General features: G+C 53.8%; 1 protein-coding gene and 1 long non-coding RNA gene across 3 annotated transcripts; one reads left to right on the top strand and one right to left on the bottom strand.

The window, feature by feature from the left end:
• Nucleotides 1-25,378: 25,378 nt before the first annotated feature.
• KIRREL1 (kirre like nephrin family adhesion molecule 1) lies at nt 25,379-136,444 on the top strand. 2 transcript variants are annotated; one of them, XM_054711849.1, is made up of 16 exons: nt 25,379-25,497; nt 114,345-114,494; nt 116,250-116,399; nt 123,028-123,185; nt 125,160-125,310; nt 126,277-126,382; nt 126,496-126,644; nt 126,866-126,993; nt 127,635-127,761; nt 127,844-127,944; nt 129,899-130,097; nt 131,499-131,606; nt 131,777-131,916; nt 132,491-132,568; nt 132,822-133,902; nt 133,977-136,444. In XM_054711849.1, the coding sequence occupies exons 1-15, from the start codon at nt 25,446-25,448 to the stop codon at nt 133,293-133,295; spliced, it is 2,271 nt and encodes a 756-aa protein (XP_054567824.1). In that variant the 5' UTR covers nt 25,379-25,445; the 3' UTR covers nt 133,296-133,902; nt 133,977-136,444. The 2 variants fall into 2 exon arrangements, with proteins under 2 accessions (XP_054567824.1, XP_054567823.1); XM_054711848.1 differs by having other exon boundaries at nt 127,587-127,761.
• On the bottom strand, nt 126,501-131,907 carry LOC129147918 (uncharacterized). Its single transcript, XR_008555137.1, has 4 exons — nt 131,844-131,907; nt 131,476-131,586; nt 130,253-130,406; nt 126,501-126,585 (listed from the first exon to the last, which is right to left on the bottom strand). It is a non-coding gene; the product is annotated as an uncharacterized LOC129147918 (long non-coding RNA).
• Nucleotides 136,445-141,389: the final 4,945 nt, after the last annotated feature.

The raw sequence follows: 141,389 nt of genomic DNA, 5'->3' as shown, positions 1-141,389 counted from the left end.
TCATTCTCCCAATGTCCTCTTGTCATCACCACCGGCACCTTCAGCTGGAAGCAGATGGCGGCGACAGCAGTGCAGCAGGCTTGAGCAGCTCTGCCTCCGTCCCCTCCGCACATGCGCTCAGCGTTTGCCCTGCACACTCACCCCCTCCGGGCCTCAGGCGCCTATATCAACGCATAGCCAGAGCGACAATAGCACCTGAAACCTGAGAGCTGAGCAGGATCATCTCTTGACTTCCCCTTCCAAGCCCGGCCTTTGACTTTCCTCGCCAGCTGCCGTCACCCTCCAGCATCGAAGCTCTTGGGCTTCCTTCCAGAGGCCAGAGACACCTCTGCTCCTGTGGTTCTCACATCAGCACAGTGTGCCGAGGGAGCAGAGGAGGAAGAGCGTGCCAACTGGCTTGTTCTCTGTGAGTGTCTCACGCTGATGTGTAGAGGCACGAACCCATTGTTAGGAGGAGAGGCCTGAACTGTTGTTGATCACTGAGGCTCCTCTTTCACCTTTCACGGGAACCATGAGGCTGCATGAGCGGATTGTTGTTCAGATTATCAAGCGTACCGTTCTAGGCCCACAGGTCAGGGCCCTGCCTGCTCGGCCTGGGCAAGCCTGAGGCAGCTGGGAAGCTTTGTGTCCCACCCTGAAAAAGAAGAAATGATTTCCCACCTTTCGTTGGTGAACTAACTCACACTCGTTCACAGCACCGCATGAGCACGAGTAAACTTCATTCAGTTCATTCCACAGCCAGGGACTGAGCCAGAAGCTGTGCAGGGAGAGGCGGGTACTCCGAGATTTCCACCGTGCAGTTCGTGCCTTCTGGAAATGTGCTAACTATTAGGGAAGATAAGACATAGATGTTGTGAAATTATAATGTAAAGCGAAAGGTGTTATATATGTCAACGGTTGATAGTAGAACAACAGTTCTCCGATGATACATATAGCAGATCAAGGAAAGGCCAGGACACCAGAAGTTTCCTTACCCACATTCCAGCCTTGTAGACATGGTTCTAGCCTTGGACATGCCAAGCACTTGGGGTGGGGGCGGCGATCAGGGTCTGAATACTAGGCAGAGGAGAACAGACAGCTACACAGGTGAGGAGAGTGGGACAGGAGAGAGAATGAGAACAAGCCTATGAGGGTCAGAGGTCAGTCTATGTGCCTCTCTCTTGTTTCCAGAAGCTATGGAGATCTAGGCCGGGTGACTCAGAGTACAAAGATGGGAAACTGACAAGCTTTTTGCTCCTCCATGTAATAAGTCTCTTATTAAAATCAAACCAAATATTTGTTGCATATCTACTGTGTCATGCACAGGATTAGACACTTTCAGTCTATAATTTAATTTACTTCTTGAAGCAACCCTTTGAATGTGTTTTTTAAACCCTACTTCCAAGATGAACAAAATGAGGATCAAGGGAGAAATTGACACACACTGATGAGTGTCGAGAGAGAATATACAACCAGGCCTTCACTCTTTTCCCCTTCCAATCAACCGTGCTCCATAGGTGGCCATAATAAACCTTATTTTTAAATTTTGTTTATTTTCCAATTACAGTTGACATACACTATTATATTAGTTCCAGATGTACAATGTAGCGATTAGACATTTATATACCTTATGAAGTTCTCACCACAGTAAGCCTAGTGCCCACCTGATACCATGCACAGTTGTTAGAATATTAATAACTATAATCCCTACACTGTGCGTTAAATCCCTGTGACCATTTTGTAACTGCCAATTTGTACTTCTGAATCCCTTCACTTTTCCCACCCCCTCCTTCAACCCCCCTCCCATTTGACATTTGACAACCCTCAGTTTGTTCTCAGTATCTATGAATTTGTTTCTGTCTTGTTTGTTCATTTATTTCATTTTTTAGATTCCACATATAACTGAAATCATATGGTATTTGTCTTTCTCTGTCTGACTTATTTACTCAGCATAGTACCCTCTAGATCCATCCATGTTGTTGCAAATGGCAAATTTCATTTCTTATAGCAGAGTAATACTCCATTGTATAAATGTACCACACCTTCTTTATCCATTCATCATCTATCGATAGGCACTTGGGTTGCTTCTATTTTAATGTTTGTATTGATTTTTAGAGAGGAAAGGAGAGAGATAGAAACATCGATGAGAGAGAAACAGCATCAATCAGCTGCATCCTGCACGCCTCCTTTGGGGATCGAGCCCGCAACCCAGGCATGTGCCCTGGCCTGGAATCGAACCAGAGACCTCTTGGTTCATGGGTTGATACTCAACCACTGAGCCATACCAACCGGGCCAGGTTGCTTCTGTATCTTAGCTATTGTAAATAATCCTGCAATGAACATAGGAGTGCATAATATTTTCAAATTAGTGTTTTGGATTTCTTTTTATATATACCCAGAAGTGGAATTGCTGGATCATGGTGAAACTCTTTTTAAAAAGAAAGGTATATTTGTATTGATTTCAGAGAGGAAGGGAGAAGGAGAGAGAAACATCAATGATGAGAAAGAGTCATTGATCAGCTGCCTCCTGTATGCCCCACACTGGGGATGGAGCCCGCAACCTGGGTATGTGCCCTGACCGGGAATCAAACCATGACCTCCTGGTTCATAGGTAGATGCTCAACCACTGAGCCATGCCAGCCGTGCTCATAGTGAAACTCTTAATACACATCAGATCATGTTGTTCCTTGGCTTAAAACCCTTCAACGGCTCCCAGTCCCCCAAATGAAGTCAAATCCTTAGTAGGACATACAAGTCCCTCTCTATCTGGCGGTCTTCAACCTTATATCCCATTAATCTCTGCCTCATTGTCTGCACCCAGTAATTAGAAGGACTAGCATTTATTGGGCATCTACTTACAAGCACTTCACAGACATTAATATGTTCACCTTATGATGACCTTAAAAGACAGATTCTATTATATCCCCAAAGTATGGTTAAGAAAAATAATTCACAGTGGTTTCATAATTTGCCCAAGGTCACAAATCTTGCAAAGCTTGGAGCCATGCCCAGGCAGTCCAGTTCTAGAGCAGAAATGCTGAGCTTTTTGTGATTCCTACACACAGAAAAGCTGTTTCAGGCTTCCGTGACTTGACTTATATTCTTCTTTCTATCTGAAACGCCATTCTCGTCTTTCTTCCCCTGAATAGAAATCAAGATGTAATTTAGTGCTTATATTTTCAAAGTACTTTTTCTCCCCTAAATTAAGTTAGAGTTTTTACATTTTTCTAGAGTGTATTGCTATAGGACCCGGTGAACGTCTTTATGTGAACATCTTTATGACCTCTGCTTATGTGTCTGTCCCGTTTCGTAGGTTTAAAGCAACTTGAGGACAGACAATACCATATTTACCAAGAAAAAAGCTTGACCCCCTTCCCCCTCCAGCTGCCACTCATTCCTTTCCTCCGTTTTACAGCATAACTTCTCTAACCACTGTCTATAGTCACTGATCAAGAGAAGTACCCAGCTGAGCCCGGCACGAATAGCCTACAGATCCATGGGCTAAATAAATGTTTGATTTTTTAAAAATGTCTTGCCTTATATTCTTTCTTGAGCGCACTTTAGCCGGGCCTCAACCCCCATCACACTACCATGAAGGTTTATGTCAAGGTCACTCAGGATTGCTTCATGTTAGTTCTCATGTTGACAACTGTCTCATCTCGGCCTTTGACACAGTTGACCACTCATTCCTCCTAGAAACTGCCCCTTCCGTTGGCTTCCAGGACACCACACCCACTGTGTTTCTCTTGACGCTCCTTCGAAGTCTCCTTTGCTGGTACCCTCTCAGCGCCCTGACCTCTAAACCTTGAAGTGTCCCCAACTTCACTCTTTGGATCTTATCTATACTCATGTGTTAGGTGATTTCATCTGGTCTCGTAGCTTTAAGTACCATCCAAATGCTAATGACTCACAGATTTATATCATCTGCTCACATTCTATACTGAATTCTAGATTCCATTATCCAGCGATTTACCAGCTATCTTCACTTGGACGTGTAATACACACCTTAAACTTAACACGTCCAAACCCAAGCTCCTCATCTTGCCTCATGTCCTCTGAGCTCACCTGCACAGACCTGCTCTTTCTGGATTCTTTTCTCTCTCAGTCAATGGCAGTGCCTCATCCTTCCAGCCACTGAGGCCATAATCCCAAGAGTCATCTTTGACTCTGCTTTTTTTCACCTCTTACATCGAATCTTTCAATGAATCATATCCATTCTATCTTCAAAATACATCCAGAATCCATCACCTTCTCAGCATTCTCACAGCTCTCACCTTCGTCCACGCCATGCTTACCTGATTGTTGAGCAGTCTTCCATGATCTCTCTCTTCCGGCTATTACCCGTGGCAGCCGAAATGTTCCTGTTAAAATATGTCAGGCCATGTCATCATCACGACTCTGTTAACACTTTCCATCAGCAGCACGTCTTATTGATATTAAGAGCTCAGTGTCTGCAATGATCGCTAAGGCCCCCATCTGCCTTTCTGGCCTCTGACGTTCTGATCTGTCACTGCTCTCCTCGCCCTCTCTGCTCACCCTCTTTGCTGCTCCTTAGACACAGCAGAAATGTCCCCACCTTTCAGCCTTTATACGTTCTCTACCCTCTCTAAATGCTTCTTCAGGCTGGCCCGAGTGGCTCAGTGGTTGAGTGTCGACCTATGAACCGGGAGGTCACAGTTCAACTCCCAGTCAGGGCACATGCCTGGATTGCAGCCTCTATCCCCAGTAGGGGGTGTGCAGGAGGCAGCCAATCCATGATTCTATCTCATTATTGATATTTCTTTCTCTCTCCCTCTCCCTTCCTCTCTGAAATCAATACAAATATATTGAAAAAAATAAAATGTTTTCTTCAGATTGCTGCATGCCTAACTCCCTCACCTCCTTCAAATTTTTATTAATATCACCTTTTTGGTGAATCTTTTCCTGGCATCCCTCTCCTAGCATTTCCTATTCCTCTTTCTGCTTTAGTACTTACCTTCTTAGTAGTTATCATTATCTTACGTTATATATATATATTATCTTACTTGTTTATAATATGATCTATTTTCCCTTCCTAAAGGCAGAAATTGCTTTTGTCTGCTTTTATCACTGTTGTTTCTCCAATGCCTAGGACAATACTACGCACATAGTAGGCACTCAATAAATATGAGTTGAATGAATGAATGAATACATGTAACCCTAGCACCTAGACACTGAGTAAGCCTTTATGGAACTGCACAAATCCTCTAAAGTCCCCTCTATAGTGGTGTTTCAGCTAGCTGTAGACTTTCAAAGCACCATACGCCACTTCCTTCACATGTAAACACAGAAACATAGCCCCAAGCCAAAATTAGTTTTGTGTTCTCCTGTGTAAGTGGGTTGCTGTCCCATCTATCAGAGAGAGCAGACATTGACTGGAATGTAGTTCACTGACAAATGGAAAAAAAGAACTTGAAAACCAGTTACTTGATGATCAAAGTTCTGGAAAAACGTTCTCTTCAGAAGGAGAGAGGCAGTTCCTTACTCACCTGGGAGGACATTTCTGGTTTATTGTGTTTCTCTCTGAAGTTACGGCTTTCCAATTCTGCCAGGGGCCGCCGAGGGAGCACTGCCTTTTACAGCGGGGCTTCCAATTCTGAAAAATTAATTTTAAATGGAGACACATTACACCTCCCCGCAGAGCATTTTAGCAGGGAAGTGCTGCTTAGACTCGGCTTGGCTGCCGAGCTGCTCAGGCGGGGTCCTGCCGGGGGGGGGGGCAGCTCTGTCCCACTAGCTCATCCCCACAGGCCCAGCCTAGCGTCCAGCTCCACCTCCCTTCCAGAATGTTCACAACCAGTTTTGACTTCTCTTCTGCTTCTTAACAGCCATGTAAATTTCACAAATATTTATTGAATGCCTGTTTGTTATTCTGCACTGTGCTGGGTTCTAGGAAAGGGAATGGAGATAGAGTGAGTATTTCATCATTTCATTCATTAGAACTGATGAAGATACATTACAGGATTCCTCAAGGCCCACAGTGTTAACTAACTCACTTTTATTGAGTGCAGGCACTGTGTACAGGTCAGCAGACAAAAATGTACATTTATATTAAACATTGAATACTAAGAAAAAGCTTTCGGCGCAAAGCAAGCAATGAGGCAGTTTGCTGTAGGGGCAACGACATGTCATTGGGATTCTGATAATCTGGGTTCAAGGTCCCTCACTGCTGCTTCCAGGTTATGGGTAAGTTTCCTTGATTTCCTCATCCATGAAATAGAAATAATATTAACGCTCCTTCATTAAATAATGAATGGGTTATTACTTAAATTGCTATTGCTTCTGGTACATCTGCTGCTGATACAGGCATAAGCATTGTTGCAGGTGGGGAGAGAGTCCTGTAAGCTCTCCAGGAGGGCTTGTTGGAGGAGCCCGATCTCAGAGGTGGGGTGCTGCAATCTACTCCCCTCTTTCTCCGTGCAGCCTGGCCTTGACCACCAACAGCCAGTGAGCGCTCTTCCCACAAGTCTGCTGCTTAATAACCTCATTACAACACAGATCACTCCCCTGGTTCTAGCCATTATTATTATTATTTTTTTTTTAAGGAGAAAGGCAGTTTTTCTCTTCCAAGAACATATATCAACAGAGCTTGGGAGCAGCTGGTGGGACCCCCTGTGGCCCCGGGAGAGGTCCGGCAGGCCCAGGGGGGGACTGTGTTCTGTGAGCACCGGAAACGGCGCAGTTGCAGCTACACTCACAGACAGGACAGAGGTGCTGGTCCCCGGCCTGTGATTCTCAAATTCACACCAAGCCTTGGCCCCCAGCCCTGGAAACAGGAGACCAGCTCATGCCTGCCAAGCCCCTCAGGACAAGGACAAGGTGCGGATCTGAGAGCCCAGGAGCTGCTGGGCCTTCACCGGCATAAAGAGCCCCCCCGCCCCCCCATATTCCAGGCGAAGGGCCTGGGGCAGGCGCTTCGGGGCGATCCCCAGCTCTTGGGGCCTGGCCGCGGGAAGCCCTGGCTGAGCAGGCGGCCGTGCTCTCTGACCGGCCTGGGCAGGTGGACAGCATCAGCTTCCCGTCCTCAGCCGCCCTGTCAGCGAGAGGGACTTGGGACTTTCCTGAGGGGCTCCACCCAGCCCAGCCGCCCTCTGCTTCTCCAGCCGACCTGTTCCCAATGATGTGCTCCCTGCCAGCCTCGGAGCACAGTCCCATTGCCGTCCTCCCGCCGAGGGTCTGGGCAGGGGCTTCGGGGCCAGACTCCTCCGGGGCGGGGAGTCCATAAAGCACTGACCTGGGGACAGGGACATCTCCCCCCGCCACACAAGGGCATCTTACCTCAGAGCAGGGACACCTCCCCCCCCCACACACACAGGGGCATCTCCCCCCACACACAGGGGCATCTTACCTCAGAGCAGGGACACCTCCCCCCCCCACACACACAGGGGCATCTCCCCCCACACACAGGGGCATCTCCCCCCACACACAGGGGCCTCTCCCCCCACACACAGGGGCATCTCCCCCACACACAGGGGCATCTCCCCCCACACACAGGGGCATCTCCCCCCATCAGGGGCATCTCCCCCCACACAGGGGCATCTCCCCCCATCAGGGGCATCTCCCCCCCACACAGGGGCATCTCCCCCCACACAGGGGCATCTCCCCCCACACAGGGGCATCTCCCCCCACACACAGGGACATCTCCCCCCACACAGGGACATCTCCCCCCACACAGGGACATCTCCCCCCCACACAGGGGCATCTCCCCCCACACAGGGACATCTCCCCCCCCACACAGGGACATCTCCCCCCACACAGGGACATCTCCCCCCACACAGGGACATCTCCCCCCACACAGGGACATCTCCCCCCCACACAGGGGCATCTCCCCCCCACACAGGGACATCTCCCCCCCACACAGGGGCATCTCCCCCCACACAGGGACATCTCCCCCCACACAGGGGCATCTCCCCCCACGCAGGGATGCAGTGAGCTCCGCCTCCGGCTCACACTGGGCGATGTGAGGGAAGAGCGCTCAGTGCGTCCTCTGTTCCAGACGTTGAAACCCGGAGAGAAAAGGCAGGGCCTGGCGGGGTGTGCTCTGGGGGTGAGGCCGCAGGAGCCCAGGAAGGACAGGCGGGCAGTGTTCTCTGTGCCGGGGTTCAGGGCGGCAAGCTGCTGCTTCCACTGCGGCAGCACAGAGGGCGGGTGCCCGGCCGAACCCCCACTTCAGTGCCTCCAGCTCAGGTCCAGGTGGTGTGGCCGTGAGGCTGGGCCCAGGAGCGGGTGGCGGGCCAGCACCTGCTGCTGCTGTGATGGCTGTGACCGCGCTGGGCTGGGACGGATCCGCAGGGAGGCCCAGTGACTCGGGTCACACAAAGCACTGGGAGCCACCTGGATCACGTTCAAGGCTTCCGACCCCACAGCCCAAATCAGGAGGAGGCAGCCTCCAGCAGCCACCTGTGGGCAGGCTGGTTTCCGGGAATGAGATCTAAGGACACAGGGGAGCTGCTGTGGCCTCCTCACTGCCGCCCTCTGCCTTCCCGGCAGGAAGGGCCAGGGCCGTTGGCTGCAGACTCCCCTGCCCTTCTGAGGGGTGGGCCCCCTGTGGCCCCCCTCCTTCTCTAGCTCCACCAGCAAGCGCCCCGGGGGCTGCAGGCTCTGGACCCTCTCAGGAAGCCTTGTTATGGCCGGACCTGGTGGCGACTGGTCTGAAACGGGAAGGTGTTAGGGGCTGAATTGTGTTCCCCCGAATTTGGATGTTGGAACCCTCACCTCAGGACCTCAGTCGGTGACTGTATTTGGAAACAGTACCTGAGAGATGTGAGTAAGTTACAGGGAGGTCGTTAGGGCGGGTCCTGACCCAGCTGCCTGGTTTGCTTATAGAAAGAGCCAGCAGCACAGGCACAGACTCAAAGGCAAGACCATGGAAGGCGCAGGAGAGGTCAGCCATGGGCGAGCCAGACGGAGGCCCCAGAGGGGGTCCATCTTGCTGACACACTGATCCTGGACTTCCAGCCTCCGGAGCTGTGCGGAAATCCGCTTCTGGTGTTCAGGCCACACCGACGGTCTGTAGAATTTGCCACGACGGTCCTAGCGAACCAACAGAGAGGGGAACCGGGCAGGGGGCAGGGACAGGGTGAGCCCAGGAAAGAAGCAGAGCCAGGGGCAGTGGAGAAGTGGGGGGGGGAGTCAGGACCGGAAGGAAGGCGCAGCTTCTTTGGGGGATCCTGGGAGGAAAGGAGAAGAGCATTGAAGAGGGGAAGTGGGAACCGTGTAGGGAGGAGGGGTTGCGGGGGGTGGAGGGCAGCAGCCTCCTCTCCCTTAGGGACCAAAAGGGGCCACGTGCTAACCCTGACAAGCTCAGGGGAGGCCTGCGGCCCTACAGACTCAGAGACCTAAAATCACCACCAAATTAAAACTTTTTAACGAAAATCACTTTATGGTGGGCAGTCCATGGCCCAGGCGAGAAATCTCCCCTGACAAAGGTCAGTTTTCACCTTAACCAAGCCTGTCCGCTGTCTTTTTGCATCTACGCTAACATACCTTTGGAATGTCAGAATAAACGCCTTTCTCCAGACCCCTCAGCGCACAGGTGCCACACCAGGTCGGAGACCACAAATCCCCTCCATTGTCACTGAGTCAATGGTTGACTGTTAACTATCCTGTACCCACCCATGTAAAAGAAGTATGTGTCTATCATTTCACTTTTTATCCGGTCCCCGAGGTTGCCCCTCCCCTCTCAGTCCCCTCCCCGTCTTTGCTCCCCCCCTCCCCCCCGCCTCCCCAATCTATCACCAATGAATTTCATGTAGCTCCCTTACGCTTCCTCCACTGTATAAAATAGGGTACAAAACTGCCATTCTCTGGAGCATTTTCTCAATTCATTGAGATTCTGCTTCCTGGCAATTGCAGTCAGTTTGGCTCAAATAAACCCTAAAAATTCTCCACAGGTTTGAATGTTTCTTACGATCACAATTGTATCCAGACTTTGCAGCCTCCCAGCTGAACAACCTTGGCAGGTTACCTGGCATCTGTGAAATGGAGAAAGCAAGTGGTTTCCAAAGGAGAAAACAGGAAGTTATTTAGATGGGTGAGTGAGATTCACAGGAAAGCACTTGGAATAATGTGGGAATACAGTAAACTTAAGGAAAAGTGCTGCCACCACCATTATTATTATTATTATTATTATTATTATTATTCAGCATTATCTTAATAAAATCCAATGCTGTAAACAGATGAATCTAACTTTATGGGGCCTAAAGTGTATACAGTACTATTCGGCGGGGGGGCGGGGGGGTCCCTTAAAAATACAAAATTTAAAATAAAAAATTAGATACAAAAGTGAACATTTATTTTTAAAATGGAAAAAGGAATCATAGCAAGTTACAAATTTTAAAAAGTTAACGAAGCAGCCCTGGCCGGTTTTGCTCAGTGGATAGAGCGTTGGCCTGCGGACTGAAGGGTCCCAGCATCGCTTCCGGTCAAGGGCACGCGCTCAGGCTGAGGGCTGGATCCCCAGTGGTGGGTGTGCAGAAGGCAGCTGATCAATGATTCTCTCTCATCATTGATGTTTCTATCTCTCTCTCTCCCTCTCCCTTCCTCTCTGAAATCAATAATATGTTAACAAAGCAAACATTATTAAAAATTCAGAAAAATAGTCTAAATTACTTTTATTAAGATACTTACCCATACATATTTTTCCAATTTTCTGGCTATATACCCTTTGATTCTTCATAATGATTTTGTATATAGAGAAGAAAGATAATTCAATTTTCCTCTAGTATGATTGATCAAAATTTATTTTTTATAATCTTTAAAAATGTCTGTCAACTTTTTAACATTCCTATTGGTAATGCCATATATAATTTTTGGATTGTTGTCATTTTTTCAAAATACACTTTTGTCATAATTTTTAAAAGATATTTTTCTTGATTTCAGAGAGAAAGGAAGGGAGATAGAAACATCAATGATGAGAATCATCCATCGCTGCTTCCTGCATGCCCCTTACTGCGGCCTGCAACCCGGGCATGTGCCCTGGCCGGAATCGAACCATGACCTCCTGGTTCATAGGTTGATGCTCAACCCCTGAGCCGTACCTCCTGGGCCACCTTTCTCATAATTGAGCAGTAAGATTTCTGAACAGTTAATGTTTTCTCATGTTGTAACTAATCCTAAATACTCGTTATTGTGGATGAATATTAAGGAGTCACATACTACACCTGACAGATGCATCTACACAAGCTAAGAGGATGCCTGCATGGTGTCAATGTAGGAAACATTCAAACTTAGGAAGAATTTTTGTGAGTTTATTTGAGCCAAACTGTTGACAATTGCCAGGAAGCAATTGGATTGAGAAAATTCTCCAGAGAATGGGAGTTTTGCACCTTATTTTATACATTACAATCAAATGAGGAGACGGAAGTGGGAGAAATGAAGTCCATTGGTGGTGATAGATTAGGGAGGTGGGAGAAAGCAAGTCGGGGGAGGGGGAGACCTCTGGGGTTGGATAAAGAGTAAAATGAGAGACACACACTTCTTTTTTTTTTTTTTTTAATATATTTTATTGATTTTTTACAGAGAGGAAGAGAGAGGGATAGAGAGCCAGAAACATCGATGAGAGAGAAACATCGATCAGCTGCTACTGGGGATGTGCCCGCAACCAAGGTACATGCCCTTGACTGGAATCGAACCCGGGACCCTTGAGTCCACAGGCCGACGCTCTATCCACTGAGCCAAACCAGTTTTGGCAAGACACACACTTCTTTTACGTAGGTGGGTGCAGGAGAGTTCACAGTCAACTATGAACTGAATGACAATGAGGGGATTTGTGGTCTCCACAGAGGGGTGCCTATGCTTTGAGGGGTCTGGAGAAAGGAAGCTATTTTGACATTTCATAGATATGTTACCGTAGATGCAAAAGACAATAGAGAGGCTCAATTAAGGTCAAGATTGATCTTTGTCAGGGAAGATACCGGCCTAGGACATGACTACCTTCCATAAACAGCTTTTAGCTAGAAAGTTTTAATGTCAGACCATTCTTTGTGGTTATTTTAGGTCTGAGTTTGTAAGGCCACCACGCAGGCCTCCCCTGAGCTTGTCAGGTTAAGTATGTGTCCCCTTTCCGTCCACAATGGCAGCATTGCAAAGAATTTTGATTTTGACAAAGTATCCATGAGAACCAAACTACTTGCTGAACATCCGGTGTTTCGTGGAATTTTCTATGGACTGGCTCCTGGCTTCCTTGATCTCAAACACTCCCGTCGCCACCACGGCCGCCCGGTTCTACTTTTACACGTTGTGACGCTGCGTGAGTCAGTTTGGTGGCCACAGGAGCATTCTTGGAGCCACTTTACACCAGGAGACCTAGCATGACCACACATGCAAGTGGTTTTGACCCGCGTTACATAACCTTTTAATCCAACCTTTATTTACTCGCAGCTCAATTTCCACTTACCCAGACCCCCCGAAATGCCTGTGGCTTCTCTACTACCGGACCTGGGGGCAGGGGGGATAGAGCGGAGTCATATGGCAGGAACAGCAGTCTTAATAAATGGCACTTACAATAGCTTGCTCTTGCTTCTTTTATGCAGAACCCCTGTGCACACACCGGCAGGGTGCCGCCCAGGGCCTTAGAAAGGCTCTTAGCAAGTGCACTCCCTTAACGTCATGGTGAATCTGTCTCTGGTTGTAGACTCTTGGGCTGGGTATAAGTTCAGAGGCCTTAGAAGGCATCTCTAAGCCTAAAGGTGTCTATAATTATATTGTTACCAGTGTGTTCCTTCGTTAGAGCATTGCCCCAGTGCTAGCTCTCGTTAACATACACCAGACTCCGTGTCCTCCCCATTTTAGTATAAACACATTCATCGGGGGAAGCTCCGAGCAGATGGGTTGTGGAATAAAGATTCAAAAGAGGGAGACCTATCACCAAAGGCAAACTGCCTTGAGCTCACACTTTGCCTGGGGAATAGATGTGCTGGGTTCAGTGGCCAATGTTGGGGTTGCAAGTGGCCTATGTGGGAAGGCAGAGTGGGGGAGGAGCCCTATAGCATGACAGCATCATTTTGAGTCAATTTTCAATTGTGAGAAATAATAGGGAGATAGGAATTATTAATATCAACAGCAATTTTTCAACAAAATCACTTGGGAAATATTTTGGATTTTATTCAATGCGTTATACCACATGCTGGTGACTTAGCTGAGGTTGAATTGGAAAGACAAATAATGTTTCTTTTTTTATTTTTTTATTTTTATTTTATTTTTTTAAATATATTTTATTGATTCTTTACAGAGAGGAAGAGAGAGGGAATAGAGAGTTAGAAACATCAATGAGAGAGAAACATCGATCAGCTGCCTCCTGCACACCCCCCACCGGGGATGTGCCCGCAACCAAGGCACATGCCCTTGACCGGAATCGAACCCGGGACCCTTCACTCAGCAGGCCGACGCTCTATCCACTGAGCCAAACCAGTTTCGGCAATGTTTCTTTTTAAAAAATATTTTTATTGATGTCAGAGAGGAAGGGACAGAGAAAGAGAGATAGAAACATCAATGATGAGAGAGAATCATTGATCAGCTGCATCCTGCATGCCGCCGACTGGGGATCAAGCCCGCAACCCCGACATGTGCCCTGACAGGGAACCGAACCATGACCTCCTGGTTCATAGTTCGACACTCAACCACTGAGCCACGCCGGCTGGGCAAGACAAATACTCTTTCTGATTTATTCTGGCTTGCTTCCCCCACCATCATCTGCGCCCATTTCCCAACCTCTGCTTGCAGGAGACCATGACTCAGGTCCCAGTCTAGCTGAACTACACCCACACTACCCCCTCCCACCGTGGCTCGTTCCTGCTTTCCCTCAAGTAAGCATTGATGCCTTGTTGGTGAGAGGGAGACTCTCCACCCAGCTTGGCTTCCCTTTCCATTTAGACTAAGATAGAGGTGGCAGGAAAGTCCCCCAAGAAGATCCAGAGCAGAGCGGAGAATGGAAAGATGACCTTCCTGCTGGCTCCGAGCTTTCTTTCCATTTAAAGGAGACAGGAGAGGGCAAGGCCCACAGAACACACACAGGGCCGGTGATTCTCGGATAAACCTCCTCAGAAAACTCTACTTCGATAACCGCAGCACCTGAGTGAGACCCACTGGAAGCAGCTGGCTGTGTGCAGTGCCTTTGACAAAAGAAAGCAAATCCCAGAATATTATATAGAAACCAGGCTACAGACACACAGCCCAAGGTCTCCAGGAACAGAAGAAACAGGGTAGAGTTGGACAGACTGGGTGAGCGATCCCACGGTCACATTTACTTGCTGTGTGCCTTTGGGCCAACTACTTAACCTCTCTCTGCTTCCGTTTCCCTACACCCACCTTGTCGTCACGAGGATGGAAAACAGCGCTGGGACAGTGCTTAGCACAGTGCTGGACATGTGTAGATGCTCAAGGGGGACCAGCTCACAGAAGGGACAGCCATGTGATGGAAGACAGCATTCTCTAATCTTCTCCCACGTGGCAGGTCCGGAGCAGGAACCAATGTGTGGGCAAGGTGCCCACAGTTTGAGAGCAGACAAGACACGCCTGGACACGTAAGTAGACAGGGGGCCTGAGGAGGGGAGAGTGGAGAGTTGGGGGCGAAGGTGCATCTTCCCATCGGGCAATTCGGCGAAAATGTCGCATCTGACTTGGGCCTTGAATGAGGAGTTTTGACTGGAGATTTACGGGAGAAACAAAACAAAAGACATCACATGGAGGGGAAAGCTGAGCAAAGGAACAAGGAGTAAAAACCTAGGGTGTATTTGGGAAAACACTAATAGGTTGGAGATCAGGGACCAGGTGGTGTATGTGATAAAGCTGGAAGGCAATAAAGCCGCCCCTGACCCCCAAGGGTAACGTAAGGCCTTTGCATGTTTTCGATGCCTGGCTTAAGCGTTCACAGTGCTCTAGGAGATGGGGGACTATGGCGGGGTTTTTCTGTTCGTTTGTTCTGTTTTTGTTTGTTTTTTTTAAATATATTTTTATTGATTTCAGAGAGGAAGGGAGAGGGAGAGGGAGATAGAAACAACAATGATGAGAATCATTGATCGGCTGCCTCCTATACGCCCCACACTGGGGATGGAGCCCGCAACCCAGGCATGCGCCCTGACCGGGAATCAAACCGTGACCTCCTGGTTCATAGGTTGACACTCAAGCACTGAGCCACGTATGGCAGGTTTTTGATGGACATTTGTAGAGAGACAGCTTCATTCTTCAGAGCATCCCAGGAGGAGGCTGGCCCTGCCATTCTGTTTCATCAGGAGAGCAAGCAACATGGCTGTCATCAAACACGGCAATGAGGGAGGCTGGCGGGCAGGAGTAAGCACTGGTGACTTACACCATAAATACACGCTGGGGCCGCGTGACGTGGCCACTGTGCTCAGGTGATGTCACCTGACACTGTTGTATTTGTAGCTTTGTTCACTGTTCTTTGGGATTTATCTTTTTCCACATTCAAGGTAATATATCTCTCTCTCCCTCACAGTCATGCCATTTCCGCTCTCCTTCCAAGGCCTTGGGAGGATGCTTTTCTGGAACTTACCAAATGCCTAGTTAGTGGGGACGCGCCTCCTGTAGTGTAATTGCTAGCCCTCTGGCTCTGCAGTCTATAAAATGGAACTCAACCCCCTTTCTGCTATAGGAAATTATCAGTAGCATTCAGAATAGGGAACCTCTGTTTTTTCAGTCCTAAGACGCTGCTGTGTGCCATGCACTATGGTGACAGCGTGAACAATATGGACGCAAACTCCACTTGTCCAGGTCTTACCAGCCAGCAGGGGGAACAGACACGGGATGCCTAATTACACGTGTGATTGATGCTGCCGTGGGAGTAAGGAGTGCTTGAGGGCCCTAACAGGGTGATCTAACCTGTTTGGAGGAGTTCCAGCGGCTTCCCTGAAGAAGTGACAATTGGTGTGAGGTCAGAGGGAACAGCAGGACTTAGCCTGGGGGATGAGGTAGGGGTGGGGCTCTGAGGGCAAAAGAACACTGCAGACAAGGGAACAGAGCATGCGGGGGCCCCAATAACGAGAGATAGGTGGCCAGTTCCCAGAACTCAGAGAAGCCCATAGAGCTGGAGTATCAGGGGCACCAGGGATACTGGGGGGCAGTGAAGCTGTGAGGCAAGACACCTCCATACCAGTGAATTTTAGGTCAGGGAGTGAGGTGGTCAAATCTGAGAAAGAACACTGCAAACAACAGAACGGAGGAGGGGGCAGGAGCAAACTCCCAGCGGCCATTGCTGGTGGGCAGGGCAGGGAGGACGTGGGATGGTGACAGGAGATGGAAGGATGTGGACCACTCCCTCGGAAATAACAACCAACAGGAGCTGGAGGCTGATTGGGTGGAAGAGAGAGCCGTCAAGTACAGACGGGCAGGTCTCTGGTTTGACTAACACGATGGAAACTAGTGCCATTAGAAAAAAATATTTTTATATTAGTGCCATTTTTTTTTAAACCACATTATTGAGGTCTGATGACAAACAAAAAGCTGTACATATTGAATGCGTACAAATTGATGAGCTTAGAGATAAGTATGCATCCATGAAATAAGCCATCACCACCATCTATGCCATAAACATATCTATCACCTCAAAGTTTTCTCCTGCTCCCTTTATTATCATTTTATTTTGTGATAAGAACACTTAGCACATACCCTCTTCGCAAATTTTTAAGTATACCGTACAGCACTGTTAACTACAGGTACAGTATGCTGTACAGTAGCTCTCTAGGACTTAGCCTCTATAACTGAAACTTTGAATCCTTTCGATTAATGCCAGCCCTCTCCCCTTCCCCGTCTCCGGAAACCACCATCCTACTCTCTGGGGTGCCCTCCTTGAAGGAGGACCTCTGAAGGAGCAGCCAGATTTCTGACTTTTTTCCCCCCTCGGGGGCAATTTTGTCCTCCACCCTGGGTCTCTTTGCAAAGCCTCAATTTGGGCTCTCCCCGGGGAGGACCTAGTGTGCGGGTGGACGAAGATAGGCTGAGGGCTGGTAGAGGAGGGAGACCGCCATGGCTGACGGAGGAGGATTTGGCGTCAGACCTCATTGCTGGCTGAGTGTCGAGGCTGGAATAGAGGCCCTGGAGGGACGATAAATCAGCATTTTCTGCCTGTGCATTTAGGAAATGCTACCAAAAGTAGCCAGACCCTGCCTGGCAGCCACAGCGAGGCCTGTTTCCTGGCACAGAAGCTGGAGAGCCAGTGGGAGCAGGGAGCAATACCACTGGCCCAGAGTGTGACTGTCACACACAGGAAGTCCTGCCACATCATGTTCAGAGAGTTAGGAAATGGTTCCTGACCCTGGACCTTCAAAGGAATTCTGCCCAGAAACAGGACTCAAGAGTTTCCAGAGCAGTCCTCGTCAGGCAGCATTTATAGGGCACCCCTGTATGCCACGATAGCACACCGCAGCAGGTATCTCAAGGGAATGGCCCCCAACTTCTTTTTAAAAAATATATATATTTTATTGATTTTTTACAGAGAGGAAGGGAGAGGGATAGAGAGTTAGAAACATTGATGAGAGAGAAACATTGATCAGCCGCCTCCTGCACACCCCGCACTGGGGATGTGCCCGCAACCAAGGTACATGCCCTTGACCGGAATCGAACCTGGGACCCTTCAGTCCGCAGGCCGACACTCTATCCACTGAGCCAAACCGGTATCAGCTTCTTCTTTTTACTTTTTTTAAGAAATATTTTATTGATTTCAGAGAGGGAAAGATAGAAACATCAATGATGAGAGAGAATCATTGATCGGCTGCCTCCTACATGCCCCCTACTAGGGATCAAGCCCGCAATCCAGGCACATGCCCTGACTGGCAATGAAACTGGGACCTCCTGGTTCATAGGTCGATGCTCAACCACTGAGCCACACTGGTTGGGCCCAACTCCTTACTAAAGGCAAAAATAACACAGTTTTCAGAAAAGTGAGTCCAGAGAGGGGGTCTATCTTATTTAAGGCCAATCTTGAGACTTTGACTGAAGGTCCTAATCTCAATTCTCAGTTCTAGGTAACTTTCCCTGATGCCTCCAAGCGGAGTTCAGTAGCTCTTGCTATGCATGCTTTAAAAACATGGGCATTTCCCATCTCCGCACCTCCCAGCTCCGCTGTCATGATCTGTGGGTCTTCCCCATTAGACTATGGACTCCTGGAGAACAAGGGGATGTGCTTTATTCATCTCTGAATCCCAAGTGCTTAGCCTAGTGCCTGGCACAGAGTCAGCTTTTAATGCCCGTTTGTAAGATGAATAGAGGGATAAATGGGTGAATGAACGAATTAATTAATCAATCATAACCCAAGTCCTTAGCAAGCCTCTGTTGGGGCTATAAGGGTTAGAGTGACATTGTTAAGGGTTACACTTTAAGTTAATGGCTCCTCTTATAATAGGGGTCAAAGTAAGCCTACTTTGACAGGGGACCTCAGGCCATACCCCCCACCCAGCGGGGCTTGACAGGGGACCTCAAGGTGCACCCCCAAGTGCTGGGTCGGGGGAACTCAGGCCGTGCCCCCCACAATACCCCTTGTATCCCCATTCATATACACCTTATTCAACATCACCCTTCATCCTTTCAAGACATGTGGTGACTTTAATACAACTTCAGGCCACAATCTTAGCTTCCCACTTAATCTCGTCTCTAGCTTGGATGCAAACATAAACCATAACCCTGGAAGCTAGTCCGATACGAATGACGGTGTGTCTAGGTCAGGGATGGCGAACCTATGACACGCGTGTCAGTACTGACACGCGTAGCCATTTCTGATGACACGCGGCCGCATGCCGGGGATGAAACATGTGCTGCTCCTGAGGATGAAACATTTGCAACTAGAGTTTGGAGTTAGTTTTTTCCTCAAAGTGACACACTACCCGAGTTATGCTCAGTGTTTTGGCGAAGTTTGACACACCAAGCTCAAAAGGTTGCCCATCGCTGGTCTAGGTCTTTGGGAAAGCACTGGGGAATGCTAAGGATCAGAAGACTGTGGGCTGGGGAGTAGGATCCGGGGAAACAGGAGAGACTCCGCCTTCTCTTTAGCACCCTCACGTCTGCCCGCCTGATTCTCTGGTTTTCTGATACCGGCAGGAGACCAAAGCTACTCGATGGTCAGAGATGTTTGGACATAAGAGGGCCTTTGCTGATAAAAGCACTTGGAAGAAGCCCGGGGCGCAGGGCCGGGGAAGCTGGAGTTTGTGAGATGAATGAATGAATGAATCCTGAGGCAAGAGGCCTGGGTTCTGCTCCCAGTCCTGCTCTTAGCTATAACTTGCTTTGTGACCTTGGACAGGTCATTTCACCACCGGGAAGGTGCATGGACTTAGGGCTCATGTAGTTCTGTAGTTCTGAAGTCATTAGTTCACATTCCTTTCTCTATTTTTCCTTAATTAAGTCTATTCTCCATTCTCTCCCCCTCCACACACCCACTCCCCACCCCAGGGGCCCTGCCCGGGACCCCTAAACTTTAACCTTCTCTCTTTCGCTGAGCTGGGCTGCTGATGTAAAGCAGGACTCTTCCAATTCCCGTGAGCGTAGGCAATGAAATCCTCATTAAACCTAATAAAAGAGAACTGGTCCATTTAGCACAAATTGTCTACCAAGTTGGAGCTCGGAGGCAGAAATTGCTTCTGTATGGAAGGGCTGCAAAGGGGTGTCAGAAACGGATTGCCGTTGCTCACAGACCAGGCTGGCTCCTGTAACACACCCCGAAAGCTCGCCTTGGGCAAGGTCATCTTTGCTACGCCCGTGCCTCTGAGTAGCTCCCACCTATCCACATCTCTACCTAAGGATGTTGGACACGCTTCCTCAGCAGACAGTCCCACCTAGGGTCTAGCCTTCAGTCGTTCTGCTTTCATTGCAGCACTGCTCCCTCAGATACCCTCTGACACCCACACCCCATCAAGGAGCCTGGCCTCCTTGGTCTGCCTTCCCCTGAGGGACCACGAAGGAGTGGTCGGGGGGCTTCAACTGCTACTACTCTCCCCCCTGACCCCCGCCCCCTCCCCGGCCCCTCACAGAGCACACCTGAGCCTCTCCCCTTGCCATGAAGGCTGTCCTCTGTCTCTAGTCTTATTCTCATACGTAGAAAATCCTAGCCTCTTAAGGGAAAAGAGAACGAGAGAAAACGGATCGGTATACGGCAGGAGCGTGCAAGGCCTAACCTCTGGGAGGACTTTCTGCGGCCACCTGGGCGACAAGACACACACGCGGGAAAGGAGTAGGGAGAGCCCCTTGCTGGGAAGACTCTGGAAAAGGGGTGCACCTCTCCCTGCTCTGGCGGCAGCCTCTGCAGCAGGGGGGAGCCGGTGGCCGCAGGCAGTTCCTCGCCCTTGGGGACGCAGGCCTTCCTTTAGGGTCCGATTCTCCTCGAGGCTGAACGTCAGTATCTTGGCCTTTCCCCGGTGAGCGGCAGAAACATAATGTCCTGCCCTCTCTCAGGGAAAATAGGACCATTTATAGAATTGTTCTGCTGCCGTTAGCCCTCATTGAGGCAAATCATTCAGTGCCATCTCTCAGGCTGGCTTCTCGGGCTGATGGACATAAATTGCCGAGCTGCTTACTCTCTGACCTCTTGACCTTGCTGCTTTCGTGTTCAAAAAATATTATTCATACGTCTCTTAACTCCATAGGCCACCTTTGACTGCTTCTCTCCCTTTTTTCTGAGTAAAGTAGCGTCCTTGGGGATTACCCCTCTGCCTCCCTGCCTGCAAGCTTCTGTCTGGACAGGGCCCTGTGCACGGGGGTGAAGATGAATTCCGCGAGAGGAAGACTTGAAAGGTGCTGGCTCTGGGGCGCTCCCAAACCAGGAATAATCACAGCCATCATCTGCTACTCCCATCATCTGCTACTCCCGTCATCTGCTACTCCCGTCATCTGCTACTCCCATCATCTGCTACTCGCGTCATCTGCTACTCCCATCATCTGCTACTCCCCCCGAGCCCAGCACTGCTCTAGGAGCTGCGTGGACATCGACCCACTCAATTCCCACGGCCACCCCATAAAGTAAGTACTATTATTATCTTTCTTTTCAATGAAATAACCGAAGATTAGAGAGGTTAGGCCAATAAACTGCCAAGGTCACACTGACAGGAGGGGCAGTTGCTGGGTTCGAATCCCCTTGGGCTGGTTTTGGGGCCCAGGGACTTTGTTTGCAACCACGCTGCTGCCTCTCTGATAGGGAGGGAGTACCCAGGTCAGTGATGGCGAACCTATGACACGCGTGTCAGCACGGACACGCATAGCCATTTCTGATGACACACGGCTGCTGAGGCGGCCGCATGCCGAGGATGAAACATTTGCGAAATAATGTTTTTTCCTCAAAGTGACACACTCCCCGAGCTATGCTCAGTTTTTTGGCGAAGTTTGACACCCCAAGCTCACAAGGTTGCCCATCACTGACCCAGGTTCTCCCCGGCCCCCAGGGAGCTTCAGACCGAGGGAGCATAGCCCTTGACCCCAAGGAGCCCCAAGTTTGGTAGGGGAGGCAGATATCCTCTCCTGGGGGAGTGTCTAGTCTGATGGCAGGCTTTGTGTTGGGGAGCATCTGTCTGACCTCAGCCCCAGGATGCTCCCAGCTTGACGAGGATTCTGATTAGACCCCCATGGAGCCAGTGAGTCCAATAGGACTGAACTGTGAACAGTGGGGTGAGAATGAAGTGAATTTTGAAGGAGCTTCATTGGAGTTCTCCCCTGACGGATGGGGAGTGTGATGCAGGACTGACAACAAGCAGAACTGCTGGTGGGAGGCAGAGGGCAAGGCCCCTGTGGGGAGCGGACTTGCTGACGGCAATGCCCAGAGAGCAGGGATTTGCTTAGCTCAGGGATCCTCAACCCTGGCACCCATTAGAATTACCTGGAAGGAGAGGGGGTGTGTGTGTTTAAAAATAGTCATGCTTGGCACTTCACCCCAGAACAATTAATCTCTGAGAGGGAGGCCAGGGCACTGGTGTTGTTAAAAGACGAGCAGGAGGCTCTAATGCACAGCTGGTGGCGAGGACCACAAGCTGGAGTTGGCGTCTTCAGCTCCGGGAACTGGGATTTTGAGTGGTTTATGCGAAGGGGATCCTCCGTTTGGGTGCAGTGAAGAAGGAAACTTTATTTAGTACAAAGCGGCTCAATTGTGGTGCAACACAACAGCAAGGCTGTGGGGCAGCTCCCCTCAGCTGTGTGCTGGCCTGCTCCAGCAAGACATTTTCAGTGTTCCAGGTCAGACACAGTCTTTGGCCTTTGCTGGAAGGGGAGAGTAGCTCCCAAAGCCAGAGGGGAGCTGACTTATACAGACAGAAGTCCCCACCCCTGCTCCCTGATTGGTCCACCCTCAAGCATAGGAAGACTCCAAATGCTCACAGTTTGATTGGTCCAAAAGTCACTGTTCTGATTGGTTAGAACTGCTCTGGTTGGGCGGAGTTGCACAGCTTAGATCGGATGGGGAAAGCCTCAGTCCTATTGGTTGAAATAGGATTCCAGGAACTCCTTTATAAAGGCTGGCTCAGCTGCCGGTGCAGGTAGGCAGTTCAGTGCTGAGGCAGATAGTTCACTGCAGGCTTCTAGCCCTCGAGTACAAATGGCTGGCAGGCTGTTGTTTTTTTTTTAACTTCAGTCCAGTTAGCCACCAGGATCCCTTCTTAGTACGTGTCTTCTTTCTCAGAATTCACACTAGGAACTGAGCTGTTAAGGGTTTGGGATTACAGAGAGAGAGGTGAGATTACTGCTTTGGCTGCTACGGATCTGGAGAAATTTGGTTCCTCTGTTGCTAGGGTTTGGAGGTGAGGTAAGAGGCCTGAGGAGAAGTAAAAGCTTTGACAACCCAGCCCCACCTCACACGGAGAATAACCATCAAACCTGAATACCAGAAGCTGGAAGGTGGGCAAGAAGCACTCTGCTAAGAATATTCTCTGCTTCTGAACTTTTTCTTATCATTTTCCTCAGTCACTCTCACCATGGGCCCCCCTTCCATGAACCTTCATGCAGAGTGACAAGAAGAAAAGGCTGCCTCACTGATACTCCCAGAGCACCGCTACCTCAGGGCCTTTGCACGGCTCTTACCACCTACCTGCTCCATTCTCCCCTCAGAAGCCCGAGTCCACGAACCCCCAATTCCTTCAGGTGTCTGCTCAAATGTTACTTTAGCACAACAACTTTCTGAGACTGCCTATAAGATCAGTCTCTCCCTCCCTCCCACTCCCTATTCATGTCATGTTTTCTTTGTCTCAGCACTTACTACAACATGGTATATTTTTATACTGTCTCTTCATCTTCTACAGAGTGAAACACTATGAGGGGAGCACTTTCTCAATATTTTTTTCTTTTATTTTTGTGTTTTTAAACAATATTTTTTTTTTCAGCGAGGAAGAGCCAGTGAGAGAGAGAGAGAGAGAGACATCAATGATAAGAGAGAATCATTGATCGGCTGCCTCCTGCATGCCCCCTACTGGGATTGAGCCTGCAACCCGGGCATGTTCCCTGACCTGGCATTGAATGGAACCATGACCTCCTGGTTCATAGGCCGATACTCAACCACTGAGCCACACCCGCAGGGCTGTCAATATTTTTTTTCATTGTTATATCTCCAAAGCCTAGAATTGTGACTGAAACATAAGCAGGTACACATTTGTGGAATGCAAATAAATGAAAATCACTTATGTATATGCACATTGGTGTGTGACTGTATATATTTAATTATATTCCTATTTCTTTGGGCTAGATATGACTCTATTTTATTTTATTTTAAATTTTTTCTTTAATTCTTTATTATTTAAAGTATTACATATAGTATTACATATGTGTCCTTTTCCCTCATTGACATCTCCCCAGCCACCCCCACCCCCAGCACAAGCCCTCCCCTTCCCCCCAAGTGTCTGTGTCCATTGGTTATGCTAATTTTTAAAATTCTTTATTGTTTAAAGTATTACATATAATATTACATGACTCTATTTTTAAACTCTGTGTCTGCCTTTGCATATGTGTTTTTGAACATATGAAGGACTCTCTGGGTCTGCGCATCACGTTCTTCTGAATGTGAGCTTGTATGTTTTTCTGCCCGTTTCTGTACCCTCCAGTGTGTGTGGATGTGTCTGGACCATTCATCCTTAGAAGACAGAGTGTGGCCGCCTCATGCCAGCAGAGGGGGCCAGAGAGCCATGCGCGGCCTCACGGGGGCTAAGATGGAGAAATCTTGGCGGGTAGCGTTAGGGACCCAGGAGACCTAGAATCCGCGAGGAGGCCTCTTTCAAACCAGCAAAGTTGTGCAATTCCTGTTATTTCTCCTCAACCCGAACCCTGGGGCGCAGACGTCCTGGCATCACCAGCAACCCTGGGGCAGAAGCATCCGGGCAGGGGTTGGAAGAGGAGCTGGCTGCAGAGTGGGCTCCTGAGGAGGAGACCCCTACGGAATGCCCTCCTTCCCATACCTGGCTCTCTCCGCCCCATTGATCCCACTCCTTCCTGCCTAGCGGTCCTGTGGCTGTCCTCTCCTTGTCCCTTCGAAGCGAGGAGTCGGCTACTTTCTCCTTCTGGAGGGGAAGGGTAAATGCCCTGGGTGGAGGCAGGAGTCCACTGCCCTTTCCCCCCGAGGGCCAGCGGGGGACTCAGCCTGGCTTCGCCGCGCGCTGGGGAGGCGCCCGGCAGGGGCCCCGGGCGGATCCAGGAAGCAGATTCCGCAGCTCCGGGGGGAGGAATGGATCCTCCGCAACCACCCACTAGTACATCGAAAATTCCCCGTTTGGGGAACCTGGGGATTCGATTCTGGGTGTGGGATTAACAAGGAAAACAAAACCCAAGAAAAGGATTTCGTGCTTTTTGATTCCGCGAACCCACCGCCTGCCCACCCCCGCCTCTCGCCCCAACACACGCGCACCCAGACACACTCACACACTCTTCCTCCCACATCTCGGTCCTCCGCGGGGCTGGACGCTCGTCCCCAGCCCGTGCCCCGCCCCCCGCATCCCGCCGAGTTCGGCAGCCCGGGACCGCGGCGGTGCCGACCCTGGGGAGGGGGGCGGGGGGGGGCCGGTGCCCAGCCGTCCCCGTCCCGGCGCCCGCGCTCGTCTCTCCCTTCGCCTCTGCCCTCGATCCCTCTTTCTCTCCGCTCCCCTTCCCTCTCCGTTCCGGCGCGGGGTGCGAGTGTGCGCGCGCGCGTGGGGCGGGGGAGGAGGGGGGCTCGGAGGAAGAGGAGACGTCAGGGGGAGGAGGGAAAGAGGAGAAGGGAGGGAAGGGAGAGCAGAGATGAAAGAGACCCGGAGAGATAAAGCTGGAGACGAGAAATAATCAAAGCGGGAGGGGGAGGAGAGCGGGGCGAGAGAGAGCGAAGAGCCGGACTGGGAGGAGAGAGGGGCCGAGTGGAGGGAAGGGAAGTAGTTGTGCGCACGGGTGTGTGCGTGTGCGCGCGTGTGCAGGGCGGGCGGGCGGGGGCCGGCTCCTCCTCCCCAGCCCGCTCCTCGCTCCTCGCCAACTCCGGGCCCAGCCGCGGGGGCGCACGGCGGGCGGACAGCATGCTGAGCCTCCTCATCTGGATCCTCACTCTCTCCGACACTTTCTCCCAAGGTAAGGCTCCAGCCCGCCCGGGACCGGCTCCCGCCCCGCTCCGGGGGCGCCCCCGCCGAGGGAGTCTGGGGGGCCCCGGGGTCCCGGCGCCATGAGGCGAGCGCTGGGTCCCCGCGCGGAGCCCGGGGCGCGGGCGCGGGCGCGGGCGCGGAGCCCGGGCTGGAGAGGACTTTTCCGCGGATCTGACCAAGTTGCTTCCTCGGCGGCGCGGGGGGGACGGAGGGAAGAAGGGACCCGAACGGGAAAGTCCGTCCCGAGCCGCGGGCAGCCCACCCGCCTCCCCGCCCTCCGAGGCCGGGCCGGCCGCGGGTCCTGCCTGCGGGGAGGGCTGGCGGCGGGTGGGACTTCAGCTTTGGGGGTGGGGGTGGGAGGCGCGCGGAAAGCGGGGGACCCGGGCTCGGGAAGGTGTTGCGAAGGGGATCCCCTGCTCCAGCCGAGCCCCTCGGGGGACCGAGTGGGAGCCGGGGGCTGCCCGTCTGGGGGAAGGGGGCGCCTCGGGCTCCCGCCCGCCGGAGGCTCGCTGGGGAGCGGAGTTCCAAAGGCAGTTGCTGGCCGGCTCCATCTGGAGGGGCATTTTGGAGGGGTCGGTTAGCCCCCCACTTTGGGTCCGGAAAGTGTTGACGTTGTGAGCGTATTTGGAACTGTCAGGGGAGAGGAGGGAGAGGAGGCAGAGGTGGAGAGAAACGAGGTTAGTGGATCCTCTTGGGGGCGGGGGCGGGGGCGAGGGCAGGGGAAACGAAGAGCCCAGACTCCGGGCGGGACCGGGCGGTCTGGGTCGGTGGGTCCTGGCCTTGTGGGTCTGACTCTGAGGAAGATTTAAGACAACCGAGCGAGCCCCTGCCCTCCAAAAACGGCGCTGATGGAATTGACACACACACACACACACACACACACACACACACACACACACACACAAAATAGTCCTAGACACCGAAGCAGACTCCTCACCTACTCACCTACCGAGGTAGACAGACCCACAAGCATCGCCCACACCGAGACAGACACATCTACACAAAGACACTGACACATCCGAGGAGACAGATTCCCTCTCCACAGCGACACGTTTGCACATTCATGCACCCAGACACAGCAAACTCATAGGCACAGTGCACGTATGTAGGCATGTACCAGGACACAACACACACACTCACACCGAAAACCTGCTGTAGAGACCAACCGTCCAGCAAACAAAGAAACTCGAGTAGCCATCCGTATAGTCAGACATCTCTGGAGATGTACAGACTACAAAATGGAAGAGGGGGGTGGTCTCTTTTTATTTGGGGGTGGGGGGGGGCGCGGATCTGAGAAGAGGGAAGTCAGCTTGGATAGAACATTCCCAATCGCCATGCCCTGCGCTGTCCCCTTCCCGGGTTTGTGGGTGTGTTCAGGGGTGGAGTGTTACACTGGACCCCTCCCAAGCTCCAAAGGCTGAGTTCATGGGGGTAGATCTTGATCCATCTTTCCCCATAGGGCATCTGTGCCACCGCCCCCCCCCCACACACACACATGAATATGGGAAGGGCACACACTTATGGGGAGAGCTGAGTAGGAACTGGTGCTGGGGTGGAAGGAGGCCTGGTCCTGGGGGTTGGCTGGCCAAGCTGCACTTGGCAGAAAGTTGGGAAGATGACTGAAGTTCTCATTTTGCTCGGCTAGGCTGCTCGGGAGAAAGAATTGGGGGGTGTGGGGGGGCAGCTGGGTCAGTGTTGGTATGTGTTGGGGGCAAGCTCTGTCTGTCCTTTCTCTGCAGCCCTTACATGTCAGCATCATGGACACGAAGGAGCTTCAAGAAACAAAAGCTGCCGTTAGGACACAGGAGAGGCGTGGGGATTGGCTCGGGGAGGAAAATGGCCAGAAAGAGAGAAGGGTGTTTGTTGTGTGCCCTCTCCCTTTGGGAAGGGGGGCGGGGTCAGAGGTCAGCTGAGCTCCCTGGTCCCTGCCTCCAGCAGGGGTGAAAGCAGGAGCTGATGGAAGTGTGCAGAAGTGTTGGGGGTGGGGGGGATGGAGGATGAGTGGAGGCCGAAGAAAAGAAAGACAGAGAAGAGACCAGAGGGGAGAGGAGACACTGGGAGTGCCCTGGGAAGCGGAGCCAGGCCTGGGGTGGAGGCAGGGGCAGAGACCGGCCATCGGGGGCGACGGTGTGGCAGGGGGGCTGGGACCTCCTCTGGCGGCCTCATCTTCAGAAAGAAGGAATTCCAGGTCAGGGACTGGGGCAGGGAGAGAGGAAAGGGGGGTGCCAGGGGACTGCGGGATGGGGGTGGGAGATGGGAGGAGGTGGCAGGAGAGAACACATAAAACAGGGGAGCAGGGAGGAGAGGGAAGGGGAGACTGAGCTCAGGCAGAGAAATAAGAATCACATTTTAAAGAATGCCAATGGGCTTCATCAATCTTCATTTTTCACTAAATAATTTTCTGTATCTTATCTAAATGAAAACCATTATCCTTACCCCCATTTCCATCATGCGTCAGCTCCTCAGACTGATTGTGCCGAAAATTGAAATATTTAATCATTTTCTGGGCGATTTTCTCGCTCCCAGTCTTGAAGAGGAGAAATTGAAAAAGAAAGATTATAGCTAATCAGAGCAATGTGGGATGACAGGCTGGCTCGGGGTGGGAGCTGCCTCCAGGGGGGAGGGGAAAGGGGGGGGCAAAATTTGTTCCTTCAGCTCCCAGAGGTCCCCTGGGTATCCCTGCCACCACCTGGGAGGGGCGGGGGGCCCGCGGTGAGAAGTAGAGGTAAGAGGCCTGAGGCTCTCCCATTCCCAGGATTCAACTCCCGGAACACAGCTACATGCTGGCAGAGAACATGGGTCTGGAAAGGAGAGTAGTTGGGAACTGAGTCTCCCCGCCCCACACCGCACACAGACGCACACAGACACACACAGACACACACAGTTCTCATGCCCCGCTTCGGCCTGCTTAGCCCAGAGCAGGCCTTGGGGGTGAGGAAGAGGCAGGGAGACAAGGCAGAAATCAGGATACCGGACTCCCCTTCTGTTTTCTTTTTCTTTTAAAAAAATCTTTGTTATTGAAAGTATTACAGATGTTCCTCTTTTCCCCCAATGGCCCCGCCCCCACCCCAGGCCTTCAGCACCCTCTTGTTTGTGTCCATGGGTTATGCATATGTGCATACAAGGTCCTTGGTTGATTACTTTCCACCCACCCACCCTCCCCCGACTTCCCTCTGAGATTCCGCACTCTGTTCCATGCTTCCGTGTCTCTGGATCCACTCCATTCATCAGTTTATTTTGTTCATTAGATTCCACATAGGAGGGAGATTATGTGATACTTGTCTTTCTCTGGCTGGCTTATTTCGCTTAGCATAATGCTCTCCAGGTCCCTCCGTGCTGTCTCAAAGGGTAGGAGATCCTTTTTTAGTGCTGCATAGTATTCCCTGGTGTAAATGTACCACAGCTTTTTAATCCACTCATCTGCTGATGGGCACTTGGGCTGTTTCCAGATCTCAGCTATTGTAAATGGCGCTGCTAAGAACACAGGGGTGCATCCATTCTTTCTGATGGGTGTTTTGGTTTCCTTAGGATATATTCCTAGACGTGGGATCAGTGGGTCAAATGGCAGTTCCATATTTAATTTTGGGGGGCTCCCCTTCTTGACTTTGATTGGACTCCCACCTTCCACTCACTCAGACCTGAGGTGGGGGGCGCACATCCAGCCCTCAGTGCCTGGCGTTGCCTCTGGCCACAGCCCTGGGTCAGCAGGACACGGAGGCCTCCAGCCTTCCCGCCTTCTGCTGGTCACGGGAGCCGCACGGTCGGTTGTCTTGCGCTGCCTTGGCCTCTGGTGCTGTGGGGGCCAGGAGGGCCGTCCTGTGGTCCTAGCGTTCACCCCCTGGACCTGAGAACTGAGTGCTCTGACGGCCCTCTCTGTCCTCGGAGACCAAGTCTTAGTGTCTGTATGTCCTTTCAGTTTCCGGCACAGAGCTATGCACATGGGCAGTGCCCCCCACGTGTGTGTCTGGGTGATCTGATGAGAGCGCCACGGTGTTCGATAGGCAGACGAAACGATGATTGAATCACAGCCCCCTGGTTAACCCCTCCTTGGCCACTTGGTAGTTTCGTCAGCTTAAACAAGGTCTGTGCCTTCTCTCGGCCTCAGCCTGCTCATCGGTAACGTGAAGACAGACGTCATACCGCGTAGGGTCTCGATGGCAGTTGAATATGTTAATCCTTGGAAAGAGCATGGAACCGTGTCTGGCACAGAGAGATGCTCATAACGCCTCTGCTAGGGACCCTGTGGCTGGACATGGGTGGACCGCCGTCGAGCTGTCTGTGCCTCTTTTTTGATGCTTCTCTTTTGTTTTCTTGCGCCAGCTGCCCAGATGGCTGATCCTGGGCCTCTGCGCCTCCTCCGTGTCTCATGGGGCTGTGGCAGGCAGACCCAGAAGGGGAAGCTGACCGGCCTCTCCCTGGTCGGAGAACTCAGTCAAGGAAGGGGACTGGGGAGCGGGCAAAGGGGGAGAGGTTGGCACTCTGGTGAGAATTGGGAGGGACACTAGCCCCAGGTGGCAGCATTTCAGAGTCTGGAAATAACACGGATCATTTATTGAGCCCTGTGCTAACTACTTCATATGCATTATCTAATGTAATCTATACCACGACCCCCTGAGATCAGCGCTGTAATGATCTCCATTTCATGGATGAGAAATTGAGGTTCAGACAGGTTAAGTCTCTTGCTGGCAGCTGTGGGAACCGGCTGACCTCAGAGCCTGCACCCTTCCCCTGTGCTGGGGTCCCACATGCCAGCAGTCATGGATGCTGGGCCAGCACAGGGTTCTTCCTGGTCCAGAATCCTCCAGGGGTGAAGCGCCCAGGGGGGACCTGGGGGCGAGCCCAGGACAATCAGCTTCCAAAGCAGCCAGGCCCTGGCAGACATGGAGGCTGGGTGGGGTGGCCTGTCCCAATCGGCTGTGGGAGGCCCGGCTTTAGTGGTGAAAAGTGATTATACTGGTAGGAGGTGAGCTCCATACCAAAGCATTAAAATGACTTTTTATTGAATTCCTACTGTGCTTTTCATATGCATTGTTCTTTAAAAAAACCTCTTTATTATTGAAAGTATTGCATATCCACTCCCCCCTCCTCAGTTGACCTCTCCCAGCCCGCCCCTGTCCCCCACCCAGGCCTTCACCACCCTGTTGTCTGTGTCCAGGTGATGCGTATAGGCACACAAGTTCATTGGTTGATCTCTTCCCTCCCGCCCACCCTCCCTCTGAGGTTTGACAGGCTCTGGGTTGCTTCTATGTCTCTGGATCTATTTTAGTTCATCAGTTTATGTTGTTCATTAGATCCCACATATGAGTGAGATCATGTGATACTTGTCTTTCTCTGACTGGCTTATTTCGCTTAGCATAATGCTCTTCAGGTCCATCCATGCCGTTGCAAATGGTAAGCGTTCTTTCTTTCTCTTTTTTACAGCTGCATAGTATTCCCTGGTGTAGATGTACCACAGTTTTTTAATCCGCTCATCCGCTGATGGGCACTCGGGCTGTTTCCAAATCGTAGCTGTTGTAAAGTGCACCGCTGTGAGCATCGGTGTGTATAGTCTTTCTGATGGGTGTTTCTGGTTTCTTAGGTTATATTCCTAGAAGTGGGACCACTGGGTCAAATGGGAGCTCCATTTTTAGTTTTTTGAGGAAACTCCATCCTGTTTCCCGCAGCGGCCGCACCCGTCCGCATTCCCTCCAGCAGGGCACATATTCCTTATTCTTTTAAAGGACTTTGTGGAGTTAATGCTATTCCCACCGTGTAGATGAGGAAACCAAAGCTGAGTTTAATTAACCTGCTCAAGGCCATCCCTGGGGTGTTAGACCCCAGATGGAAGCTCTGTGTCTCAGTACAAACCCGGGCTCTGCAGGCCCCCCCACTGCGGCCACAGCACGTCAGGGCCTCTCAGCCCAGGCAGCTCGCAGGGAGCGCCTTCTCCTGCTCCCCCCTCAGCGGCAGGCAGGTCCCGGCGCCCCTCGGCCTTCTCCCCCACGACCCCTCGCCCGCCCCAGCCCCGTGCCCTGTGCCCTGCTCTGGTAACTGTTTACACAGCGGGCAGGAGAAGGCCACACGCCACCCCTCGGCTCTCAGGAGAGGGAGGGAGGGTTATCATAACTCGGCCCCTTTCGGGTCTTTTAACTTTATAAAGTGCTTTCCAATCTTAGCAACCTTTTCACATGTCCCGTCACATGTAACAAGCCAGCCCGTGAGCTAGGCAGGGTGGTTGTTATGTGTCCATTTTCTAGATGAGAAAACAGTGCGAAGAGGCTCCGTGACTTGCTGAGAAGTGGAGGTTGGACTGCAGGGAGGGGCTGGGGCAGTTGCTCCAATATCAATGCCTGGGGGCTCTTTCTAGCTGAGGGGGGGCGGGGGGCGGCATGGAATGCTCTCCAGGGCTCCAGAGCAGAGAAAGCTGCTCCCTCCCGACCTACCAGCTCCTCCCCGGGCCTCTCCCGGGCCTCCAGGCCATTGACTGGGCCGTGTCCTGGGACGCTTGGACCTGAGGGCTGAGTGGGGTGGGCGGGTGGTCCGCAGGGAAGGAGAGCCGGGCAGCCGTGTCCTTGATCCTGAAATGGGAAGCCAAGAGGAGGCCGTCTCAGCAGTCAGGACCGAGCGTGAGCTCATTCCGCGCGATGGAGAGAGCCCGTTACGCTTGTGGAGGGGCTGCTGCGTGTTAATTGAATACCGACAGCGATCCGTTCGAAGTAGGCATTGTCTTCCTTCTATAAGTGAACGGAGAGAAACCCTAAGTCCAAAACGATGCAGCTAGGAAGTGACAGAGCCAGGCCGGGCCCCAAGCAGGAGGTCGGCGTGGAGCGAAGGGGGTGATTCCCAGAAGGGAGCCCCGAAGACTGGCAGGTGCATGCCTCCTCCCTCCCTCCTGCACGCAAGTCTGCACACCTAGTCTGTGTGCAGTGTGTGCCCACATGCAGGGGCACAGATTCACACATGCCCTTACCTACATTTTACACGTAGCCATTTCTCACCCCGTACACCTGTGGACCGATACCTGGGCCTTTAGCCCAGTCCTGCCATTCACTGGAGCACGGTGTGCAGCCTGCCACGTCCCTGCGAATCGTTTTACTTCTGGCGATGGCAGCCACCATTACTTTTTGTTGTTGTTGTTAATCCTCACCTGAGGATATTTTTCCATTGATTTTTAGAGAGTGGAAGGGAGGGGGGGAGAGAGAGAGCGAGAGCGAGAGCAAGAGAGAGAGAGAGAGAGAAAGAGAGAGAGAGACATTGACTGGTTGCCTCCTGCACATGCCCCAACTGGGGCCAGGGTACATGCTCTTGACTGGAATCGAACCCGGGACCCTACAGTCCGAGGGCCGACGCTCTATCCACTGCGCCACTCCGGCTAGGGCCATCAGTGCTTTTGGAAGGCACAGCGTTTTTGTCTTGTCTGGCACGTTCTGTGTCCCCTCTGACAGAGGCACACAGGACAAGGTTAGGGGGAGTCAGACCCCCCGGGCTCCCCGTTCTCCGACTCTGGTCCCTTCCCCTCCTGCAGCCAGTGCTCACACCTTCCTGCCCTGACTCACTGACAGTGAACCTGATTAAGGTCTCTGACCCCCGGGGATAAAAGCTGTCGCTCCCAGACATTGCTGATGATCACAGTGTTTTCTTTTTCCCTCTCCCTCTCCCTCCATCAGTTCTCTCCAAGCTCCCCGTTTCTCCCTCCTCCCCCCCCCCCCCCACCCCGTCCCCAGCAACGTTCACCAACCTCTGCGGTCCGCAGGGGCTGAAGCCTCGTTCCTCTCCGCCCTCCGAGAGCCCATTCAGCGACATTGGGATTGTAATGAAACCAGTGGGCCTTGCAGCCAGCCGCCTCCTCAGGACGAAGGGTCTTAAATCCAGGGCTGGGAGCCTAGCACTTCCAACAAAGGTTGTTCCTTTCCCGGAGATAATGCTGTGGCTTTGCTCCTCGGGCCTGGCTCTGGGAAGGTGAGGGGAGAGTCTCCCGGAAGGCAGGGGGTGGGCTGGAGCAGGGAAGGACAGGGGGAGCCTGAGTCCCTGGTGCTCTGTGACCGCACGGCTGCGCCACCCCAGGCCAGGTGGGGAACCCTGGATCCTTCCGGACTGGGCCATTTGGCGCTTTTCTTCTCGGCCCCTATTTCCTTCTGGAGCAACGTGAAGATGTGAGGGGCAGTGAGGACTTGGTTACTCCCTTCAATAGGAACGGTTGTGTGCTCATTATGTGCCAGGCACTGGGATTGCTAAAGGAATAATACTGTCCCTGCCCGGCCAGTGTGGTTCAGTGGTTGAGCCTCCACCTATGAACCAGGAGGTCATAGTTCGACTCCTGTCAGTGCATATGCACAGGTTTCGGGCTCGATCCCCAGTGGGGAGGCCTGCAGGAGGCAACTGATGAATGATTTTCTCTCATCATTGATGTTTCTCTCTCTCTCTCCCTCTCCCTTCCTCTCTGAAATCAATAAAAATATCCTATCCTATATAATAAAGAGGTAATATACAAATTAACCCTCATGCCCTCACAAACATGGCTGCCTACGACCAGGCCGGCAGGGGGTTAGTAAGGGACGACCAAACAACTGAACAGCAGGCTGCGGGGGGCGATCAGGCTGGCGGGGGGGGCGTGGGGGGTGACCAGGCAGGCGGGGTGGGGGCAGTTGGGGGCGACCAGGCCAGCAAGGGGGGCAGTTGGGGGCGACCAGGCCAGCAGGAGGAGGCAGTAAGGGGTGACTAGGCTGGCAGGGGGGGGGGGCAGTTAGGGGCAATCAGGCTGACATGCAGAGCAGTGAGGGGCAATCAGGCCAGCGGGGGGGGGGGCAGTTAGGGGTGACCAGTCAGGCAGGCAGGTGAGTGATTAGGAACCAGTGGTCCAGGATTGTGAGAGGGATGTCCAACTGCTGCTTTAGGCCCAATTCCTGGGATCAGGCCTAAACCAGAAGTTGGACATCCCCAAGGAGTCCCGGATTGGAGAGGGTGCAGGCTGGGCTGAGGGGACCCCCCGCCCCCCCTCCTGTGCACGAATTTTGTGCACCAGGCCTCTAGTATTTAAAAAAAAAATACTGTCCCTGCCCTTAAGGTTCTCACTTCCTGATTTAGGTTCAGATGACTGAACTTCGGTTAGACCTTAGTTTCCTCTTCCATAAAATGGGGAAAATTATTAGTATTTTTTTTCAAATCAGCAAATGTATATTACCGATGTGTAAAACATATTGGAAGGCTTATGGGGAATTTTTTAAAGAGGCCAAGCTGTGCCTGTGCCAGGGTGGTTGGTGCCTGGATAGCAGGTGCAAGGGCAGAGCCGGAGTCAGGAGAGGGGAGTTGCTGTGGACGAGAGACCAGGGAAGGCTCCAAGGAGGAAGAGGACCTAAGGTCGGACAGGACGTGGGTGTGGCAGGGAGATGGAGTGTTACCAGGCTGGCTGGCCCTCCCCTGCCTGGTGTGGCTGCCTGAAGGCGCAGGGTACCCGGAGGCTGGCGCCGCGGAGGAGGTGGGGTAGAAATAATGAGGTGATCCAGAGCAGTGGACTGGGGCCAGACCTCTGAGGCCTTGAAACACCCGTCCAGAGACTTTCCCGTAAGAAGAGAGCCAGGGATTTATGTTTTTAAAAGCAAAGAATGTGTTAAAAACCCGTAAGACTCCCTAACTCCTTCCGCACCAACCGTCCTTAAACTCATCTGCTGGAGCTGCTGGAGAGATGTTCAGCCCCTTCCATTAAAAAAGCAGAAAAAAGTGAAGTAGACAGACCGTCAGGGTGTGAGCACACAGCCTCAGAGGAGTACCAGCTCCCCCTGGGGAAGCCTCAGATCTGTGGCGGAGCCGGGAGGCCTTGGGACGATGAGACAACCTTCCTTTCCCAGAACCTCGGGTGCAGATACAGATGCCCGGAGGCAGAGTTCGGTGCCCGGAGGCAGAGTTCAGTGGCGAGAACCGGAGGAGAGCCCTGGGCCCCGCGGATACCTGAGGTCTCTCGTTGTTCCCCGGAGCAAGAAGCTGGGGCGCAGAGTCCTGGGGCGCAGAGTCGGAGGCCCAGTCCCGCAGGGTCAGGAGGGCTGTTGCCTCTGCTCCGTGGCCATAGATGTGGATTCATTTGGGGAGCTGAGACTAGAGGCTTTTAAACCTCTGCAAGGAAGGGAGCTCTGGTTTTTCAAATGGAAACCTTTGCAGAGGGCGCCCACCAGGGCGGGAACAGCCCGTGTGTAACTAAGACGGTGTTTGGTGTGGTTTTCATGGCTGGGCCTGGCACTCACCTAGGCACCAGGGTAAAAGGTAAGGGAGACTGAGTCCCTTTCCCGGAGGCCTCTCCGTGGGTGTGGGAGATGGGTGCATAAGCACAGACTGGCCACGCTGAGAGAGAAAGGCTGTGAGAGAGAGAGAGATGTGAAAAACGCCTAAGTCTAAGTGTCCCACACGGAGACCGGAGACCGACGGAGGGAGAGGAGGGGATGGAGGCGGGGCCTGGCAGGAGGAGGGGACCCACAGATGTGAGGCCCAGGGGCTGAGGCTGGAGCCTCTGGACAATCCCTGATTGTGCCCCCTGCTCCGGATGGAAGGAGCGGAGGAATCTGGAGAAGCGGTTCCTCCCAAGGATTGGGATTTCCAGGAACAAAGGCAGTTTCTATGAAGCGCACTTTCCCAACTCTCCCAACCTCTTGTGTCCAACTGTTCCCTTCCCCGCCCCCCCCCCCCCCCCAACCCCTCCCCACTCCACTGAGCTGATTCCTGAATTAACTTGGTCTTTGTAATCAGTTTAGCTGAGTTTCTTTTCTCTCCTCCTTCCCGAAGTTTCAGCGGATCCGCCTTGGGGCCCTGCTTGCTCCATTACCCAGTATTGCCAAGCCGGGGGGTGGGGGGGGGGGTGGGTGGGGGGGGGGGGTGGGGGGTGTGTGCTTTTAACGGCTCCTGCCCATTGTTGCCCAACTGGGAGATTATGCAAAAGGCAAGGGACTGAGATGGGAAGGTGTGGGCAGAGGAGGAGAGAGAAAGGGAGGGCAGAAGACTTATTCAGAGGAGCAGAAAGCCAGGGATAAGCAGGCTGGCGGGAGGGGGGGTGAAAGTGAGGGGGCGAGGGGCGGGGCTTTCTTCATCTGGATTCCCTGGTCACCCAGGCCTTGCCTCTGGACGGCAGGGCTCCTGGGTTTTAATCCCAGACCCTGAGCATTTGACTTGCTGCTCTGTGTCTCACGCCCAGCCTCCTTGGAAATCTGCCAGCTTGACCTCACTGTGGGATGGGATGAGGGACACCCCTTTGCCTGCCTCTCCCACATACATACCGGCTGGGGCTGCCGCTGCCAGTGGGCCAACTCCTGGTCAGCTCCCGTGTGCGTGATGCTTGGTCCCGGACTGATGTGCCCAGCACTGGTGCACACACCTGGGAAGTCGCCCCTCACCAGCAGTGGGTGAAGTGAGAATCTAAACGCATTTGAATGTCGGTTTGAACTGAATGTAACTAGAAAGGAAAGTCTGGCTTTGGAAAGAGAGAAGGAAGGAAGGAAGAGAAGGAAGGAAGGAAGGAAGGAAAGAAAGAAGATGGAAGGAGGGAGGGAGGAGAAGGGAAGGGAAGGAAGGAAAGAAGGAAGGAAGGGAGGGAGGGAGGGAGGGAGGAAGGAAGGAAGGAAGGAAGGAAGAAAGGAAGGAAGGAAGGAAGGAAGGAAGGAAAGAAAGAAGATGGAAGGAAGGGAGGGAGGAGAAGGGAAGGGAAGGAAGGAAAGAAAAAGGAAGGAAGGAAGGAAGGAAGGGGAATACATTGCGAAACCGAGGTGAAGGGACTTCCGGATCACTGAGCTGCTCTCCGTTTGTGCAGACAGTGGAGGGCCCGGTGAAGCTGCACCTGGGCTGTAGCGTGTGCACTGCCTTTGGTTTCTGTACCAGGGTCACCTCTTCCAACACAACCCCGGAACTGGGTAACCAAGTGCGGAGGGCGCTCCTGGCCAGAGGGCCTGTGGGTAAACCAGCCTCCTTTTCGGCAGGGGTGCCACCTCTGCAATCGTGACCAAGTCACCATACTGGGGCCTCAGTTTTCTCACCTATAAAATGGACGCAGGAATACCTACCCCGGAGAGGTGCCGTGAGGACTGAATGAAGGAATCTATATTAAGAAAACAGTATCTGTAACACATGAAATATTCAGTAAATCACAGCTATTCATATTGCACAGTGCCTGCTTTTTACAGCTCACAGGCGAAGGCAGATCTGAGGGGGGCAGACGATAGGATGAGTGAAGCAGCAATAGTCCAGATACAGAGACGTCTGTCAGCTGTGCCGAGGGAGGGCGGTGACGAGCGCCGTGTTAGCCCTGGATGGAAGGCCTCTGGCTGGCAGTGCGGTGGGGGCTCGGAGTCGGGCACAGCAGAATGGGAAGCACCTGCGTGTAGAACTGGGTCTGAGTCCTGGCTCTGAGGATCGGCCCTGCTCCTTTGTGAGCCTCGGTTTCCTCATTTGTGACATGGAGTGGCAGCAGCCACCCGCCTCTGCCTTAAGTCCCGGAAGAGCAGCCCTAGGATGTGCACGGGAAGCGTGGCCATCCCGTTAGCCCCGTCTCTCCAGAAGGTTGCACCCCACCGTGTCAGAACAATGTCCCAGACGTCCGCCTGCTGCCGAGACACCTGGGGATCTCGTTCAAGTGCACGCTGTGAGTCAGGGCGTCAGATGGAGTGTCTGCATCAGCACCGCACTCCCCGATGCTGCTGATGCTGCTGGTCCCAGGCCCACACTTGGAAGTGTGAGAGGGAGCTTCCTCCAGGGAAGTAGGTCTTCAGCATTTGAGTGGGAGGCAGGAAAAGACAGGATTCATTGAACGGAATTCACTCTTCAGCAGCTTAGTTGTCTAACAGTTTCGGGGGGTCATTGCTTCAGGAGCCTCTGTACGTTTGTGGGGCAGGAGCAGGGACAGTGCTTGCCACCGGGCCCATCTCTGACCCCAAGATGAACCTGCCCTGCCTCCTCCCTGCACCTCAAAGCCCTCAGCCTCCCCCAACCCACCGCACTAAGTGTGCACTCATGCCAGTAGCTGGCAACTGCAAAGTTGAACAGCAACCAGCCGGTATGCTGATGGAAACCCCTCCATGCCTGAGCTAGTTGGTCATTTGCACTCAATTTTATTTTTCACGAGCTGCTAGCCAGGGCTTTGGCTTGGAAATTGGGTCATGAGCAAATTGTGTGATTGGGGAAGGAATGTGGCTCCCAGGCTTCGCTGGAAGCATGATTTGGGGGGAACAATGGAGGGCCATCTCCGGACAGGTCAGTTTCTCACACTCACATGGAGTTCATGGTTGTTCGGCCAACGGGATGAGCTAACTCAGGCTTCCCCTCTCTTCCCTGCCTGTGTGCAGAGCCGCGGGCTGTAGAGAAGATTCACAGGCCAGAAAAAAAGAGAACCTCAACATCCAGAGTTCGGATTCAGTGGGGGGAGCGTGGTCGTTGTATCTAGGGGATCCTGTCCCCTAGGGGAGACAGGAACTCCCATTAATGGCCCTTCATCTTCTCCTGTCCCCCAGAAAACAGACACATTCTGCAATCTGCACGTGCAAATGGGGCCCTATGCAGACCACACACATAAATCCCGAGAGGTTTCGGAGTAAATGAAGTAGGTGGGGGTCCATCAACTTAGCTCCCTAGAACCTAGGACCTGGGCTCGGGAATGAAAATGGGGAGCTGATTCTTTAAGAACCCCACCATCTTCGGGCACTCAAGGTACCTCCTTTAGGCAAGACTAAATTTGAATCAACCTTGACACATCAGTGTTTGTCCTTTTCCCGAAGAGAAAGGAATCTTGTTAGCTCTCCCTGCTCACTTTTATATTTCCTAATCCCTGGCAAGCAGGAAGTTCTTTGTGTCTAACCTGACCCCTCCTTCTCTTGCATGAAAAAAAACCCTGTCTTATTAGGGACTGTAATTGAATAAGCCTCTAGTATTCTCAGTATCTGGATAAATAACATTTTCCCCAGTAGATTAATTTTCTCTCACTTCAAGGCAAAATTCCTTCTAACAGAGAAGCACACGCAGGGAGGTGCTGGGGAGACGCTCTCTGCGGCCCCAGGTAAGCCCGAGCAGGCTGTCTCCTGAGGGGTCAGACTGTTTTCCAGGAAACCACCCAGGCGGTCCTCCCAGGGTCCCCAGCCAGGGCCAGAAGGACAGTTCCCAGGGACCTGGCTGAGTCACCATGCCCTTGCTTATCTGGTGTGCTCTTCTCAGAGCAGCTGGGGCCTGGAGGGCTCTGACGTCCTTCACATCTTCTCTAGCTGTGACCCGAGAGCCCCTCCTCCTCCCTTCATGGGGCCCAGGCTGAGAGGGGCTCTGGCATCTCTGCTGAACCAGGAACCTATAGAAAAGGGGGGCATGGGGGGGAGATGGCCTGGAGCCTCCCTGCAGTCAGGACTCATCGAGCTTCCGAGCAGGAACATCCTTTCGGAATCGCCCAGGAATGCCCTCTGCCAGCCTTGCCGAGGTGGACTGGGGGGACCCCAAGTGACATCTGTGTGGGCAGAGATGGGGGGGGGGGGAGGGGATACTGAAATGGGGCGTCTGCTTTTGGAGACCTCCTGGTCTGACGAAGGAGTGCGGCATCTTCCTGGGATGCTGGGTCATTTGAGGTCAGTGCAGACTCTTAGCTCTGCACTTGCACTTGAGGGAAGAGACTTGGTCTCTGCTGTCGGATAGCTAATTGTCATAGGGAGATAGGTTTCCCCATCATCCTAGGGTCTACACACAGACTAAGATCACCTCAACCAAGGGAGGGGGTTTCGCACTCTGTGGCGCATCTTCATCGAAGATGGAAAGAGATCCTGAAGCTGGTGGGTCGGTTCAGGAAGCTTCCGGGAAAGGCCAGAGGGAACAATGGACCAGGGAGGATGGACTGTCAGGGCAGGACCCCTGGAGACAGAAGGTAGAGGAGGCCTGGAGGAGGGCTGGGTGGATGGAGAGGGGGATGGAGAGCAGGGGCCAGCTGGGGCTGTGTGGGCTGGGGCTCTGGTTGCTAAGAGCTTCAGTGTCGCCTTGTCAAGTCGCAGCCCCAGCAGCATTCCCTCCGGCGGCCTTGTGACACACTCCCCCGCGCTCAGGCCTCAGGCGCGGGCACCTCCGGAGAGGAATGTGAGAAGCAGCTCGGCTCCCTTCAGGCCCGGGAATGCCAGTCCTCCAGGGAGGAGGAGCGCTGGGTCTGGGGAGAGAGGAACTCGCCTCCTGCCCTCTGTCCTCCCCGAGGAGACAGGGAGGCTGGTACAGGCTCCAGCCTGGGCCCGCCTGTGGGCAGCTGCCTTTGCAAGGGCAGCTGTGGCTGGGGTCCCGGAGGCCTGGACGGTAGGTAGCCTGGCAGGGCCCGTGGGCAGCACCCTCGGGCTGGCATCCACCAGCAGAGCCATGGGTTCCAGGACTCCTGGCTGCTCTGCCCGCAGCTGGGGGCGCCCCGGCCTGCCCGTCACTTGCAGGAGTGAAGTGTGTCTGCTCCTGAGCATTTGGTGCCTGATAATTTGTGGATTATAGCTAACTCTCGATAAAGATTCCCCTAATTGCTTGGCTCACCTCAGGTTCTGTCATCAAAGCAAAGCTGTGAGCTGCCCCCTCCTCCCTGCCCTCCTTTTCTTTTTATTATCTCTTAATTAATCACTCTGGCTTTCACACTTAGCAGATAATTACAGTCTCCTGGATACAAAGCTCATTTTCATAACCTCCTGTTCCAAGCTGGCAGGGGGTGGGGATGGGGAGGAAGTAGGGGGTGGGGCAGCAGAGTGGGGAGAGAGATGCTGAAGGAAGGTGGGGGCAGCGGGTGGCAGGTGTGTGAGACCGAAGGAGGAGAAGAAAGGGACATCTGGGCCGCAGGGAGGGGGCACGTGGGGTGGTGAGCAGAACCCCTGGTCCGCCCAGCAGGCCCCAGGAGGCCCTGCCAGGGGGGCAGGGAGGCCGCCGTGTTCTCTCCGGAAGGCCCACCTGGTCCTCAGCTCTGGCACAGCCGGGGCCCCGTCCCTGGGTCCCTGGGCCTATGGGGTGGGGTGGGGTTGAGCAGGAGATCATCCAAAGTGAAGGTCATTTACCCATGTGCTGGCCCGGGAGGCCAGCTGAGGGGACGAGGACAGGAAGGGCAGGGCCACCATCCAGGCAGGACCCAGGGCTCGGGTCTGGGGATGTGTCTGTTTGGAGCAGAGCAAGACGCTCACTCTGGGTCTGACACCCATGGAAGCGACTAGGAAATGGTCTTAGTCACGTGATCAGACGAAGAGGGAAAGACCTAACAGCGATTCACACCTACATCAGTAGGCGCTACACCAGGTTTTCACGAGATGCTCATCGCCCCCCTCTTAGAGATGAGAAAAGGTGTGGGGCAGGGAGCTGCGGAGAAAACAGGGAGAGAGACTGTTGCTGCCGGGCCTCCCCCACGGACCCGGGACTTCCGGTTCTGCCATCCCCACAGGGATTGGGGCTTTACTTGGGCTCCCAGCCCAGAGAGAAGGGGCGAGGACAGGTGTCCAGGCGATGGATGTGAGAGGCTCAAGAGACACCAGAGTTGACCCAGAGAGTTAGGTGCCAGCTAGATGAGAATGAAGCTCTGGCGTGGACTCCGGGGTCTGCCCCTCGTTCCTGTTGATCATCGTGCCTCTGTGGCCGGGGCTCCTGCCAGTCCCGAGGAGGTGATGGAGAATGGGGACCATTTACTCTTTCTAGGTTGACTTTCCTTTAATACCCAACCCAATGTGCTCGGTCTTTAGAAGGAAATAGTTGGACCCGACTACTTTTCTGCCACTAACTAGCTGTACAACCTTGTCCTTGTGATGGAACCTGGGTCTTGGGTTCTTTGTTGGTAAATGGAAAGCTTGAGAAGGTATGTAAAACAGAGTCCCTGGCGTCTCACAGGTTCTAAACCAATAGTCGCTGTTACTGCTCTTACAGCTGTGGTGTTACCACTATCCAGGAGAGCCCCTCGCCTAACCCAGCAGAAAACACATCCCGCAAGTTAATTTTGTAGAAAGCTGGTGAGGGAGGGAGGGTGCTTGAGCTCAGCCTCCCCAGGAATGGAAGGCACCGAGTGTCCGCCCTGCACTCCTGGGTGGGCTGTTGAGCCAAGCCCAGGCCACTCTGTCCCAGTTTTTCTTTCTACAAATAAGCCGTCTGCTCGAGCCAGGGCTGCTTCCAGGGCACAGCTTACTGGCAACAGCGCCAGGCAGGGCTGATATTCCCAGTACTGCCCCGCAGGCCCCGGGCTGCCCCCTGCACCTGCTGCCTGCAGCACAGCCCGTGTTCACTGTGTCATCTCGCGTGGCTCACAGCTTCAGCTCAGCCCCGGGGCTCCTGGGCGTTCCCGTGGGCGCACCTGTGTTCAGGAGGCAACGCAGAAAGAGCACTGTGGCGGGAGTCGAGCTATGGATTTGAGCCCCGTTGGTGCCTCTAATGGGGTGACCTTATGCAGTGATCGGGCCTGTTTTTTTTTTAAAATATATGTTTTATTGATTTCAGAGAGGAAGAGAGGGAGGGAGAGAGAGAGGAGAGAGAGAGAGAGAGACATAGATGATTAGAGAGAATCATCCACCAGCTGCCTCCTGCACGCCCCCACTGGGGATCGAGCCCGCAACCCAGGCAGAGGCCCCGACCTGGAATCGAACCGTGACCTCCTGGTTCATAGGTCGATGCTCAACCACTGAGCCACGCCGGCCGGGCTGGCCTGTTTTCTGAACAGAAAATGAGAAGATTAGTTTTCCAGCTCTTTGCCCTCCTGTGGGAGTTCACAAAAGGGACTGGTTCTTCCTGAGTGAGGCCCGGGTCGAGCTGACTGGGTTTGCACGGCTGGAGGGGCTGATGCCGGAGGGCTGGAGCTGGGTACCCCAGGGTCAGCACATTTGCTCAGGAACCAGGATGGAAGCACAGGTTTTTATACACTTCAGCTCTGGTCTGGACTTGGGATAAGAGGAGCAGGGGTCCTGCACCCACAAATACCCCACCGTCTTGGGAACAGTCTGGCTGCTCTAGGAAGGTGGGGGGCTCCTGACCCAGGGTGTGGGTGCATGTGGATAAGGGTCTCTCCCCGAAGAAACCGTGCTCTGGCTTTACCTTGAACTTGAGCTTTCGGTCTATGAAAAGGTTCAGCAGAGTCTTGTGGGAACATAAACATTTGGCAGGTTCCTTTCCCTGAAAGCTATTTCTTCTTTCTTTTTCTGGGAAATTTCAGCAGCAAGATCAAGCCTCCTCCACCCTCCGCGCCTCCCTCCCCTTTTCCTGAGGCACCCAGCCCCCTCGCCTCTTCTCCCCAAAATGAAAACAAAGTGAACTGGTGGGTACTGGGAACCAGCTCAGAGCAAACTGGGCCAAGAAGGAAGGACCGAAGCAAAGGGCTCTCTCAGGAGGAGAGATGATCGGGAGGGAGGGGAGAGAAAATAGGCAAATGCCATCGGTGGTGAAAAGTGAATTCCAGACATTTAAAATTCTTTTGGTTTTAATCATCTCGGAGGCCGACCAGGGCCGCGCCGTGGGGGAGGGGCAGGAATGAAAACCAGAGCCGGCCACCAGAAGCCAGCGCTCAGGAATCCGCGCTGTGGGCTCCTCGCCCTTCTCCATCCGTGCCTCCACCTCCCTCCCGCATCCCCTGCTCAGCAGGTTACCACCCCCCAGGCCCTTCCTGACGTCCCCGCCCCTTATCTCATTCCCCTGGCTCCCGTTGAGGCACTGACCTTTCAGTTTTCTACCAGATTGCAAGTTCCCAAAGCCCCGGATTATGTTTTGTTCAAAACAAAGCCCCAGTCCCAACAGCAAACCCCAGTCTCTTTCGTAAGTCACGCCTGGACCTTCCCGGCGAGGTCAGGGCCCCAGAGGAGCTTCTGGGCCCGTTTCCCTCCCTTTTAAATGGATTTGAAGAGAGGAGCAGAACCTGCAAGAGACTCCAGAGGACCTGGGGAGTGGGGGTCGGGGGGGAGCTTGGCAGGTCCCAGGGCCTGCTCTGCTCTGTGTTCTATGTTGGGAAGGTCAGGGTGGTCTAAAGGGCTGTCCTGTTGGAGGCCTGGGGGACAGGGGCGGGCTTCATGCCCCCTCCCTCCGTGTGGGCGGGGCTGGTTGTCAGGAGAGGTAGCAGGAGAAGCCCTGGGCGCTGGTGTGGAGGTGAGGGATCCTAGCCTGGGGGACAAGGTCTTATTTTTTTATGTTTATCCTGACCCAAGGACTCCCCCCTGCCCCCCCACTAATGTTAGACATAGAGGAAGGGAGAGAGAGAAACATCGATGTGAGAGAGGAACATCCATCCGTTGCCTCTCGTACATGCCCCAACTGGGGATCGAACCTGTAACCTCTTGGTGTACGGGGCGACTCTCCAACCAACGGAGCCGGGGCCAGGGTGGGGTTTAAGGTGAGGGAAGGAGTCAGGGACTCTCAGCCTGAGGTGGCATGGTGAGTGGCCAGATCAGGAGAGAGCAGAACCTGGGGTTACCCGGGAGAGGCAGGAGGTGCCAGGGAAGACGGGGTGATGTGGCTAGAAGCCATGCTCACAGGTCTCTTCTTCCAGGCCGGGGCTTCTCCTCTAAGCATCTTTCTTCCTTCTGACCTCCCTCCCCGAGGCCTGCACCCCACCCAACTTTGCAATCTCTACTTCTCGTTCTCCCTCGGAAGGCAGCTCTTTTAATTCTGACCACCAGCTGTTTCTCCCACTCCCCACCCCACTTTCCTCAAACTTTAATTCTTGGGCATTTGGACTTTGTTTCCTTTTTAAATATTTATTTGTTTGTTTGTTTATTTATTTATTCATTTATGTATGTTAATCCTCACCCGAAGATATTTCTCCATTGACTTTTAGAGAGAGTGGAAGGGAGGGGGAGAGCGAGAGAAACATCGATGTGAGAGAGACACAGTGATTGGTGTCTCCCGCACATGCCCTGACGAAGGCTGAGCATTGAGCCTGCAACTGAGGTAACTGCCCTTGACCAGAATCGAACCCAGGACCCTTCAGTCCTCGGGCCACTCTCTCCACTGAGCCAAACCGGCTAGGGCTGGACTTTGTTGCTGACAGTGTACACCCCCCTCCCTGTCTTCAATAAGATGACAAACATTGAGAGTCTGAGGGTATGTTACAGTTGATTTTGGCCTGGGAGTCAGATGACTGGGGTTTTCATCTTGACTCTTCTTGGGCTGTTTCTTCTTGGGCAAGTCACGCGTCTTTTCAGGGCCTCCGTTTATTCAACTCTAAGGTCAGGAAGGAGCTTTCCGATCATACCCGCAGCCCAGATGTGCCCCTCAGCTTGGGGATAGAGCAGCATCTGGAATACAGACTTCTCTAGGTTGAATCCAGGACCCACTGCCTCCCGCCAGCGTGCAAGTCCTTTCACCTTTTTATTTTCCCCTTTCGCCTTTTTGTGAAGAATAGCAGCATCTGCTTCATAGGGTGGTGGTAAAGATCACGTTCAATAATCTGTGTAGAATCCCTGGCAAGTGTCGGAGATGCTGTAACTGTGCAGTAGATGGTGGCGCTTGTTGTTGATGAATCCCAACAGTCTATGTGAAGAGTAACAACACAACAACAACAACAAAAGCCCTGGCTTTGTAGCCAGGAGACCTGGGTTCAGATCCCAGCTTCCTTCCTGACTTTGTGTGACCCTGTACAAGGTCACGTGGGGCTGTGAACAAAAGTTAATGTAAAGTCCTTGGGGACAAGGATCTTCTCTGTCTTGGTCTCGCATTTACTCACTCACCCGCCACGCCCTGTGCCTGGCACAGACACTCCGAAAATGTGTGTTCTATGAATGACTGAGTATAAGGTACTTAATCTATGAGCAAGGAAACTGAGGCTCTGAATGGGGCAAGGATCTGCTCGAGACGGATGAGTGAACCCTTTGTCATGGAGGCTGGTGTTTAGCGGCATTCCTGGCCTGACTCACTGGAAGCCAGTAGCACCTCCTGCCCACAGGTGTGACCATAAAAACGTCTCCGGGCATTTCCAAATATCCCCTGGAGTGAAATCCCCTCGATGGAGAACCATGAGCTAAGCAGAGGAAGAGCTAGACCTGGAAATCAGGTCTTCCAACTCCCATCCGTATCGCTCTCTAACATACCACATTGTTGTCCATTTCTCTCTTCACCCAAATATTTAACCTCGGCCATGTCCCATAAAATTAAGAGAGTTTATGTTGTTGAGCAGAAAGGAAAATATTTTACCTTGCAGCCCATTTCAAAAATGGTTGGGTTTCCACCAAAGCCATTACTTACCTCTTTCCAAGGCTGGGGCTCGGGCTTCGGGAAGAAGCCGGCAGGTGAACAAACCACGGGGTGAGTCAGGCTAAGGGAGGGTGGGTCGGGCTGGGGGGTGGGTCAGGCTAAGGGGGGGTGGGTCGGGTTGGGGGTGTGTGTATGGAGGCCCTGAATTCCTCTAGAAACATCTAAAGTCCTGTAAAGGATTTCTGGAAGGTCTAGCACATCTTGGCTTTAAGTACATACAAGCAGACCCCTGTGGTGCCAGACAATAGGACTAACTGTTTTGGGTCCCAGGTGCCTTCTGCACCCCTTTCTCACCTCTCCCTTCACTCCCCACCCCACCAGCTCTAGCTGCTGAGACTTCTCAGATGGCCTAGGACACCTTAAAATATTCTTTAAAAATCACAGATTTAATCCAACCCCGAAAGTTACCAATGAAAACCAAGACTCTGGAGGGTACGTGACTCACTGCCCCAAAGCAGACAGTAGAACTGGCAGTGCCACGTTGACCTGCCCACTCCCCGCCAGCACACGCACCTCTTCCATCAGTCTGGAGAGCCACTGCCTCTCCACGGACTTCCCTGCCTCCCCCACCCGTGTCAGCTGCACAGATCAAAAAGTCCTTTCTGGGTGTCGGTGACATAAGGATCTGCTAAGGAATTGAGGCCCATAGAGGAAGGTGGTGGCCCCCAAAGAATATGGGGGACACTCCTCCTGAGACTGCCAGCAGGTCCCCACCTTCCCCGGACATGCCCTTATCCTTTGGCCTCTGCCCCCATCCCCCCTCCTCGGGGGGGGGTCTACTCTTGCTGTCATGGCAACCAGGGGATTAGGGCCAGCTTGGAAGCCCAAAAATGTGGGACAGGGAGGGGAGGCAGGTGGAAGGAGGAAATGAGCGAATCATGTAGTGATAAGGAAACAGAGCTGGGGTGGGGGAGGGCCGGGCCGAGAGGGAGGTGAAGGGAAAGAAGGGATGAGAGAGAAACCTCATTTATCCTGAGAGAAAAGGAGGAGGGAGGAGGCGGGGGGGGGGGGGGAATGGAAGAAGAGAGAGAGAGAAACCTCAACTTTTATTTAAAAATCAGAGAGCAGTTGTATGCCTGGAGTCGTTGCCATGGCAACGGCAAAGAAAAGGAGATAGCTTGTGAAGCCCTGCAAACCCAGTAGGGGTAAATGTTTAAAGCCAGGAACAAAAACCATTGAGAGATGATTAACAGGCTGCAGGTTCCAGACTCCTGCCCATTGTCAGGGGACTTGGCCCGAGATGCCAGCCTGCTCGCCTCTCATCTCCACTCTCTGCTGGCCCCCGCTCACGACGAGGGTTTCAAAGTGGCAGCCGGGGAGCACCCGCCCTCCCTCCAATCTGCTTCCCTCTATCAAGGACGGCCCTTCTCACTTCAGCCCCGCCATCCCCAGGCCAAGGCTTTCTCTCCTGAACCGCTGGGGGAAATACAGCCTTTGTAGGGAGAACAGCGAAAAAGGCTTTGATCAGATAAACGGGAGAACTTCGGGACACGGAATTAATTTCTGGGTGGGCAATGAAGCTGTGGATTCTCTTCCCCGGGGTGATTTCCAGGGTCGAAGATTCGGGTGTCACTGCCAGGCTGACCTCTGTGCTGGCTGGTGGCCTCCCGGGCTCTGAAATGCTAGGGACCCGGGTGCTTCCGTCAGAGGGGCAGGCACATTACCGTCTGGGGGCTTTGCTGGGGCTACTTCACCCTGCTTAAGGCTGCTTTTACTTCCTCTTTTAAGGCCCCTTAGGATTTTCCCAGGAGGCTTTATCTTCCCAAGCTTCGTCATGGCCAAATGCTAAACTGATATATTGGGGTTAATTTATTTTTAAAAAGATATTTTTATTGATTTCAGAGAGGAAGGGAGAGGAAGAGAGAGATAGAAACATCAATGATGAGAGGGAATCATTGATTGGCTGCCTCCTGCACGCCCCCTACTGGGGACTGGAATCGAACCTGGGACCCTTGAGTCCACAGGCCGACGTTATACACTGAGCCAAATCGGTTAGGGCTAATTTTTTTTTTTTTATGCCAAAGTACAATTTGCCTCACTCAGTCATCTCACTCTGACCCCAGACATCAGCACAGCTGCTGGCCCCTGCCTCCGCTCCCCAGGGAAGTCATCTTTAGAGCGCTGCCTCCCCTGCCTTCAGATGCCCCCCGAGATTGTGACTGTCAGAAGGCTGGTGTTCTTTTCTCCCTCTGGTCTCGGGGTGCAGCTCTGAGCTAGAGGCCGAAGCAGCTACGTCGCAGGAGTCCCATCTTGTATCCGCAGCTTTCCCTCCCACTGCTCGGAGCTGCCTCCAGTCCGGTCCTCCTTCTACTCCAGACTTTGTCCTTAGGTTAAGCCAGACCGTCCGAGAGTGGCAAACGGAGACCGAATGGCCCCTCAAGTAACTGCTTTTCCTGAGCAGAACATTGGCACTGTGCCACCGCCTCGGCGGAGGAATGTTCTAAGGAGCAGCCGTGAAGCTCCTAATTGTGTTGGTGGCAGGGATGCTGCCCGGGACATGGCTCAACACATCACCGTGTCCTTTCATGCGGATCCACGGAGAAAGTTCTGTAGTGGTACTTAAAAAAAAAAAAAAAAAAATATAATAATATAAATAAATATATGTATGTATGTATATGTTGGTTTTCATTGGTAACTTTCGGGGTTGGATTAAATCTGTGATTTTTAAAGAATATTCTAGCTGAAACCGGTTTGGCTCAGTGGATAGAGCGTCGGCCTGCGGACTGAAAGGTCCCAGGTTCGATTCCGGTCAAGGGCATGTACCTTGGTTGCGGGCACATCCCCAGTAGGAGGTGTGCAAGAGGCAGCTGATCGATGTTTCTCTCTCATCGATGTTTCTAACTCTCTATCCCTCTCTCTTCCTCTCTGTAAAGAATCAATAAAACATATTTAAAAATAAGTAAATAAAAATAAAAAAAAAGAATATTCTAAGGTGTCCTAGGCCATCTGAGAAGTCTCAGCAGCTAGAGCTGGTGGGGTGGGGAGTGAAGGGAGAGGTGAGAAAGGGGTGCAGAAGGCACCTGGGACCCAAATAATTATATACATATAATTATTGATTTCAGAGAGGAAGGGAGAGGGAGGGAGAGATAGAAACATCAATGGTGAGAGAGAACCATTGATCGGCTGCCTCCTGCACGCCCCCAACTGGGGAATGTGCCCTTGACCGGAATCGAACCCCGGACCCTTCAGTCCACAGGCCGATGCTCTGTGCCAAACCGGCCAGGGCTGTAGTGGTACTTTTTCTAGGATACTGTTTAGTGTTTATTTTATGGACACTTGTCAATTGTGTTCCTAACGGTGATTCTTTCTGCACTGGCCGCTTGGAAGCTCAGGGCTGCCCTTGCACTGCGTCTCTGGTGAGATACAGTATTCAGGATCTTGTGGCATCTACTTGGTATTACCCCAACCTCAGCTTATTCCTCCTGTCCTCATTCTCTTCCCCTGGTGTGTGGTCACACCGTCCCCTCCCCATGGCCATAGTCTTCTTTTACTTCATTGTTTATATCAGTGACCACATGTGTCTATGTCTTCTGCCTCAAGTCTTATGGAACAAATTAATTAATTAAATGGGTAGGATAGGGCCTGGCAAACAGTAAGCAAGCAGCTACTAAATGACTAAATGCCGGCTATTTTAAGTAATAAATAATACGAATTGTCTCTGATCTTCCTTTCAGAGGGGCCATAAAGGTGGGCTGGAGCCTGTAGGAAGCTTTTTTTTTTTTCCAGAGAGAGGGGAATTGGGGGGTGGGGGTGGGGAGAGGAGGGGGGAGAGAGAGAGAGAGAGAAACATTGATCAGCAGCCTTCCCCCATGCCCATGCCCCAACTGAGGACTGAACCTGAAACCTAGGCATGTGCCCCACCTGGAATCGAACTGGGCACCCACTGGTGCATGGCACAACCCTTCAACCAACCGAGCCACACTGGCCAGGGCTCTGGGAAGCTAAGTCCCCGGATTTATGGCCATCTGTAAATAGTTAACTCCCAATGAGCCCAGAACCCCCCACCCCGACCCCATGGATAATGCCCAGTCACTGATGGTTTTAATCTTTTTTAAATTTAACTTCAGAAAGCATCGTGATGCTAACGATAATAGCAATCAGACCTGCCTTGCTTATTAGAGTTGGACTCTTACTTGAAGGGATTTCTAATGCCCTGCTCACACCTAGACTGACGACTGGGTGGCGAAGGGAGTCAGCCTGCCTGAGATTAAGATTTTCCGTGGAAAGCACCCACAGTGAGAAATCCATGTGCCAGTGATTGGGCGCTAACAGGCTGTGCCTGGCCAGAGGAGGGAGAGACCGGAACCCCAGGGAAAGAAACTCCGGGGAAGACAAGAAGAGGCTGCCCTAACCGGTTTGGCTCAGTGGATAGAGCATCGGCCTGCGGACTGAAGGGTCCCAGGTTCGATTCCGGTCAAGGGCATGTACCTTGGTTGCGGGCACATCCCCAGTAGGGGGTGTGCAAGAGGCAGCTGATCGATGTTTCTCTCTCATCGATGTTTCTAACTCTCTATCCCACTCCCTTCCTCTCTGTAAAAAAATCAATAAAATATATTTATTAAAAAAAAAAAAAAAAGACAAGAAGAGGCTGACACACGTGACCCGTGTGCGTGAGCCCTGCCCAGCCCAATCCTGGCCAGGTTAGGTGCGCCCTGCCTTCTTCCTTTCTTTCTTGTCTGTTCGTTTCCAACCGACCTTTCACCTGGTCCCGAGGGGAAAAGAAAAGAACTCCTGGCAGCCTTGTGTGGTTCGGCCCTGCATTTACTGAGCACTTGCTGTTTGCTAGGCACTGCTGGGTGGTCGGGTATGCAGAGAGGGGAGTGCTCTTGACTCCCCAAAGGCAGGCTTCCAGCTCTTTTTCTTTCTAGGTTGGATGGGCTGTTCCCTGGATGAATAGCCCAGGTGACCGGCCTCTCCTAACGCTCAGCCGTTTTTTTCTCTCCCCCCTCCCGCTGCGCACGCATTTCCGAAGGTCCTGCTTCCGCTAACTCTTCCCTCTCCTTCCCTCAAGGTCTCTCCCTCCAGCTCTCTCCGCTACCTCTCCCTCTCTTCCAAGGACCTTTTCCCTTCACATTTTCAATGTCTTTTTTTCTGCCTTCTATCCTTTTTTATTTTATTTTAAAGTAACTCTTCCCCAATTACTTTCAAGAGGGGAAAAAACAGCCCTCTCAACCTCTCAGTTCTTCTGCTCAGAAGACAAAAGATCCTTCAGAATTGGAGAGGAAGGGGGGCGGAGAGGGAGATTCCAGTTAAAAATCTTGATCAGGGTCAAAAACCTGACAGAAAAGCTTTGTTTGAAGGGAATGCGCAGGGGGAGGAGGAGGGAACCGGCAAATAACAATCCTCAACCTCAAAAGGCAAATGTCTTGAGAGCGGAGGGAATCTGGAGATAGGGAGCATTCTCGCTGGAGTATTGGAATAGCTTTGATTCCCTGTTTGACCCGAGTCTCCTCCTTTTGAGGCCTGTGGACTCTGCCGAGGACGGGGGTGGGAAGGCGAGGGGAGCAGGCACTGCCGCGTTGATGTTCCCGGGGTCAGAGTTGTCCAGAGGCGGAGTCGGGATCCTGACAGACAAAGCCGAGGCCTCAGCCTGGGGCCCAGGGCGCTGCCACCCCGGTCCTGCCCTCACACTCTCCCCGAGAGAGGACAGAGAGAAGTGAGCAGAGTGGAGGTGCAATGGGAGAGCCGTGGGAACTGTTCCCACGTGGCCGGTGATGCGAGGCTAGTGAAACCCTAGGAGAGGCCTGTGGGCAGGTGGGAGGCCACACGGTGGTGTTGCCATGGAGTCGGGATGGGAGAGATGGGTGCTGAGCTGGGAACGGAGCATGAGATGTGTTATGTGGACAGAGATGGGAAGGGGGGAATAAGGTGGCAAAGGGTCAGAACTTCCCTAGGACTTGGGGAAGAAGAAGATTCAGAAATGTTCTTTGATTTGAAAAGAGTGAAAGCAGAGAGTAGCATGGGGCATGATTGAAGGGTGTCAAAATGGAACTACTAGGCCCCAGCTGGTTTGGGTCAGTGGGTAGAGCATCGGCCTGCAGGCTGAAGGGTCCTGGGTTCGATTCCAGTCAAGGGCATAGGCCTGGGCTGCGGGCTAGATCCCCAGTAAGGGGTGTGCAGGAGGCAGCCAATCAATGATTCTCTCTCATCATTGATGTTTCTATCTCTCTCTTCCTCTCCCTTCCTTTCTGAAATCAATATAAATATATATATATATATATATATATATATATATATATTTTAAAAAGGAACAACTAGAATGAGGACGAAAACACAAGAGAACACTGGAATAAAGAGGCAAGGACGAAGAGGGGACTGGGACCCATCACTCATTAGACCCCTATAAATGCCCACCTTCCCACAATGCCGTGCTGATGGCGGAGGAGCCAGCTTGAGAATTATTGGTGGAAAGTCTTTAAGTCCCAGGCTGCTTTTGCCCGGCACTTGGCATCCAGCCATCGATGAATGTGTGACAGGAGAATATGAACCAGTTTTAATATTAGCCCGAACAAAACATAATTAAGAAGAGAATTTACTTCTGCTGTTCTAGCTGCTGCAGAAAACAAGTGACACAAGGGCCCTTCTAATGACTGCGGAGCGGTTTTTCCTGGTCCTGTCCCCGTGTTTCTGGCTTGAACCAAAGAATGAGAAGCCAAGCGCTTCCTTCCACCCCTGCCCTCTAGAAGTCCCGGAGCCAGACATGGCAGCAGGGAGCCGCTCTGAGACCCTGAGCCCGCAGACAGACACCGGGCCAGGGCCCCACTCAAACAAGTCGGTGCATAATGAATGTGCGAGCGAAGCGGGGAAAAGGGAGAAGAGGGCAAGAGAGAGGAGCGGATCAAAGCGGGGAGGAGTAAAGAGCGGGCCTTGGGGGGTGGAAGGAGAGGGGGGAGAAAGAAAAAAAACACAGGGACTTATCCTGAGATAATTGTGGAAGAACAAGCTGGATTCTGGAAGGATCTGACTTTATGTAGGCCCTGTATTATTACTATTTCCACAACCTAGGGAAAGGATGTGAACATTTTGGCAGATGCGCTTTGGGAGGCAGGGTGGGGGTGACGGTGGGGGTGGCTTTCTGGGGGTGATGTTCCGATGCAGTTTTAAGGCCACAGACACATCCCCGGCTGAGCTCCCCCCGGCCCCCTTCGAGCAGGCTGTTCACTCTGGGCACTGACTGGGTGGAGGGAGCAGGAGTGGAAACTCCAGGCCTAATTGCTAGGTCTCTCTCAGCTCTTCCAGGGAGCACAGGGCAGGAAATTCCTCAAATTCCAGGCTTGTAGGATCATTGCTGAGCTTAACCACAGAGCCAGGGAGAGACGCAGAGGGCTGCCTCCTCTCCATCTTTTTCCCCTGGCAGCTTTAAAGCAGCAGCAAACCAGAAGGGTTTAGAGGGGCTGAGGCTCAGAGGCAGGCCCCCGAAGTCATGGTCCACTGTCAAGAAAGTCCCGGGTCTGGGAATCCCAGGAAGATTGGCTCTTAGTTGAGTAAGCTGAGGTTGCAAACACTGCTGTGAACTGGAACTGGGGCATTTTCCAGGGCGATTTTTTTTTTTTTAAGCTCTGAAGAATAACAGTGGGAAGGAACTGGAACTGGCTTTAGGAGAACCTAAAAGAGCAGGAACTGTCTTGTAGAAATAAATGGTGACCGAGCAGGGAGCGCATCGGAAGGGGCCTGGGGTTTGCAGTTTTCCTTTGGCTGCGAGGGGGAGCCCGTGGGGTCACCTCCCTGTGCACTGGGTGGGGAAGTGAAAGGAGATGCCGGTCCACGGGTCGCCTCACTCTCCCCTGAACAGCCCCGTCAGTTCCTCGCCTCCCTGCTCCTTCAGCCCAAATGACCTCCTTTGCCCCTTATTCGCCCTTTGAAATCCGGGTTTGCCTTTAAGATGCACTTTAATATGTCTCTCCCTTACGGAACTCTTCACTCCCCACAAAGAATAAAATACTTGTTCCTCCCGGCTTCCAAAGAGAATTGCTTGAATTTCAACCTACTTATCCTTGGTCTTAATCACAGCGAGCCATGCACCTCTGCCTCGCCGCCAGCCTGTAATACTCCAGAGAGAGGGAGTCTTGCTCATATTGATAACTAGCTTCCTTCTCTTACCTCTTCTCCCCAGCACATAGCAGAGTTCCTGCCACGCAGTAAGTCCACACACACGCACACACACACACACGCACACACACACACACACACACACACGCACACGCACGCCTGTTGAATGACTATTGCAGTTATTTCACTATGGTTTGTCCACTTGCTGGGTCCCTATCATGAACGTTCAATTCGGAGTCTGGTTCCTCTTCCAGCTAACCACATGTGCTCCTTACTCTGTCACCTAACGTGTGTTCAGAGAAGGCAGACACGTTTTTCATATCACCTTCCGTAGAACATGGCTAGACCCTGCTAGAAATTCACGATCATGCTTTCCGAAGCGAAAAGGAAGTGGCTCTCGTATTATCTGTAGCCCTGCTCTTCCTGGGGGAGGAGGGGGGGTGGGCGGGAGGGGGGGCGTGGATGACTGAGGTGTGAGTGTTTTTTTCATCAGAGCTGGTGGTGGGCTGCCTTGGGGCAGTTGGGTGGACTCACTGGGTTGGAGGAGGAAGCTGCTGCGCTGCTGTAATTCTTCGTTAGAGCACATGCTGTTGGTGGTCCCACCCTCAGCAACCTAAAAATGTCCATGAGGGCTGCAATCAAGGAAGTAGCTCCACCAAAACCTCAAAAATTCACAGCAAAGAACGCTGCATCCCGGGCGTCACCCCAGGCTGTTAAGTTCTTTCTCGGGATTGTACGACCTTTTCAGTTCTTCAGACCTGGTGTCCCCTTTGGTTAGAGAACTCTTTTCCGGTGACCAGGACAGGCCCTTTATGGCCCTTCAGTGCGGATCCTCCACCAGGAAAGGCGTCAGCTGGCTGCCCGCTGCCCGCAGGGCTCCTGTCCCGCTGACTCAGGCAGCGGGGGGGCTCCATCTGCGAGGTGTTGCCCACCTCCCAGCTCCTTCCTGGCCGCCACGTCAGCTCTGTGACATGGAGCAGATGCTTGATCTCGCTGGTCCTCCGTCATCCCTAACATGAGGAGTTTGGTTAGGTAAAAGCCGAGGCTGAGTTTAGCTGTTTTTTTGTTTGTTTGTTTGTTTTTTGGTGTATTTTTAAAAATATATTTTATTGCCCTAACCGGTTTGGCTCAGTGGATAGAGCGTCGACCTACGGACTGAAGGGTCCCAGGTTCGATTCCGGTCAAGGCCATGTACCTTGGTTGCGGGCACATCCCCAGTAGGAGGTGTGCAGGAGGCAGCTGATCAATATATTCTATTGATGTTTCACAGAGAGGAATGGGGAGGGATAGAGAGTTAGAAACATCGATGAGAGAGAAACATCGATCAGCTGCCTCCTGCACACCCCCTACTGGGGATGTGCCCGCAACCAAGGTACATGCCCTTGACCGGAACCGAACTTGGGACCCTTCAGTCCGCAGGCCGACGCTCTATCCACTGAGCCAAACCGGTTGGGGCTGTTTTTTTATTTATATAAAAATGTATGTTTTTAACCTTCCTCCCTTAACCTGAGGAAGACTGAGAGGGCCCCAGCGCTTGCGTGGATGTGGCAGCTCTGGTGGGCTTTGTGAAGGGGCTTCCCTGAGTCCCGTAGGTTGACTTTGAAGGAATGCTCATGCTTACCACACATACATGCCACTTCCGATAAATACAGGGCAGCCTGAGGCGCTGAACGCTGAGGGGAAAGAAATAACATTGAGTATGGTTACAGATGCGGCTAGTTTGGCCAGACTTCCTTAAAGGGCTAAGTCCGGAGAGGGCTCAGAAGGAGGAGACCTGCATGGATGGGAAGGCGAGAAAGCAATCCCGCCCTAGCTGCTTTGGCTCAGTAGATAGAGCATTGGCCTTCGGACTGGAGGGTCCCAGGTTCGATTCCAGTCAAGGGCACATGCTCGTGTTGCGGGCTTGATCCCCGGTGTGGGGCGTGCAGGAGGCAGCCGATCGATGATTCTCTCTTCATTGATGTTTCTATCTCTATCTCCCTCTCCCTTCCTCTCTGAAATCAATAAAAATATATTAAAAAAAAAAAAAGAGCAATCCCCTCTAGGTGTGTGGGTGGGTAACGGTTGGGGGTTGGGTCTTGGGTCTTGGTGGGCGGCTGTGAGAACCTTATTATACACCTGGGTTCTCAGTAGCTGGCTGTTGTGGGTTGTTGAAAAGTGGACCAACAGAATGACGTTTGAGAGACTACAGTCAGGCTTCTGGGCTTACGAAATTAGAGATGGCCAAAATGCAAGCAAGATGCTGAAGGGACCATTATCTACACGAGACCAGTGGGATCTGAGCAGTGTGGAGAGCGTTATAAATATCTGGAGAAAATGAGTCTTAGAATTAGATCTGTTCACTCATTTAACATGTGCTTAACACTTGCTATGTTCTGTCTGGGGCATCAGTTCTGGAAGGACCTTCTTAGCGGTGGTCTATCCCTTGAGTTAAAAAATTGAAGACCGTGCATGCCCTAGCTTCGTGGTCGGCAAACTGCGGCTCGCGAGCCACATGAGGCTCTTTGGCCCCTTGAGTGTGGCTCTTCCACAAAATACCACGGCCTTGGCGAGTCTATTTTGAAGAAGTGGCGTTAGAAGAAGATTAAGTTTAAAAAATTTGGCTCTCAAAAGAAATTTCAATCGTTGTACTGTTGATATTTGGCTCTGTTGACTAATGAGTTTGCCGACCACTAGGGCCTAACTCGTTTGGCTCAGTGGATAGAGCATCAGCATGCGGACTGAAGGGTCCCAGGTTCGATTCCGGTCAAGGGCACATGCCTGGGTTGCGGGCTTGATCCCCATTAGGGGATGCGCAGGAGGCAGCCAATCAATGATTTTCTCTCATCATTGATGTTTCTATCTCTCTTTCCCTCTCCCTTCCTCTCTGAAATCAATAAAGATATATTAAAAAAAAAAAAAGAAAAAGAAATTGAAGACCAGATAAGAGATGGGACCTGCCCCTGCCACACAGCTGATTCTGACCAGCGGATTCCTGATTCCTATTCCAGTGCTCTTTCTACCACAGCTCAGTGCCACCCATATTCATTGACCGCAATTTCCCCATTAAATTTTCGTTTAGTGCCTGAGGGGTTCCCCTAGGTGCAGAGTGACCTAACACATCCAGGATCTCTACTATAGATATGCTGCCTCCCTGTAGCCAAAAGTTAGGGTTTACCCAGATCCTTTGCCAGACACCCAAATCCTAGGCCTGAGATTTGAACTCCCCACACAGCCTCTTGCACAGGTTGCACAGCAACTTAACGGGAAGGGAGGGAGAGGAGGTCCACGTGTTCAGTCAGGTGCTGTTCCACTAAGCTCCTCCCTTGCCCATCCACATCTGTATGCCTTTGAATAGTGTAAGGACACGTGCAGGCCTTCTGCTGAAGTGCCCGGGCCTTGTTCCCAGCTTGCTGCTTCTCCCTGTGGACTATTAGCTGCATATTCCCATGCAAGTGAGGAAAAAGCCAGGAGTTGGTCCAGGAGGAGCCAGGAGCGACCACCCTAGATGACGTTGGGGTCCACGGGTACCTTCTGAAGCTCTGGAGCCCTGTGCAGCCCCTGCTCTGACCTGCAGCCATGAAGTGGGCCAAGCAATGGCAGAGTTCTGGCCTGGAAGGCGATGCCTTCCTCTTTTGACCTTCACGGGCAAAAAGTGAGAAAATTTTTATTAAAGACCAACATAACGCCCATCTCAGACATAGCAGAGACTGACTACAGGGAAAGGTATTGGAGGATAGAGAACAAGCGACATCCCTGGCCACCAGACCTGCCAGCAATTCTCCCTTCTCTGATTAGAAGGCACCTTGGGGTAAGGGGAAAAGAGCACAGGAGTAGGAGTTAGGAGACTTGGGTGTCTAATCCCAGCATTGCCGTTAATATTCTTTTTTAAAAATATATTTTTATTGATTTCAGAGAGGACGGGAGAGGGAGAGAAAGAGAAACATCAATGATGAGAGAGAATCATTGATCAGCTGCCTCCTGCACACCCCCTACTGGGGATGGAGCCTGCAACCTAGGCATAGGCCCTTGGCCGGAATCGAACCTGGGACCCTTCAGTTCCACAGGCCGACGCTCTATCCACTGAGCCAAACCGGCTAGGGCTGCCATTAATATTCTTAAAAGTGAGTCTTGCAATTAGATCTATTCACTCATTTACCATGTGCTAAACACTTGCATCAGGCAAAACAACGAATTACTCTGGCACTCAGTGTCCTAACTCTAAAATTGAGGTGCCATCAAACAAGTTCTTAGTTCTCTTCCATCTTTAAGATGGAGTCAACCTAGGAAGGCCTTCTGGAGGAAGTGCTATGTCAGTGTTTAAGGAATGGGAAGGGGCCCGGTCAGTGTGGCTCAGTGGTTGAGCGTCCACCTATAAAGCAGGAGGTCACGGTTCGATTCCCGGTCAGGACACATGCCCAAGTTGTGGGCTCCATCCCCAGTAAGGGTGTGTGTGGGAGACAGCCCATCAGTGAGTCTCTTTCATCATTGATGTTTTTATCCCTCTCTCTCTCCCTCTCCCTTCCTTTCTCCCTCTTCCTTCCTTTCTCGTATTTGGGTGTCTGGCAAAGGATCTGGGTAAACCCTATTATTCCATATATATGTGTGTGTGTGTGTGTGTGTGTGTGTATAGTTTTTAAAAATGGGAAGGAAACATTGAGTTATTTTCTGGGAAGGAGTGGAGGGGGAGAGAATGGAGACCAAGGGTTTTGAACAGATACTGTGAACAAGCAGTGTAGGAATTGGTCAACCTGGAGCATGCGTGCGGGAAGGCCTTGGACCCAGATGTGGACGGTCATACCTGAAGGCATAGTGCTTTATGGTGGGGAGCTTGAAACAGACCTGGCAGAGGGAATCCAGATGTTTGGGTGGTTTCCCTATAAGGCAAGTGTCCCCTCCCCCACCCCGCCCCGCCCAGCTGGGCCGGATTGCCCTGACCTCAGAGCCCAAGGCAGCTTACCACCAGCTGCATTTTTAGAAGGAGAAAGGGTGGTGTGGCAAACCCGAGCCGGTCATTGCTCCGAGGTTGGAACTGCTCGCCCTCAGTTGTGGAAACCAGATTTAAAAGGAGGTCCTCCCTTCCGATGCCCTCAGCACCGGCTGTGGGCGGCCCAGGTGCGCCCGGCAGACACCCTGCCACGGAGGTGACCCCCGGTCACTCCTACCCAGAGCTCACTCTGGCCCGGCCCTTGGAGAAGGCCGCATCCGTTGTGTTTTTCTCCTTGGCCTCGACGTTTGGAACTAACTAGCGGATTTGGAGCCCAGATGGGCACTTAGGATGAGAAAAGCCAGCAGTGCCCTCCCCGGCGTTTCCCCAGTCTCTCCTCCCACCAGGAAAGGAATGGAATGTATACAAATTGCTCAAAATACACATTTCTTTCCGTGAAGTGGAAACGCTGAGTGGGAGAGGGGAAGAGGCTCGAAGGAGAAGAACTGAATGAAGGGGACACAGGAAGAAAAGTAGAAATTGGGAAAATGGACCAAGAAACAGGAGCTGGGGGTGGGGGGGAGGGGGGCAGGAGCCGAAGAAAGAGATGGAGCAAAAGAGGAAGAGCAGCAAGGAAACGAGGCTGCTGAGGCCAGAACAAGGCTGAGACTGCCGCGGGGACGGCCAGGTGGCCGGAGCAGGCAGCTGGGACCGGAAACAAAGGGGAGGAGGGGAGGGATCTCAGCCAAGGGGATCTTGGGAGGCTGGGGGGAAAGGCAGGGGGAATAACCAGAGAGAGAAGCCGGGCAGAGAGAGGATGAACATCGAGGTGAGAAGGGAGAGATCTAAGCAGGAAAAGGGGAGGACAAGGAGGAGAGGCGGAGGGGCTGAGGACCAGGAGAGGGCAGTGGGACGGAGGAGATCCAGAGGAGAGGGCCGCAGACCCGGCAGAACCCAGGGAGGGAGCGGAGAGGCGCGCACGGGTGGTGTAATGAGCCTCTCTCCTCTCCCACTTCCCGGGGAAGCGCAGCTAATCATGCCTCCTTCCTCCTGGGCAGGAGGAGGGCAGGAGGGCTGAAGAAATACCCTCCCCAAGCAGAAGAGCAGGGGGCACCGGGCAGGGGCAGGTGGGAGAGCTGAGCTCGCAGGAGGGCAGGGGAGCCCTTTCCCGGATCAGCCAGGCCTCCCTTACAGGGTGGGGCGCCCTGCCAGCCTGGGGTGGGCTGGGGGTAGGGGACCCCCATGTCACTTGGCGCACTGGCACTGCGTCCTCTTGGGGAAGTCATAGGAGAGCAGAGGCCGTGAGAGAGGGCGAAGGGGAGGAAGGTGCTGCAGGCAGGGGTTGCCTCCCCGGCACCTCCATGGGGCCTTTCCCCAGCCCAGTCCCGTCCATCCAGCGCTAATGCTTCACCTTTAAACCTCAAATCACGGAAAGCAGACCAGGGGGCGTGAACCTCCGGCCTCAGGCTGCTCATCGGCTCAGACTGATCTAAGGCTCTCTGGGTGCGTGGAGGCCAGAGGGGTGAGCAGAGGCCACCCCGTCCCAGGGGTAGTTTGTAACCTCACGGGGACTTGTGAGAAATGGGAGACAGTGTACTTAGGGGATCTGAGGGAGTGGGACCCGGTGGGACGGTGGAAAGAGCGTGGCTTTTGAAGTCGGACGTACTTGGTTACAATCCCAGCTGCACTAACCCCGTGCCAGGCACCCTGAGTGAGGATGCATTCGATCCTCACAGCGGTCCCATGAGGCTGACATTTTCTCATTCCACCCCCCCCCCCCCATATGACAGAAGAGAAATCCGAGGTACAGAGAAGTTAAGTGGATTGTCCAAAGTCAGGCAGCTAAGGTGTGACCGGGCCGCGGGGACCGCCATCAGAAAGGCTGGCCTGGAGGCCACGCTGCTAAGCGCCTACTCCCAGGCCTTCTTCTGAAATGGGGCTCATGCAGCTGAGCTAAGGGCCATGGGAGGATTAGATCCGCGGAAAGAGCTTGGCTCATAGTAGGGCCTCAGAGTGTCTGTGCCATCTCAGAGCAAGGCAGCAGATTAAACTGCCGTGTGAGCAACATCCCCAGGAAGCTCAAAGCCAGGACAGATCCCTTGTCTTTAGGGTGCCCGGGGGGCTTGGTCGCATGGAGAACAGGAGTTCAGCCTCAGGGAAGGAATGGCACTGCACAGAGCTCACCTCAGAAAGGACCAGCACTCCTCCCTCCCCCCTGCACTCCCGCACTGATTTCTCCTAACCCCGCCCCCCACCCCCACCCCCATGCAACCCCTTCCCCGGCATCCCCCCAACTCCTGCCAGGTCTGAGGTAAGGCCTGCTCACTCTCACCTCCAGGCCGAGAGCATCCGCGGCCACTCCCTGAGGGCCCTGTGTTACCCCCCCACCACCCCACCCCTCCTCGGAACCAGCCTCAGGTCCTGCGGGAATCCGGCCTTTATTTGCTTCGTTGCGCAGGGTCCCAGTGTGCTGCGTGCTCCTTTGTACTAGTTGGCTTATTGCTTGACCAAACCATCCAGAATGGCTGGAGATGGGTTAACGCAACGTACGTGAAATTTAGGGAGAATTCGGGCTATTTAATTTCCCTTTGGCTGTCCACAGACATGGGTGGAAGTCCAACTTCACTGTAGATTTTCAAGCTTTTGCAAGGACCTTTGGAGTATTCTTCCCATTGCTGCTGTGCCAGGCCCTGAGCCAGGCCCAGGAGACCCCGCTTTTGCCACCGGGGGTGGAGAGCACCGGAGGTTGCGGTGGCATCGGAGGGGCTTGCTCAGCTATGTGTTCATTTATTTTCCGCCCTCTTTTCCTAAGTGGCAGATACACAGCACTCTTCCGTTTACTAAGCATTTCTCAGCCCCTTGGTTTAACCTTCGCCCCAGCCCCGTGAAGTAGGTATTCGTGCCTCCCTTCTGCAGGCCGACGCACTGATCCTGAGGGAGGGTAACTCTCTCACTCCGGAGCTGGGGAGAGCCGGGATGCAGATCTGGCCCTTCCTCTGGGTGTCCGTACATATTTCACTGCGCAGCCCTGGCTGGTAGAAATGACTCCACCTCCAGGCTTCACTTCTCTGTTAGTTGGAATAAATTACCTTTATCTCTGTGGTCATCTGCTCCAATCTTTATTAAGCACATAATTGTGTCTGGCTCGGGATGGATGAAATATGAAGAGCTGCATATGGCCCGGCCCCTGCCTTCCAGGGGCTGTAACCTAAGCCAAGGCAGTGCCATGGATAATCCCGCGCAGGGCATGTAGGCGGCGGCGTGAGAACAATAACCCAAACGTGAATCAGCAGCCAGGTAGCCACAGGCCTGCGAGGCAGGGGTGAGTGTGCTTAGGAGCGGGCAGAAGGAACGGCTCCTGCCAGGCCGCCTGGGCAGGTCTCCACAGTGCCCGAGCAGGGGAGGGCGTCTGGGTACCCATCCCGATCCTCCTCTTGCTCTAACAAAAGCGTGTGTGTGCATGTGTGTGTGTGTGTGTGTGTGTGTATGTGCGTGCGCGTGTGCGTGTGTTCTTCGTCAGGCTGCCAGTACAATTGGGCAAGTAGTTATGGAAGTCCCGTGTTTAGATAACGATAGGGAAACTTTGAGCTCTCCGGTAGCAATACAGTAAAATTTACTCTCCTCCAATATACATCAAATGTCAAGTTTATCTCTTAATACCAAGCTTTTATGAGATAGAATGAACACCTGTCATATCAGAGAAAAAGAGAGATCCAAATAGCCGCTCCGAAATCAGAGAAATGTGCATTTTAATGCTAGACCTGTTACTACTGAGTCACTTCAGAACATTGGGCAACGCATGCAGGTTTGCCAAACCTCAGCCGCCTCTTGTGCAACCAGGGCCGTTATCTCCGCCGCGCAGGGCTGGGAGAGAATTAATGAGATTGTGTGCCTAAAGCCGTCTATAACCTGATGACTTCGCGCATTGGTGTTCAGCTTTTACTTTTGTGTCTTTCGTTTTGAACACAGTACAAAATTTAAAAAATGCAGAAGGGGAAACAGTGACATCTCTCCCACTGCTACCTTCTAGCCGCCATTTCTCTTCTCATTATGTGTTTTGGTCTCACACAATCTCTGAGTCGGAGGCAGGACAGGGTTTGCTACCTCCGTTTTTCAGGAATGGAAACTGAAGCCCAGAGAGGTTAAACCATTGACCTAAACTCACCCAGATTAAAATGGTAAGGTTAGAACCCAGGTCCCCGTAATAATGACCCAATCTGTTGTATTCTACAATTTACAGTAGAAGGCGTGGTCAGAGATGGGACTCAGGTTACGGAATCTTACGATTTTGAAGCCACATAGACTCTTTAAAAAAATCTCAGGAAAGCTATTGATCCCCCACACTTCCTCATGCCATTCCGACCCTCACTTATAATTTTATATGGTTTCTCATCGCTAGAAGCCCAAACCACCCCAAGGCCTTCCTTACGTTCTCAGCAGGTTTTGCTCTGTGGAGAGCAACGCACATGCCCAGGGCCTGCAGACAGAGCCTGGTCCCCAAGAAGAACGGACGCCACTCCTGGCCGTGGCATGTCTTAGCTTCGCGGCCTTGGTCAGGCCCCTCAATCCTCGGAGCTTCACTTTCCTCACCTGTTAAATGGGATCGGTGTTCTCTGTCCCCAGCGAGTGGTCTGTGCACATTTACACATTCATTTTGCAAACTGCAACGTTAGAAACAAATCTGAGGTATTCTTTCTCCCTGCAGAGCTTGGCGGGGGTGAGGGAACTAGAAAGGAAACTCATCCTTGGAATCTCACCCAGTGGCTTGGAGAAGGACTGTCCTCCGTGGCCGAAGCTAGCTAGCCAGGTGCCCTCTCCGGATTGGGCACCCGGGGTTAAGGTCCCCAGTGATGGGCGTGAGTGCCGAGGCCCGTAGCACTGAGCATCCCGCCATCAAATCTCAGCTCCATCTGCTCGTCCTGGTCCGAGGCGAGGGATAATCCCGTCATAAGACACGTCTCATTAAGACATCGGTAAGATGGAGCCAGCGAGCCGCGTGGTGGATCCGAGGCCGCTGCCCGGGAGGCTTGCCTTTCCTTCCCCCTTTCGTTAATGATTATGGGAGGTTTTATTCCCTCCAACAAAAGCGTTAATTAGACATCATTCCGAACAGGGATATTACACAAGTGAATTAAACTCCATCTAATCATCAAGCTGGCGCTGAGCTTCAGGTCCCCCGATCGGCAGGGAATTGAAGGCAGTAACGGGACACGTGGTGGGACGTTTCCCTAATAGCCAAGAACAAGGAGAACCATTCCCTTTGCTTCTAGCAGCGCTTCCTTGAGGCCGGATCCTCTACCTGTGTCCTCCCGCTCCTTTGTCTTCTCATTTCTTTCTCTATTCCTTTTCCCCCATCCCTCCCGCCCCCCATCTCTGCAACACACACACACACACACACACACACACACACACACAGTCCTGCCCTTGAGGCTTGCACCGTTAGGATTCCATTCTTGTTACAGACACTGCCCTGAACTGCCCAGGGGATGTTGGTGTTGCCCAGGTGTCCTGGCCTTTAAGCTTGGGGCTGGGATGGGGATGAAAAGGGACTAGACCCCGTCACAAGACCTCAGTTGCAATCCTTTTTGTCAGTCACCACCTTTCATTGTGAGTGAGTTGTCTCATCAGAAAATAAGGCATAGAATACTTGAGTCCCGTGGGTATTCAGTTGGTACTCAATAAATATTCCTCGAATCTAATGGTTGGGCGACATCTGGAAACACTTTGTGGCCTGGCATTGAATTCCTTGCACGGATCGCCCCCTGTGGGCAGAGTGGGAAGAACCGAGGGAGAAAGAGCCCCATTTTGAGGGCTCCCATTTGATGGGGAGAGAGATTGCAGAAGCCCGAAGCATCTTTTTTAAAAAAAGACAAATGAGCACAAGATAGGGAAAAGCTGGTATTAAACATTTGGTGTGTGATGGTAGCTGGGGGGGTGGGGTGTGCTTCGGAACCAGGGCAGGATGGGAAAGTCCAGGGCAGGGATTTTTCTTGCCCTGGGAAGGAAGTCACTTAAAACAGAGTCTGGAGATGATGGGGGGAGGCCGAGGTGGAGGCGGGTCTGTGGCCAGAGCAGAAACCCACGCTGAGCAGGCAGCTGAGGTCGGTGTCGGTACGGGGCTGGGTGGGAGGCAGGACTGACTTCCTAGCGCCTCAGTGCCTGGCACATCATCCGTGCTCCGGTGAGAATGGAATTGGATTGATGTGTGATACGTTATAAGGGAATTGGGAGCTCATCTCTGCCTCTGGGATCACAAGTGCATTGAAGGCAGACTTTTTAAATTCTTTTCCTTAGGAATGGGATGCAGAGGATAGATTATGGAAAGGGAAGTTCTTCCTGGCATGTCTGCCTTAGGAGTAAGACCCCCCCCCCCCCCCCCACACACACACACAAAGTACCCTTTTCCTAGTTGTCCTTAGTCTTTTTAAAAAATATCTATATATTTTTATTGATTTCAGAGAGGGGGAGAGAGAGAGAGGAGAGAGAGAGAGAGAGAAACATCAATGATGAGAGAGAAACATCCATCAGCTGCCTCCCACATACCCCCTACTGGGGATGGAGCTGTAACCCAGGCATGTGTCCTGACCTGGAATCGAACCATGACCTCCTGATGCATAGGTCGATGGTCGATACTCAACCACTGAGCCACATTGGTCAGGCTGTCCCCAGTCTCTTTTTAAATCTTCCCCAAGCTAGGCTTGGAGATCTCTGCTTTTTTTTTTTTTAGAACATCTCCCCCGCTATCCCTATGCTGCCTCTTTGCAGGAATTGTGAGTGGCCACCTTCCTACTCTCAGAGCGCGTCAGAGTTTTGGACCAGACGGGTGAACCTTTTGGTATCATCACTCCCTTCTTTCAGCTCATTTTCTTGTTCATTCCCACCACCACCCCATCCGGAAGTTGGATCCTTCTCTCGAGGCCTACTGCTGCAGTGGCCCTTGACAGAGGGTCACTTCACACTGTGGAGCTCACTTTAGAGAGAGAATATGAAGTGTTTCTGTATCCTTCTCTTTGATTCTTGGACCTTCGTTTCCCATAGATTCCCCTCTATTTCTCATTCTGTTTTACTAGTATGTTTCAAGTGCCTGGCATACGTTAGTCATATCCCTGAAACGCGGGTTCTAATGGGATCCTGAGCAGTGCCCCCAGCAGGAGGAAGTTGCTGTCAAATCTCGGTTATCTCCTTACCAGGTCTGCGTGCCCATGTGCATGGGCCACTGGCACGTGATGTTATGTTCCTCCCTTGTGATGGAGTGAGAAGAGTGAGTGCATGTCTTAGGTAGGGGTCAGGCGATGTGGGGTCAAGTTCATAGCCCCTTCTTACTGGCTATACGACCTTAGGGAAGTCACCGAACCTTTCTGAGATTCAGCTTCTCATGGCTAAGGTTTGTGGTTTAAAATGTAAAATGGATATGACGGTGACTGATGAATTCTAAAGCTGTTCATCAAATGGAAAGGATGATTATGTTTTGCAAATTCTATGTGAGTCCTGTTGTCACTTACCCAGTCCGTAGGGGTTGAGGGATAGGAGGCCCTTATTGATGACCCACAAGTTGGGCAGCTAGACTAGGCATTTTTATTTTTATTTTTAAAAAATATATTTTATTGATTTTTTTACAGAGAGGAAGGGAGAGGGATAGAGAGTTAGAAACATCGATCAGCTGCCTCCTGCACACCTTCTACTGGAGATGTGCCTGCAACCAAGGTACATGCCCTTGACCGGAATCAAACCTGAGACCTTTCAGTCCGCAGGCCGATGCTCTATCCACTGAGCCAAACCGGTTAGGGCTAGGCATTTTTAAATAACGCAGGGCTACTCAGTTATTTCTGCAGATCTCGCATTGTTTCTCCTCCCACCAGATAGAAATGAATATCCCTTTTTCATTAAAGAAATTGAGGGTTGCTAGGGAATGCCAACATTTAGATTCTTTCTACTCTATATTTTCTACCTAACAAGCATTTATTTTGAACTGTGTGTGTGTGTGTATTTGTTTTTGTCATTGTTTTGTTCTGCTTGTATCCTTCTCTTCCGCCTCTTTTGTTGTATCTCGGAATCTGGGGATTGAAGCAGGGACCTGTAGGAGCCATCCTCCCTGCCTCCTGGCTTGGTAGTCTATTCAGGCGCCCTCCCTGCCTCTTGTAAAGGATCAATTACTATCTTCCCTCAGTTTCTTTTTTCATTTGGAAGGAAACGTGTCTAAAACAGCCCCCTTGGGACTGGGGCCCTGGGCAGCGAGTCCACCAGAGCAGGGAGTCCAGGTGCCGTGCAGCCGCACTTGTGGATGCTGACGGCGAGGACTGCAGAGCTGTCTCCCCTGCCTCTGGCATCTTCCATCCATCAGTGGAGGCGCAAAGGTACCACCAGGAGGGAGACTAGAAGGACCTGACCCTCACTGGGAGGGTAGGTACAGAGGAAGGAGGAAAACCAGGGGGGAAAGAATTAATAGGTAACGGGTACTCTGCACTAGACACACTCCTAGTCTACTTACTGTTGACCCACTTAACGGAATTCTCATGGAGCTCCGTTAAATAAGGATTGTTAACCTGATTTTCTCGTGAGGTGTTAAGGCCCAGAGAGGTGATGGTGGAGCTGGGATTTAAACCAAGACTTTTCTGACCCCAACGTCCTACTACTTGTGACCAGTCCACAGTCTCTCAGGGCTCAGAGAACCGCTCTGACGAGGCAGACAGGCGTGTCCCTGCTAGATGGAGACCGAGTGGCTAATCACAGTCACTGGACGTTTGGGTGACTTTAGCCACAGTTTATATTCTGGTAGCAGTAGTGCCAGTAATTTGGGAGGAACATGTCTTTGCCCCTTAAAAAGACAGTTTACTACCCCCAAAGTCCTGGAAAGCTACAGAGTCCCACAGAGCCAAGGGGACAGATGTTTCCAGGGGTAGATTTATATGTAGACAGCATGTGCTGTCCGCCCACAATTCTCAACAATTTCGGAGAACGAAGGTGTGGAGAGATACTTCCCTAAAACCACCAGTTAAAACCAAGGGATGCTGGGATCGTCTGCAAGTGTGTGGCTGGTTTGCTCTTCGCTTTAGAGGGAAGCATGGGCATTGGCATTGCAAGACGAGGGACGTGGACTACAATGCAAGTGGCATCCCCTGGAGTACAGAATCAGAGTATGCAGTTTCAGAGTTTTAATTTAATCATTCCTTTATAAATCATTGTTCCCACCTTATTTTCCTGTTGGATTTATGGAGGTGGATACTGTGGGAAACGTGCCGTGCTGAGTATACACATCAGCTGGGGGTGTTCTGGACAGTGGCGGAGAGTTAGGTGTTTTGGGAGCCGTGCTGGATGGAAAAGGCACTGCTCCTTTACAGACAAGGACATGACGGGACACGCGTCATGCTCAGGTAGCAGAAGGCCATCTTTTGGGTAACCCGTCTTTACAAATGGCGAAGGGGTGTATTTGTTTGCTCGGACCTCCATAACAAAATACCAGAGAATGGGTGGCCTAAACAACAAAAATTTACTTTCTCATAGTTGTGGAGGCTGGATATCCAAGATCAAAGTGCTGGCAGGGTTAGTTTCTCTGCTTGGCTTGCAAATGGCTGCCTCCTCTCTGTCCTCACCTGGTCTCTTTGACATCTCTTATGCATGTCCAGATCTCCTCTTCTCATAGGGACCAGCCAGATGGATTAGAGCCCACCCTAATGACCTCATTTTACTTTTTTTAAAATGTGTTTTTATTGATTTCAGAGAGGAAGGGGGAGGGGAGAGAGAGATACAAACATCAATGATGACAGAGAATCATCGATGGGCTGCCTCCTGCACGCCCCGCGCCCCGCCCGCCCCCCCCCCCCCCCACTGGGGATTGAGCCCACAACCCCGGGCATGTGCCCTTGACTGGGATCAAATCTGGGACCCTTCAATCCGCAGGCTGATGCTCTATCCACTGAGCCAAACCAGCTAGGGCTTATTTTAATTTAGTTACCTCTTTAAATGCCCTATTTTCAAATTCAGTCACATTCTAAGGTACCAGGAGTTAGGGCTTCAGCAAATGAAATTTGGGCGGGGGTACAATCCAGCCCATAACAATGAGCACAGAAAATGCAATCAGAGAGGGCGCCTGTAGCTCTCCAGGCCTAGGCAAGACCTCCGTGGAGCAAAAGATGGTGCCGGTTCTCCCAGACAAGGTATAACCGTGTGAGGGAGGTGGTTCCATAGAGGGGACGGTCATCCCACTGAGCGCAGAGGCTGGTGGGACGTGGGTCAGCCTGCTGGGGCTGATGTCGCCACTGGAACGGGAGGGGATTGGGCTGGGTGATGCTAAGGCCTCCTGATGGCTTTCATGTGCCCTGCTCCAGGGATTGAAGTGGGGAGAAGGCGGTTGGGATGGAGAGCAGTCAGGCTACAGAAGAAACACTGGGAAGGCTGCCCCATGAAAGCAGGTCAACAGCAGGGAGGCCTCGGGGTGCGGGCTGTGACGGCCGGTGGGCTGTGAGGCATGGCTATGACCTGTGTGTCTGAAGGGCCTGGCAGGTCTGTAGTGAACTTGAGAGCTTTGGACTTGAATGGTACAGTTTCAGCTCTGCCCCTGAGGCGTGGCTTTCTTATAATAGAGAAATCCCAGAGGGTGCCCTGGGGCTACTCATGCCATGGATGACACTGGTGCCAGGGGACCCACTGAGGCCACGCAGCAGTGAGTTCAGATTCGGAGTCCTTGACACCGTGGGTTCAAATCCTGGTGCTGCCAGTGACTAGCCTTGACCTTAGCCAAGTTACTTAATCTCTCTGAGTTTCTGTTTCTCTGTTTGTGAAAGGGGTTAAATCATATCTACTTTTTAGGGTGTTGTGAGCCTTAAATGAATTGGTGTCTGTCAAGTGGTTACCAGAATACTTAACTGTTCAATCCTATCTAATAAAGAGGGAATATGCAAATTGACCATCACACCGTAACAAAGCTGGCTGCACCCACAGCAGAGGCAGGAATCCTGTAACACAAGATGGCTGCGCCCACAGTGGAGGCTGAGTTTCTGTAATGAGCCTTAATGAGCAATCAACAGGGACCTGAGGCTGTGTGGCGCTGGGCCAGGGGAGGGGACCTGAGGCTAAGCCCCCGACTTGGTGGGGCTTGACAGGGGACCTGAGGCTGCACCCCCCACCTGGCGGGGCTTGACAGGGGTGGGGCCAGCTGGGTCTGGATCTAGCCCAATGGGGGTCGGGCTGGCCAGGTCTGGGTCTCAAGCAATTTCAAGGCGCACGTGGATGGCGGGAACTTGACTCTGGTTCCTGTGGCGTGCCCCAGACTCTGACAGGAGGAAGATTTTCACATACATTTTACTAATTTTCTTTCATCTCTGACACTTCTATTATAGAGAAAGGGCAAATAGCAATATTAAAATGTTTCCCCTAATTAATTCCCTTTTAATGTGCATGAATTTCGTGCACCGGGCCACTAGTTTATGAATATTATTTGAAATCGTTAGCTATCAAACCCCTCTCTCCTTTTGTTCCCCTTCTATTGTTTGAGGAAGGGAGAGGGAGAGAGAGAGAGAAACATCAACGATGAGAGAGAACCATTGATTGGATGACTCCCGCTTAGCCCACAACTGGGGATCGAGCCTGCAAGCTGGGCATGTGCCCCAACCAGGAGTCGAACCTCAACCTCCTGGTTCATAGGTCGACACTCAACCACCGATCCACGCCATCCGGGCACCCCTCTCTCCTTTTAAACCTTATTCGCGACTCCTCTTAGACTGAGTTCACAGGAAGCATCCTCTGACTGAGCTCACAGGACTCCGGTTGCTCTTGGACACGGAACCGGCTCTTGTGGCCTCACTTCGGGTTCCTGAGTAGCTGTTGGCTTGTTGTCCCAAGTGTCCTAGACACATGCTCTCCAGAGCCAGGGCCTGCCTCTGGTCCTCCCCGCATCTCTGCTCAGGCCCGGAGCGGACTGCCACAGGGCCTGGGATGAGCCTGGGGGACCGAGGGACTCCCCGCGGCTCACCTTTGTTTCCTCACCAGGAAACAGTCCCAGGATGTGTGTCAGCGAGACAGACACCAGGCCAGACCGGCACGCCAGCTGCCTGGTGGCTCTGGTTGAGGACTGGCCTGGCTCCGTGCCCTCAGACGTCCCGGGGAGGCGCCCCTCAGGCCTGCTGCCCATCTGCTTGGTTGACAGGGGAGGAAGCCAGCTCTTTCTTTCTTGGGCAGGAGATGATGCCTGAGGGATAGAGGTCTCTGCAGAGACCCCATTGGTTCAACAAATGTCTCCTCAGTCCCTTCTGTGTGCCAGGCATTGTTCTCAGCCTGGTGATCAGCAATGAGGAGGCGAGCCAGGCTCTGTCCGGGCGGAGCCAGAGAGCTGGTCAGTGGTGGTGGCGTGGGTAGAGGACGGTAAGTCTATCAACCAGAGCCACTGAAAGCAGTGTTATGACCTGGAAAACAATGCAGGGTGACACGAAAAAGACCGACATCTTCCAGTTCCTTTAAAACTGTCTCTTCCTCTTTTAAGAAGGGCTCTTGGTGACCGTGGGGGCACCTGATCTTAGCCTCAGAGAATTCATAACCTGCAGAAGGAACACAGCTGGGTCTGGGGGAAGGGGAAAACCTTGTAGACAGGAGCACTTCACGGGGCGTTGTTTTGCTCACGGCGATAACTCCAGAACTAGAATGGTGGTGGGTCCTCACTAAGTATGGACCGGCTCCAGAAGCCGGGGCTGGGATGAATGATTGTGGACATGACAGAGGCAGAGCTCCATGGACTAGAAAGAAGTGCTTCTTAAGAGCCAGAGCTGTCCAGCCAATAAAAAGGGCTGCTTCACACTACTGACCATCGCCAAGATCTGGAGACAGCCCGAATGCCCATCAGCAGATGAGTGGATAAAAAAAGACGTGGTACATTTATACTATGGAATACTAGGCAGCAGTGAAAAAAGGATCTCTTACCCTTTGAGGCAGCATGGAGGGACCTGGGGAGTACTATGCTAAGTGAAATGAGCCAGTCAGAGAAAGACAAATACTATGTGATCTCACTTATATGTGGAATATAATGAACAAAATAACCTGATGACCAAAATTGAAACAGAGACATGGATACATGGAACAGACTGACAGCTGTCAGAGGGGAGAGGGGAGGGAGGACTGGGTGAAAGGAGGTGAAGGGAAGAGACAAAGAACATGTATGCATAACCCATAGACACAGACAACAGCATGGTGATGGCCAGAGCGGGGGGGGGGGGGGGGGGGGGGCGGGCCTGGGCGGAGGCAGGCAAAGGGGATGGGGGACTTGGGGACATTTGTAATAGTGTCAACAATAAAAGCAAAGAAAAAACGTTAGTTATCATTAGGGAAAGAGGCTCTGCCCTTGTGTAGCCAGAGGGAGCTGGCTAGCGGTGGTGGGAGCGGGTAGAGGACAATAAGTATATCAACAAGAACATTATCCTTTATAAAAAGAGGGGGGGCTGCTTCGTGAGGTAGTGAGCCCCGCTGCCCCGGAGGGTTCAAGCAGGGCTGGATGACCGCACGCTGGGCCTGTTGGATCTGGGACTTCTGAATGAGAAGGAAGGTGGGCAGTGATCGCCATTGCCCCTTCTAACACGGAGCGTCTGCCATGCCATCCCCACCTGTCCCCAGGCCCAGCCTGCCTGGTCTTGCATCATAAACACCTGCCCGGGGCTGACAGTGCCTGCGTCTTGCTTGCAATGGAATTGTCCATGTCGAGGAGCCCTGGTGCCCACCTGGCGTGGCTCAGTGGTTGAGCGTTGACCTATGAACCAGGAGGTCACGGTTCCATTCCTGGTCAGGGCGCACATGCCCAGGTTGCAGGCTCGATTCCCAATGTAGGGTGTGCAGGAGGCAGCCGATCAATGATTCTCTCTCATCATTGACGTTTCTATCTCTCTCCCTCTCCCTTCCTCCTGAAATAAAAAAAATAAAAATTAAAAATTAAAAAAAAGGAGCCCTGGCTACTCAACACTAAAAGGGAAAGTCAGTTGGAAACAGACTTCCCTTTCCTGACCCTGCAGCTTAGTCCCCGCTTTATTTTTCTGTATCAAATGGCCAACAGTGAGATTTCTGGGCTCACGGCACGTGCTGTTTACTTCCTTCATAGCCCCTCATTCCCACCAGTTGGCCAGCGAAGAGAGCAATTCGTGGCAGGCTGCAGGCATGAGAACATGGCCGAGCCGGGTGTGTGCTTGGCAGGCGGGATGGCGAGGCCCGCTGAGCTGAGAATGTCCCACTGCCTGCCCCCCACCCATTCATCGGGCTGGTTCCCCTCCAACCTCGCTGATTGTCCCTGAGCTCCCCCCGTCTTGGGGAGTTGGGCCTGCGTGCACTGTTCCCCTGGCCTCCCCATTCCTACATGTCTCCTGATGGGCCGCTGGTGTAAATACAGTCCGTCCACGAGTGTCTATTCCTAGGCCTCCTTCCAAGCGGCCTTGGTGTCGCTGCCTGTGTTGGTGTGCGGGGCTCAGAGGGAGGTCCCAGGAGGGAAAGGACGCCTCTGTCTTGCTCTTTATAGGGAGCTGCGCCTGTCACCTCGGGGTGCTGTTGTTATGTTTTTTGGTTTGTTTTGATGTGTTTGATGTTTGTTTTTTGGCAACCAGGCCATCTCCTCGAGGGCTGTTGGTTTGCTTCCAAGCAGAGCTCCGAAGAGAGGAGACGGTTGGTGCTCAAGGGCTTCTCCCGCTCAGAGCGTGAGGCCAGGTTTCCCTTGTGTCTTTCCCCCCGGACAGTTCCTTCACTGCTGCTCGTGCCTGCGGAGTGATGTAACCCGCAGTTCATCCATTCTATCGCCCACTTATCTGCTCAGTTAGCTCCAGTTATTGAGGGCCTTCTGTGAGCCCATTCCTGGGCTTGGCCTCTGGGAGTGGAGATACATGTAAGAACAACCTCTCTCCATACGTCTAACAGGGAACAGACAGGAACACCAGTGAATGCCATAAAGCACAGCGAAGAGGCCCCATAGGAGAGGCCGTGACCAAACAGAGGGAATAGCAGGGACTTCAGCGTCAGACAGACCAGGATTCAAAGTCCGACTCTAGCTTTTCCTAGTTTTGTGCCCTACTTTAAGCCCACGTTTAGCACAATGATAATACGATGTCTAGCTTCTAAGAATGTTGTGAGGGAGAATTAAATGAGGTAATACGGAGCCAGCACCCTATACGTATGGATCCCTCTTGTCTGTGGTCTGAAAGAATATGGAAGGAGTTCGCTTCGCCTGGGGAAGTAGGGCTTCACCATGGAGGTGGCTGTGGAGCTTGGTCTGACAGCACACAGCCGTTGTCCCAGTGGAGATGGAGAGGAAGAACATTCTAGAAAGTGGGAACAGGTATTTCCTTCATCTCTAATGCTAAGTAAAGAAAAGGTCTGACCTATTCAGAGAAAGAGGGCAAGAGTGTATGCTGTGGTCCAGCCGGCATGGCTCAGTGGTTGAACGTCAACCTATGAATCAGGTCACGATTCGGTTCCTGGTCAGGGCACATGCCCAGGTTTTGGGCTCGACCCCCAGTGTGGGGCATGCAGGAGGCAGCCAATCAATGATTCTTTCTCATCATTGATGTTTCTGTCTCTCTCTCCCTTTCCCTTCCTCTCTGAAATCAATATATATATATTTAAAGTGTGTGCTGTGTCGCCGAAGTGTGTGCTGGTTTGGCTCAGTGGATAGAGCGTCAGCCTGCGGACTGAAAGGTCCCAGGTTCGATTCCGGTCAAGGGCATGTACCTTGGTTGCGGGCATGTACCTTGGTTGCGGGCATGTCCCCAGTGGGGGGTGTGCAGGAGGCAGCTGATCGATATTTCTCTCTCATCGATGTTTCTAGCTCTCTATCCCTCTCCCTTCCTCTCTGTAAAAAATCAATAAAGTATATTTTAAAAAAATAAAGTGTGTGCTGTGGAGTGGGTGGCAGGAGGTAGGTGGGGAGGAGGTTAGGGATCTGGCTGGGAAGAGCCTTGGGTGTCAGCTACAGACTTTGAGCTTCATCCACTGCAGATGCAGGAAAACAGGGTGTTTGTCTGTGCTTTCTGTCTGTCTGATTGTGGCAGTCAAGACTGAATGGAGGAATACCGGGGGGAAACATGGAGTTTTGGCAACTCAGAGATAACCTTGTAAACAACCAAGAGCTTCTTTATCGCCAAAGCAAAAGCTAAAATATGAGTTTAATAAAATAGAATTTGAATTTTATTATAAACAGCAGGGGCATAATGGAGGTTTTTAAACAGTAAGTGATGTGAATCAGTTTTGTGCTTTAGGATAGTAACTGGGGAGCAGTGTGGCAGTAGGAATAGAATTGGGGAGAGAGAGCAGGTTTGGTGTGGGCTGGAGAGAAACTATAGGCAGTCATTCAGCAAAAGTGTATTGAGCAGCTATTATGTGCCAGGCACTCTGCTAACTGTTGGATTACCACGGTGAATTAAATAGGGCCCCTGAGGGAGACAGGGAAATGGAGACGACAATCAGCTGGGAGAAGAGTTGTGCTAGAGAGAAGCACAGGTCGTGCGTAGGCCCGCGGGAGGGACAGCTAATAGGCGAGGCTATGGACAAGGCCTCTCACTCACCTATACCTCTGCACATGCGGGGGGCCCGATTCCCGGGGTGTCATTCACACCAGCAATTACACCAGGCGGTCCTGGTATGGAAATTGCCCAGGGGAGAGTTCCAGTTAGAACCAAAGGAGCAACAATTCAGAAGAGGAGGCATTTCACTTAGAAAAGTGCTGAGGAGTGGAATTGAGTAGAAAAGTGTTGAGGAGTGGAATTGAGTAGAAAAGTGTTGAGGAGTGGAATTGAGTAGAAAAGTGTTGAGGAGTGGAATTGAGTAGAAAAGTGTTGAGGAGTGGAATTGAGTAGAAAAGTGTTGAGTGGAATTGAGTAGAAAAGTGTTGAGGAGTGGAATTCAGTAGAAAAGTGTTGAGGAGTGGAATTGAGTAGAAAAGTGTTGAGGAGTGGAATTGAGTAGAAAAGTGCTGAGGAGTGGAATTCAGTAGAAAAGTGCTGAGGAGTGGAATTCAGTAGAAAAGTGTTCAGGGGTGAATTTGACCATTGGTTTGAGATAAGGGTTGCGGGAGAGGAAGGGGTCCGGGCCCTGTAGGAACAGTGTCTCGGCAGGTACTAAGCTCCAGTATAAGGAAGGGGCCAGGAGTGGTGAGGGGGGCTAGCAGGCTGGGGGTCTCTGCTGGAGACACACACCTTGGGCAGGCGCTGGGGTCTGGGCTCTTCTGCTGGCTGAGACCACTTCTTGCCTTTCGAACCTGACCCTGAGGGAGGGGGTGCTTTCCCGTCTCTTCCTTGGGCTGTCTCTTCAGATCCCTCAAGTCATCCTCCCGCAGAAGAACCAGATTCCAGTGTCCCCTTCATTATCTGCTAATGACTGCCTGGTGGTGAGCAAATCTGCCTGTCCTCGGTGAGACGGGATAATGGGGGAAACGCTTTTTGTACATTGCACAGCCCTGGGCTGATCTAGGTAAGTTTTAGCTGTCATCATTGTGGGCAGCAGGTGGGCCTGGTTGCAGTGGAAGGGAATGGGTTGGTGAGCTGGAGATGGGGAGGAGGTTAGGTCGTTGGTCTGTTCCAGAACTTTCTGGGGAAGGAGGTAAGGACAAAGTTCAGAGCCTTCACAGAAGCTCAGAGAACTGACTGCACTGCCCAGCACCTGCATAGCCGGCAATGTCGGGGGAGGCACGGGGTGAGAGAAAACCAGAGATCAGAGGCAGGCCAGGCCTGGGAGTAGACAAGGGAGGGTATGACCCTTCCCCAAGACGAGATATGCAGTATGTGTGTGTTGGGGGACAGAAGGGTGTACGAGAGAACTGGTAACTGAACAAGGTTCCCAGGTGAATATGCAGGTGAGGGGTTCCCAGATAAGGGCATGGAGCGGGTGACCCTTGTGTCTTTCAACCACTTCTTGTTTCGTTAGGAGGCAGCTAAGCTAGGAGATTCAGGAGGAATCCTTACCAAGGGCCCAGACGCACGTGCATCCTTGGCTAGGCTGCCACCTAATTTTCTGTCACCTGAGCCTCGTGTGTGATGTGTAATGTCGGGGAGGAACAACTTTCCTCCACCCTCAAGGATCTGCTGGCTGGTCTAACCAAATAGAATGAGACAGATGAACAAGAGAAAATAACCAAATTGACTACATACTAGTACATATGTATGGGAACCCCACATACATGAGAGCCAGAGACTCCACGTGCACAAGAGGTTCGGGGATAGAAAGGGGGATTGAGGGTATAAGCCTCTGAGCTAGGGATTAGCTAAGGTGCCTCGAGAGCTTCATTGCAGGCTGACAAAGACAGACATTTCGTAAATAGAAGTTTGCCCTGCCCTACAGAAAGGTCAAAAGAGGTTATCACTGATAATCTCTTACTATGGCAAGGCCCCTAATTCAAGTTCTTCTAGGTAGTTAAAGGGAGGGGCAAAAGTTTCTCTGGAGCAGGAGGCTAAAATTGCCTTCGGCTCAAAACAATCTGCATACCACAGAAACACATTTTGGGTGGCTTGTTCTGAGCCCCACAGGGATACGCAAGCTAGTCCCTCCCTCCCAGCGCTATTGTGAGCGAGGTGAGCGAGACCTTGAAGAAGAAAGCAGTTGCTCGTCTGCCCTACTGCGGAGCAATAGCTGATGTGCTTTGAGTGCTTCCTAAGTGCCAGGCACTGTTCTGTACACATTTCTCGTTGGATCTCCACCCGTCACCTGAGGGAGGTGCAGTTGTTCTCCCCACTTCCGCAGGGGAGAAAACGCGTGTCCAGACAGGCGGTGCAGCAGGTCAGCACTCTGTGGCTGCCCGGTCTCGGTGTGGTGTGTTACTGCGTGCCGTGTGAGGATGGTTGGTTATTCATTGCGGTGGGCACTCCAACACCTGCTGCAAGGAGGTGGGCTGGGGGGAGCCTGGGGGAGCTGCATGCGGAATGGGCCTGGGCATCCACACTGGAAAAGAGTGGATGGAAAGCGCCTGCACGGTTAGAAAGGTAGCCCTGGCCAGTGTGGCTCCCTTGATTGGATCGTCGTCCCGTCCACGGAAAGGTCACGGGGTTTTGATTCCCGTTCAGGACACATACCTGGGTTGCGGTTTGATCCACAGTCGAGGTGCGTGTGGGAGACAACCAATCAATGTTTCTCTCTCACATAGATGTTTCTCTCTCTCTCTCTCTCTCTCTCTCTCTCTCTCTCTCTTGTTGTCTTTCTCTCTCCCCCCTTCCTCTCTAAAATCAATAAAAACATATCCTCGGTGAGGATTAAAAAAAAAAAAGTAAACATTTATGTGAAAAATAAGAAGAAGAGCTGGCATGGCTCAGTGGTTGAGCATCAACCTATGAATCAGGAGGTCACAGTTCGAATACTGGTCAGGGCATATGCCCAGGTTGCGGGCTCCATCCCCAGTGGGGGGCGTGTAAGAGGCAACAGATCAATGATTCTCACTGATGTTTCTCTCTCTCCCTTTCTCTCTGAAATCAATAAAAATATATTTTAAAAGTAATGAGAAGAAAGGTAACAAATGCAAGATACCTTTGACCAGCTGGCATCTCATCTCCTCTTAAGAACACTGGAGCCCTGGCCAGGTCGCTCAGTTGGCTAGAGCCTCATCCCAACACGCCAAGTTGCCAGTTCAGTCCCTGTCAGGGCACATACCAGAATTAACCAATGAGTGCATAAGTAAGCGGAACAACAAATCTCTCTAAAAATCAATAAAGAATATTGAAAAAGAAATACCCTTGACTCCAGGCCACCCCTCCCCCATTCCTGCTCATGTTTACCTCCCCTTTGCTTGGCCCCTTCCGTACCCCTCCCTTCCCCCAATCGGTGGCACCCGCCCCAGCCTGGGTCAGCTATGGCCTTTGTCTTTCTGCCTGGCTGCTCCCTTTCACGGGATAAAGTCTGGGAACACTAATTGTTTAGGGGAGCTCGAGGTGCAGCTTTGGGAAGTCAGGGTCCCCCAAATAAACCCCTTTTCTCCCAGCCATTGTCAGTTCTCTTCACCGCCTTCCCCTCCCTGGGTACCTCATTATGGTTACGTGTCAGGGGCTGCGGAGGAGGAGGTGTCTGCTTTCCTGGGTCCCTGCGAGTGGGAAGAGGAGGAAACAGCAGAAAATGTGCGGACTGCAGAGGACTGAGGGGGCCAAGGCCTCCTCACCTGCTCTCCCACCACGTCCAGCTGTGGGGCTGTCCAGCTGTGGGGCTACCGAGCGGGCTGGGGCTCCTGGCAGTCTGTGCCTATTGGCTGGCGGTTGTTCCTTCGGGTGAGGCAGAGAACCATGGTGTAGATCACAGAAAAGCTAGTGCAACTCTCCGTCACTTTACAGTCATCATTATTGCTCATGGCTGCTGCTTGCATAGCATTTACTATGGCTAAGCACTGCACATACTCCAGTTCATCTAATCTCTGATCATATTTTATAGATGAAGAAAGTGGGGCTCCCAGGGGTTTCTGCTCTGATCTCTGTTGACATTTCCATCGAGACGATGCAGCACTGAGGTTGGGACCGGGCTCCTTGATGCCAACAGACATCGCTTATGCCTATATTTGCATCCCCGCGCTGCAAATTACTAGCTTTATGACATTAGGCAAATGACTTTATTTCTCTCGGCTTCCACATTTCCATCTGTAATATGGGGTTACTAATACGGATCATAATGATAGGTGCTGAGGCTTCAGTGAGATAATCCATGTGAAATAACAAGTTTAATGTCTGGCGCGTTCATTCATTCATTTAGCAGCTGTGGAGTGAATGCCAGCGCCGCGTTCCATGCTAGATAAACACAAGCGAGCGAGATGGATTTGGAGCCCGCCTTCCTGAAAGCAAGCAGTGTCTGCAGGGCCTGATGAGTGCCGTGCGGAGGCGGCGTTACGTAAAAGGCAGCCGGAAAAAGCGCCAGAGGGGGAGAGTCCCCCTCTGCCTGTCTCCGACCGAAGGGCCAGTCCTCTGCACTGCGCGGGGCAGAGGTTCGAGCCAGCAGAGCCCCTATCCTTTCGGGATGCCCGTTTTAATGGGAAGGGGGCACTCTGGACTCCCCTAAAGGAGGACAGTGGTAGAGCTTCTAGGAATCATAACGCTTATTTATTCATCCACTGTTTTTAAGGTACCAGATAATTTTTTTTTACGTGCTGAGGATACAGCGATGAAGGAAACAGGAGGAAAATATTCTTACCCTCCTGGATCTTATAAGGCTCCCGAGACAGAGACAATAAATAAATTAGTAGTAAAACACATGGTAAGTTGAGGGTTGCTCTGTGCTGTTGTCAACATCAGAAACATTCAAAAACCTGTGAAGATTTTTTGTGAGTTTATTTGAGCCAAACTGTCAGTAAATGTCGGGAAGCAGAGTCTCTCATCGGATTGAGATGATGCTCTGGAGGATGGCAGTTTTGCACCTTATTTTATATACTAGTGCCCGATGCACGACATTTGTGCACTGGGTGGGGGTTAGTGGGGGTGGGGAGGTCCCTCAGCCCGGCCTGCACACTTTCGCAGTCCAGGAGTCCTCGGGGGATGTCCGACTGATGGCTTAGGCCCACCAGCCGTCAGCCCGGCTTGTGGCTGAGCAGAGTTCCCCCTGTGAGAGCGCACTGACCCCCGGGGGCAGCTCCTACATCTGCCCCCTGGAGGTCAGTGCGCATCACAGTGACTGGTTGTTCTACCGTTCGGTCAATTTGCATATTAGCCTTTTATTACATAGGATTACATCAAAAGAGGAGATGTAAGTGGGTTACATGAATTCCACTGGTGATTAGGAGGTGGGAGAAGGCAAAGCGGTGAGGGGTGGAGGGAGTGTGTGGAACCTCTGGGATTGGATAAAAAGTAAAAGGACAGACACATACTCCTTTCACTTAGGTGGGTGCAGGATAATTAATCGTCAACCATTAACTCAATAACAACGAGGGGATTTGTGGTCTGCGAAGAGCAGTTGCCTGCGCTTTGAGGGGCCCAGAAAAAGGAAATTACCTGGACATTCCAAAGATAGGTTATCATAGATGCAAAAAGACAACACAAAGACTCAGTTAGGGTCAAGATTGACCTTTGTCAGGGAAGATACTGGCCGAGGACATGACTACCTGCCATAAACTGCTTTTTAGTTTAAAAAAGGTTTTCATTCAGCCCATCCTTTGTGGTTACTTGGCCTCTGAGTTGGCAGGCTTGCCACGCAAGCCTTCCCTGAGCTTGTCCGGTTAGCCCGTTGGGTCCACACCAGGGAGAATGATACAGCGACAGGGAATCGGAAATGTGGTGTGGTTTTTAGTAGTGTGGTTAGGGAAGAATTTACTCGGAAGGTGAGCATGGGGCAAAAGGTCTAAAGAAGGCCAGAAAGCAGACAAATTAAGGGGGCAGCAGAAAATGCAAAGGGACTGAGGTTGGAGTGTGCCCGGGGTGTCTGAGGAAAACGCAACAGGAATGTAGTAAAGTGAGCAAGGGGACAAGTGTAAGGAACACGTCTCTGATTCATCTTCATAGGAAAGAAACAGCAGGTGGCCAGGCTGTTACTGAATTTCCCCAGAGCAAACAGGACGTGGGGGTCATGGGTGGGGAGAGGGGGAGAGCTGTACGCGTGGCTGATAGCACACATTCTAGGGAGATTCCCCTAGACCAGTGATGGCGAACCTATGACACGCGTGTCAGCACTGACACGCGTAGCCATTTCTGATGACACGCGGCCGCTGAGGCGGCCGCATGCCGAGGATGAAACATTTGCTGCTCCTGAGGATGAAACATTTGCGAAATAATGTTTTTTCCTCAAAGTGACACACTACCCGAGTTATGCTCAGTTTTTTGGCGAAGTTTGACACACCAAGCCCACAAGGTTGCCCATCACTGCCCTAGACAAAGAGAGATGGAGGCGACTAGAAAAGGCCCCAGCCCTTTTTTTAAATAACCCAATGGGAGACAGCAAGACCTGGGAGACCCATTAGGAAACAGGTGACCAAATAGTCCTCAGCCAATGAGGAACCAGAGGAGGGATTAAATAAGTAGGCTATGCCCCATGCCCCCCGTGTGTGCCTGGACAGTGGGCGCCCACTCTCGAGCGTGCTATTAGAAGTCTCATTTTAGCCATGCTTCTGTTTCCTAGTCCATCCTGTGAAACTCGGACAGGTGAGCCGTTTCTCACGCCAGTAATAGAAATACGGGGTGTGTGTGCATGTGATGGTGTGCGTGTGTGCGCATGCGCACGCACACAGATCATGAAGGGCTATCATACAGCACTACAATCCTGATGCTATCCACCCATAACCCCTCAGGGTGAGTGCAGACTCCACAGGTGTAAGGCACAGCCCCCAGCAAGACTGCCCCCACTCCAGACGCCAGCTGCGTGTTTGGGAGTCCCCAGGCCGCCCACACTTCTGACCAACTGGCTACCAATTCAAGGGTTCCCGTCATGGCCCCCTCAGGTTTGATAATATGATGAAACAATTCACAGAATCCTGGAAGTGTCCTACTTAGTTATAGTTTTATTATAAAGGATAAAACTCAGGACCAACGAAACCAAGACAGACATAGGGTGAGATCTGAGTGTCTTTCAGTTCCTTGCCTTTCCCTGGAGGTCAGCGGGTCAGGCTGTTATCAGTGGCCCCACAACCCAGCCCTCCAGTCACTATTCCCAGCAGGACCAGCTTCCATCCAGTCACTTAATTAGCATAAACCCAGGTGTGATTGAGGAGTGGTGGGCTACCATGAATAACAAAGACACTCCTAAATTTGGGGAAATTCCAAGGGTTTGGAACCTCTGTCCCAGGAACCCAAGACAAAGACCGGACCAGGACTTGGAAGCGATCACAGAGCTTTGGATTTCAACTGAATGAGATGGGAAGTCTGTAGGTTTCCAGCAGAAGTGACATGATTTCTGTTTTTAACAGAGACTCTCTGGCTATTACATTAAGAATAGACTGTGGACCTAGCCGATTTGGCTCAGTAGATAGAGCGTTGGCCTGCGGACTGAAAGGTCCCAGGTTCGATTCCCGTCAAGGGCACATACCCCGATTGCAGGCTCTATGTCAGGGGGTGTGCGGGAGGCAACCAATCAATGTGTCTCTCTCTCACATCGTTGTTGCTCTCTCTCTGTCTCTCCCCCTCCCTGCCACTCTCTCTAAAAATCAATGGGAAAATACCCCTGGGTGAGGATTAACAGAACAAAACAAAAAGAATAGTCTGTGAGGAGAGGAGGGAAGCGCAGAGACCTACTAGGAGCTGCTGCAGTGAACAGAAACCATGGCACCCACAGAGGCCTGTAAAGTGGTTGTCGCATAAGAAACGTCCAAACCTATAGAGGGTTTTTGTAAGAGTTTATTTGAGCCAAAATTGATGACATCTGCTGGGGAGCAAGATTTCACATGTGCCAGAGAATAACAGTTTGCAGTTTCTTTAACGCACATTGAATTAAGGAGGGTTACTTGAAGGTGGGAGAAAGCAAGGTGGAGATTGGATTACACTACAGATTAGTTAATATTATGTGCTCTCGTGTGTAGTCACGCACTCGGGCATTTTGTTGGCTTGTCCATCATCTCTTTCTGAGGGGTATTCCTTTTGGCATTTCAAAGGTCTGCTAACCCAGGTGCACTAGCCTCAGCAATCTCTAGTAAGAACCAAGTTGGAGGTATCACCATACCTGATATCAAACTATACGACAAGGTCATTATAATCAAAACAGCCTGGTACCGGCATAAGAACATGAATGTAGATCAGTGAAACAGAACAGAGAGCCCAGAAATTAATCCATGCCTTTGTGTTCAATTAATATTTGACAAAGGAAGCAAGAACATGCAATGGAGTAAAGACAGTCTCTTCAATAAATGGTGTTGGAAAAATTAAACAAGTTCATGCAAAAAAATGAAACTAGACCACCAATTTAGGGTAAAAGGCGTCAGTGTAAGTTGTGAAACCATAAAAACTGTAGACGAAAACATAGACAGTGACCCTGGCCTGCGTGGCTCCATTCGTTGAACTTGGTCCTGTGCACTGAAAGGTGGCTGATTTGTTCCTGGTCAGGGCATGTGCCCATCCCGGTTGCAGGTTCGGTCCCTGGTCGGGGTGTGTATGGGAGGCAATGGATCGATGTTTCTCTCTCACATCGATGTTTCTCTCTCTCCCTTCCACTCTCTCTAAAGCCAATAAAAACATATTTATAAAAAAACACACATCATAGACAGTAAAATCTCAGACATCTCTCATAGCAATATTTTTGCTGATAATATCTCCTCAGGTAAGAGAAACAAAGGGGAAAAAATGGGATTACATCAAACTAAAACTTTAGCACAGCAAAAGAAACCATCAACAAAACAAAAATGGAACCCACTGAATGGGAGAACATAATTACCATGATACGTTTGATAAGGGGTTAATTTCCAAAATATATAAAGAATTTATACAACTCAATACCAGGAAGACAAACAATCCAATTAAAACATGGCCAAAGGAGTAGCTCAGTTGGCTAGAGCATCGTCTCCATATGCCAGGGTTTCGGGTTCGAGCTTTGCTCAGGGCATATACAAAAATCAACCAATGAATGCATAAATAAGTGGAACAACAAATCAGTGTTTCTCTCTCTCTTTCTCCCTTTCCATCTCTCTCTAAAATGAATCAATCAATAAAAAATTTTAAAGTGGGCAAAGGACCTGAATGGACACTTCTCCAAAGAGAACATACAGATGGCCAATAGACCTGAAAAAATACTCAGCGTCACTAATCATCAGAGATGCAAATTGAAACCACAATGAGGTACCACCTCACATCTGTCAGAATGGCTGTCATCAATAAATCAACAAACAACAGTGCTGGTGAGGATGTGGAGAAAAGGGAGCCCTCGTGCACTGTTGGTGGGAATGCAGGTTAGTGCAGCCACTGTGGAGAACAGTGTGGAGTTTCCTCGGAAAATTAAAAATAGCCCCTACCCAGTTTGCCTCAGCGAATAGAGTGTCAGCCTGTGGACTGAAGGGTCCGGGGTTCGATTCTAGTCAAGGGCATGTACCTCAGTTTCAGGCTCCATCCCTCGGGTGAGGATTAACAAAAATAAAAAAATGGAATTGCCTTTTGACCCAGCGATGCCACTTCTGGGAACATATCCTAAGAAACCCAAAACATTGCAGCATTATTCACAACAGCCAAGATCTGGAAACAGCCCAAGTGCCCATCAGTAGATGAGTGGATAAAAAAGCTGTGGTACACTTACACCATGGAACACTACGGGACGGTAAACATGAAGGAAATCTTACCTTTTGCGCCAGCATGGAGGGACCTGGAGAGTATTATGCTAAGTGAAATAAGCCAGTCAGAGAAAGACAAGTACCACATCACTCACTTATAAGTGGAATCTAATGAGCAAAACAGAAACAGAGGCATGGAACCTGGAACAGACCGCCAGCTGTCAGAGGGAAGGGGGGAACTGGATGAAAGAAGGGGGAGGGATGAGCCAAAGAATATTTTTGCATAACCCGGAGACACAGACAACAGCGTGGCCATAGGCAGAGGGGAGCGAGGCGGGGCTGGGCGTAGGCGGCCAAAGCGGGGATAAATGGGGGCGGAAAGAGACTGCTGGGGCGATAGATGCATGATGCAGTGTGCAGATGTTTTATTGACTCTGTACACTTGAAACCTGTGTGGTTTTGGGAACCGATGTCACCCCAATAAATTCAGATAATTAAAAAAAAAAACCCAAAAAACAGAACAATGGACAGGACTGGCTTAAAACACTTTCACTAAAGAAGTTGTAGGCCTGGGCCATGACTGCCCATCATGACCTGCCCACTTAGGAATTTATGATTTATTGCCCACTCCTTTTTCGTCCCGAGGTCTATCTTTGGAATTATTTTTGGAACCAGAACTACTGGGACTTCCTGCTGGATGGAGCAGGGTGAGAGAAAGAGAGGGGAGGAGGGTGGCTCTGAAGTTTTGTCTAAGGACCTGGAGGAAGTTGTCATTAACTGAGAGGACCAGGTTTTAGGGTGGAAGATGAGGAGCTCGGTTCGGTACGAGATGCCAATTAGACACCCAAGTGGAGATGTCCCTCAAACAGTGACAGACGTGACTGGAGACTGAGGGAAAGATCTGAACGGGACACATCGGCTGCAACATCAATATGGAGCTGGTATTTAAAACCATGTAACTGGATGAATTCACTGAAGGTGCGAGTGGAGAGAGAAGAGAGCAAAGGATCCTGGGACCTTGGGTCACTCCAACAGGAAGACAAGGAGGAACCAGCAAAAGAGACTGAATGGGCAGGAGAGCAGAGAACCAGGGAGCGTGGGTCCTGCAAGCCCAGGAGGCAGCGATCGACGGACACACACCGCTGACCCTTAAGAAGGTGAAGGCTAAGATGAGGATTAATGTTGGATTTAGCCATTTGGAGGTCTCTGGTGACCTTGACCGGAAAGTTATGGTGTGAATTCAGAGAATGGGAGAAGAATTATTATACAAACTACTCTTTAAGTAGTCTTGCTATAAAGGGGAGCAGAGAGATGGGGCGGTAGCTGGATATATGGGACCAAGAGGGTTTTTTAAAAGGGCAGAAAATGCAGCCGGTTGTTTGCGGATACCAGTGGAGAGGAAATAGCAGTTTAAGAAACTTAGGGATGCTTGGGAGACTCTGGGGTCATGTCATAACTCCTCACATGCTTCAGATACTGTCATATGGGCCCAGCTGGCGTGGCTCAGTGGTTGAGCATCAACCTATGAACCAGGAGGTCACAGTTCGATTCTCAATCAGGACACATGCCTGGGTTGCAGGCTCCATCCCCAGTGTGGGGCGTGCAGGAGGCAGCCGATCAATGATTCTCATCATTGATGCTTCTCTCTCTCTCTCTCCCTCTCCCTTCCTCTCTGAAATCAACAAAAATATACTTTTAAAAAATACTGTCATATGGAAGAGAAGCAGATTCATTTTATGTAGCTTCAGAAAGAAGAGCTAGGACCAATGGCTACAAGCTATAAAGAGGAAGATTGCAGTGCAGTCTAAGTAAGAACTGTGCATCCGCTTATTTTATTCATTCAAGCAAGTCACGTTGAATGCCTACTCTGTGACGAGCACCAGAGACAGAGTCATGACAGACTCACTTCCTTCTGGCTGGTGGAGGAGGGCTACCCAGGCAGACAGTTGTCACACAGCAGAAAGAGCTGACCAGAGCCCCCTGTGTCTGCCTGGGGAGGGGCCGAGGATGGGGGGCTGGGTTCAGGGGAGGTCGGGCTGGGCAAGGGAGCCCTAGGTGTCCGCTGAGGATATGGCACCTTTTGACAACGGAGAACCCATTTGACCTGAATAGAGGAGGCTGACAAGTTACCTGAACCTCATTCATCAGGTACGGTTTCTGGCTGACGAGGCCGTGTCGACGCGGCCTTAATAGCAATGATGGCTGAGGGATGGGTGGTGCTTTATCATTCCCGGAGCACGTTCAGTCCTCACAACGGCCCTGCCAGGACGGGTCCGTGATCCGTTTTATAGTTGGGTTAACTAAGGCGCAGAGCGTGAGCCTTGCCTGAGGTCACATCATGATCATCCAGATGGAGACGGGGCCAGGACTGAGTCCAGGAGCCCAGGGCTGTGTGCACCCCCTTCCCCGAGCTGCCGAGCGAGCACTCGGCCACACTGGTTAGGGGCTGCTTTGACCCATGAACAGCAGTGCTTTGGGGCCCAGTTGGGGTCTCTGATGAAGTGTTTCCTAGCCGGTGCCCCTCCGCTGATTGCTTAGAGCTTTTCTCCTTTTCCTCACACTTGCATCTGTAAGCCAGGCGGTTTCCTGCCCTCTGCCTGGGACTGTCTCTCCTGGTCCTCCCCCCAGGCCCCAGCCCACCCCTTTGCCTTGACCTTGCTTCATATTCTCTTATTTCCAGATCTCTGTGGCCCGAGATTGGCTTGAAATTGGGATTCCTTGGGCTTCATCAGTGGTCCTTTGGTTCCTCTGATGTTGATGAGACCAAAAAAAATGAAAGAGGCTGAGATACAAAAAAAAAAAGTAAATAAGAAGATAGAAGAATAGGACAATAATAATAAAACTTACCCCTGGCTGACTGTCTCTAAAGAAGTACTGTAGTATCTTCATTTTATCAATGAGGAAACTGAGGCACAGAGAAGGAAAGCACATTGCCCCGGGTTGGGGAGCAGAACTGGCTACTGAGCCCACATGTTTAGCCATTATGTCCTCCCTGAAGCGGAAAAAGGAGGGGAAGGACGAGGAAAGGAATTTGGTCCGTGCAGCGTGATGTTTTTGAGCCTCCAGCGTGCTGGGGCTGTGGGGGAGACAGTTCCTGCCCTCGGTGAACTCCCAGCTGCGGGATCACAGAGCATCAAAGCGGAAGCGATCTCAGAGATGTCGTTCAAATTGCAACCCGGGGAGGTGAAGTGAGACACCTAAGAAAGGAAAAGGGAACACACACCTTTGCACACACAGAAAGAACACAAAACACGCAAGTCAGCAGTTCAACGCAGGCCCTTAACAAGCACAGCTGAGCGGCTGTGACAGTAAAAATCGCGCTGGCTGCTGCCACAGGTGGGAGGCAAAGGCTTTGACCCACAGCTGGAGGGGGAATTGCCAGGGGAGGAAGTAGCATGGCACTGACTGAGAGAGTGCAAAGCATTTCATGTCTCTGAGAAAGAATGAGCAGTCCAACTTCCTAGGAGCAGAGCCTACTTTTAAGGAAGAAATGAAAGGTAAGGTAGAGATGCTAAGGGATGTAATACAGACTGAGCTCAGAGATATCCAGAGAAGCCGTCATATGGGGCTTATCAGGAAAGACTTCCTGGAAGAGGAGCCTTTGGGTTGCACTGAAGAGAAAGAAAAACTTGGATTAGCGGAGGAGGCAGAATGAAGAAAATACTTGGAGGGGAAGGTGGTGGAGGCGGTGGAAAAGCAGGAGGGTCAACTTTTGGGTTCAGTTCAATACAACCGACGTTAGTTGAGAGTCTACTAAGAGCCAGCCACCCTAGATCAGTATACGGATAAATTAAAAATACAGCATCTGTCGCTCGGCCGGTGTGGCTCAGTGGTTGAGCATCTACCTATGAACCAGGAGGTCATGGTTCAATTCCCGGTCGGGGCACATGCCCTGGTTGTGGGCTCGATCCCCACTGTGGGAAATGCAGGAGGCTGCCTATCGATGATTCTCATCATTGATGTTTCTCTCTCTCTCCCTCTCCCTCCCTCTCTGAAATCAGTAAAAATTATTATTATTATTTTTAAAATATATTTTTATTGCTTTTTTACAGAGAGGAAGGGAGAAGGATAGAGAGTTAGAAACATTGATCAGCTGCCTCCTGCACACCTCCTACTGGGGCTGTGCCCGCAACTAAGGTACATGCCCTTGACCGGAATCGAACCTGGGACCTTTCAGTCCATAGGCCGACACTCTATCCACTGAGCCAAACCGGTCAGGGCAATATAAATTTTTTTTAAAAAAATGCAGCATCTGCCCTCAAGGCTGGGGTTTTAAGGAAGACTCCTCGGGCACTAAGCCTGGATCGTGTCTTGAAGGGTGAAGAGGAGGGAACCAAGTGGGGGAGAGGGGAGCATTCGGAGGCAGAGGGCAAAGGTAGGAAGCAGCCTGGAGTGTGTAGGCATGTCTGACACTCGGGATTTCTAGAAGGGGCAGTGCACATTGCAGAGAGCAGAAGATGATGCTAAAGGTGATTAGGACCTAACCTAATTTGAACTTCATCTGAAGTGACTGGGGAGCCATTAAAGGGTTTTTCTCAAGGTGATGATGTTAGATTTGTGTTTTAGAAAGATCATTCTGGCAACTGTGTGCAGAGTGGATTTAAGTGAATCCGGCTGGAGGCAGGAGAAGCAATTAGGAGGTTATTGCAATAGTTCGGGAGAGCGATGGCTAAGACTTCAAGGGAGTCTAGGAGGAAAGGGAGAGGGACGGGTAAAATTGGGACATTTAGGAGGGATGTTGATAGGACAGAGGAGAGGGTCTGGGGTGGGAGCCCGGTTTAGATGAGGGCGGGGAAGGAGCAGGGCATTGGGTAGAAAGATCAAGGAAATGAGGCCAGAGATGCCTGGTTCGCAGGAGGCTTGTGAGCCAGGGCCAGATTCAGTCACAGTTCTTATGGACTGAGCTGGTCTCGGATGTTGGTGAGCAATTCTCGGCAATCCCTTGGGTGAAAACCAAGGACTTGGCAGTTTTTCAGGTTAAAGCCAAAACTCAGTGTCTGGAGGTGGGGGTTGGGGAGAGGGGTGTGCGTGTGCGTGTGCATGTGTGTGTGATGAGTGGTTAGAGAGCGCCTGGAACCTTTAGCCCGGGTTCCAGGGACTGTTACACCACTGATGTGTCCTGTGCCTCAGGCCGCAGCACTGCCCCACACAGCCGCCTCCTGGCGAGAACAGAGGACCAGCCCCCACCCCTCCATCCGGGGCTCTGCGGGGACTCGGGAATCAGATGGAGGACGAGGAAGCTCATAAACACGGAGTCGCTCAATTCTGAGAGGCCACTCGACACTATGGTGCAGATGCTCTGTGATCAGGGACCTTTATGGTGACAGGGAACTGGGGTGGGCGTGGGAGTGGAGATGGCGCCTGATTAGAAGTCCCAACAGACCAAGTTCTGCTTCCGGTTCAGCTTTTGAGCAGCTCTGTGCCTTTGGGGCACTCACTTCACCCCTCTGGGCCTCAGGTTTCTCGTCTGGATCAGGCCAGTCCCTGTGGGTTTCGGCCAGTTCCGATCACTTTCTGATTCTGAAGAGTGCAGCTGTCCTTTCGATACTTCCCTGGCCTCGCTATCTAAACGTCCCCAAGTCTCTTCTTGATTCTCAAAAACTTGAGAGCAGGAAGTCCTTCATGCCTCCCTTCCCTTTCTCCTGCCTTAGCATAACCTTCATCGGGGAGAAAGAACATCTGCTTACCCCTAGCCGGTTTGGCTCAGCGGATAGAGCGTCGGCCTGCGAACTGAAAGGTCCCAGGTTCGATTCCGGTCAAGGACACATGCCCGGGTTGTGGTCTCCATCCCCAGTGGGTGACTTGCAGGAGACGGCCGATCCATGATTCTCTCTCATCATGGATGTTTCTATCTCTCTCTCCCTCTTCCTTCCTCTCTGAAATCAATACAAACATATTTGAAAAAGAAAAAGAAAGAAAGAACATCTGCTTACCACTGTTCGGGACGAAGCACCCTAGGGTCCTCAGCCCTTTGGGTTGGCTAGAGTGCCCTGCGCTGTCCTGACGGCGGACGTGGGGAGGACGCTGGCCATCGGACAGCAGGGGCGCTGATAGCCCCGTGTGGCTGGAAGGTTTGCTCACACTTGGACTCGGTGCCTTCATGATCCTCCTGCCTCTGTGCCTGCGCTCATGCTGTTCCCCCTGCCTGGAGGGGCTTCCTCCCTGCCATGGCCTTTCCGGAAGCAAAGGGAGGCGTGGGAACCCTGGCCCCCAGCTCCTCTTTCTGTCTTTGGTAATTTACACTCACAGATGATGTTATCAGTAGGAGCAGAGTAGCGGTATGAGGAGGAGGAGTAATGGTTCATGGTTACACAACAAACGACATTAATGAAATAATAGCAGTGTGACCGCAGCTAATATTTTAAAGTATTTGCTATGTGTATATCATTTAACCCTCACAGCTGTCGACATTGCCAACGACCAACACACAGCCACAGCAGTACCAGCACTAGAGTAACTGTCACTACACTTGACTTGGAGGGACATAGTAGATGGATACTCCTCTCTTCTCCCTCCCACTCGCCCCCTTCCATTAACTCATTCCTCTCTCTCGCTTACTCTTTCTCTGGGAGTGTTGTCCCGTACATCAATAGGTTGCGGATTGCATATGGGAGGCAACTGATTGATGTTCATTCTCTCTCTCTTTCTCTCTCTCTCTTCTCTCTCTCTCTCTCTCTCTCTCTCTCCTTTCCACTATCTCTAAAATCCATACAAACATATCCTTGAGTAAGAGTTACATTAAAAACTAATAATAAGTACATCAATGACCCAGCCCTTCCATAAATACCCAGAGCTCCAGCCATGCACACTCTTCGTTAGACTATCCTCCACTTCCCTGCCTTAGTCTTTATTGTTCTTTGTGCCTAGGATCCCTTTGCTTTCATATGTGCTGGTTCGAGGCTTAATTGTGCCCCTTGCACAGCCCCCTCTCATATTCCCCGCCTCCTCTTTTCCCACCATTGGAAGTGATCATCTCGCCCCTGAACACCAAAGCTGATGACTGGCCTGAGCCAGATGCTCAGCAGAAACTCTGTCACATAGTAGGTCCCCAGTTAGAATAGAGTAGAATTGAACTTGGCACCTTCTTGGTGTCCAGGTCCCAGAGTTTTTCCAGCTTTTGCTGGAACCACAGATGGAAAGGTAACCAAGGAAGTGGTGGGAACGGGTTGGCGCGGAGGTGAGTGAGGGTGGAGGCGGAGGGCAGACTGCTTCACCTTGACAGAAACCCTCCCACAGGAGTTATAAACAAGAGCTTTTCCAAGCCAGGCTGTATGTAGCTCTAGTAAAGAGACTTTCCATACACAATTATGGCATTTCAGCAGGACCTGGCAGACCATCATCAACGTATACAGCAACTTTCAGACTCTCTTCTTCAATGGACTACCAAAACCACAAGCCCCTTTATTTTATTTTTTATTTTTAATTTCTTTATTGATTAAGGTATTACATATGTGTCCTTACCCTCCCATTACCTCCCCCTAACCCCCCCACTCATGCCCTCACTCCCCTGTTGTCTGTGTCCATTGGTTAGGCTTATATGCATACATACATGTCCTTTGGTTGATCTCTCCTCCTTATCCCCACCCTCCCCTACCTTCAAAGCCCCTTTAAAATGCAACGAAGCCCTTGCTTGATGCTCGGAGGAGGCAGTTTGGAGCGAGGGCTGACATTGCACTTGAAGCATGTTGTGAGCAACTTTTCACAAGCTTGCCCTGACTTTCAGGCGGTGGAGTGGAAATGGCAGAATTCTCCGTCTGTGGAGCCACAATTTAAAACAGGAACCGCTTTTTTGAGGGACGCCATCTCAGTGGTGACACTGGGAAGTCCAAATTGCCCGACCTGCTGGGAACCAATCATTATGGGTGGGGCCCCCACAGGTGCCCGGGCTATGTTTAAAGTGGAGAGGGAGGGAAGGACATAAGAACCGATTTTAGGTTTTCCACGGCACAAGGTGTCGGTGCCAAGGTGGCTGATGTGTGTCAACAGCAAGGGCTGCCTCCTGTGAGGAGCCAGGGGGACGTCATTCAAAACTAGAAGGAAAGGTGTTTTCCCCGCATGAATCCAGCTTTGGAGACCTTCTGTTCTGACAGAGGTCCTTCCCCAAAACAACAATAAAGTGTTCCGCTAACAACATCGCTTAAAAGAAAGCGAAAGAAAACTGCGCTTTGCTAACACTTGAGTGAAGTAGCGTTTCAGGCCGCACAGTCAGCAGGAGCGCAGGGTCCCAAGACGCACACACGCCACGTGGCACCTCCCGCGCCCGCAGCTTCCGTGGCTGCTCCGTGTTGGCGTCTCCATTCTCTGCGGGGAACCCCAGCCTCAGCTGTCCGCTTGTCCCCTTTGGGTGCCTCCTCTCCCTTCTTTTCAGGGGCCTTTGCAGGCCGGGGCTCCGGCCTTGGAGGAGCAGGTTTAGCAGGTAACCTGGCGAATCTCTGTGGTCTGACCTTCACCTTGGCTTTGTCGCTGTTAGCATCCCTTTCAGCCTTTCTCTTGGGCATCATGGTGTCGGTACCAGGATTTTTTTGCCAACAAGTTGCCTGTGGGTGTTTATGGAGCATCGTTATTACTACTATTTAATTTTTGATCGTCCCAAACCGCATGCTGAGTCCTAAGTAACGTGCTTGATGACCAACCGAAGTTTGTGCCAGAAATTCCTCCCGGTCCTCAGAATGCACTCCCGGTCACACCTTCCCCAGGGTCGGAGGCGTCTTACCGATCTGCCCGGCACCTGCCCTTCAGAGGGGACACCAGGCCTTGGAAGCTTAGATTCGATCAGGAGGCAGCTCTGCCTCTCAGCCTGTGGCTCCGCCCTGGTCTCCCTGGGAGTGAATGGCTGGAGTCCAAACCCAGTTCTTCTGATTCCCAGAAGATGTGTTTTGTTCCTCTCTCTGCTAACATCTCCCCTCATCAAATTTCCATTAGAATTCCTCATCCTCTATCTTCCTCCATTCTGTTTAATTCAACAAATATTTATTTATTTATTTATTTGTTAACCCTTACCCAAGGATATTTTCCCCATTGTTTTATAGGAAGGGAGGGAAGAAGTGGGAGAGAGAGAGAGAAACATCTATGTGAGAGAGACACATCGATTGGTTGCCTCCCATACAAGCCCACAACCCAGGTACGTGCCCTTGACCAGGAATCGAACCCGCCACCCTTTGGTGTGCAGGCCAACACTCTAACCACTGACACGCTGGCCAGGGCATCAACAAATATTTATTTTATCAAATATCTACCCCCTACAGTGAGGCCTGTACTGGGGAGCATTGAGACAACAGCTGGGGAAGGTGAAGTTCCTGACCTGGACGAGTTGGCTGCATGAAGTGTGGGTGGAGGTGGGGTGTGATGGCGGGTACGTTCCGTTCGGCATCCTCAGGGCTTTGTGCTCTCTCGCTGCCCCCTTCCTTGGTTATCTGCGATGAAACTGGGCTCTGCGAGGCCGAGCTGGCACCTGATGGAATCTAAGCTCCACCTACTTGGGCCTGGCGCCTGCTTCCCCTCGGAGTGAGTGAGGAGGACGCAGCCCCGGGTGCCCGGCTGCTGGAGGTGCTCCTGGACACGGTGGGAGTGAGGAGAGACCAGACCCCGGGGCAGAGGGACCCCCTCCTCAGCTCCTCCCTCCTGACATCGGCTGTCCCCGCCAACCGCGGTGCCGTAGCTCACAGCCACTGTCCTCGCCCCAGAGCTGGGGTCCCAGAGGGGTGAGCTGGAGGTCCAGACCTGAGTCGCACAGATCTTTGCTGAGAAACGGAGGAGTCTGCATCAGCAGCCTGGGGGCCCCCAACCTCACGGGCAGACGCAGCAGGCCCCCCCCCCCCCCCCCCCCCCCCCCCCCCCCCCCCCCCGTGTCCTGGCTGTCCTAGCACCTCCTTGGCCACCAACGCGGTTAATTTGTGGACCTTCCAAACCTTTCATTGGCATCTCGTGGTGTTGAGAGTCGTGTAATTATGAGCAGAATTTATCTGACACCGGGGCTGCCTGGGCCCCCTCCCTGCATCGCCGAGGCCAGTGGTCGGCAAACTGCGGCTCGCGAGCCACATGCGGCTCTTTGGCCCCTTGAGTGTGGCTCTTCCACAAAATACCACGGCCTGGGCGAGTCTGTTTTGAAGAAGTGGCGTTAGAAGAAGTTTAAGTTTAAAAAGTTTGGCTCTCAAAAGAAATGTCAATCGTTGTCCTGTTGACAGTTGGCTCTGTGGACGGATGAGTTTGCCGACCACTGCCCTCGGCCCTGCGGTGTGGAAGGCTGGCTCAGAAAGGAATCAGGCCTCCTGGAATTTGCATCCATGTGCCCCTGAGTTAAGGTTTTAACTGAAAATGAGTTCGTTGACTCCCCCTGCCTAATTATAAGCTGCCTGCGCTGCGAATGAGCCCACGACAGGAGCCCAGCCCCTCCAGGGGACCAGGGCTGGGTCCCGGGGCAGGGCCGGCAGTGACCGGCAGCTTCCCTCTCCCACGGGCACCACGCGAGGCCTCCGTCCTCACCACTGCGCAGGCGCTGGTCTTCGCAGGCAGGACTCTCCCCCTCGCTCCTGCCTGCCTGTTCCTGCCTGGTGCTTCTCCAATGGGGACAGGATGCAGCCGAGGGCCGGCTTCCTCCCTCTGCCCGAGGCGTACCCCCAAATCCCTGGCCTGCCCAGTCCTTTCCTGCCAGCCCAGCTGGGCACAACCCGTCCCTGAGGTCAGAGCCATTCCCCTTGTCACCTCTGGGCCTGCCTGGAGGCCACTCCGCCCACGCAGGCCACTCCTGCTCAGCCTTCCTGGCTGCCCTCCTCCACAGCCTGCTCTGGACCCTGCTCTGCTGTGAAGCCCATCATCCATCTATCTCCTGCCCCGTGTCCCTCCTCGGGTTCCGGCATCCTTCGCCCTGAGTAACTCCTCCCCGAGGCAGGGGAGGTGCTGCACCTGGGGGTGGGGGTGGGGGCCTCGTGCTGCAGCAGTGGCCTGGGGGTAAGAGACTTCGTCCCAGCTCTGTCCACCTTCTCCGGGGGGGCTCCTGAAGGTTTGATCCCCGTGAAGTGGGAGAGGCAGGGGTCAGCTTGGCCGCCTCGCCTGGGCAGGGCCCGAGTGTCTGATTCAAGGCCGCAGGTAGAGAAGCACCAGGACCTGCCCCGCGCGTGCCCGGGACTGCCCCCTCCGCCGGCCCCCGGCTACATGTCACAGCTGTCACCTTTGGTTCCAACAATAACTCCCCTGCCGGAGAGCAGGAGGAAGAATTCATTTCCCAGCTCCAGCTGGGTGGCTGTGAAATATGATTTCTAAAGTGTTAATAATGCATCACGTTTAGATAGCACTTTACATCTTCCAGAGCGGCTGCCGGGCGGGCGGGGGGCGGGCAGCCGGGGCTTGGGGCCGCGGGGCCGCCACCAGGTTTCTTTCAGGACATGTATGTGCCTAATCCCAGGTGCCTGGTGTCTCTTTCTGAAACAGAGAGGCATCCTTCAGTCTTGGCCTTCTGCCAGGGTGTGAAGGGACCTCCCCCGCCCTCCCCTCCCCGCCACTGCTTCCAGACCTGCCTTTCTCCTCCAGGTGCCTTCTGGAAAGGCCCCAACAGTTTTGCTCATCAAACCCGAGGACGGTGCCTGCTGGGTGCCGGGCCTGGGTGCAGAGGTGCCACTGCCTTTGGGGCTTGGGTGTGGATGGGATAGAGGCGTGAGTCCCCTGCTCCCGGCGCCGCGGCCTGAAGCGCCGGCAGCTGGGGGGTGACGCTCTGCTCTCTGCTCTATGTGGGGCATGTGGGGGCGTTGGGTGCTCTCTGCAGGCTGCTGGGGCTTCGAGGGGACCCAGCTCATTTCTGTGGACCCGGTAGTCTGTTCAGAGCCACCGAGCCTGTAGGTTCTTTGACCTTCTAAGACCTCCCATCATGGCCCCTGTGCCTTTCACACGTGTGTTATAAGCACCCCCACTTTCCCATGCCTTTCCAGGGCTTTTCACAGGCCTAGGATGCTCCCCTCTATCCATGCCACTGAGCCACCGTCCGCCTGTCACTCCAGAGGCTCGGGAATGTCTCCATTTCCCAGCCTCCATCTAAAGCCACTGCCCCCAGAAAGCCCGCCTAGAGTGACCTGAGGAAAAGAGAAGATGTATGGTGGGTATGGTGGGTTACCCCGAGTTTTCCCATTGTTCCCACCCGAGGGACAGCTGGCCTGGACACACTGGAGAACCGGCAGTCGGCCCCCGTGAGAAGTATATGGGAATTCTATTTCTGTAAAAGACTAATTTTTAGGGGGCCTGGATGTCTAGGTCCCAGGAGTCCCGCTCTGTCACCAACTGTGTTTGCGGCGTCTTTGGGCCTCAGCGTCCTCGAAAAATGAGGCCGTTGGAAATGTGGTCCCCAGGGCTTTCTGGAACATTCTTGGATGACACTCCTCCTCCAAGCAATTCCTTGGTGGGTTATTAGGTAAAGAGAGGAAGCCCTTTGATGAGCATGCAACTGCCTTGCCGCTGATTGATCTCCTGGAGCGGAGCGGGCTGGAGGCTGTCTCCCGGAGGGTGGCGTGCCTGTGCTGGGTGATGTCTTCTGCGATTGATTGCTCCTGTCTGCAGCTGTGTCTGCGGCTGGGGGGTCTGGCCCCGAGTGGAAGCCCCCAGAGGGCCAGGCCTAGGCTCTGCCGTTCTGTTTGCACGCCATCCTCCCCGCCGGCCGGTGCTAACGCACAGCGTGTGGGGCTGCGGTGAGAAGCACGCTTCCCCCCACCCCCAGCCCTTCTGACTCGCGCTCCTGGGAAGACAATTCCTCACCAAGTTTTCCCAACAGAAAACTGCTGTTCCGCTGACACCGCAGCTGACGAGTTATTAAAAATCCTTCATTATTATTCTGTCTTTCTCTCTCCTTTCCCCCGCCCCGCCCCCGGCTTTCAGGCCCATGTCTGTCACCGAGAAATGCCTGGAGGCCCCTCTCCAAGCAGAGGCAGTGGCCCGTGCGTGCGGGGGTGACAGCTGGCCAGAGGCAGCGGGTCTCACCCAGGGCCGGGCCGGGGTTCTCGGCCTGAGGGCCTGGTCCTGACTTTGGCAGAACTCGGGGAGCTTGCAGGCGCTTTGGTGCCCAAAAGGTCTTTATACCACGAAGTGGTCGGAGAGGGATCGGCAGTCTCCCTGGGAGACGTGTCTGAGGTGAGCACCTTCCAGACGACATCAGAGAGGAACAGACACCTGCTCCATCATCCCTCGCCCTGAGTGGGGTCCACATCCAGCTCATCCACCGCGCGCCCCAGGGATCAGACTGAGCTGCAGCACACTCAGAGAGCAGAACAGCACACTCAGCTCCCTCCCCGGTGCCACAAGTCCGGAGAGATGGGAGAGCCCTGCTCCTTGGAGTTTCCAGGGGGAAGGGGCAGGGCCCAGAGGGAGAGGTGCCTGCTTCAGAGTCCTGTGGCAATAGGCAGAACCCCCCGGCACCCTCCCCATGCGGGTTCCCGGGGGCACCCCATGCAGGGCTCCTGGGCCCTGTGTCTGAGCAAGGGATCCCAGGGTCACAGCTGTGAGCGGAAGAAGCTCAGGCTGCCTCCTGACTCGGGGTCTGTTCCCTTCGTCTTAGCGTGTCCCAGTTCTCTCTGCTCAAACCGGCCTCCTCAGATCTAACTGGCTCCAAGCATCAGGTTCTCTTTGGCCTGAACCTCACCGCCTTGTTCAGCCGCTTTCTAGGACCCAGCTCCCGGGGCAGAACGCTTGGGGAGTCTGGGTTAGAGACAGGAACCACCTTCCATCATTAGCCTGAAAATACAGGGGCCCCCACGGCCCCCTCGAACTGGCCTGCAGGTTGAACTGATGGCTTTTGTTTGTCTCCCCCTTTGCCTGCCCAGATGAATTGTTACCATCTACCCTGGGGTCTGGGGACTGAACACACAGATTAGAGTTAACGAAGGGAAGTTGTCCTTAGGACAGCGGCCTGTAGGATTAGGGTAGGGATCTAGACAGCACGGGAGCTTGAGATTGAGCAGTGGCCAGTATGGGTATTGGGGCGGGCAAGGAGGGGCCAGGCTTGAAGCAGGGGTGACTGTTAAAGATGGGGGCTAAGGTTTGTTTGGTTTATGTGCTCGTTTTTTCAATCAACATCTATTGATCCCTACTGCCGGCCAGGCACTGAGGTTTGTTCATTTGCGACGGGAAGAAGCTCATGTTCCAATTAGAATTTGGGGTTAGAATGATGGTCAGGATTAGGTTTGGGGTTGAGGTTGGGGTAGGGGTTACTGTTGATGTAGGAAAGAGAGGATCAGATTAGTAAAACCTACACAGGCTGGCGTGGGGCTTCTGTGCAAGTTCCTTCTTCCCAGGCTCTGCTCCCTCCTCCTCTCCCCACCGCTCCCCCAGCTTGTCTCCGCTCCAGGGCTTCCTGGACGCCCTGGAATCCATTTAATGACAGCGACCATCTGCCACCCCTCAGCAGCCAGCCTCTTCCCCTGTCCTCCTGCATCCTCCTTCCCCTTTCCTGGCGGGAGGCCTGCGTTCTGCATTCCAAGGGGTGGGGCCTGATGGCCCGGTCCTCTCTCAGCTCAGGCTCTGGGGGTCTCTGAGCCTAGGCCTTCCCTCTCCATCTCTGTCCACAGTCACAGATGAACCGCATGCACCCCAGGTCCAGGCTTTCACACTCCATCTTTCACACACTTGGGACCCTTCTGTCTCCAGGGGAGTTCCCTTTTCCCCCTCTTGCCCTAAAGCAATGCGTTCTTATCACTCCCTCTCTCCTCCTCTGATCCATTTCCCAGGGCCCCATTGGACGGCCGCTTTGGCTCTTATTTCAGACTGCCCTTCCTCCTCCATCCTCTTCCTTCAGAGAGCCTCCAGCCCCATCCCTCCACCTCACAGCCTCTTGGGCTGATGCATGCCTTCTCGTCTTCCCTCATCAGTCATGCGATGTGGGGCAGAGCCCCCAGAGGACGCCTGCCTCCCTGGCTGCCCAGCGGGGGTAGGTGGCCTTGTTAGGGAAAGACACAAGGTGTAGCGGAATGCTGGGGTAGAGGCCCTGAGCAGGGGGGCGCCTCCTCCTTCCCTGTTGCATTCCAGGGTGAAGGACGTGATTCTAAGGTCACCCTCTCCTTCCCCCGCTAGCCCCTGCCCATTGTGTAGGGGGTGGCTGCATGAAAAGCCAGGATTCCAGGAGCGGCTTAGGAAGGAAGTTCCAGAATTATCTGAGCAAAGGTCAAGCTGCTCCCATCCCCACCTCCCATTTTTGAGAATCTGCCCATAAACTTGGTGAAAGCCAGGTGTCCCGGGGCTCTGATGGCTCCCCGCAGTCCGCCCTGTCCCCCACCCCCTCCTCTGCCCTTTCCTCGCTCTTGGAGCCCCCATGTGCTCCCGTGAGAACCTCCTCCCACCCCGCCTCATCCTTCCTTCTGAGGACTGTGAGCTTGGTGGACTCATCATATGGGGGGGGGGGGGCGGGAGGGGGAAGGGGGGAAGGCATAAACTGCTCCTTGGATTGCACGCGCCTGTCCCCCTGCAGGGAGATAACAGAGGAGGAATATTGGCTCCTCCAGGAAACGAGGCGCTAAATTTGCGTGGAGGTTGGTGTCACAAGCAATCACAGGGAGCCTGTCCGCACCAAGGCCTGGGCAGCGAAGTGGGGAGCATTGGGTTACTGTGAAGACCGGAGAGGTGAAGGAGGGAGGGTCACAGGGAGATTGGAAAGGGGAGGAGAGAAGCAGAGAGCATGTGAGGGAAGAGGCAGGCAGCTCTCCCAGGTCCCCTCTGCCACGGGCCTCCCCACACATCTCTGCGTGCGTGCGCCTTTGTGAAGCGTATGAGCGTCTTCCTCAGGGGGGCACTCCGGGCTTCTCCTCCGGCCTCTGGCCAGTCCCGAGGCTGACACCGGCCCCACGACAAATGGGCAAGTAAGCAAAGCAGGGCTCCCCAGGGCAGCGGAATTCGGGGTGAGCAGAAGAGTTGAAAAGGGTGCGTGTGAGAAGCAGAGGAGGGCGCAGGTCAGAGTAGCTGGCGTGAATGGGATGGGAGCGGGAATCGATACCTTCTTTACGAGCCCTCTGCAGAACAGGGAGCACCCGGCGCGGACAGAGCCCCGTCTCCAGCCCCAGCCTCCAGCCCCCGTGTCACCAACCCCGGAGGACCCCCTCCGGCCCTTCCCCCTGTGCCTCCCTGCGATGGGGAGCCTCCCCTCCAGCTGTTAGTTACAGAGCTCCCCTCGCAGGCCCCCCTCTCCCTGCGGCCAGTGAACACCCCGCGCCCCTCGCCCCTGTAAGATGAACCAGGGCAGGTGGATGGTCAGGGGTGCTTTCACTGTAGCAGGACTGATCGGCTGACCCTAAACTGGGGCCATTAGGAGCGCCTTTGTGGGAAATCTTTGTTTTTTTTTAATATGCATTTCTTCTTTTCTTTTTAAAAAATATATTTCTATTGACTTCAGAGAGGAAGGGAGAGGTAGAGAGAGATAGAAACATCAATGATGAGAATTATTGATCAGCTGCCTCTTGCACACTCCCCACTGGGGATCGAGCCCACAACTTGGGCATGTGCCCTTGACGGGAATCGAACCCGGGACCCTTCAGTTCACAGGCCAACGCTCTATCCACTGAGCCACACCAGCCAAGGTTGTGGAAAATCTTTTTAATGGAGATTAATTAGAAAACCCTGGAGTCCTGGTTGTAGGCAGAAGTGCCCGTTCTCTGTTTGTGGTTACACATGAACACTTGTGTGTCAACATGTAGTAACATACACAAGCTCACTAGACACATGAATTCAAACAAGGACACGTTACCTCACCACACACACACATTGCACCACAAAACACACACACACACACACACACACACGCACACACACACACACACCATCAAATAGCCGCCTTATTCCTTCTGATTCTAAAGAGATAGGTCCTCGGGTCCAGTCTCTTTATGTGCCTGCATTCCAGGCACTTCCAACTGCTCACTGGTCTTTTGTGTCTCTGTATCTTGGCTCACGCTGTTTCCTTTGGAATGCCACGCCTCCCCATCCTCCCCGCGCCACCCCCCCCCCCCCCCCGTGTCAAAATGCTCCTCGTCTTCAAGGCTCAATGCAGTTTTAGTAAGTAAATGTATATTTCTTTAATACCTATTGTGTGCCAAGCAAGGCCTCCATCGTCCAACCTGTATGACTGTAGAAAGGGCCTAGAGCTGCCTGGCCGGCGTGGCTCGGTGGTTGAACGTCGACCTATGAACCAGAAGGTCACGGTTCGATTCCCAGTCAGGGCACATGCCCAGGTTGTCGGCTCAATCCTCAGTGTGGGGCGTGCAGGAGGCAGCCGGTCAGTGATTCTCACCATTGATGTTTCTCTCTCTCTCTCTCTCTCTCCCTCCCTCTCCCTCTCCCTTCCTCTCTGAAATCAAGAAGAATATATATAAAAAATAGAAAGAAAGGAAGGGAGAAAGAAAGGGCCTGGAGCTAACAAAGGCCAACAAGATATGGGTCTCAGCCCAAGGGAAGGCAGTAGGGAAGCCAGGCATGGAAACATGCAGTTCACTCATTGGTCAGAGGTGCTTTCCTGTGTCCGCTCCATCAGGACACCATTTGCTGGCTGCCCAGGTACCTGAGTCTGTTGACTAGCCTGGAAGCTGGGAGGTGGCAGGACCAGGTGTGTCTTGTTCGCTTTGAGGCCCAGAGCCCAGGACGGTGCCTGGTAGGTAGTAGGCACTAAACACGTTTGTTACCTGAATGAATGAGTATTGAATTGAGTTAACTTTTTCTGAGTGCAGGTGCGTTGTCCATTTTCATTATTAATTAATTAATTAATTTTAAAATATATTTTTATTGAATTTTTACAGAGAGGAAGGGAGAGAGAGAGTTAGAAACATCGATGAGAGAGAAACATCGATCAGCTGCCTCCTGCACACCCCCCACTGGGGATGTGCCCGCAACCAAGGTACGTGCCCTTGACTGGAATCGAACCCGGGACCCTTCAGTCTGCAGGCCAACGCTCTATCCACTGAGCCAAACCGGTTTCGGCCATTCATTATTAATTTAGCTAATCAAATGAGAGTACCTGTTATGTGCAAAGCCTTTCGTACTAGTAAATTTGGAAGATGCACAACTAAGACACATCTGTTACCTCACCATCTAGTCAGGTGAAGAGGAGCCGGAATAAAATACAGTGCAGCTACAGACTAAGCCAGTGACGGGCAACCTTTTGAGCTTGGTGTGTCAAACTTCGCCAAAACACTGAGCAGAACTCGGGTAGTGTGTCACTTTGAGGAAAAAACTAACTCCAAGACTCTAGTCGCAAATGTTTCATCCTCAGGAGCAGCAAATGTTTCATCCCCGGCATGCGGCCGCGTGTCATCAGAAATGGCTACGCGTGTCAGTGCTGACACGCGTGTCCTAGGTTCGCCATCACTGGACTAAACTATAGGTCTACACAAAACAGGATTCTGTTCAGGTCCCACTGTATTTCACTGACGTTTCCTGGTTAATTGCCAGGGGACAGAAGCTTTACTGATGTCTTCGGCTTCCATCCTACACCAGTTTTGAACTGTTCTTTCCCCTGCAGATGGCTCTGTTCAGAATTCCTTCCTTTAAACTTCGGTGCTGCAAATCCTTTCAGTCCACCTCGATGGAACCGATACAAATTGATTATTTGATAGGTGTGCACCCCAAGTAAGGAGACGATCTGTGAAGCGTGTGGGTAGGATTTTTAAAGTGCCGGGATTGAAAGGGACCCGGAGCGTGCCTCGGAGCCTCTGGAGCGGTGCTGTCAGGTGCTCGTCTGCCCTTGCCTGGAACGCCGCTAGTGATGGGCGCTCCCTGCCATGTACCATTAGAAGGTTCTTACACGAATCAAAAAACCCGCCGCCCTGGGAGCCGCAGTCATTAATGTCTGTCCCGGGGGCTTGTAATGAGGCTCAGGAACGGGGCCCGGGGCCACACCTGTGTTACAGGCGCGCAGCACACCTGCCCAGTCAGCCTTCCTCAGAGGAGCGCGTGGAGAGCCGGCGCCGATTTAACGAGCATCCATCAGGGCCCGTGCCTTCCCGGCTCGTCAGTCAGGCCGTCCATCTTGCAAGTGCTGGGGAGCCTGCAGAGCGATCTGTGAGGCAGGCCTCCTGACGCTGGGAGGAGATGAAGATCTAACACCTGGATCTGCTGTTTTTCTTTTTTTTTAATTTTAAGGGAAGTGATACTGGACACAACGGGTCCAGGCCACCTGTCACTACTTGAGTCAAATTGAGCAGAGACAGGGTTGAATCATCTGTGAGCGTTTATTCCCATCCTGCCGGCAGCATGGAGAGCAGCAGGCCAGCCTGTAAACTCCGCTCTCCCCTCTCCTGCTGGCCGGCCGGTTACAGGTGGATAAGGAAGAAGGGCTGTGTGCAAGCGGGAAGGGGGCGGGGTGAGGGCGGCAGGGTCCGTGGTCCAGGGGATCTCCTGCCAGGATCTTGAAGCCCGATGATAAGGTCGTTCATTTTCTGTGGTGTTAAAACCCAGCTCAGCCGGTTCCTGGGACTGGCGAAGGGTCAGCGTTCCTGAGGCAAACTCCCAGAGGGGATCAGGGTCCCGGCCCAGCAACCAAATCAAAGCGTGTCCTGTCCTTGGTTTGTTCTCAAGACGTATTTTCTTTCCTGAGTAATGGACCCATCTGGCTCCGAGGGGTCTCGTCTTTCTACAGCCCTGTTTCCCCCCTTGCAGCTCGTCCTCCAGTTTCCCAGGGTCGGTAAGAAACCCTCTTATCTATCGTATGTGGTCCTATTCTTATTGCCTGTCCTTCCCCCGATCAGAGGGGGCTGAGAGGAGGTGGAGAGATAGTATCCTATATAATAAAAGGCTAATATGCAAATTGTCCCCTCGGGAGTTTGACCAACCGGGAGTTCGACTGCTCGCTATGACGTGCACAGACCACCAGGGGGCGGCGTGGATCGAAGGAAGGCCCCGGCAGGCAGCCAGCAGCCACTAGGGACCCTACCTGTGCACGAATTTTGTGCACTGGGCCTCTAGTAAATGAAAAGGCTCATTCGACTTAGAAGTAGAGCAGTGTCCTTAAGAGCTTTTATCTGGTATCAGAAGACCGGGGCTTCCCTCTGGCGCTTTGGTTTCAAGGTAAAGGAGAAAATGCCCTCCTTACCGCGGCCCCAGCCCTCACTCTTCTGGATTTCTCAGATGCAAGGCTGTGTTGTCATGGAGCTGTTTCTAAAGGTGCTAGGAGACCTCTTTGCAGAGGGTCTGGGGACCAGCTTGCATCTCTTCCTGGGCATTGAGCCTATTGAGGGGACCCGGGGGGTCATTCTGGCTACTTTCAGATTATACTCGGAAGCCATATTTCTGACAGTGGTGATGGAGAGTGTTAAAGCAACCAGAGGGTGGCCTTCGGAGCAGAACTTGGACTCCTCTGTGGAGGCCTATGCACAACCACCTGCCTGAGGAGGAGCGAGAGGGGAGGGGTCACTGTAGGAGGAGGGAACGGAGTTAGGCCCCAGGACAGACTTTTTAAAGTTTGTCCTTGAAAAGGCAGGGTGGCGGGGAAGAGGGGGGACTCACTGATCTCCTTCCAGCGGGCACCCGCTGCCTGGAGCCAAGATCGGCTGCCTGGAGCCAGCCCTTGAGGATGCCCTTAGGGGGAGGCAAGAGGTAGCAGTCACCTGGGACATTCTTCCTGGGGGAGAGGCCAGGGCCCTGCCCTGAGTTGCCTTTGGAATGACCTCTGATACAACCCACCTCTTCTCTCCTCCTCCCTGCCCTTGGCTAGTCCTTCAAAAATCCCTTCCATTTCTCAAGGATTTCACTCCATTTCTTTGACCTAAATGCTCCAGAACTCCCCTCCCATCTGTCCGCACAGCCCCCAGGCCTTCTCCAATTTCTTTCCTCTCTCCTCCGTCCTCCTCCTGTGTTCTCTCCCAGATGGTCTTGTTCCTTTTTTTTGTATCTACCTTTCCAGGCTTCTCCATAGTTTTTCTCTAAATGCCCCTTTTAGCTCCCCTCTTGTAGTGAGGGAGGGTTCCAGGTACCTTCCTTACCCCCCATCGCCCCCCCCCCCCCCATCAACACAGGGCGAGCAGGTGTGGGGTGTGCCCGGCCCCCCGGGGAAGGGAGCCCTCTGTCCTTGGGGGGCTGGCTCAGATGGCACCAGGAATTTGGACACATGCCTGCCTCAGATATCTCTCTCCTCTGCTGACCCTCATTTTCTTCAAAATAAATGTGTTGGGTTGGTGATCAAAGCCCTTTCTAGCTCTAACCTTCAGATCCTCTTTCTAATTTAATTTTCTTCTCTTTCGCCTTCCTGTCTCTTTGTCTTATTCTCTGTCTGCCTCTTTCAGACCAGTGTCACCTTAGCTCCTTCCTCCTTCCTGCCTCCCTCTCCTCTCCCTGCCGCCAGCTCGCTCTCCATCTCCCTTGCTCTCTGTGCTGGGCCTGTGGCTCTCTCCCGTCCTTTCCTGTGTGGTATTCTCATTTGTCCTGGCACGTGGGCCATCTCTCAGTGCCCTGTGTCAGTTCCTTTCCTCCCACTCTGTGGACGGGGGCTGCCGGCACTGAGGCCCCTCCCCCGTGGCTTCTTTAGGTTGGGGGAGGAGGGCAGGCAGGCCACGTCTTCCTCTCCTGCCTTCCCACCCTGGCTACTGCGCCTTCTCCAGCGCGTCCAGCCTTCTGTGGCTCCGGACTGTCCTAGCTGGCGTTCGCTCTCTCCTTCCCTCTTTCCGTCTTTGGCTCTCTCACCTCCTATCCCTTGTGAGCTGAAGTCCCTGCCCGCCACCTGCCTCCGCTCTCCTGCAGGCTGCTCTTGCCGGCTGAAGCCAGAATGAAGTTCGGTTTCTCAGCAGAGCCGCCCACCATCCCTGCCTCCTCCCTTTCTGCTCCCTCCTGTCATACCTGCTCTGTACCCACATCCCTTGAGCTCACAAAGCCATTGTCCTCTCCATAAAGCATTTCAGGGTCCCCTGCCAGAGCCCATTTACATCGAGCTGCCAGATCAGGTCTGGCCCAAGCGCAGGGTAGAGGGGGGTGGAGGTCCCAGTGGGGTGTGTGGGGGGGATGGGGTGCAGTGCATTCAGCTGCACCTGTCAGTCATATATATATATATATATATATATATATATATATATATATATTGATTTCAGAGAGGGAGAGAGATATAAGAATATCAATGATGGCAGAGAATCATTGATTGGCTGCCTCCTGCACACCCCCAACTGAGACTGAGCCCACAACCCGGGCATGTGCCCTGGCTGGGAATTGAACCATGACCTCCTGGTTCATAAGTCGACGCTCAACCGCTGAGCCACATTGCCGGGCGGCAAGTCTTTTTGTATTCAGGAGCTCACAGTCCTCGTGACTGGGCCTGGGCTGGCAGGTCACTTCAGAGACCCGAATCGCTTGCTCTCTGTCCTTTTCCCCACCATGCACCTAGAGGAAGGGGGTGTGAGGAACGCTGGTGTGGAGTCCTTACGGGGAAACGAAGAAAGGCCTTTCTTTTCCTATGCGGGTACTTCCTCTGGGTCCTCCCAGCCACCGTTAGTGTCACAAACCACAGCCCTCCCCCTCCACCCTCCGGGGAGGGAATGCCAGGATGGGCCCAGGCATACCAGCTCTTCCTCACAGCCTGAGGGGGACGGGCACGGGGTGAGTCCTAAGGTGTGGCTGAGGCCCCAGGGGAGCAGAATCTTAGGACATCAGAGCTGGAAAGGCCCTTGGGGCCAAGTGATTCTGCTCCCTCTCCTTAGAGTTTCAGGAAGCTGAGGCCAGAGGAGTGAAGTGACCTCCGCGGGGTCACTCAGCTGGATGGGGCAGAGCCAGGACCAACAAGCCCCCACCTCCTGACTGGGCCCAGAGTTCTCTGTCCCTGCAGGCGGCATCGGGCCAGGTGCCATGCCTCCTGAGGAATCTGTTTCTGCCTCTTTGGGTGACGAGTTACTGGCCAGTCAACTCCTGTGCCCTGTCGCTGTGAATACCCGCCAGGCCTGTGGCCGGCCTCTGTCGCCGGCCTCCGTGGTCTGCTCAAACCCGAGGAAACCGGGCCAGATAGCGGCCACTTTCAAACCCCATCTGGTCCCTGGGAAGACCCCCCCACCTCCTGCCCCAGCCTTGGGGCGGACACCAGGGAGGCTTGGCCCAGCGGTTGTGGGAGGGAGGAGACACTGGTCCTTCTGCCCATGAGTGCGGCCTCCTGGGACGAGAGAGGACCCCACATGGGGAGGCGGCGAAGGCTGCTGGGCCCGTGGAATCAAGGCATTTGAGGTCCCCACTCTTCACTGAGTCATTTTCATTCCAAATTGTGAAGTGAAGGCAAAGTGCTGGTGGGCGAAGAGTGGGGGTGCTAATCGTCTGTGAATGTTTGCAAACTTGTCTGTGGGAGAGGAAGTCACAGCCCACGCTGGCATTTTCAGACTCTGGGCTGGGCTCTGTCTGAGGCAGAATCCACAGGCCTGATGCCCGTGGGCTGGGCTCTGTCTGAGGCAGAATCCACAGGCCTGATGCCCGTGGGCTGGGCAGGCCTGGTGCTTCCCTCCCGAGAGCTGCTGGCCTCAAGGTCCTAGTGAACCGGGAACCTGCTTCTCCATTTGCCTCCAGGGGCCAGCGTCTGTCCTTCTCTCCTATCTGTCCTCACTGCCCGGCCCTTGCCAGCACTCCCCCCGCCCCCCTCCAATCCCCCCTTCTCCTCCACCTTCTGTCTATCCAGTGCAAACCTCCCTTCTGTCTATCCAGTGCTAACCTCAGTTCTTCTTTCCTTTTCTCTGCTGGCCCTGCCCAGGGAAGGCACTCCTCTTTCTTGGTGAGAGGATCCAATGGGAGGCGCCCTCTCTGGCTGTTGTAGTTTTCACAGAACGGGACAGGAATGGCTGGGATTGGAGGGGGAAACATTGGGGGCGGGACGAGTGGGGAGAGCAGGGAGAGGGCGGAAGAGTGGAGTGTGGAGAGATTTAGTTCCATCTGAGCGCTGTCAGTGTGAATCAAAGGCTTGTCTTTGAGCGGGCAGCTATCTCGGGCGGAGAGAGCAGGACTGCTGCAGCCCAGGGGTTCATTACTGCTCACAGGGTAAATCTGGGGGGACAGGGCCTGGCCTCCCCCCTCCCTCTCCTGCGGCCTGGCTTCCTGGGCTTCTCTGCGCTTGGCCCCCTCCTTCTCCGGTTCCTGGAAGACCTGGCCGGCAAGGCTCTGGGAGCATGACTGCCAGGGCGCATGTACCCTGACATGGGCACAGACAGATGCCCATGGGTGCAGAGACATGCACATAAACGCACAGGTACAGAAGAGGGGTGTGTGTGTTGGGGTGGGGTTGGATGCGCGCTGTGTGTGATAGATAGTACGTGGATGCTCACAAGAAGTATACGACGCGTGTCTGAGAATCTGGAAGCATTTTCGGCCTCTCTGTGGTAGAGTTAGAGGTCACTTAGTTCCCAGTCAAAAACGGGGTTCCACCCCTCTGTCTTCACCGGGCCTTTGTAGGGAAGCCAAGCCCCAGCCTAGGCCCAGTGGGACAGGAGATGTGTTCACACACAGGCTGAGGCAGGCCTGGCTCTGAGCCGGGCTCCTGGTCTACCTCTGGACCCCAGTGCGGTGCTGAGGATGGAAGAGGGGGTCGGCGAACAAAGCTGGAAGGCAGCGTCACCCAGGAAGATCAGGGTTGGGAACAAGAGGTGGGAGGGTGCTAGAGAAGTGTCCTGGGTGAGGGGACAGTGTCAAGGTAGATGGAGAGGCCCAGGGGACAGGTTTGGACAATGGCCCGAGTCTGAGGCTCACTTCCTAGGCTTTTCCTCACCATCCCCATATTCTCTCATGACCACCTCATGATTGCATCAGAAACTTCCAGAGTTCTGTATCCTCCAGCTGGCCTACCACTACCCCCTCCTCCAGGGAGCCTCCTAGGACTGCCAGCCCTGCCCCGCAATGCTTCTCCTCTGCTGCAGGGGACCCTGTCCTGTCCCTCCACCTCTGCCGGGCTCTGTGGCCTGGCCTGGGCAGGGCGCTCTGCCTTCTTTCCTGGTTTCTCGGGTAGGACCGTTGACCCAGGCATGTGCTCACTCTCCTTCTGTCAATCAACAGACCTGCTCAGAACAACTGCTGTGTGACTGGCCGCCAGGCCCCGCTAGGTGATGGGGCTGGAGCTCCGAGGGACATAATGTCCCCGCCCCTCGGGCAGGGCAGGGATGGGGTGAGCAGTGCAGGGTGGACCTTCTGTAGCTGAGGTGAGACGTGAGTGCAGAGGGCTCTGAAGGCTCGCAGGCCAGTGACTGAGGGCTTCACGGAAGAGGTAACTCTTTGAATCCCACAGGAGGGGAGAGAGCAGTGGCCCATCTGGGAAAGGCCTGGCCACGGGCACGAGGGGTGACAAAGGTGTGGAGTGAGCAGGATAGAGAGAACGGGACTGGCAATGCAGGCTTGGGGCTTCCTCCCCATCACGGACCAACCTGTGGGCATTGGACTCGGTCTCATTCTGTCTTGGCTGCGGGGCTGTTTGGGGCCAGGATCTGGGCTGCCTTCCCATTGAGTTCAATTCCCTAGACCAGTGGTTCTCAACCTTCCTAATGCCGCGACCCTTTAATACCGTTCCTCATGTTGTGGTGACCCCCAACCATCAAATTATTTTCGTTGCTACTTCATAACTGTAATGTTGCTACTGTTATGAATCGTAATGTCACCACAACACGAGGAACTGTTAATGAATCATAATGTAAATATCTGTGTTTTCCGATGGTCGCGACCCACAGGTTGAGAACCGCTGCTGCAGAGCCTAAGACCATCGGAAAACACAGATATTTACATTACGACTCATAACAGTAGCAAAATTACAGTTATGAAGTAGCAACGAAAATAATTTGATGGTTGGGGGTCACCACAACATGAGGAACGGTATTAAGGAAGGTTGAGAACCACTGCTCTAGACCCTCCATTTCCCTTCTCTGGACTCTCTTCAGGATCATTGCCTCCATTCTCCAGCCTCCAGACTAGATTGCTTCCACCAGGCCTACACCAAGAGGGCATCTTACTTCCAAGTCCCCAGCAGGACACACACCTTCTTTGTCACGTCGCTGTTCGGATTCCAGCAGTCCCTCTACTTACCCCGCCCAGGAGAGATGAGGGTCATAGCTCCCACTAGTGGGCACGTGCAAAGAATGCCCCTGGCATGTCATAGCCTCATCCGTTCAGTCCTCACAGCGCTCCGGGGGGTGTTTGCATCGCTCAGTTCACCAATAAGGGCAATCAGTGAGGCTTAGAGAGTAAGTGACTTGGCCAAGGTCACACAGCTAGCAAGGGGCAGACGCACTACATGAGCCTGTCTGTCTCCTGAGCTTGTGCTCCTAAAAGGGGCCTTTGCCGCTCTTAGTCCAGACTTGTCTTTGGAGTCGTTGCAAAGGTGAGCACACACAGGCCAGACCGGGGAGGGGCAGGCCAAGGTCACGGACTCCGCCCTCCGGCAGTATCTCCGCCTCTGACTCTGACCCCAAGGGCTTCTGCTGAGTGTCCCACTGCAGGTCAGCCGCCTGCTGGCTTCAGTGGACAAGGAGCCAGCTTCTCCCTGTCCTTGGAGACTTCGCTAGGAAACCAGGGTGCCCCAGCCCCAGGCAGGGAAGCTGTGAATATCAATTCCATCTCCGAGCCAGGGCTCACCGGCTGCCCCACTCCCAAGCCCTTGACTCGGGCTCTGGGGGCTGTGGAAGGAGAAACATGAGTGTGGAGAGTTTGCAGCATGAAGCGTACACTAGAGAAATGCGCAATGATATGAATAAATTTAAATAATAATGAGGACAGTGCCTGAATTAATAATGCTGGCTGCTCACCTGACCCACCTCCTCCCCTGGAAATATGGGCGAGCCTATCCTTTGCCTCTTTGGAAGACACGGGTGGACTGCCAGGTCAGCAGAGTTGGGGAGCTGCTCACGGGGGTGGGGGAGGAGCCCTGTGTCTAACTCCCTGATCCCCTGCAGACCCAAAGAGCGAGGTTTGCACACTTACCCAAAAGATGCTTCCTCTGTGCATTAAATCATAAGCTGGCCCTCAGTCACTCCTGGCCCCGCCCCCTCTTCTTGGTCCCTGTATGCGCAGCACCAATTTGGATGTCAAACGTGCAGGGAAATTTAGAGGAGAAAGATACCACAGCCCTTGGCCTTGAGCAGAGGTTCTCATTCTGGTAAACAGGGCAGACACCTCACCCACCCACTGCCCTGTGTCCATGGCAAACAAAAGCAGGGGCACAGACTACCTGAAATCCCATGGACAAGCTGTGTTTGCCCAGGGAGCTAAGGGACCAATCCTGGAGGACGTCCTGGAGGTGGAGCAGGTTTGGAAAGAAGGGGAGAGATGAAGCTGGAGGAGGAGAAAAAAAGAAGAGGGGGACAAGCCTAGGATGCTGTCTTTATTTACAGGGACGTCTTGGAATGGGGAGGGACAGGTTTCATTTGCTTCCTTATACCCAGAATAATGGAGAATCAGAGAAATTTTGGAAAACTTAGTTTGGAAACAGTTGGATTTGGGATGGGGGTCTCTGTAAAGACGTGGGAGCTACAGAGGGAAAGGAGGGGAAGGAGTCCTGGGGAAAACTGACTTGGGTTACAGTGCTGTGACAGATTGGGGACGTGGCGGGATGCCGCGGACCTCTCCCTCGCTGTCCCGCAGCCCCTCCATCTCTGCCCTCGTCCCCACAGCCCTGCCCGGGAGCTGAGGCTCTGCTCCTGAGGCCATGCGCCTTGCCCGGGCCTGCCCACCGCTGGGCTGGGCAGGCGGGCGCAGGGAGCGGTGGGGAGAAGGAGCCGCCGTCCAATTCCCTGCTCCACTCAGGCTCCACAATTAAAGGCAATTTCTCTGCGGTTCTCTCAGCCAGTGCTCTGGGCCGGGCTGCCACAGAGCCAGGGCTCCATACACAGGGCAGGGCGTGTGCCACGAAGCAGGGTCCCGGGCACTTTGTTTTGGAGGCACAGCCACTCAGGCCGCTGTGCCCACGTGGACACACCTGCCCCAGAGAAGCTGCCCTTAGCACTTGCTGGGCGCATTCACAGGGAGCGGGACCACATGGTTGCACATGTGTGTTCCCTGACATTGGCTCACACAGAGCACGTGCAAGTAGGGTGCAGTGGTGTATTCACGCCTCAGGACTAGGGACCGCGACGTCACCGGCCGCGTTGGCGTGGGCTTCCTGGAACCGGAATGTGCTTTCCGCCTACTTTGCTCCGGGCTCTCTCTGCCTCCTGCCCAGGCCGTGTCTGCTCAGAGGCCAAGACCATTACAACAGCAGTCTGAGCACTCATTTATTTATTCACTCAGCGAGCCTTTGTGAAGCACCGTGGGCCAGTGCTGACTGACACGGGTGCCCAGTGAGGGGCAGTGGGAGAGAAGAGCCGGGGCCTGGAGCTCTGCGGCTCGGGTCCGAATCCCAGCTCTGCCTTTAATCCACCGGGTGGCCTTGGTTAGGGCCTCAGTGTCCTCATCTGTCAGCTGGGAGGGTTTGACGAGCCCCGCCTCCGAGGCCTTTGTGCAATGATGTGCCACTTCCTGTGGTTGCTGAGCACTTGGGCTCCCGACACCGTCCCCGGGGACCGTGGAGGGAGGGAGGGATCGGGGTGAGCGTGTGACATCCTGCAGGGAAGGTGCTGGGCTGAAGTGGGCAGACGGGAGGGTCCCCGGCCCAGGCCTCCTCTCTCTCCGGCCGATGCAGGGCGGGGGCAGGAGGCGGGAATGGCTGCCTCTGGGTGGCGCCCCTCTCGCCATGCATCTCCTTACCCGGCGCCGCCTTTGGCTTTGCCAGGGACCCAGACGCGCTTCAGCCAGGAGCCAGCCGACCAGACCGTGGTGGCCGGACAGCGGGCCGTGCTCCCCTGCGTGCTGCTCAACTACTCGGGGATCGTGCAATGGACCAAGGACGGGCTGGCGCTGGGCATGGGCCAGGGGCTCAAAGGTGAGTGGTCACCCCGCTAGCCCGGCATCCAGACGATCCCATCTGTGGACCCACCGCCCCTCTGCCCCCCGGACAGACTCCGGGCCTCGGCCTCCCTTCTCTGCTCCAGGCTCTTCCCGGGGGTGTGGCCGGGCTCTCTCCTCTCCTCCCAGCTTTGCCCAAACCCTGCTCTTCTTTGTTTCTTCCTATGGACTCGCTCAAGAAAGGCAACGAGAGACCAAAGGAAACCAGGAGATCTTCATGTCAAAGAGGTCAGACAGACAGACAGACAGACAGACACCAGGAGAGCTGCTTCAGGCAGGAGGAGGGGAAGCAGGAGGTGCTGGGAGCGTTCCCTGCAGAGCAGGAGAGAGACAGGCCACGTTTATGCCACTGGCTTTGCTCCAGGCCCTGCCCCTGCCCCTGCCCCTGCCCAGCAGTGTCTGCTCAGAGGCTGAAAACTCACTCTAATATCAGCCTGAGCACTTGTTTATTTATCTATTTATTCAACAAGCTTTTATTAAGAGCCCCGGAGCCAGTGCTGAAGCAAATATGAGTTGGTAATAAGTTAAATAAACAGACAAACAAACCAAAACCCAACCTCCTGAATTCCAAAGTCAGGCAAGATTCTTGGAGCGGCCGCCTGGCCGAGGAGCTGCGGAGTCCAGGCCCGGGTGCTGGTGCTCCTCTGCCACCGCCCTGCTGGGGCCTTAGGCAGGTCACCGCCCCGCTCCGGCCTCGGCCTGCCACCGTGTCCTACAGCGACATAGTCCCAGGCCTGTCCGCCTTGTGAGTGCATTTGTGGGGTTTGAACCAGATGAGAATATGCTTTGTGAAAACACGCTGTTCATAAAGCCGTGTGACGACGGCGGTCTGGGAGGGACTGTGTATGTTTATTATTGTCCGAGGGGGTGAGATCACTTGCTGTGGGTGTCACGTATTAATGCAGGTGGGGGAGGTTTGTTTGTATAAAGCAATCTGATGAAAGGGAAGAGATAGGTCTGGTGGATCTATGGATGATTGGAAGGTAAAGAAACCGGGAGAGAAAGAGATCAATGGATATGGAGTGAGAAGAATCAATAGCCTCTGGGCAGAGGCAGAGAGTGGGAGGGAGCTGATGTGGGGCACAGGAGGGGGGCAGGGGAGTGAGGGGCTGGGCAGTAGCAAGGGAGACTGAATCGCAGAGCCGGACCCACTGAGGCCCACCGGCCACAGCCACGGCTTCTGCAGGGAACAGGGTCTCTGGTTTCGGGGCTCCGCAGGGAGCTGGTGGGACCTGCCTCACCATCCCTCCCTGGGCAAGTGAGGGTGAGGCCTTGGCTTCCTTGGCCTCCCGCTGGCCCATGAGCTCATGTCTGTGCTGCAATGTCCCACATCTCCCCTCTCTTCCTCTTCTTTCTCTGTTGTCACACTTATTGTTTTCTCTTTCCTATTATTATGAGGGACCATTTTCTGCAAACTGCTTTAGAGATTTGCTCTCCTTTCCCCCACCCCCGCCCCCCACCTCCCGTCTCCACCCTGCCCCTCCTCCTCCTGCATCATGGCCCCCAGCCTCTCTGTGGGAGGTTATGACGTCACTGGCGTCCACATCTGGGGCCTCATCCCTATCCACTGAGGTGGGTTCTCAGGAGAGGGCGGAGGGTGGCGTGTTGGCTTGGAATGGGATGCGGACCCTGGTGTGGGGTGAGAAGCGGGCAGAGGATATGCACGGATCATTCAGGCTGGTTCCTACGTGAGGGAAGACTCACGCTGGGCTCCTCCTTTCTGTCCCTGCAGCCTGGCCGCGGTACCGGGTCGTGGGCTCCGCAGACGCCGGGCAGTACAACCTGGAGATCACAGACGCCGAGCTCTCTGACGATGCCTCTTACGAATGCCAGGCCACGGAGGCCGCCCTGCGCTCCCGGCGGGCGAAGCTCACCGTGCTCAGTAAGAGCCCCACCTCCCTCGGTGCCCTCAGCCCACTCCTGCTCTTTCTCTTGGCATCTGGCAGTCCCTCCGCTTCTCTTGTCCCACCCTTTATCTTCCTTCTCCCTCTGCTCCTGGCCTCACGCCTGCCCCATGTCCCTTTCTCCCCCTAGCCTTCCCATCTTCTTCTTTCAACTTATTTTCTTCTTATTAATATACTAGAGGCCCGGTGCACGAAATTCGTGCACGGGGGAGGGGGGGTGTCCCTCAGCCCAGCCTGTACCCTCTCCAATCTGGGACACCTCGAGGGATGTCCGACTGCCCATTTAGGCCTGATCCCAGTAGGATTGGGCCTAAATGGGCAGTTGGTTATCCCTCTCACAATCCAGGACTGCTGGCTCCCAACTGCTTGCCTGCCTGCCTTCCTGATTGCCCCTAACCGCTTCTGCCTGCCAGCCTGATCACCCCCTAACCACTCCGCTGCCAGCCTGATTGATGTCTAATTGCTCCCCTGCCAGCCTGTTTGCCCCCAACTTCCCTCCTCTGTCAGCCTGGTCACCCCTAACTGCCCTCCCCTGCAGGGTTGATCACCTCCCAACTGCCCTCCCCTGCTGGCCATCTTGAGGTGGCCATCTTGTGTCCACATGGGGGTAGGATTTTTGACCACATGGGGGCAGCCATATTGTGTGTTGGAGTGATGGTCAATCTGCATATTTCTCTTTTATTAGATAGGATAGAGGCCTGGTGCAGGAGTGGGGGCCAGCTGGTTTGCCCTGAAGGGTGTCCCAGGTAAGGGTGGGGGTTCCCTTGGGGCATGGGACAGCCTGAGCGAGGGGCCTGTGGTGGTTTGCAAGCCAGCCACGCCCCCTGGCGACCCAAGTGGAGGCACTGGTATCTGGAATTTATTTACCTTCTACAATTGAAACTTTGTAGCCTGGAGCAGAGCCAAGCCTCCTGCATGCCCCACCGGCAGCCATTTCTGTTTGAGTTAATTCACCTTCTATAATTGAAACTTTGTAGCCTTAAGCAGAGGCCTGAGCCCGGCCAGGGTGTGCAGAAAGCTTTGCTTTCTCCGTTACCGCGGGCAACCCTGGCCTGGTCTCTCCAGCTCCGTGGCTGCCGCCATTCTGTTTGAATTTGTTTACCTTCTATAATTGAAACTTTGTAGCTTGAGTGGAGGCTTAGGCCTGTCAAGGGCAGGCAGAAAGCTTGTTTCCCTCTGTTGCCTGGGAAACCTTGCTCTCGGTGGCTGTAGCCATCTTGGTTCGGTTTATTTGCATACTCACCCTGATTGACTGGTGGGCGTGGCTTGGGTGTAGCGGAGGTATGGTCAATTTGCATATTTGTCTATTATTAGATAGGATTTTTATTGATTTCAGAGAGGAAGTGAGAGGGAGAGAGAGATAGACACAACAATGATAATTGAGAACCATTGATCGGCTGCCTCCTGCATGCCCCCTACTGGGGAGTGAGCCCATAACCCGGGCATGTGACCTTGACTGGAATCAAACCCAGGACCCTTCAGTCCGCAGGCCGGCGCTCTATCCACTGAGCCACACCAGCTAGGGCGTTCTTTCAGCTTCTCTTGGAGCCAGATCCAGGTTGAAGAAAGTGGGATGGGCGCATGGGCAGCCACTGGAGGGACCTGTGCGGGTGTGAGGTCTGGCATCCTGTGCCGGGCTGTCCAAGGACAGGCTCCCTGGGCCAGAGCAGAGTGCTGGGCTGGAGACCCTGCCTGTTCTCCCCGCCTCTCCCGGCAGAGGGAGCTCCTCTCATTCTCTCTCCCACTTGGCTGTCTCTGATCCCAGAAACTGCCCCTTGGCTCCTTCTCAGCCGCACTCAGCCCTTCCTCCCCTTCTCCGCCTCCTCAGAGTCCCCTGGACGCCTCCTCGGGGAGCAGGGGAGCAGGACTGGAGGGCCCTGGAGGAGGCACTGTCTCTCCGCTGCCACCCCAGAGGCACGGAGCCCGTGCTCCTCTGCGGCAGCACCAGGGCCATTTCCACGATGATGGGCCTCTCCCCCACACAGGGCCAGAGGGTCCTGCTCCACTGCCGGCCGCTCTGTTTTTAAAAAAATATATTTCTTTATTGATTTCAGAGAGGAAGGAAGAGGGAGAGAGAGAGAAACATCAATGTTGAGAGAGAATCATTGATCCGCTGCCTCCTGCATGCCCCCTACTGGGGATTGAGCCCGTGACCCGGGCATGTGCCCTTGGCCAGAATCGAACCTGGGACCCGTCAGTCCGCAGGCTGACGCTCTATCCACTGAGCCAAACTGGCCAGGGCATGCAGGACCTCCGGCTCCACCATCTTTCTGTTCCTTCAAGCTCCGTGGCTCTCCCTGGGCCTCTGCCTCTCATGTTTCTGTCTCTGCCTTTCCTTTCCACCTGCCTGTGACCCTCTGTCTTTCTTTTTGTTGTCAACTCTGTCCCTTCCCTCTTCCTGCCTCTGTCTGATCTGCCCCGCTCCCTCTCTTTTTCTTCCTCTAACCGGAATTCATTGAAGTCGGGGAGGCCCCAGGAGGGATAGGAGGAAGGAGCCAGGTAATGAGATGAGTGAGCTTGAACACAAGGACGTTTTTTCCTGGGGTCCGGGGGAGGCTTGCGAATCCTTTGAGTGTGGCAGGCAGAGCCCTGGACTGGGAGACAGGAGACCTGGGCCGTTTTTTGCACCAAGCGTCAGGAGAGGTCACGACCTCTGGACGGTAGTTTTCTTATCGGTAACGTGGCATCATGAAGCGGCCTTTTCTTAGCAACTGTGGCTTTGCTGCGGTCCGCGCAAGGAGCTGTGAGCTGTGGGGTCTGGGCGAACGAGGGAGGAAGCCCACAGCCAGAACTGTTGGATGCAAAGGCCCTGCAGGACCAGGACAGAAGGCTGGCGGGTGGCTTGCTTTTTCTCTCTGGTGAGGACGGAATGGGAAGAATTCGCGAGGAGCAGGCCTGAGATTGGGGAGCCAGCGTTAGTCGGCCGCCAGGGGTGGGCGTGGGAAGATGAGACGCCATCTTCCATCCCTGGTTAGAGGGTGTGAGCCTCATGCTGGAGCAGGCATTCCGGGGGAACCGTGGGCGGCTTCTATTCCCCTTTCTGACGCCTCCATTTTAGGTGCTAGAATAGGTTCGCTGGAGAGCTCCCGTCCGAATTAGAAGGTCTGATTACTTCCCTTCCGAGCACTACAGGAACAAAGACAAATGAAGAAAGGCCAACCAAACCCCTAGACATTGCAGGGACAGGGCTTCTCATGGTATCCAGAGGCTTGGTTCAATCCAGGAAGGCTTACTGGAAGAGGAGACTAAATGGGAGCCCTGCAGGGAGGAGTCACTTGTTAAAAAGCTTGCAAGCCAGTGAGGCACATGAGTGGGAGAGCTGACTGGCCTGTCTGGAGGGCAGGGTTGGTGCTGAGGGTGTGGACGCCATCTGGGCGACTTGGGCAGCCGAGGGGAGCAGGAACAGGCCCCAGGCATAAAGATGAAAGGTGAGTCTGCCCGCTTCCTTTTCCTCCTTGTCTCTCTCCAATTCTCAAACTACCTGCCACCTGCGGGTCTCAGGGAGGCAATGAGAAGGCAGGACGTTCCCCACATCCTTCCCCGCTGACCTGCGTACACGCAGCTTTTGCTCCTGGCAACCTGGGGCCCAGACACCGGGCAGGACGGAGTCAAGTGTGGACTGTGTCCCGTGCCCGGTAACGGCCTCCCTGCACAGGGCTGGCCTCCAACGTCCCCCCACCGCCCCCCCATCAGCAGCCAGGCCCCTCCGTGCTCTCTCCTCCAAGCCCCATCCCAGGCTGCCTCTTCACAGAATGGCCTTTCCGCCTTCCCACAGCGAGGCTTTGAAAAGCTGCCTTCCAAGCCCCGCAGACAGACGGACATCATCTCAGTCTGCAGACCTACGCTCCTCCGTTCTTCACAGCGGAGACGGCTCCAGTGCAGCAGTGAGGAGCCTGCTCGGGCTCAGACCTCTGCTCACCTCCCTGAGCCTCAGCACCTTCTCTGTAGATTGGGAGTCATGGCATTTACCATGAAAGGATTAATGACATACGTGTGTGGTGAGGGTTCAGTGACATCATATGCACGAGGCACTTTGACACCTGATGAGCATTCAGTGTAGATGACCGTGTGCCCAGGGGCCGTCACATTTCTGACCTCAGACCTCATTTCCCTTCACGCTAACAGCCCCAGGGAATAGGTGTTGGTGTTCTTTTGTTTTTGGGGCCTGACCAGACTCGAACCTGCGACCCCTTTGGTGCACAGGCAATGCTCAGCCAACGGAGCCACACCAGCCAGGGCCCAATGTTCTTTTTTCAGTTATACAAACAAGGAAACTGAGGCCACCGACACGTACATATGGATATGCAAATTTGTCACGAATCATAAAAATGTGTCCGTAAACAGACAGGTGCTGTCTCATGTAGGGCTGATCAGATACGTTAACAACCTCTTTCTCTTTGCCCCAGATTCGAAAAGGTGGGCAAGTGGCAGGTGCCAAACAGGCTGTCTTCCCGAAGGGGCCGCGGGGGCCGGGGAAGGGAGAGCCGGTGGGAAGAGAAGCCTGCTCACAGGAGGGGCTCCTGTGTCTGGAGTGTCCCTCACCTCCCGTCCCACACCCTGGACACCAGGGCCTGGGCGCAGCCAGGACCTCCCTCCTGGACGTGATGGCAGGCGTGACCTGGGAGGGCCCCAGGCGGAGCGGGAGACCTTGAGTGGCGGCTCTCTGTCTTCCCACTTATCTCTTCCTCCGCCATTTCCAAATCTGCACCCATCCGAACTGGGCCCCGGTATACCAGAGGGCAAAGAGGAGAAGCCAGGCAGTCAGTGGGTGACTCGCTAGCCCCGTGGTCGGCAAACTGGGGCTCGCAAGCCACATGCGGCTCTTTGGCCCCTTGAGTGTGGCTCTTCCACAAAATACCACGGCCTGGGTGAGTCTATTTTGAAGAAGTGGCATTAGAAGAAGTTTAAGTTTAAAAAATTTGGCTCTCAAAAGAAATTTCAGTCGTTGTACTGTTGATATTTGGCTCTGTTGACTAATGAGTTTGCCGACCACTGCGCTAGCCAGTAAAACGAACACGTTCCCCAGGTCTCGGGCCCTGCACAGCCCAGCCCACACCCAGTGCCCCATGCCCTTCATGCGGTCCAGAGCAGGCGTGCCATGTCTCTGTTGAAGAAACGAAGGCTCAGTGACTTGAGGGGCTCACCCGAGATCGTAAGACACGTACAGGGCAGCGGATTCTCCATTCATGCGTTCCCTCTGCCGCTCCGCATGCGTGAGGGGAGCAGGGCTCTGGGACAGCCTCCTTTCTGCTGGAACTGCAGCCTGGAGACCACCGGTCCCTAAGCTTCAGGACGCCCCGCCCACCCCTGACTCCATGGGCCTCCCAGGGCCACTCGGTGGGGTTCCCTCAGCCCCTCCGAGTCTTTCCCAGCAAACGACAAGCAAAACCCTTTGCGTTTCTGGCCCAGTGAACACCAGGTGGACCAGAAAGATTGTAATCAAAATGTGTCCGCCTGTCTCTCATCAGTCGCCTACTCAGTGACTCAGGGAATAGCCCCGAGCACCTGCTCACCGAGCTCTGGGCTGGACACTGGCGCTTTAAGATAAAAGAAGCAGCAGTCCCTGCCCGCAGGGCGCTCGTGGTCCGGTTCACCTGAGCAGGTAGAGGACTATGGGGACAGGACCGGGAGGGGGTCCCCGATTTCCTGCATCTCGATGTCTGAAGCACTTAGCGAGAGCCTGCTTCAGCCAGGTGCTGGGCGCTGGAGGCTGTGAACATCAGTGAGACGTCTCTGCTTTTCCAGGAATGAGGATTCTGGTGGGCGGGGGTGTGGGTAGTCAGCATCAGTGACCCAAGCACAAGGGGCCTGGTGGGAGGAGCTCTGGGTGGCTGGCCAGGACACCGAGGTGGTGTTGGGGGGCGGGGGGAAATGGCAGGGAAGGCCTTGTGCGGCAAGAAGGATGCAGATAGGATGGGGAGCACTTCAACAGGAAGGAAAGGAGCGAAAGCAAAGATGGGGACGTGAGCAAGAGCAGGAGGAGCCCTGAGCAGCAGGCTGAGGTGCTGGGCCTCATGCCCACGGGGGGATGGTCGCCACTGAAGGTGTGAGAGCGAGGGAGGGGCCCAGTCTTAGGAGAGAGTAACCTGCCGGCTGTGATGGACGGGTCAGAGCCACAGGGACGGAGTCAGGAGCCACTGGGGACCTGCTGAAGCAGACTCGCCCCTCTGGCTGCCCCAGGGCAGAGGAGCAGATGGTGGGAAATGGACGAAAGAAACTGCGGAGGTAGCATCTTTCTGTGCCAGGCCACCCCGCCCTCCTGCTCCCCTCCACACTCCATAGGAGCTGTACTCAAACCCTGAGCTAGCCCCGCCCTTTCCTAATTTGGGGCCACTCCCCACTGTATGTTGCCTTGAGAATGGGGGGTATAGCATCAGAATACGGTCCAGGCTGTAAAAGAATGGCTGAAGGAGGGCAGGAAGCTGCGAGCGGAGGGCCTTGAGTGAAGCCACAGGAAAGCACAGGTGTAGTGACATCCGTTTAGGGGGTGCCGGTGGCACCGCCTCTCCCAGGGTGGACATACCAGGAGAGGGATGCCTCCAGGGCAGGGGTTTGGCCATCAGGCAGTGCTGGACCCTGGACCGACGGCTCTGCTCTCTCCCACAGTCCCCCCGGAGGACACCAGGATCGATGGAGGCCCCGTACTTCTGCTGCAAGCGGGCATCCCCCACAACCTCACATGCCGAGCCTTTAATGCCAAGCCTGCGGCGACCATCACCTGGTTCCGGGATGGGGCGCAGCAGGAGGGCGCTGTGGCCAGCACGGTGAGACCCCGCATGCTCCCCACCCCCTCCTGGGCCTCATCCCAGGTCATCTTTCCTTCTTTCCTCCCTGAGGCTGACTCGGATGCAGACAGAGAAAGGGCCTTAAAGGTCATCTGGACCAACCGTGTTGCTATATGATTGGGAAAACTGAGGCCCAGAGAAGAGAAATGAATTACCAGGTTCATGATGCCATTCAGTCCTGAGCAGAGACCAAGAACGGTAGTCAGAACAGCTACGCCAGGAAACACCCACTCTGTGTGGGCTTTATGGATGCTAAGCTCTCTGTGGACAGCGATTCTGACCCTCGCCGGAGTTTCATGAGTTAGGTGTTATCTCCAGCTCACAGCAAGGAAGCTGACGGTCAGAGAGCCTTGTCCCAGGTCACACAGCTGGCATGCGGCAGAGCGGGGTTTGTGCCTGGGTCAGACTGCGCTCTGCCTGCCCTGCCCCTCGACCCGCTTCCCATCCGCTAGTTGGCTCAGGCTGAGGAGGCAGGGATCACCGTGTCCACTTCATGGAAGAGCCTGTGGCAGAGAGAGGCAGCAAGCGACTTGCCCGGGATCACCGGGCAGAGTTCACGGGGATCTCCTGTTCGGAGTTCCTTCTGCCGGCTGCGGGCAAGCATGTGTGTGCCCAGCCCTTTGCCAGGCGCTGCAGCAGACACCGCCCCACACCGCCCCGCCCCGTGTGGGAGGGAGATGCTCTCCCTGTGCCTGGGAGGACGGCCCCAGGGCGAGCTGGGTTAGCTCCGCCCTTGACACCTAGGACAGTTCACTTCTCTGGCCTCAGGCTAACCCTTTGACAAATGAGAATTTGGCCTCAACTCTTCCACCACCAAGAACTCTGTTCCTTTCCTCCTTCAGGGCTACATGTTTTGAAATACTTTGGCAACCAAACAAGCTGACTTGTTAGTGGCATTTGGTGTCCACCCCCCTCTTTTTAAAAAAAAATATATTTTATTGATTTTTTTACAGAGAGGAAGGGAGAGGGGATAGAGAGTTAGAAACATCGATGAGAGAGAAACATCGACCAGCTGCCTCTTGCACACCCCCTACTGGGGATGTGCCCGCAACCAAGGTAATGCCCTTGACCGGAATTGAACCCGGGACCCTTGAGTCCGCAGGCCGACGCTCTATCCACTGAGCCAAACCGGTTTCGGCCCACCCCCCTCTTTGACATTCATGAAAGACCTGGCTCTGCCAGGCAGCACAGGGAGCCACAGTTTGGACCCAGGAGAGGTGTGCAACCTCAGCTCACAGCGCGGCATGCCTTGGGCAGCGTGCAATAGGAGAACAGCCCAGGGCTCCTTTGAGCCACAGAGTCGGTATGATAGGTATGAGACTTAGGGCCTGTGACTCATTCCCTGCCCTCAAGGGGTTTATGGACCAGCAGGAGGGACCCAACTCAGAAAAACTCAGGCCCGGTGCCTACGGGCAGGGCAGATAGCGCTCAGAGCAGCGTGCAGGACAGACTGCCTGCGAGGGGCACAGGTTCAGGCCGGGAGAGTCCTGGGGGCCGAGGTGGCCGAGGAAGACTTAGCGGAAGAGGAGGGACTTGAGCTGGACTCGGAGAATTCCAGGAATCAGGCTCAACCAAAACCATGAGGCAAAGTCTGCAGCAGCACACAGAATTAGCTCTGATGTAAACTATGGACAAGAGTTAGTAGTAACGTGTCAATATTGGTTGTAACACACAGATCACACTAATGGGTCATGTTAATAACAGAGAAACGGGTGAGGGAGGAGGGCACATGGGCGTTCTCTTTCAAAAATATTTTGCTAAATTTAATACTTTTCTAAAAAATAAAATCTACTAACTAAAAACAAAACAAAACCCAAGGAGAGGTGGGGTCTGGGGACAGGGATGAGCTTTAGGTTAAAGCACCCTCCAGTGGAGTCCGGCCCCGAGTCCGCCGTCCTGAGAGCAGGGAGGGGCTCTTAGCCTGACCCTGCCTTCCACCTGGTCCCACCCCAGGAGCTGCTGAAGGACGGGAAGAGGGAGACCACCGTCAGCCAGCTGCTCATCAACCCCACAGACCTGGACATCGGGCGGGTCTTCACCTGCCGCAGCGTGAACGAGGCCATCCCCAGCGGCAGGGAGACCTCCATTGAGCTTGATGTGCACCGTGAGCTGGGGCCCAGGGGGAGCAGGGGCCAGGGGAGGGCAGTGAGGGGAGATGTGGGCACTGCAGAGAAGTCAGCAGAATCCTCCGCGGGCCCAGGACAGGCTCGCTGTCTGCCTCTGTGACGGCTCCCTGGTTTGACCCAGGGGCGCTGAGGACTGGCGAAGAGGCATCAGCGAGGAGTCGAGCCGTTCCTGGGTCTAAACCGGAGTATGGCTTTGGGCAATGATTTAATCTCCCTGTGCCTCAGTTTCCAATTCTGTATGCCTACAGAAAATAAAATGCAGGCCTACAATTCCTTATCCAAAATTCCAAAATAACAGAGATTTGGTGGCAAAACCTGAACAGAGGCTCTTTGTAGTCTTAATCTGAATAGTCATACGTTTTGCTGCAGAGGGATTAATGGATGTGGCCATGGGTGTTGCCTGGACCCTGCTGGAGGTCTTGCATGGTAAACAGTCCATGCACACTATTACCTTCCTAAGATTTGAAAAATTCTAAATTCTGAAACACGTAGTTTCAGTGGTTTCAGATAAGGAATGTGGACCTGTACCTGCTTCTCAGGGTTGTGAGCATTAAATGATATAGAGTGTAAGAGCTTCTAGCATGGAGTCTGCCAGCTGGTATGTGCTCCATAAATGACCTCTGCCCTGGGTAGGGTTGGATCTGGGCAGCAATTGGAGAAATGCCCCGCCCCCAGCCCTTTTAATGAGCCAGGGGAGCCCACACTGACATCTAGTGGCCACCACTGGCCTGTACAACCATTGACTAATTTGTCCCTTTGGCATCAGCCTTGATCGTCACTCCAGATGGCCCCCTAGAGTCCATGGGGGGTGTGGGTAAAGATGAAGGCAGGTTTATTTATTGGAGCTGGTTCACTGCACTCCGTGCCCGAGGGGAAGTGCCAGGGAGAGAAAAGGAAACCTGGGGTACAGAAAAGACCCTGACTTCCTGTCCCCTGCTTTGCAGACCCTCCCACGGTGACCCTGTCCATCGAGCCACAGACGGTACAGGAGGGCGAGCGTGTTGTCTTTACATGCCAGGCCACAGCCAACCCTGAGATCCTGGGCTACAGGTGTGCGCAGCAGGGCGTGGGGCACCCTGGGGAGGGCAGTGCCGCTGGGTGTGGTGAGAGGCTCCAAGCCCTAACCCCAAACCCCCCACCCTCCGTGTTGCCTCTTCCCCCAGATGGGCCAAGGGCGGCTTCTCCATTGAAGATGCCCATGAGAGTCGCTATGAGACGAATGTTGACTATTCCTTCTTCACGGAGCCTGTGTCCTGTGAGGTTTACAACAAAGTGGGCAGCACCAATGTCAGCACTTTAGTGAATGTCCACTGTGAGTAGCTGCAAGGGCAGGGGCAGGGGCGGAGGGCAGGGGTGGGACATGGGGCAGAGGGCAGGGGAGGGACATGGGGCAGAGGGCAGGGGAGGGACATGGGGCAGAGGGAGGGGCCTATGAAGGGCCTGGGGTGGAGCTGGGAGGAGATGGGGAAGAAACGCAGGGCAGGAGAAAGGAGAGGAGGCTGATGGGAGCTGACCCGCTGCCCTCTACCTCAGTCGCCCCCCGGATTGTGGTTGACCCTAAACCTACGACGACAGACATTGGCTCTGATGTGACGCTCACCTGTGTCTGGGTTGGGAATCCCCCCCTCACCCTCACCTGGACCAAGAAGGACTCCAACATGGTAAGCCCCTTGCTGCCTCTCCCGGGTGCTGGGAGGAAAGAGCTATCTGGGGGGGGGCAGCATTAGTTTTCAGGTTGAACTTGGGATATTTCTAAGGTCTTGGGACTTAGAGGACAAGGACAGTTCCTGCGATCAACCTCCACCCCTCCTCCAAGAACAACTGTCCGGGTCCGGGGCCGTGGGAGGGGCGTGCTGGCGTGTGTGGGAGGAGGGGGAGGGCCTGAGAGGAGGCTCTGGGCTGGCAAGGGATGAGGTGAATGCTGCATCGGAAGGTGGGGGGCTGGAGAGGTCACGAGAGAGGGGAAGGCTGAATTCACAGCCCTCCAGAGACCGGCATTGAACAGTTTGGGCAGAAGAGGGACTTCAGGGTGAAACTGTCAGGTCATTCGGGGAGACGGCGTCCTCTGTGACCTCATCCGCCCTCTGGGCCACCTGCCGCTGTCCACCGTGCAGAGCTGGTGTGTTTAATGCCAACCTGTTTAGAGCCAGGGGAGGGACCAGACAGATCCTGGCCCTGTTTCCCTTCTGGGAATTCACTTGTGGCCCTTCCTGCTTTCTCTCCGATACATCCAATGCGGGCCCCCCGGACCTAGGGGCCCAGGCCTCCTGGCTCCCCACCCGAGGCTGCTCTCTCTGCCCAGGTCCTGAGCAACAGCAACCAGCTGCTGCTGAAGTCGGTGACCCAGGCAGACGCCGGCACCTACACCTGCCGGGCCATCGTGCCCCGCATCGGAGTGGCTGAGCGGGAGGTGCCGCTTTACGTGAATGGTGAGCGGCCCGCGAGGGGACTGGGCCTGGGGGGCCGGCGCTGCGGGCTCCAGCGGACCCTGACTGCGTCTTCTGCTTGCAGGGCCCCCCATTATCTCCAGCGAGGCAGTGCAGTACGCCGTGAGGGGAGACGGCGGCAAGGTGGAGTGTTTCATCGGGAGCACACCTCCCCCAGACCGCATTGTGAGTGCTGGGGCGCCCGGGGTTTGGGCAGTCAGTGCCCGCTCTCCGCTCCGCTCCGCCTCCTCCACTCCCTCTGTCCCTGCTCCTACTTCTCTCTACTTCCGATCCTCCAACTTTAGTCCCTCTGTCCCTCTCCTCGCTCTGTCCCACCACCTCTCTGACTTGTGTGACCCTGAGCAAATTGCTTAGTGTTTGACCCTCAGTGTCACCCTAACATGGAGCACGTGACAAGTAGCAGGAGCAGCAGGGGTGGAAGGCCAGGGGGCGCCCTCTCGAGGTTCACTGTCAGTTCCCTCGGTACCACTCTTTTTTTAATTGATTTCAGAAAGGGAGAAGGAGATAGAAACATCAGTGATGAGAATCACTGATCGGTTGCCTCCTGCCCACCCCACACTAGGGATCGAGCCCGCAACCGGCATGTGCCCTGACTGGGAATCGAACCTATAACCTGCTGGTTCATAGGTCGATGCTCAACCACTGAGCCACTCTTGCTCTCCTCCCTCACCTCCTTCCTTTGCTCCTGATCTTTCCTTGCTCCCTCCTCTTCCTCTCCCCTCAGCCCTGCCCAGCAGCTCTCCTTCCCACCCCGTCCCACAGCCACTCCCCTCCCTTCTCCTGGCTCTCCACCGGCTCCCGCACCATCCCCCTCCTCTCTCCTCTCCCCCACACCACGAGCCATTAATTCCTTCCGTGGCCATTAACCGTCAAACCCCTCATCACAGTTAATAACCATTTGGCTGCCTGCAGGGCTGCCCAGGGACACTTCATTACCACGGCTGCCGAACCGGGAGTGGCTCCGCTCCCGGGGGCTTTGCTTCCGAGCGGGGACAGCTGATCCTGGACAGGAGCCCGTTCTCAGCCATCACCACCCCTCACGCTCTCCTCGGGGGGAGGGGACGCACGGGGGCTGCCCTCCGGGAGCTCGGGGGTGAAAGAGCCTGGGACCCCCTCTCCTGTGGTAGCTCTTTGCCATTATGAGCGTGAGCGGCTGGGTCTCCCGAGGCAGCGGCAGGTTTGCGTGCAGCTGGCTCTGGTTGGGGTAGGACTGACGACTGGCTTATGTGGAAGAGGCCTTGTTGTCCAGTCTGGTCCTCTCACTTCACAGGTGAGGAGGCAGCCCGGAGAGGGAAGGGAGGCCACACGGGGACTCGAAGGGAGCACCGTGTTCTTGACTCCCCCCAACCCCCCCCCCAGGGCTTTTTCTACAACATCAGGGGCTCCCAAATGGTGCACCCACGTCACATACATCACATGGGCCCCTTATAAAAACACAGGTTCCGCCCTAGCTGGGTGGCTCAGTGGGGTGGAGCGTTGGCCCGCACACCAAGAGTGTACGGGTTTGATCCCTGGTAGGGACACATATGGGAGGCAACCGATCTAAGTTTCTCTCTCTCTCTCCTCCCTCTCTAAAAATCAATGAGCATATTCCTGGGTGAGGATAAAAAAAGGGGGTGGGGCCGAAACCGGTTTGGCTCAGTGGATAGAGCGTCGGTCTGCGGACTGAAAGGTCCCAGGTTCGATTCCGGTCAAGGGCACGTACCTTGGTTGCGGGCACATCCCCAGTAGGGGGTGTGCAGGAGGCAGCTGGTCGATGTTTCTCTCTCATCGATGTTTCTAGCTCTCTATTCCTCTCCCTTCCTCGCTGTAAAAAATCAATAAAATATATTAAAAAAAAAAAGGGGGGGGAGGGATAAGTCCCAGGAACGGGCATTTTGAAGAACGTCCCTCGATATGTCTGAATGTCCCTGGCATACGTCTCAGTCACGGGTGGGAGCCACCGCTTCTCCTAGGCCGGGGGTTCAGTGCCACGGTCTGAGGCAGTGGGTGTAAGAGCGATTAGGCTTGTTGCAGGGTGTGTGGGGCTGGGCCGCGTGGCCCACAGGGCACAGGCCTTGAGGAAGGGCGAGGTGTTCCTGCCCCCTGCCCCCCTCTCACCCCGGCCCTCCCCCCGCAGGCGTGGGCATGGAAGGAGAACTTCCTGGAGGCGGGGACGCTGGAACGCTACACGGTGGAGAGGACCAGCTCGGGAAGCGGGGTGCTGTCCACCCTCACCATCAACAACGTCATGGAGGCCGACTTCCAGACGCACTACAACTGCACCGCCTGGAACAGCTTCGGCCCGGGCACCGCCATCATCCAGCTGGAGGAGCGAGGTGACCGCGGCGGCGCTGGCTGGTGGCCGGGGCGCAGGACAGCCTGGGGGTCCTGCTCCCTCCTCTCCCCGGGGCTGGGCTCAGAGCGGGGGGTCACGGGCGTGGGCCTCCCCACTGGAAGCTGGCCTATTGCTCAGCGGGGGAGGTCCACTTACCTGTTGAAACGTTGGCTGTGCATCTGTTATATGCCAGGCCCCGTGCTCGGGGCTGCAGGGACCCATGTGCACGTGGTCCCTGCCCTCAGGCACGTTAGTGGAGGAGCTTACACGGTGGCGGCAAATGACTTCAGCTGGAGAAATGGCAAGTGATCTGTGAAAGGGAGCGGCCTGCCTCGCTGGGTGGGTGTGAGGGTTACCCGAGAGTATTCGTAAAATGCCTGGCACATGGCAGATGCCAGGGAGTTCGGGTTCCCTGCCTCTTCCAGGATCCTCAGTGTGATGGGAGACACATCCCCCCCGCCCCCCAGGCACTTCTAGTGTAACAACAACAGGCATTACCTTTGCCTTTTTTGCAAGTTCCCACGTCTGACGAGGGAAAAGGCTTTTATATATATACTAGAGGCCCAGGTGCACGAAATTCGTGCAAGGGGCTTGGCCCCCAGTGCAGGCCTCTGCCTCGGCCCCTGCTGCTGCAAAGCTTTGTCCGGAAAGTCATCTGGTCTAATTAGCATATTACTCTGTTATTATTTTTTACATACACACACACATATATGTATAACTAGCCATTTGACATGGGAAATGGGAATAACTGGGGATCCATCAGTTCTCAGCTGAGGGTGCCAGCAAGGAGGTGGTAGAGGAAGAGAATAGAGAGTAAGGCAGAGTTCCGCAGGCCAGGCTCTGCAGGGGAGGGGTCTTGACCCATCCAGGACTTCTGGGAGGGGAGAGAAAGCTGGAGTCGGAGTCCCAGGTGCTTCTCAGCTCCAGGGGCGGGGGGGGGCAGCAGGGGAACAAGGTGGCTGTTGGAGTTCTGGTGGGTGGGTGCCCAGGGGGCCTTCACGATGCTGGGGTGGTAAAGGAGGCCGGAACACACGTGGCCGATGGGAGAGTTTGGAGACAGCTGACCTCACACAGCCCAGCCAGGAGGGAGAGACCAAGGCTCATAGGAGGGTGGGACAGGAGAGGGACAGACGGACCACCAAGGCCAGGGTCGGGGGGGGCCCCAGCAGCTGGGATAAGGTATCACCACGCCCTCCACTCTGATCAAGCTTAAGCTCTGGCCCAAACCCAAGCACAATGCAGGCCTTCCTCTAAAATCCCACCTTGACGTAAGCAACCCGAGCACAATCCGGGGGAGGGGGGGGGGCCTGCGGCTGTGGCCAGCCTGGTCCTCGGCCAGCACTGAGCTCAGAGCCCCGGGGGTCGGGCTCCGGCCTTACCTCCTTTCCTTTCTCATCTGAAGAGGTGCTGCCTGTGGGCATCATCGCTGGAGCCACCATCGGGGCGGGCATCCTGCTCACCTTCTCCTTCATTGCCCTGGTGTTCTTCCTCTACCGGCGGCGCAAAGGCAGTGAGTATGGCCCGTGGGCACGGCCCGCCCCGCCCGCCCCAGGCCTCCAGCCGCGGGGCCTCGCTCCGGGGGGCCCGGGGTGTGGCAGTGGCGCTTCCCAGTCAAGGCGGGTCCAGAAGTCAGCCCTGCGAGGCTGGCAGCGAGCGTCCAGGCCGTCTCCCCTGTCCCAGGTCGCAAGGACGTGACCCTAAGGAAACTGGACATCAAGGTGGAGACGGTGAACCGGGAGCCACTCACCATGCATTCTGACCGGGAGGACGACACCGCCAGCGTCTCCACCGCGACCCGCGTCATGAAAGCCATCTACTCAGTAAGGGGCCTGCCCGCCCCCCCCGCCCTGGCCCACTCCCCTCCTCACTCTCCGGGGACCGGCCCCCCCTTAGTTCTCTAATAACCACTGTCCCTCGCTCCTCCTTCGGTCAGCTGGCCTTGGTCCACACACACACACATATGCACACATGTTCACACATGCTCACATACACATGCACACATGCTCACACGCCCTCCAGGCGGATTTCCCGCCGGCAGAGGCTAGGCAGGTGGGCCCCCCCCCTCCCCCGCCCAGACTTCCTTTGCCCCATCCTTTCCCTGCAGTGTCAGCACTGGAAACCCCTAGGATTTTTCACATCCGACAGCCTCATGGCTAGGTTCCTGAGCAGGGCAATGACCTAGCCCCGGTCACGTTGTGTGTTAGTGACACAATTGTGCTAGAGCCGGGTCCCTGGCTTCTTCCCACCACATCTCAAGTCTTCGCTGGCAGGGGGCACAGCCTCAAGCCCACCCAGGACCCCGGCCTTCCCATTGAGGATGGCCTCTGGGTGTGGGGATGGGGTGCGTGGGGGGTAAGAGCGGGACTCCTAAGGCCCACTCCTGCTGCTCTGCAGTCCTTCAAGGACGACGTGGACTTGAAGCAGGACCTGCGCTGTGATACCATCGACACCCGGGAGGAGTATGAAATGAAGGTGGGAAGGGGGAAGGGGCTGGGGCTGGGGGGGGGGGGGGGGGGTTGTCGGAGGGTCCTGGGGGCTGAGGATGGGAAGGAGGGTGGGTCAGGGAGGGAAGGCCAGGAGGTCCCCTGAAGGAGCGAAGGGGGCAGAAGGTATTTATTTGCTGGGAACACAGGGGCGAGCCGAGGAAGCCCCGAGGGGGCCACGGCCAGGTGGGACACCCCGCCACCAGGGGGCGCGCCCTCCACCCGCCTCTCTCACCGCCCAGGACCCCACCAACGGCTACTACAACGTGCGCGCCCACGAGGACCGGCCGTCCTCCCGCGCGGTGCTCTACGCCGACTACCGCGCGCCCGGCCCCGCCCGCTTCGACGGCCGCCCGTCCTCCCGCCTCTCGCACTCGAGCGGCTACGCGCAGCTCAACACCTACAGCCGGGCGCCCGCCGCCGACTACCCCGAGCCCGCCGCCCCGGGCCCCGCCACGCCCGCGGGCGCCGACACGGCCAGCCAGCTGTCCTACGACAACTACGAGAAGTTCAGCTCCCACCCCTTCCCCGGGGCGACCGGGTACCCCACCTACCGACTGGGCTACCCGCAGGCGCCCCCCTCCGGCCTGGAGCGGACCCCCTTCGAGGCCTACGACCCCATCGGCAAGTACGCCACGGCCACGCGCTTCTCGTACACGTCGCAGCACTCGGACTACGGGCAGCGCTTCCAGCAGCGCATGCAGACGCACGTGTAGCCGGACGGACGGACGGACGGACGGACGGACGGACGGCGGGCGGGCGCTCTGCGGGCAGAGGAGGAGCGGGTCCCTGATATTCAGGGGCGCTGCTCGCCGCTCCTGTCCCCAGCCAGCCTTCCTCCTTCCGCCGCGGCAGGTGGGGGGACAGGTCTCCCCCCGAAACACCCACCCGAGGTGCTCCGTGCTGCCCAGCCTCCTGGGCCTGCCCTTCGCTCTCCCGCGGGAGGGTGGGTGTGTCTCTGACCTGCCCCGGCGTGGGGCTGGGAAGGTGCATTCCTATCCCTTCCCGTCCCGCCCCTCTGGTCTCCCAGGAGTGGATGGGGGTTCGTGCGGGAGGGAGTCGGCTCTGGCCCAGGGGACCTGCAGTCTAGGGGTGAGTGGCGCTGGCACATAGAGGTGGAAACGGGATGGCCCGGCCGGTCCTCTGTCATCTGCATGTGTACCCCGGTGCACCCCCTTCCTCGGGACTGCAGAAGGTCCTGGGGTTTATTTTACCTCGGTCTAGAGAACAGCCCTGGCACCGAGTTCAAGTCCAGCCCCCACCCAGCGAGATGGAAATGCCCGCCCTCCTGGCTGCCCGGCTGTCAGTCTGCAGAGGGATCAGGTGCCCCCCTCCCCACCCCCCCGCCCGAAGCTGCCCTCTTTCCTTCTCTGTGCGGGGCTAGCCAGACATGTCAGGGGTCATGGTGGAAGAAGGAAAGGCCAGGAGCCATGTCCTGACTCACCAGCAAGACGGCTGTGTGTGACCTAGCCGTTTCCAGAACCCACGCTAGGGGCGCCCACCCAAGCCGCTTTCTCTCCCCAGTCTGCCCCCCTTCCTGGTTTGAATTCCTGCCTGGGGAGATGTGGGTGAGAGGGTAGGAGTACTTACTATAGGGTATTTTTTTCAAAGAAAAAAACAAAACAATAAACCCTCCCCAACAACAATAAACATCTCATTTGGGGGAAAAAAAGTAATAATAAAGCTGTAGGGATTCCCCCGCCCAAACACAAGTCCCCGTGGGAAGGAGCGGGCACCTGCTCTTCTCCGCCAGCTTCCTGGCACCGTCCGTTGCTCTGTCTCCGAGCACGCTGAATCTGTCTTTAAACATCCGGTGGTGAGACCTGTCTTGTGGATGGACTGACAGGCTTAGGGAGGGGACCTGGCTCTCGGACACCCTGTACCACCCCAGCCCACAGCTGCCTAGAGGCCACCTTCTGGGGGGTGGGGGTGAGGGGGGGGGAGATGTGCTCTTTACACGGGTTTTGCTTAAGCGTCTTTTCCCCCCTCTTGGATCAATCCTGTTCCTCGCTTTGCAGTGCCTTGAGCTCAGGTTGGCCGGCCCTGTGTGGGAGACTTGCAGGGAGCGGGTATTCTGAGCCCCTGACACTGTCAAGTGCTGCAGGTTTTAGGGGACAGAGGGGTCGGGGGGCCTGGTAAAAGGAAGGGCAGACTGGGTAAGGTGGTCCAGAGGGCACTGCAGGCGGCCGTGGCCCATGCTAACACCCACACATGCACACGCACAGCCCCCATGGCTCTCAGCCACCGCCTGCTAACCAAAGAGAACCAGCACTCCAAAGAGAACCCGTGTGGACCGCCCCCTCCCGAGGGCAGGGTCTGGAGTGCACCCCCACCTCGCTCAGCCCTGACGACACAGGTGGGGCCTCCTGTGTGATGCCCAGGATGCGCATCGGCCTTCCTCGTGGTCGCCGTTCATTATCAAGTTCGCTTTAGTGAGTTCCATGCTCCTCGGCCGTGGGCCATCGGCACCCTTTGGATGGGTCTGTGGAGTGACATTCCTGGCCTCACAGCTACCTCTGTCCTCCAGGAGGGGCCAGAGCCCTAGTGACCGGCCCTTTTGAAAACGTCCAGGCTCCTACCCATATCCACCCTGGAAGCGGACAGCCCCCTGCAGTCCTTGTAGGTGAGCTCAGTGAGAAGGCCTCAGTGTTAAGGATGCGGGTTCCTCTGCAAATTCATGCATCTTGATGATTTTTCACAGAATCCAAAAGTCATGGGCAATCTGTTAAACAACGGGAATATTCCAAAAGGCGTTTTTGTTTGGGGTTTGGTCAGATTCTCCTCTTTCCCCCTTTTTGGTTGAAGGGTTGGGTCCATTCTGTTGAAACGATGGAGAGGAGGGGGCCAAGGTCACTAGGTCACTCAGCTGACGTTGAGGGACCATTCATCTTCTGAGGCCTGATGCAGAGCTGCCGCACTCTCCTCTGTCCCTTCACCTTCCCTGGGGCCTCCTGGGTACCAAGCAAGTGAGGCATTTCCTGCCCAGCGACCACTTACAGGGTGAAGCCTGCCGGCTGAGGGGTGGGCACAGGGGGCGAGGCCCGAGGACAGCTGACCCCTCTGTGACGGGGCCTGTAGGAAGGGCATGTGGGTCCAGCACTTCTGACAAATTCTGGATCTGGAAGCGGTTCTTGTGCTGCTGGGTGAGCCACGGTTCCTTTGCGAGGGCCTCGCCTGCATCCTAAATCCTGGACCCCTCAGCCCACCCACAGAGTTAAGCAAAAACCTTAAGGCAGGAAGGAAGGTGGCCAGGGCTTAGAGCAGTGCTGTTTTGCTCGGGATGAAATGGTTGGTTTGCTCACCGTCTCCAGGACTCCAGGCGCTGTGTCTTCTCACCCAGCATCCTGAGGCAGCCTCTCTGCTTCCCAGGGGGAGCACACTGCCCTGGGGTCTCTGCCCCCGCGCCCTCTCATTACCCAGTTGGCACGCACGCTGTCAGGGGCCACACGTCCTGGGCTCCTTCAAATGGAATCAGGTGGTCTCACTGTAGGGTTTGAAGAAAATGATGTTAAAACCCAGACCCCAGCTGGACTGACCTGGCTTAGTCACTGCCTCTCTGCCGTGTGGACACTGTCCCCACTGCTACCCTGCCCAGGCCAGCCCAGCCCCAGAGCCCCCGGCTTCTCTGCCGCTTCGGTGCCCTGTGTGCCGGCCAGGTGACCGCCCTGCCTCTGCAGCCACGCGGGGTGGGGACTCACCCGGAAGGCATCGGGGAAGCCCCTGGCCACGGTGGGGCCAGCGAGGAAGTGACCATGGAACTGAAGTGCTCAGGCCCAGGGATGCCATTGGGAAGGCATTTATTTTTGTGAAGCGGCTATAAAATTGGCATTTAAATATCCCATTCCCTTCTCTCTGCTCTCCCTCCCCAGCTCCCCCCCCCCCGCCATTTCTCTCGTCTCCTGGAGGCCAGCCTCCTGAAAGGCCTCGCCTTGATCAGCTTGTCCTGACCTTTCACCTCTGGCCTCAAGGAGAGGACAGAAAGACGTGGCTTGGGAGACGGAGGGGAGGCAGAATTCTATTTTCCTGCATCACTGTGAGGGCCAGTCCTGCTCCCAGAGAAATACTTGCTGCGCATATTGGGGGCACCGGTACAAGCCTGCTCTTAAAAACAACTCCGTTTGCATGTAACTCACTCATTCTTACCAGTCTCCTGCCCCTGCTGGCTTTCTGATGGCCCCAGCCAGTCGTCTTGTCAAGTGTGGGTGGGCCGTGGCTCCTCTGGAGCTTCTGATCTTGAGATGCTGCCCCTGTGAACACCCCCACCTCGGGCGAGAGCAGCCACGGTGCAGTACAGTCAAACTCTCCGCTCACTCTTGCTAGCAATAGTGACTCAGAAGATTTGGCTGCTTCCAACTTCACCAGAAAGAGGCCCAGGGCTCCCTGTGGTCCCCTTTCTACCCCAACCGTTCTTGGGATTACAACCTCCATTTCTGGCTCCAAAAGAATTTTCCCCACGCGAACCCCAATACTAAATGGATCCATGATAATTAAAAGAAGAGAGAAAAATATTTTTGTTAGGACAGACCATCGTAGATTTTTAGCAATGTGTATCTGTGTGTCCTTCACAACTTTTCCTATTCTGCCTTTTTTTCATTTTCCTTTTTTAAAAAATATTATGTACTATATTTTTAGTCTCAAACACACTATATATTATATATATTTAATTTTTATATATAAATATAAATGTTCTAAAAAGTACCATGTTTTGTGTTATTCATGCATGAACTGCTCCAGATACGTAAAAGCTTGCCTGCTTTGGGGTGAAATGGTCCAAACTTTGGGGAAAGATAGGAGATTTTTGGGTTGAGATCGCAGACAGCGTCTTTGTGTCACCTCCAGGCCCTGGGCAAGCACCTTTCATTCAGCCGTTTGTGACGTACTGAGCCCCGAGGCCAACTATGGCAGTTCCCGCCTCCGTGCTTTGGGGACTCAGCATCCAAATGCTCTATGCCAAGTCTGATTATGGGATGGGGAAGGGGAAACTGAGTCAGGGATCGAGATTCCAAAGGATTTGGGAGTAGGGGTGGGACAGGATTGGGTTCGTTTATTGAAATGCAGTGGTTTGGTAAAAAGCAAAGTTACCAGGTCTCAACCTTTGAACTTGTAGTGAAACAAAATGAAAAAAACAAACAAACAAACAAAAAAATGGTGTACACACAGAAGCCATTCTGCTGAGAAATTCCAAATTCTATTTTGGCAGAGATTGTAAGGATTTCTCTTTGCTCATTTTACAGGATAATTTTTTTTACAAAGTTGTTTTGTTTGTTTGTTGTTGTTAATCCTCACCGGAGGGGATTTTTCCATTGATTTTTAGAGAGAGTGGAACCGGGAGGGGGAGTGACAGAGAGAAACATTGATGTGGTGAGACATATCGATTGGTTGCCTCCTGCACACACCCTGACCAGTGATCCAGCCTGCAACCAAGACTCATGCCCTTGACCGGAATCGAACCTGGGACCCTTCAGTGGCAGGCCGATGCTCTATCCACTGAGCAAACCCGGCCAGGGCAGATAATGTTTTTGAAAGCTATAACTCACTGGAGAGCTACAAAGGGTTGGTTGTTTTCCTCATCCAGTTAACAACCAACCAAACACGAGCTGTTCCACCGCAGCCTCTTTGTACATCTGGGACATGGGACATGGAGACAGAGAGGGGGGTGAAAGCTGAAGAAATACTTCTGAGGTAATGCCACCCATTTCCAAGGAGTTGGCGTTCATAGCCCCGAGCTACTGCTGAGGGAGGAGCAGGGAGCTGTGGGGCTGCAGTTTGGAGGCCTGTGTCCAGGGCCAAGAGCCTGTAGGTAGCCCACGGCAAGTCCAACCTGGTTGGGGAAGAGGCCCAGGTACAGGGTGAATCTTGAGGCTGCAGCCAGGTAAGTTGAACTGGCCCAGGTAATACAAGGCATGGTAGTTGGAATCCGAAAGCAAACAGAATAGGGTAATGGGGGTGGCGGGGAGGGGGGGGGGTGGACAAACAGGAGAATAAGCCAGTGTATGCAAACATGGAGGCCCAGGTGAATTCTGTTAGGCCCAGGAGTGTTAGCTGGGATGCTTCCCGTGCTGTGTGCACCTAGGATGCGTTTTATTCCTCGCTGCATCCCCAAGCCCAGGAGGGCCAGCAGGCGCTTTAGGACAAGTGTGAGCTAGGTAGGGCCCACAGGAGGCTCCAAGGAGCCAGACCCACTCTCTCCTCGAGGCGCATGACAGGCCACAGGAGCGTGTGCCCTGTATCCGGCCTCTTCCTGTGCCAGGGCCCCAAGCCCCTCCTTTATGTCACCCTAGACCAGTGGTCGGCAAACTGCGGCTCGCGAGCCACATGCGGCTCTTTGGCCCCTTGAGTGTGGCTCTTCCACAAAATACCACGTGCGGGCACGCACGCACGTACAGTGCGATTGAAACTTCGTGGCCCATGCGCAGAAGTCGGTTTTCGGCTCTCAAAAGAAATTTCAGTCGTTGTACTGTTGATATTTGGCTCTGTGGACTAATGAGTTTGCCGACCACTGGCCTAGACTGAGCATAAGTAATGACACCAACAACCCCTTTGTCACCATTCTTTGCAGCTTTAAAAGCCACCCCCTGTGGGGGGTGGCAATGGTAACATATGTACACATATAATACCTTAATTTAAAAAATTGGAAAAAAAAATAAAAACTTAAAAAAAAAAAGCCACCCCCTTAGGAGTTGGTCTGCCCTAGGCACAGACATGCTCCTGTCTGCACTCTCTCACCAAAGTGTGAAAGTTCAGGGTCCCCAAGAAACTTTAATTCCCAAAGGATCCACTCCTTCTACCTTCCCTTTCACCTACTGACATCTCAACACAGCTGATGGAATCGTGCCTTGTTTGGAGTAAGCCCTGCCCTCTCCTGCCCCTCTGGCTCCTGCCCCTCTGGCTCCTGCCCCTCTGGCTCCTGCCCCTCTGGCTCCTGCCCCTCTGGCTCCTGCCCCTCTGTGCTCCTGCCCCTCTGGCTCCTGCCCCTCTGGCTCCTGCCCCTCTGGCTCCTGCCCCTCTGGCTCCTGCCCCTCTGTGCTCCTGCCCCTCTGTGCTTTTGGAATGCCCAGGCCCTTCTACCTTCCCATGCCCACATTTTACTTCCCTTACTCAAAGGCCATCTCCTCCGGGAAACCTTGCCCAAGTCCCAGGACAGGTGGGCTGTAATCTGCTTACCTCACTTACACTTGTCTGATTGCATCACAGGGGTCTGTGTATGACACATTAGCATTAGCACTTCCTTCTTAAAATAAGGGCATTTAAAGGCAGAGAGCATGCATCATTTATTCTAGTATCCTCATCATCCAACGGAGTGGCATGTAGCCGCTCAGTATGTGCTAGAGGAATGCAGGGATGGAGGGAGAGGAAAAGGGGAAAACAACCCCATAAATGCAATGCATCAAGGCAGTTTAACCCAGGAGTCACGTGCCTGATGGAGCGGTACAGCCACACTGATGGGCTTTGCCAGGACTGACTAACATTGGGTTCCCCCCTCTGCGTCGCCTGGCAAGGCCTACCTGACTAATCTGGGCCAATGTACTATAAAGAGAAGTAACATGTTCCTTCCAAACCAAAGCGTGTAATCGCTAGTGCGAGACCTGCCGGCTGTTCGCCATAGCAACGGGAGCACATTATTCCAGGCGGTGCAGCTCCGTGATGGTGGGTCCCTCTCTGCCTGGGATCCCGGGGGACTGAGTGAAGCAGGGACCCGCTGCCAACCCGCGATGAACATGTCCTTTGAGAAAGAAATGGATCTTTGTTTTGTTAACGTCCTGACATTTTGGAGTTGTTCGATATTGCGACATAACATATCCTGATCAATACAGAGCGTCACCGTCTGCTCCTACCTGACCTTAGGTAAGTTACTTTACCTCTGCGTCTCACTCTTCTCCTGTGTGAAATGGACCAATAACAGCTCCTATCCCTTGTACAGTGCTTAGCCGATTTCCTAGCACACAAGTATCCGTACACATTAGCTTCTGTTAGCCTGGAGCGGGTGGGGGGCAGTGGCTATTTCCCCCCTTCCCCTGTGCCCCTTTTCTTAGAGACATCTGAAAGGTGTCAACAATTGCCCAGGGGTTATGAAAAGGGCATGAACTCTGGTTAAAATCCCAGCAGCGCCTCCTGGAACGGCAGGTCAGCACACCTTTCTGAGCTTTTTCTTATTTGTAAAAGTTTCGGGCATTCAAGGAGATGAGCGATACAAGCACCCTTTGCCCATGACTAAGTGCTGCTCAAATGGGAGTTGGTTACTTTGGTCTATTAACACTTTGCATCACCCCAACCCCAGCCCAGCCCCACGCTGCAGCATCCCACGCCACACAGCTCACTGCCGCCAACACACGCCCACCCCTACACACGCCCACTGTGTGCTGGCAGCTCCAGCACTGACCTGGAGGGGGGAATGTGCCCATCCAGAGGAGCCTATCTCATCAGCCCCCAGGGTTTGAAAACCAAAAGACCAGCTCTTTGCAAAGCAAGCTTCTGGGGGAGAAGAAAGATCACTTCACGGACACTCACTTTCCCATTTCCTTCCTCATGTAATTAGCTGCAGAGCCGTCTCCTGGGGAGAGCAGAGCCATCCACTCCCAGAATCGAACCCAGGAGCGTTGTCTGTTTTTCCTCCCCACACAGTACTGCTCTCCTGATGGTCGCTATGCAAACACATTCTGCATTCGTTGGCAAACAGGGGAATAGTTCGCATTTTGAGGCTCACATTAATGCTTTACCTCCCCAAAGGGCAGTGGTTGGGGCTTCTTTTTAAACAGTATCATGCCAATACCTGGTCTGGCACCTCAGTCATGCTGTAGCCCCGTGGTCGG

The sequence above is a fragment of the Eptesicus fuscus genome, chromosome 22 (assembly GCF_027574615.1).
Source record: "Eptesicus fuscus isolate TK198812 chromosome 22, DD_ASM_mEF_20220401, whole genome shotgun sequence".
NCBI classification, from domain to species: domain Eukaryota; kingdom Metazoa; phylum Chordata; class Mammalia; order Chiroptera; family Vespertilionidae; genus Eptesicus; species Eptesicus fuscus.
This window is presented reverse-complemented; position numbering and strand designations above follow the sequence as displayed.

Bases quoted from the DNA above. Each gene is read 5' to 3' on its own strand.
- KIRREL1 (XM_054711848.1), top strand. From the start codon at position 25,446: ATGCTGAGCCTCCTCATCTGGATCCTCACTCTCTCCGACACTTTCTCC. The intron at 25,498-114,344 runs GTAAGGCTCCAG...TGGCTTTGCCAG, and splicing joins CTCCGACACTTTCTCCCAAG to GGACCCAGACGCGCTTCAGC. The intron at 126,383-126,495 runs GTGTGCGCAGCA...CTCTTCCCCCAG, and splicing joins CCTGAGATCCTGGGCTACAG to ATGGGCCAAGGGCGGCTTCT.